Below are 144,179 nucleotides of genomic sequence, written 5' to 3'. Positions count from 1 at the left end.
ACCATGATTTCAATAATAAATAAACCATTTATCATAAAACGTTGTTGTATCTTCATTTCAATCACATTTGTCTCAACTTCAAGTTTTAAGTTTAAAGTTATATTACATGACTGTTCCACTATTTAAGCTAAAGGTCATGTGTTACGGCACTTATAAATATCCAGTTGGTGTTATCTATATTCAGCAATACAATGCAAGAATATGTGTCATACTTATAATTTTGGGTATTCCTTTTCATTACAATAAATTCAGAGGTAAGCGACTGAAGAGATAGTTAAAACACGATAAATATAATAAAACACATACTTAAGTCCCTAGTGTCTGTTTACGTAAAATATCAAGCACACAGACATAACAAAACTTACTCGAGTCCGTTTTTCCAAAATGAACCACAAACAATAAATAAGAAAATTAATTTGATGAATTCCCATAGATTGAAATACTACAAGAACTTAACGCATGCAATCATCTTAACCGTATATTTCTTATAAAAATATTATATTCAATCGTTGGATACGATAGTTGAATATGTTTAGTCATTTTCTGAAAGATAACACCCTGGGAACTGTTTTATATAATGCCATTTTAGTTTAAACCTATTTATTTTAGCTCTCGAGTCCGTTTCCTTGGCCTAGAACCAGTACTTGGTCTCTTTTTGGGATGAACGCTCCCACAGTGGGAATCGAACCCGTGACCTCGGGGTCGCTAAGCGGATACCATATCCTCACACCACGGCGATATTTATTATAATTATATTTTGAGTAAAATAAAATGTTTGGACAACAAAGACATGCATAACCAGGTAACGAGATGTTAAACTTATGATAAAAAGATTGGTTACTATTACGACATGGAATGATATTTTCTTTTATAAATTGTTACAATATATCTGCATTTGTGTAGTTACATGTAATTAGCATTCACGTTTCCATGGTATTGGCGCCGTGTAAACTTGGTACACGTCAAACTAAATGGCATAGCGGTGTGTACCATAGTAGTGTATTTGTATTAACAAGCCTCATTTAAGAGTGCAAAATTTAAAATGCTGAGTCTACAAAAAAAAGTCCGACACACTCAAACCGCATTTGCACTTTAACAATTTAACAAATATTCTTGCAATCTCGTTGATTATTCGTTTTTTTTATTCCTATTACAGTTATAATCGTTCTACTTCTATGTACATTTATCAGCGATCTACTTAAATGTAAATATCAAAAGATAGCGGTTTGTGAAATTGTCTTTGATGTTTTAGGTTTTCATTTGACCTTCGAAACAAACAAATCTCACGCTTTTAAGACTTTTATTGAAGCAAGTGAGACCTATTTAATTTGCCGTTTAAAGGTTTCCAGTACCTTAAGAATAATCTACCGGGAAAAATACTGGCCTAAACAATTTGGCATCCAAGTTGTGAAATACCACAAGAGGTTTCAGACATAATTATCACTAACTTACTGATTTGTCCAACGTTGGAGATAACACAACATTTGATATACACTTAGCAATTTGTTACCAAGATTTGTTTACCTGATTTTTTCGAATGTACATTACACCCATTCCATCAAATGCCAGATAGGTCAACGCCGTCAAAAATTCAAAAAGGAAAGTGTTAAGTGTATAATATCCTTCACAGGTGGTTAGCGTGTGACAATGATATTAATTAGTAATAACATCGTTTTGAATGGGAAATAATCGAATTATAACGAAAATCAACATCTCGGAAAAACAATTCACTATCAAATATTATATATAACAAGGTATTCAACTCAAAATCACCCGAAAACAGGGCGCAGCTTTTTGAACAGCCATTAACTGAAATAAGAATTTAAAACAGAATATAAAACTTAAAATTAACAGGCCAGCGCCTAGGGATGCTTTCGTCGATCAACTGTTGTTTTGTATAAACATATCAAGCAAGAAGTACTTGCAATTATGTTTCCTTGTATTCATTCAACTTTAGACCTCTTTTCCCCTTATTCCATGCTATGACAATTCCACAGAATAGTATCAAACAGAAGCCTACTTTTCAGAAAACTTTAGAGGACTTAAATGAAGCTGGCTTCCAACTTAGCAGTATACATTTAATACCAAAACTTCAATATATTCGGGTTCTGTTTTTTACTATCTAAAACTGTTTGGGGGGTATTCATATTCCTCAAAACATCTGACCCACACTGCCTGACAGCCAATCGAACAAAATAATGGATGGTATCCTTTTTCTGTTCCAAATGCTTTAACTTGGAAAGAAAGAATTAAAGATACATCCAATTTAATATAAACGATGTCGCCGTGGCGTAATCGATATGATGTCCGCCTAGCGACCCGGATATCACATGTTCAATACCCACAGTGGAAGCGAAGCGATCTCCCCCGTCGACACTAAGTACTGTTCTAGTCCGAGGAAACGGACTCGAGATCGTTTAATAAGCCCTAGGCTGTCTATGAAATCGAGCTAAAATAAATATGTTTAAACTTATCTCAACTTACATAATGCATTTCGATTACACACTTTCTAAACACATTTGTATAGTACAGCGTTCTTTAAAATAAAGATTTTGGTATCGATAATAGTCCCTTACCATTAAAATGCAAACAACGCATTACTGTTTTCGATAACGAAAAAGAAGTACCTTATGTGTTAGATGAGGAGCCTTCCAGAAGACATGTGCATTCCTCACAAGCTAATGTTGGGCGATATTTAATGCTGTGATGAAATGTTTTGTTTAAATTCGTACCTTCGAAACATGACGAACAAAATAACATCGGGTACAAACTGCGCGTATTCAGCCTAAAATATACAGGTTGATTATAAGAGCATCATTTTGAACCCCTTACTTGTGCCTTATAATCAGCATTCACATAACCGGCTAATGTATATTGACCCAATTCGGATTTCGGCCATATATGTGTATAATAGTTTTTTAACATTTTATAATATTAGTGCGATGTTTTCTTTCCATCGTATGGTGTTATAAACATGTATTTGTTGACACATCGTATTGAATGTGTTCTCGTAATTCCGATATGTACATTTACCCTCTTACGGTATGGTGTTAAATGTAGTCATGCTCGAACGTTTTATGGAAGAAGATATTATGTGATACCGAGCGGATAAAAAGTAGAAATACATTATTATGCAAAGGGCTTGTTAGATGATCAAAACCTTCGAATGGACCATTAAAACTCTGTTGTAAATTGATAGAAGCAATATATAAAGTCTTAAATTCAAATAAATTAAAGTTTAATCATGATCTTTTAAAACAAGAAAGTTAAAAGCAAAACAAAACTCTTAGCAACATATCAATGAGAGTCAACACATCTTTTAAAGAGAGCAATTTAAACATGACTTTATTCAGTTAAATTTGTTAACGATACTTAACTAACGAATAGAAAAGGCTCTGGGTTACGGTAGTGATAGTTTTGTACTTAAGCTAAGGTCGTGTTATTTAGTGTTGTTTATGATTGTGGTGTAGGAAAACTCGTAAGGTATTTTAAACTTTGGGTGCGAATTTTAAATTGATACGTGCCAGTAGTACCCCATCCTACTATCATCAACTGAGTGAAAACATACACCATCAAACTGAATGGTGCTCTTTTGTTTGAGTAGATGTCTTGAAGACATTAGCTTTTGTGCTCCGTCCACTGAATTTCGAGACATATTATATCATCGGTGATTGCAAGTAGAAAATACGTTGTTAATATAAAAGACGAACGCTAATAAAAGAAAGACCAATTAATATGAAGGGTATGGAATTGTTAGCATTTGTATGTGTCATAAACGGGCATTTTTACACCTCGCATGTGTTGTGTTATGACCACATCAATATTCCATTTGGGACTGTGTACTGACATGCGGAACAAACCGATGGGAAAATATGACTCATCATGCGAAACAACAACATTTTATAGGCATTCTTGTTACGTGTGTACTATCGCACCTATTAGCACTCCTGTTAGTTGTTATTCAAGGAACTCGATTATGGATTTTGAGGTCAAGAGGTAAAAGTTCAAAGTCACATAACAATTCAATTCTACGAAATTGTGTAACGATTGCACATATTGATAATAATGTTGCACATTTGGGCCATATATTTATAAACATATGTATTGGAAATCTTAATTGCCCGTAGCCAACTTAGACAAAAACGAATAAAACATTGTTAAAACAGTGCACGTAATACTAAGTCTCGTCTGCTTTCCTTCAAAACTCAAAAACATCGTATTATGATTTGAAATTTCGTAACTGTTTAATTTCCACTAGGTTTATTACAAAAACTTTAAACTTGAACATGATCTGATATGCATTTTATTAACCCATTTATGCCAAGTGGACTCTCCCATACTTCTGAATTGGATCAATTTATTTCCAAAATTAGGGATGTCTAGTATATTTATTTCTATATTTAGAATATGACTTACTGAAATTCCTTTCAGCAAACAGCGCAGACCCAGATGAGACGCCGCATCATGCGGCGTCTCATCTGGGTCTACGCTGTTTGCAATGTCCTTTTTTCAGTACGCTAGGCATGAATGGGTTAAATTGCGCTCTATAAAAAAAATCCAGTTGCTAAGATTTATTTGTTCTCGTTTGTGTAAAGAATGCAAAAGGTTATTTTCGAACTCTTTTAATTCACCTCTATAGAGTGCATTATTTGGAATGTTATACACAATAAATAGCATTCTTGATTATGTGATTAAAGTTGATATTTACTGAAAAATACCGTTGATTAGGTGATTACAGTTTCTATTAAATACATTTGGCAATAAATTTGCACATTTGTTAGATGAAACTTGTGATAAACAGACTAACATGTTTAAGTTAATATTTTTTATCGAAATATTAATTTAAAAAAACTAACTGCCTACATAAGAGAGTGGTCTGATAAAATATGTCGATAATTGCGGGACGGTCAACAAAGTAAAAAATGTTACTCAATCCGTCAGAAAAATGAATTCACCAATCATATCATTTGCTCCTCATTATTCAATTATTATATGCAATAAAAATGTTCGAGGTCTGTGTGTTTTAAGAAACAAATACGTTACTCAACTTGGGACTTATTTTTTTTTAAATAATTTGTATTTTGATATACAACTTTTGCGTTAATGACTTCACATATAACCGACCGTAAAAAGGTTCCACTATGCTACCGTTTTTGTTTTGGCCTTTGATGACAAGCGGCGACGACAAAATAAAGCAAGCAATTTGTTTCTTGCCTTTTAAAATCATGGTTGCATCTCTTTAAATTCTTGCAATTCAAGATTTGAGTGAATGTTATCTCCAGCAGTTACTTAATATACATGTATTTCAAACTTTAATGATATTTTAAATACAATTTTATGTTGAAATAGTATTGTTCTATCATGTCATAAACATTGTGAAACATGACTGGTAAAACATCACAATTCTAACAACACCAAGGAGTACCTTTCTTACATAGCACAACAAAATAATACTCGTTCTTCAAGATACCTCTCCAACACGCATTACTTAAACGGACTTAATCATCTTAAAAGGTTAGTAACTTCCGTGGGCATACTTCCGTGTACTTGTACATTCTTCCATCTATATACATTAATATCGTCCACTTGTCATTTAACTGAAAACCTACAACGACAAATTGAATAGTGCTTCCTTATTCGAATGATCGCTTTGCTGACAAACAGTTTTGTGTTTCGTCTATTGCAGTACTAAAGGACGAAGGAAGACATAAAATATCAGTGGTAATTACATGTACCGATATTCTTGCTTACATAGAAGACGAAGAATGAGAACAGAATTGCCAATTAATTTGAACATACGGAGCGGTTGGTATTTTTGACGCGTCATAAACGTGTATTTATAAACCTCGTATGGTTGTGTTATTAACAAATCAATATGCCATACGGTACTCTATACATACATGCCGAACTGACCGATTGGAACACTATGCCTAGTTTATGCCAATAATCCACATTTTATCGGCATTGTGGTTTCTTCAGAGATCGACGATCGCACGTATTAGCACTCTTGTTAGCTGAGAAAAAAACGACATTGCCAATAGAGATTGAGGACAACAGCTAAAAAGTTAAAGTCGAAAGAGCTTACAAAAGTACAAAAAATGAAGTACGCTGTTTAAAAATATTTACGATATGTTTGCAAATAAGGACCATACCTTAGTACAATATGTATATGTTTTTTAACAATATTTCACAATAACAATTAAGAAATTAACGAATAACACACATTTACGCGTGTTCTTAATACGTATTTCTGGATGACGACCGGCTTCACGAAATTGGTCAGTATCTCATTCCGCCTTATGTCACCCAGACGTGACACTTAATTTCGTCTGCTTTCCCATAGAGCTCAATTACATCTTATCATGGCCAGACCTTTTTGAATGGTTGTTTTCTGATCTGATCTAAAAACAAAACTTGATCTTATAAGCGATCTGATTGGTGTTCGCTCTATAAACAAATCCTTCTAAACATTCTTTTTATCCATTTTATACATAACATCGTGTGAGTATAGGGCGCAAAATGTACGTTTGGAACTCCAGCATTCACTCTTATAAACCACAGTTCTTTGAATGTTAGTTAAAGCGAGATTATACGAGTTTGTCAAATACTTATTAATTTATTAAAAATGTTTAAAAAACTTATAAAACATACACATCAATATAAATTATAATAAAAGTTAAGATGAACATGTGTCGAAAAATGAGAAATAAGCTGTCTGTCTGTACGGTCGAATTCGCCAGCATGTAAATAATGCATGTACGATGTGAATCTAAATTTAGTTTAACGGTTCATTTTAAATTCCTGCAACGATATTTATTCATACGACACACGAACACTAACTAAAAAGACGAATGCTTCGGTTATTGTAGGAAAATATGTACGAAATATCTTAGTCACAATCGGCTCGGGGCGCAAATTTGTCTTTGTTGCATTTTATGAAATTCGTCTTCAATGTATAATTTTTCTTGCCTATTTTGTGTTATTGTGACATATTTAATCAATATATTACAATTTAACACATATAAAAAAATCGTATTATCTCGCTTTAAAATAGTTATATTCTTGTCGAATAAGAGATGTAAGATCCTGTGAAATATAAATAACAGTTTTATGTTTGGCTTTTGATGACAAGCGGCGGTGACAAGTAAAACCAGCAATATGGTGTTTGCCATATTTGATTATTTTCGCATTTCATTTCATTATTTGCAAATCAAGATTTGAGTGAATGCCATCTCCAGCAGTAACTAAATGAAAATGTAAAACATTGGTATTATGCCGCATAATAAACGTGTATTTTTAAAATACAAATGGGTTGTGTTATAAACAAATCGATATACCACACGGTACTCTGTACTGACATTCCGAATGTACCAATGGGATCAATATGCTCTGTTTATGCCAATAAGCAGCATTTAATCGGCATTTAATGTTGCTTCTGAGATCTACTAATTAGTATTCTTGTCAGAAGGAAGCAAATGAACCCGCAAATAGATTTTGAGATCAAACGGTGAAAGGTCAAAGTTTTAGGGGCATACAAAACTACACACTCCTTCAGCTGTTAACAATATTAACGAAATGTTTGCAAATTCGGACCACACGTGATTAAAACATTTATCTCGTCAACCTAATTGAAACAATACCAACTAAGTAACAACTTTAACACATATTTACAAAATTACTTAATACTTAATACTTTCGTCTGCTTTCCCCATAGAGAACAAAAACATAATGACTAAATATTTTATAACTGGTAGTTTTCCAAGCTGATGGTTGTTTTCTACAAAATTTGATCTTGATCTGATAGGTGATAATATTTGTTTTCGCTCTATAAAAAAAACAGTTGTTGAGATTCGTATTTACAAAAAAGAACGTTTATTTTCGACCTCTGAGTATTCACTTTTATAAACTACAGTTGATGAGATTTTAGTTTAAGTAAATATTGTCTTTGATTAAACGTTTTAAGTATATATGAAAATTTATATCTCAGTTTATTTAAACATTGATTTGATGAAAGGTGTGATAAGCAAACCAATCTGTTTTATTTGAAGTAAATACATTTTTCAAAAAGGAACATTTAAGAAAACTAAATTACATACAGTTTCAGATTGTGTGATAACATCTGTCGAGACTGAGTACAGAAAACGTTTATTTACCCTCCATGAGCAAAATCGATACATCAATGATATCATTTACATATCATTTTGTTATCTTTTTAAAAAAGCATTATAATTTTCACTATATGTGTGTTAAAGGAAAATATACCACTACGGCATGAATTATTTACACAATAATATATGTTTAGATAATCGCCTTTATTTTGGATGATTTCACATAAAACCGTTAATGTATGACCGGAATTCAATGGTAATTGCGTGACGTTTTGACGCTTGATGACAAGCGGAGATGGCAAAGTAGTGCAAGCAGTTTGTTGCTTACAATATTACATTTTCGCACCTCATTAAAATATTTTTACAATTTGATATAAGAGTAAATGTCATCGCAGCTGTTAACTTAATGAACATGGAAAAAAAACATAACACCAGACAAAGTAATAGATTGTGCACTCGATGTGTATCAGTGTAAAATCACAGCTTTATGAGAAATCTGACAAATACTGAAACGCAATTATTTGACAGGCTTCAATGTAAGCACCCTCCGGAAATGCACCAGCTAACTGCACGATAGTTACTTGCGATATGCTCTAAGTTTAGTGCATTACAGTTTGGATGAATGTGTGCAAAGTCCTGTAAATGAACTTATTATTCCTCAACATTAAAAATATTTATATATAAATCATCCACGCAAACAAAATTAATAAACAGTTTCATTTTTCTAGATAAAAAAGATAAATGCGATCCTAAAATATTAAGTAGGTTTGTTCAATGGATAATTTGCTTTTGATCATCTAAGTAAACCAAGCTGTTTGTATTGTGCAATTTGGTTGACAAAATTTGAAAAAAAAAGATATATTGTCAATGTTGTTTGTTGACAATGACGATGTACTTTCAATAATAGTCAACAACATACTGCTGCATATATAAACCCACTATGAAATGTCAAACATCACATACTTATCAATACAATCACTGGATTCATCGTGACGCAATGCGCGACTTTGACCTTACATCAAGGTTGAGGGCTTGTGTCTGTTACTCAGCACAGGTTGATTGTGAGCAACCATGCAATGTTTCATGGCTGTGGCATATTATATTTGAGATACAGCTCAGACAGAAACAAATCTATATAACAAAGGGCAACAATTCTTATGAAAGAAAGTCAAGGGTTTTGAATCTTGTGCTTTGCACTTCTTTTGATTGATATATATACACTCATGAAATTACAAGTTAAAATGTTTATCTTATCTCAGATATAACCTGAAAAGTTACAAAATACAACAACAGCAAATGGCAATTACTCTTATTTAACAAAATGTAGGGTCATGACTATTTTATATGGCACTTCTCCTCATTGTGATGTATAAACTATAAAGTTTCATGTTGAACTCTGTTATATTATCACTGAAATAGCCCTGAAAATCGACATCATACACACACAATGAATGACAATAACTGTTTTTTAGAAGTATAGGGTCATAGTAATTGTGCATGGCACCTCTACTAATTAATATATATTTATTTATATTTACATCTTTAAAGTTTCATTTGAAATATTATAAATGTCTGAAATAAAGCCCTGTAAACTGTTTACAGACGGACGGACGGACAACGTCAACATTGCATTCCCCAATTATGTCGTCAGGAATTGCGCAGTAGTTGACAATGATATTTTTATGTTTTGGAATGTTACCCGTTCATCGAAATCTGATGAATCGCATCCGAAAACCGGACGAGTCGTGTTGTTTAGCTCACCCTGATAATGATTCCGAAGCGTTCCCGACAATATTATTTGTATCGGTAATCATCTTAAATTATTCGGGCCGCAGACTAAGATGTGCTTTTATCTCATGGCGATGACACAATCGACAATAAAGTAAATAAGGAATAACACAGTGTATGCTTGTTTTTTATACATATATGTGAATGCCAGCGGCATTTGTCAACATCTCATGGCACCTTTTTCACTGAAGACGACTCGAAAACGTTCCACATTCCGTTCAATGTCGTCTGCTCATTATGCGAGCCCAATCATATCTGATCCAGATAAAGAACATATTGCGGTCTTCAGATACACTTCACAGCAAAATTATTATCATGTAATCAGACTCTGAAATTCATTACATAACACTGTTATGCTAACGACATTTTCCAGAGATTAAAAATACACAAATCTTAAACAAAAGAATTACAACCAAGACAGCTCAGGTGATTGATCACTTAGTGTTTTGTGACATACCTGTTGTCACACAAATAAAACATTTCTAATCAAATCAGTATGTACTATTTAATTCACATATCACCACACAGATCTCAAACCTAAAACTAAACTTTATATGGCAATATTCCAACGATAAAAAACAACACTTAAATAACTATTAACTCTGCACTGTGTTATTACCTCTTGAAATAACATTAAATCACTGCCACCATTACATCACAGCTTACCAACACTTAAGTTTGGTTCAAGCAGAAGCTTACAAATTACAATTCAAACCCCATGTAAACGTTTGCATTCTTAAGCAATGCATCGAAATAACATTAAATCACTGCCACCATTACATCACAGCTTACCAACACTTAAGTTTGGTTCAAGCAGAAGCTTACAAATTACAATTCAAACACCATGTAAACGTTTGCATTCTTAAGCAATGCATCGTTGATGTCTACTTAAGATATCATCATCATCATCTTCTTCATCATTAATCCCTTGACCGGTTTAGTCGTTGGGGGAAAATGAGGGACGACAATAAAAACATCCTCCACCAGCCAGGTCTTCTGTGTGCTGCTGAGAGTTATTCATCCATGGGAACGGATGTCCACTCTTTCTGATTGTTCATCCAGATTTTCTTCTGACGGCCTCGAAGTGGACCTACCTCTAGCGTGCCCTAGAGAACATGCTTGCTAAGAAAGTCATGCCTGGTGACGTGTTCAAACCAAGACAGCTTTCGTCGCTTGGAATGACAATTCTTATTCTGACCTCAGCGGCACTGGTACCATCCTTGGAAGGGTTGCGCTCGGGTACTTGAAGCTTCTTCTAGCTTCTAGCCGCTCATGTTGATGTTTGCACTGGTGTTGGTCGTGCTGTTCACCATGATATTTGACTTCTCTGTGCTTACCTCCATCTCGTATGCTCCTGCTCTTTAATATAGTATATTGGTGAGATCTTGAAGTTCACCGCTGGTGCCACGCATGCGGTCAATTGTATGAGCGAATCTCAAGTTGAAAATGAGTCTTCCTCCGATGGAGATGGGGTGTTGTGGTCATGGAGAGTCTCTGCCATTATCTTCTCAATGAAAAAGTTAAACATGACGGGCGACGAAAGCGACTGGAAGGCCAAGGTAGAGCTAGACGCATACCAAGACTGGTCAGTGACAGGAGGTCGATCCAGCTTAGGGGGTACCAACTACATAGCTTTGAGACCTATTGAGTCCGCCAGAAGCCACCAACTCACCCTGGCAAACACGCTGCTTCCACATAAACCGTCCAAAACAACGACATCGCATGCTCCAAACGGGCAAGTACACAACCAGATCGATTTCATACTGGCGCTGCAACGGTTCAAGACCATCATCAACAAGGCGAACATAACAACGCTTCCTGACGCAGACATCGGCAGTTACCATGACTTAATACTCACCACCTTTAAGATGACGTTGAGGAGAAAGAGCATCACCAAAAATCATCGATTTAGATTTGACTAAGCGAAAATGACAGATCCAGTAATAGAAGAGGCATTTCAAAAAAGATAGGCACCTTTGCAGCCCTAAACATCTTAGACAATGACATTGACCCCATGACCAACAACAGCAAGTATGTCTTACTGGCATCGGTCAAAGAAGAGATTAGAAGAACAAGAAGGAAGAAAACGCAATGTGTTACAACGGAAATAAAGGACCTATGTGACAAACGAAGAGAGCTGATGCATAAGAAAGGAACAAACCTTTATTTCTTATGAGGTTCAAATAGTTATGTTACATAAGGATACATGTTTAAGTTATTATGATTTGTTTTCAGACTGATATTTTAAACGTTTTTAAAGTTTAGTTCAATCACATAATACGCATATATATATTAGCGTTCTCTTACACGCAAAAAGCAAGCATACAGATTAGCTATTGTTTTGAGTGAGTTATCAACCATGCTCATTGACTAACAGCGTTAACCGAGCCCATTTCGGACAAAATGAAGCATATTTTAAATACGAACTATAGGCAGTAAACAACTCTATCAATTGATCCATTTTAGTAATATAAAACCTTATGATTAGTCACAACGGTTATCTTAAATACGTGTATGAAACTTTTCAAGTTTACTGGACTATAACTGAAATCTGTAATTGATGTACCTTCATTTATAACAAAAACAATAATTTATAGAGGTTCTTAATGAAATAGCTTAGTTCTCTGTGAAAATATTTACAAAAATCCATCAAATGTCAAAGAAAGCCAATTAAATCGCATATTAGATATAAAAAAAAACTAAATAAGGAATTTCCACGTTATTTTAAATCGATTCAATGTTAAAAGCAGTTGACTATAGCGATACATGAAAAGTTTTCAAGTCGTCTGTAGTGACTTAAGGTGTTATAGCTGTTGACATATTGCATGAAATCCGTGAATATACGATGTTAAGAAATGTGTGTCAAGCGTACACATCGTTCTTTTTAGTTGTCATTATGATAAACTTACTTACAAATATGTCAGGTTATATATGTGGAACTAGAGCATGCATGAATTGTGTGAGGTTCTGCCTCAAACAGGATTTTGGAATGGCAGATATGTTATAGAAACTAAAAGTGATTTACATATGTCTATAACGTATTTAAATCACATTAAAGCGATTTTCTATTGTGTTTTTTTTCAATTGGTGTAAGCACTTAATCCTTTGAAATCTAGTAACTTTGTCTGTATTTTGGCATCGTTCGATTTGTAATCAACAGAAAAATATGTTCACGTTTCTTTCAATATTTACCTTACCAAACAAACACATATTATAATTGAATGTGCGTTTTCACTCAGCCTTATGAGAACTATTCAGTTTCCAGATTAAGATGTTCAATCGATTAAGGAAAATCAAATGGAATATGTTTTGTTTTACAACACTGAATCGTGCACCAAACTTTGTATATAAAACATGAGTTATTAGACACCGACCCTTACCTATTGATCCTTGGCTACAGAACAATATTATCACTGCTCTTATATCATGACTAAAGAGTTGTTAAATACGCTTTAGCGTGAATTTCGGCGATAAGAGTTGAACTGATAGAATACTTTATTTATATTGCATTCCAATTTTGCATCGCTTAATACGAAATGCAAAACATATATGTGTTGAATTTTGCATTCTGATACGAGAAGTTCGATGCAATTATATGAGTGTTTGTAATGGGCATGAGAAAATTGTAGCCTACTTAAAGCGAGATTATACGATTTTGTCAAATATTTATTAATTTATATAACATGTGTAAAAAAAACTTATTAAACATATATTTCAATATAAAGTGAAATAACAATTAAGAAGAAAATGTGTCGAAAATGCGAAATATTCCAGATATTTAATTCTGAAATCGAAAATGTCTGTACAGTCAAATTCGCCAGCATGTAAATCATGCATGTAGGTTGTAGATATAAATTCACTTAATTTAGTTCAACTGTTCATTTTAAATTCCGGCAACGATATCTTTTCATACAACACACGAACACTAACTAAAAACACGAATGCTACGGTTATTGTAGGAAAATATGTACGAAATATCTTCGTCACAATCGTCTCGGGGCGCTAATTTGTTTTTGCAGCATATTATGAAATTCGTCTTCAATGTATAATTTGTCTTACCTATTTTGTGTTATTGTAATATATTTTATCAATATATTACAATTTAACACATATACAAAATCGTATAATCTCGCTTTAAGGAACTTTCCACTAAGGAGGGTATTTCTAGTGTTGTGCTAGAAGGCCTCGGACGGCAAAAATCAGCATGACAATAATGGAGTTAATTAAACACATTTGCTTAAATATTTACTATATCAGCATGTCAGTTCTTAATTTCAAACAAATGGTTAACAAGAAAGAAAAACAATGAAGGACTTTCATTACTCGTTAATAAACGTAAACAGTGTTGCAACTACAATGCAAACAGTGTATATGGGCATGTAAAGCACATGATATGCTTTGCGACTCGTGACAAATCTGTCAATCACATGCAGTTGTTGTCAGAATATTTGTATGTACTTTTAACCAGCTGTGCGGTCTAAATTAACTAATTAACCCATTTATGCCTAGTGGACTCTCCCATCCTTCTAAATTGGACAATTTATTTCCAAAATTAGGGATGTCTATTATATTTATTTCTATATTTAGAATATTTCTTACAGAAATTCCTTAAAGCAAACAGCGCAGAATCTGATGAGCATCATGCGGCGTCTCATCTGGGTCTACGCTGTTTGCCAAGGCCCCTTTTTTAGACGCTGGGCATAAATGGGTTAACGTGCCAATTCATGTATCTTAACCAGATAAAATATGTCTCCACATTGTAAAAAAAGATTTGGTCTATCATCTTGACGCCTTTCATCATGATAGTGTTGCAGTTTTTTCAGCAAGCTTATTTTGGACAATTAATTATGTTAAATAATTTGTTTTTAGTAACGACTGACTGCTAAGATGAGTCCTAGATACGTGGTAATATCTGTTATGTCATTGTTGATCTCACAAACTTCTATAAAGTACTAGAAGGGTTTTCATTATGGATATTTCCAAAAGTAATATGGAATATTTTTTTGCGTTTTAATGGTTTTCAAATATATGTTAAATCAGCGTGTATTCAGTAATAATGATGCAAGAGTGTATGATTCTACTCATACTGCAAGAACTTTTTATTTATCAATCGAACAACGTGCTTTTACAAAAAGAATTTCAGATACCGAATAAGTGAGTGGTAAACATTTTTCTTTTTGTTTGATACTATATTCATAATTTAATAGATTCATCAACAGGTGCAAACTGAAATATATATCATTAGTAATTGAAATAGCTCAACACGTGTTGGAATTATTTCTTATCGTTCAAACGTTTATCGCTTTAAATGTTATGTTTATCGATATTCCGTAAACATTTCTCCAAGTGATGTATTACTTTTCTTACCCTAATATAGCGTGGTTTGAATTAGAATATGATATTGCAAAAAATAACAAATTAACACACGTAATCGCCTGCATTACTCTGTTGGAACTTTGTGTCGTCAGCTGAAATAGTTTTGTTAAAGGTATAGTTGCCTTCCGGTTACCTAGTAAACTACTACCTACCGCAGTATTTGGCTGGTATGCTAGTAAACTACAACCTATCGCAGTATTTGGCTGGTATGCTAGTAAACTACAACCTATCGCAGTATTTGGCTGGTATGCTAGTAAACTACAACCTATCGCAGTATTTGGCTGGTATGCTAGTAAACTACAACCTATCGCAGTATTTGGCTGGTATGCTAGTAAACTACAACCTATCGCAGTATTTGGCTGGTATGCTAGTAAACTACAACCTATCGCAGTATTTGGCTGGTATGCTAGTAAACTACAACCTATCGCAGTATTTGGCTGGTATGCTAGTAAACTACAACCTATCGCAGTATTTGGCTGGTATGCTAGTAAACTACAACCTATCGCAGTATTTGGCTGGTATGCTAGTAAACTACAACCTATCGCAGTATTTGGCTGGTATGCTAGTAAACTACAACCTATCGCAGTATTTGGCTGGTATGCTAGTAAACTACAACCTATCGCAGTATTTGGCTGGTATGCTAGTAAACTACAACCTATCGCAGTATTTGGCTGGTATGCTAGTAAACTACAACCTATCGCAGTATTTGGCTGGTATGCTAGTAAACTACAACCTATCGCAGTATTTGGCTGGTATGCTAGTAAACTACAACCTATCGCAGTATTTGGCTGGTATGCTAGTAAACTACAACCTATCGCAGTATTTGGCTGGTATGCTAGTAAACTACAACCTATCGCAGTATTCGCCTATTCGGCTGGTATGCTTGTTTTGAAGACCCTTTGTTGAATACAATATACCGGGATCGTGATAACGTGTTTAGAATTAAAACTATAGTTAAAATAAAACAGGGCGGTATTATCTCCCTGTATGTATGTGAATTTCCTCCCTTTAAAATGTTGTTTTAAATAGTTAACATATTTATAGTTTATACATAATAGTGTATAAACTATAAATATGTTAACTATTTAAAACAACATTTTAAAGGGAGGAGCTATTAAAACCGTGTAAGCTACATATACGCTCAAAATCAAAAAATATTTCGTAAACTATTTCGTACAATAAAGTTTACACATAAAAAAAAATGTTTTTTAACATAAGAGCCAAAATATCAACGCTAGAAGTGGTCTGGTAACATGCTCGTTTTGTTGTTGTTGATTGTTTTGTTTGTTGTTGTTTTGTGTTGTTGTTGTGTTGTTGTTTTTTTTTGGGGGGAACACTATAAGTCGTGTTCTGAGAAAACTGGGCATAATGCATGTGCGTAAAGTGTCATCCAAAATAAGCCTCAGGCTAATCAGGGACGACACTTTCCGCTTTAATGGTATTTTTTGTTTTAAGCAAGACTCTTCTACACGAAAATCCAGTTTAGGCGGAAAATTTCGTCCCTGATCAGCCTTAGGCTAAGAAACGACACTTTACGCATATGCATTATGCCCAGTTTTCTCAGAACACGACTCATATTGTCTATTTAAGTTACACTTAAACAAACACACATCTACGTTGTTCTTAATATTTATGATATGCGATTTTGAAATATATATGTCCTTTTAACTATGGAATATATTCAGACTGATTACATTGCACGCAATGGAACATAATTGTCATGTTATAGATCACGTTTTCTGCCTCCCGATCATTTGAAAGTTGTCATGCTGAACGCGATATTAACGAGTTACTCTCATTCCGTCGGCATTTGTCGGTATTCATTAATTTATAGATGTTATTTTGGTTCTATAAACATTAACACGCATCAATTGGAGTCCAATTTTTAGTTCATACAATGCATAAATATATAAAAATCACTAAAACATATAAACGTTATATAGATCTCCTTATGTTCGTTGACTCGGTATTCGGTGCACAGGGGATGATCACAATTATTTCGGAAATGTGTCATAATTTCTTTATTTCTCATGTAATATTTTTAAAATACAGATTAAGTTTATACTTATGTGTATAAAAAAAACTGTTCACATTACAAAACCACAGACAACATAATAACGAAATCACATACAATCTAGCAGAGACATAATATACAATTAATCCAAATGTGTGTAACGTCCACGGCAATAAAATACCTTAAGGTGAATTGGGTTATTTTCTTAACTCATTCCACGTTCTGCAACCTTGTAAGCCCACAAGAAAACGTTTGCGATGTTATAAGAAATCGATTTTTTTTGTCAAAATGTAATCCATGTCGGTTGAACTTTACATTAATTGTTTTTCCCATTAGTCAACAAGATCATTTAGCTAATAGTATAATACCTTTTCACCGTCATACTAATGTATGATGTTGCGTAGCACATATATCTGTAAAGCCATTATACACCAACGTTCGACGTGTAAGCTCTGTTCGCATACTTCTGTTTATTTATTGCACAACAGCATAAATTAAATAGAGTATTTTAACTATTGGTGAATGATTCAACAGTTATTGCAATTATGGTAAGACAATAGTTATATATGCGCTCGTCCCTACATCCGCTTGAAATAAAAAAATATATAACCGCCCATGAAATAAATAACGATCATACATCAAAATAAAATATATACTATATATTACAATGACATGTTTTTGGCATTATCAGTTGAACCACTAAAAAAATGTAATTTAAGTGCCAAATAGGACACACGTTGTGTTGTTAATTTCCAAATCGGAATATGAATTAATGTTTTCTCGCAAAATTTACATGTTCAATAATCGCTATATCAGAGATGTGATAAAGCGTTGCCTCAAAAATATTTGTTAATAAAAATGGTAATAAATTATACGAAGGGAGGCAAATAAGTTAAGTAAAAACATACATCGTGGTGTAGTTGTCGTACCTAAGACTTAGTATTGGTTTGCGCTTTATTGTTTAGAACATTACGAGATATATATTTAAATCCGATATTTGGACTACACTGTCAAATATGGGATGACACTTAAAGCACAATTTAGAACATGTATTTTTGCCAGAGCGATGTGATAATGTTTAAAAAAACTAAGCTTGATTTAGAAGATGGTTAAACCATTTATTTTTACAACTGAAAAAAGTGATACAATACCATGAAGTAAAATAACCAAAAAAAAAATTAACAAGACAAATAACGCAATACCTGGGAATAATATATTTTTTCTATATTCAAAAGCTGGTTGATTGATTGATTGATTTTATTTGGTAAAAATATGAACATTACATAGTTACTACATAATGCAGACAGTATAAAATATATTATCACAGCAAAATACATAGCAAACCATGGAATGCACACACAAAACCAAGGATAACACAAAAAAGAGACAAATGATTTTCACTTATTTCCATTGTGGTCCTTGATATTGGTGGCAGTAACCATGAAACAGTCATGTATTAGATATTTAATAATGTATATGTATCAAATTGTTACGTTTTAATAAACTATAATACTGATTAAGAATGAACAAATATAATCACATGTTCATTATTATCACAGAAGTTGCTTAAGAAAGTTACACACTTCATATGTAGTTAATAAACACACTTTGTAGCATACTATAAGTTTAAGAATAATTATGAGATCCTTGCATCTTAATGATCATAAGACTTAAAAATGTATCACAGTATTTTAACAGAACATAAAATTCATACTAAAAATTATACTATAAAAAGCTATAAAGACTCTAAAAACTGTTTCTTGATGGCACCCTTGAAATTGTTAGGTTTAGTTACAGCCCTGATGTTTTGAGGAAGATTGTTCCATAAACAGATACCATTATATGTAAATGTTTTAGAACCAAAACTTCCTACTCTTGGTTTGGAAAAACGACCAGAGTCTTCAAATGTAAAATTTTCAGCAAAACGATAAGATTCTGGCTGAGCTACCATATTAGACCTAGTACAACGATTATGTACGCTAGACACTGGCTTAAAATTCTCACCCATATACTCTGGTGCAAGGCCATTTTTAACCTTATGTACATGACAAAGTATGATCTGTTCTACTCGTTTTGAAACAGGCAGCCAACCTAAATGTGAAAACTGTTCTTGACCAACATGTGATCTGTTATCCATTTTCAGAACAAACCTAATCATCTTGTTTTGTGTAGTTTGAAGCCTATATTTAAGTGACTGAATAAGACCAGGTTACCAAAAAGAGCAGGCATAGTCAAAGTGGCACTGTATAAGGGACATGACAAGGAGTTTTCTGGTGTGCAATGTTAAGAACTTACTATTTCTGTATAGGAACTTTAACCTTGAGTTTGCCTTTGTAATAATTGACCTAGCAATGGTTTTACCAGACAGGAACTGGTCCAATACAGCACCTAGGTACTTAACAGAACTTGATGGAGTAATTGACACATCATTGCAAGAGACATTTAACTGAGGATTTGACCTTAGTTTGGGCTTTGAGCCAAACAATATAGATTCTGTTTTACCAAGATGTAGGGAAAGTTTATTGTCCACTAACCACTCACTTATAAGTTCGAGATCGCTAGAAAGAATGGATTCAATTTCTGAAATGTGTTTACCAGCTTCCAGGAATCCAGTATCATCAGCATAAAGTAACATTTTATTTCTTACCACAGCGGCCATATCATTCACATAAATTAAAAATAAAAGGGCAGGCATGTTAGGACAGGCATAGCGAAATAAACACAGCTCGTCGACGTGATTTTTGTCAAAGATGTCCTTATGTCGGTAATAACTTTTTCTCGTCCCCAAGGTCGCCTCATCAAATGCTACAGATTTAAGATCCTAACTCTTTAACATGTCGAGGAATAAGAGCGAAACTATTTGAGTGACAACAAAATTAGTTTGGCCTAAAAAGAGGGTGTCTGAAAACTTCAATCATTAGGGTATTCAAAAGTGCATCGTATCCGTACTGCGAGGTTGATGTGTTTGTTGGCCGTAACCGTACGATATCTTATCCATTCTTCAAATTAATTGAAATTTTCCCTTTGAAACTTTAATGATATGTGTTCGTAAACGTCCCAATCAACCGGACATAGACGGGATGTAAGTTGTAGCATTGGTATTGCCTTCAAAATGTTATTTGACCATTAAACGACCGCTTTCCGTTGCTTTTCCAGTGCACAATGCTGACACCGTACAGGTAAGAAATACAAAGTACCGATAGTAGCCACACTTTGACATGCTTGGTATTTTATAAAAGCTACTCATCCATCCCATTGATAATTGAAATCAACTTTATATGTAGAAACTCTTGATCCATGAAAACTAGAAAGACCACGCTGCCATTAAATTCGCAGAGTTGTTTCAGTTGTTGTTAATTACATGTTTATGTTGTTTTGCCTCTGTGTATTTGTTTATTTAACTCTGTTGTTTCAGGGTCGAAATTTATATGGAGGATATCAGTATATTTAGAAACAAAAATGGGTGGCGAAGCTAGATTGAAAATGTACTTTTTTATTACACGAAGTTCAAACCATGCTTACAAGTTCGTCCACAGTAGGTAACATTGAAGGAGAAACACTAAATAATACAAATACCAAATAATTATGACATTCAAACCACGATATCGTCGCTTGATTGCTGTAGTGCTCTAACTACCATTTTAATTTTTTGGAGAAAAACGCATGTAAAGGTTTAACCTTTATTTTCTCACTCATTTATGCCCGTTTGTGGAAAAAAATATACCGGAGTGTTTATCAGCAAACGGAGAATATGAATATCATTAAATATTAACTTCAGTAAATTATATTGTAATGTTATTTGCAATTTCATGTATGCAGATAGAGCATTCTTGTAAAAAAAATCGTTAATGCTGAACTGCTCTATCGGGACAAAGAGCATTTTATCGGTTATTGATCTGGAAATTTATTCATTGAACTTTATGGAGATGGATCATTACAGTTCTGAAATGAAACTCAGTCACGTGGTGTAAATTCTGGTAATTGATAGGCTAATCTGAGCGTGAATTCTACTTTGCTCTAAGTCCCGGAGATGGTGCAGTACAGCATTCACCCGATTACGTCATATTAAAGATCTCGTTCTCATGAACACAGCGATATAAAAAAACTCATTTTTGAAAAAAATGGAGATAGAGCACAATAGCAATTAAGCGACGATACGTTATCTTCAAGAAGAATTACAAAAAACACCCGTTCAATAACCATTGGAAGCGAAACAACTTTTGTTTAATGCAGATGTTAGTCAAACCATTGTATGTATCATTGTAGATGAATTACGTATACATCTAGAAAAAAAGTAAAAAAAAAATTCAGTTTACAAATAAGAAAGAGAAATACAAATCGAACATGTGCATACAATACATAAGGTGCATAATACTGGTATTTTTCAATTAAATGCATGACAATCCATTAGATAATCACAATATATGCTGGTTTATTCAATATATACAATAGACATACAGTCCATTAGCATACATGATCAAAACATAGTGACATAGATACCGGTTGTGGTAAAAACAGTCAAATCATCTACTGTCACATTGACCTTTGAGCTCGGGACACGTGCGCGCAAAACATTCACTTTAAATGATAATATCTTACCCCATGCCTGTTGTATGATGTCGTTAAAGAAGACACAATATGCATGATTGCCATTGTTAAGGATTGCTTTTAAGCATTGACTTTTGTACAAAGAGGTGTTGCGTGCGAGATCAGTGGTCCTTTCTGCTACGCCCCTACGTTCACGACGGGCGCCGCGAATTAAATCGCTGCTTAATCGTTAAATCAAAGTGTTGATAGTTTGAGCCATTATTGATATTATTAGAGCCCACTATCATGAACATTCTCAACTTGTAAGATCAACTCAGACGATACGATTAGAGATTCCATTCAGCTAAGTGTTGAGAAATATTGATTCGCTCAATAAAACAATCAAAGCTCATCTTTATAGATTGCCATGGCGTAATGGATAAGGTATCCGCCGAGCGAACGGGAGATCACGGGTTCAATCCCCATTGTGGGAGCGTTCTTTAGATCTCCCCCCCCCCCCCGAGACAGCAAGTACTGGTTCTAGTCCCATGAAACGGACTAGAGAGCGTTTCAAATAAGCCTTAAGCTTTGTATTCAATCAAGATAAAATAAATAGATTTAAACTAAAGCTCGCCTATAAGAATGTGCATTCATTCCACCTTAAGTCGAGTACGACTCAAAACTAAAAAACACAACTGAACATCACATTGATCATCCTCGAACTCATCTCAAAACTTGAAAAAAAAAACTAAAAATTGAGTAAGAACTTAAGAATGTTCGTGATACAAACAGATCTTGAAGGAAAGCCTGCCATTTATATATAATCTTTTAATTGTTCAACTCAATTGATCATCGGAATCATCGTATCAAATCGTTTAGTATCGCAACAAAGCGCGACAAATCTTATGTATTTTTACGTTACGTCCAAATCCGCATCGTAGTGATCGCTGTCGATCTTAGATACGATATTTTTGAAAAGAGTAACGATCTGGTACGATCTGCTATGTTGCGATCTCGATAATTTATAAAGTCCATACTCTGGCTTTATGCTGGACATTTTGGGTCACTTATAGTTAAATAGTCCGTTTAATGACGGATTTACCGCCGTGTTATAAATAACTCTCAATATTAATATAGTATACAGTTATCGATTATATGCAATAAACAGGTTCTTCGCCGCCACTTGAGTATTGACAATATATTGCGATTTTATAATCACCGTCCAGTGTTGATACAAAAACAGTAAAAACCTATTAAGATAATGATAAAGTGTGGTTAGACAATTTAATATGTTGAAAGGCACTCCTTCAGACCATAGCTCCGCCTATTTTTGCATTTCAAGTGCCACTTACGTTTTCAAAGTAGTCAATTGCCTTCGCAGTTTGCAGAAAATTATTTATAGCAAATTTTCAGTCATAAACAATCTCAACTTTCATTCGTCGAATCTTTATCAAATAAGTGTGCTCATAATTTGAATAACTCCTATCCGATTATAAATAAGACAAGTTAAGTTGCAGTCGCTTCAGAATTAAAATGGTTATGGTTATAAATAATTAGTGTTCTTTGAAGTAAGGAAAGTATACTGATGCGTAACCTATCGATATTTATTTCATAAAAGTTTTATCTACAAAGATATGAGTGCAGCTGTTAATGTGATTTTGTGAACGCGATTCGAACTATTTATTATCAAGTTTGATGCACAGCGCGGTCACGTCATGAAGCTAGATGATTAAAATACAGATCTACTTATTTGACCTCGCTCATATGATAACACTCGAAGTATTCGATTAGTAACGGAAAACTGCGCTGTAATAATTTTTGTTTGACACCCACCTGATTTGTGGGGACTTTTTGTCGTAGTAACCTTGATTACAAAGAAAAACTGTCTATAAAACGCAAATCGATTATAAATTTATATTATACAACACCTAATCGTGGTCGCGGGAACATTGTTACTTACGAATACAAATAACGTATTTTATTGATGATTCAACCTTTATCTTGCGCTCGTTTTACAGCAGGTGTCTAATTTACAAGAATTTCAGCGTGTATTTAGTCTTAACGAGGCGTGCGTAAGGGATAAGAGCAGCGGGGGATAAAAATGAACGCAGACACTTTCCACCGGAACAGTTCAGCAGGCTTTCAAACGAATTCGTTCATGACGCGCGCGTGCCAATATCCAATCATGCCATTGACGCCTGCTTACCTCGAACATGGTGGTGTCCAAGCAGTGCCGAAAAAGGAGCAACGGATCAGACGACCGATGAACGCGTTCATGGTTTGGGCGAAAAGCGCGCGAAAAGTGATGGCCGACGAAAACCCCGATGTCCACAATGCCGATCTCAGCAAAATGTTGGGTTAGTACGATTGATTATTGTACCTTGTTTTAATGGAGAAAAAATATAATTGAATACTCTTATGGTAATCGACACATCGAATTGAATACTTGTTGATAGGGCAATAATGATTGTTATCTGAACGTCGTGTTAATGTTGTAAATCGAAACATTTAAAACCACAATACACTATTAACGTGCCTATGGATCAATTTTGATAGACACTGGCTGTACACAAATATGAATGTTTACAAGTTCAAAACATCTCTGTAAGAGCTTATATACACTTGATGTGATGGGCACACTTGGTTTCAGTATGTACAAAGCAAACTCAATGTATGAACAATTTATGTTTCGATGTTTCAATGATCCATTATAGCATTCAAACTTGAGCTTAAAACGTTAATTATAAAATAATATAAGTAATAAAGGCAAGAATCGTGTTATGTACCACGCTGATATTACACTATTGTTTAACAAACTGTTTGACCCATGAAAATGATTGTATGAAAATGTCAAGTTACATCTTTTTAACTTTCTAAACCTTAAAAATATTAATAAATTGTCAACTTGCATCAGAAGCTTTTTTGAGTATTTCAAAAATACATGAACGATTTGTCCACTTAAAAAATGCCATTATAATAAAAAGTAAAGCAAATAGATACTTACTTTATTTGGTCGTTCTGTTATAAAATAATAAAAATAATAAAAGGAAGAATCGTATTATATACCTCGCTGCTATTACGATATTGTTTGACAAACGTTTTGACACATGACAATGGTTTTATGGAACATTTTAATTTATATCATTTGAATTTTCTAAAACTTTAAAATTATTGTCAGCTTGCATCAGAAACATTTTTGAGTATTCCAAAAATATCTGAACGACTATGTCCACTTTCAAAAATGCTATACTATTCTAAGTATATTATATGTTTAAATCATATTTTAAAGTGAGTAGCTTCTTTATTGTATTTGGTCGTCGTATTATTACCAACATAACGAATACAAATTATTAATTTCATTGTAAACAGTTCATTCACCCCACGTAAAGAAAGCGAACCACGGAAGTATCGTTTCGAATTGTAGAAGTTCTCGCATAAAGCGTGATAAAGTTATCGCGTTCGCAAGATCATTTATTTATAAACAACAACCAGACATAATGCATTATGGCAGGTGAAAGATTAAATTGGAATGCACACTACTGTTGAGGCAACCCCACCTAGTTGAAACAACGGGAAAAGCTGAGAAAATAAAATCGGAATTGCTCGTACAAAAAGTGCATGTATTCTGATTATGTTTTCATTGATGAATTATTGTTATGTTAATCTTAATTAAGAAAATCAACGATCGAGAAGAAAATGAAAACGAATTAGAAATAACACATATTACTCTGATTTCGATCTTCCTCTTTTGTTCCAGTTTTAGTACGTATTCTTACTTGAATATTTCCTGGCTGTGTGCATGTTTTAAATAGCGCGCAATTTAATATTTTTGTTTTCCTGGTTACGAGCGGGTTTCTCAATTCAGTATACTACACAATCAAAACGAAATGGAGTTAATGAACAAAATTGTTAGATATGTGAAATTATTCCACTATTTTTATAACAGATAATGGTATCACTGCTCAATGTTTTATGATGTTTAATATTTAAAAATATTACATCATTATTTTAACCCCACTTTCGTAATTTTGTTCTTAACCCATTTATGCCTAGTGGACTCTCTCATCCTTCTAAAAAGGATCAATTTACTTCCAAAATTAGGGATGTCTAGTATATTTATTTCTATATTTAGAATATTTCTTACAGAAAGTCCTTAAAGCAGAAAGCTCAGACCCAGATGAGCCGCCGCATCATGCGGCGTCTCATCTGGGTCTACGCTGTTTGCCAAGGCCTTTTTTCTAGACGCTAGGCATAAATGGGTTAAATAAGAAATATTTCTACTATTACGACTACCGCTCATTAAATTCTGATAAGTTATCCATATCTAATGTCATTATCAATTAACAATCCATTTACATGCAGATATTTTTTAAACAAAGCAGCGCTGCTATTAGACCATCTTCATCTTAATTTCATTTAGAATCAGCAGTAAAATAAATTGTTGCAGATAACAATTCAAAAAAGGGTTCTGTTGTTGAGGCACGTGGACACGTGCCGCGTCGGGGCATGGTGATAGCAGACGCCACTTTAATGCTGGTTATCAATTAAATGGGTAATTAATGATGATTATCTGTTAAGGCGATTAGGCAATCGTTGTGTATCAACCCAGATTTCAACAGTAGGCATCAGATGCATTATTTCCCTTTCTGTCCGTCGAGATTGTGTGTTCATAGATCCTGCATTTGTATTTCTGTCCCTAAAGAGTGTGTGTTCATAATTCCTAAAAGCGTAATGCCCAATGAAATTATCTGTCTTCAACGATGACAATATTTCAACAACATAAAATATAACCAAAACATACTTTACGCACCAGAACCACCATCCCCGCAACAAAGCCAAAACAACCATCACTAAAGCAAGTGCATCACCTTTACACTAATTACAACCACCATTTGCACATACAGCACAAACCACTTCGGTCATCAACATTACGCTAGCAACGAAAGACACTACAAGCACCAGTGCAAAACAACAACAATTAAAATACCGACACAAAAATCCGTATATGTATCCCAACACTACAAAAACACACAAACACACAATAACAAGCATGCTAGTACTATAACGAAAACAAAACAACCACTGACACTGATACAACAGCTTTAACTTCTTGAACAAGCACAGAAACCCCTAATAACCCATTCTATAATAATATCCGACACAACTAGTACCACTGCAACAATTATACTAACAGCTACATATTCCACGGGATTCCCATTAAGTACATCAATGTTAATATAACCAACCGCATTACAACTATCACTACTACACAACTTAATACATCAAACATGACAACAACTGTGATCACTACTACTACTACTTCTACTACTACTACTACTACTACTACTACTACTACTACTACTACTACTACTACTACTACTAATACTACTACTACTACTACTACTACTACTTTTACTACTACTACTACTACTACTACTACTACTACTACTACTACTATTACTACTACTACTACTACTACTATTACTACTTCGAATATAACCAACAGTTTAACGAACCACTACAGAAACCACCTGTACAACTACCAATCCACTACAACAAAATAATACTGATATACCTCTAAAAATGACGGTATTTCAGTGCAAAATAGTACCGCTGTTGTCGATCCATTACTTGGCCACCTTTTATAACATTTCAAAATTATTGATACATAACTTGAGTGTACCCAAATTGCAGAAGGATAATTATGAAAGTGAATAGTTGCAAGTTTTGATATCATGCACATGCATTTTGAAGGGGTTTTAAACATCTTAAAATCCCTCTCTGGCCGAGATATTATGCGCTTGCAAATTATCCAGTCTTCTTCAGACGAGAGGCAAAGTTGGGAAAGTGTCCATAAATTAAGCAAACCTGTTAGTTTACTGTCATTTGGGCATGGAAAACGATAGACATTATTTGCTTTATTTGATTTATTTGAATTTACACGTAATAAGTGGTATATAACTTTATTTGGTTTGTAGCAAATCCGTTGTCGTTGTCTTGCGTGCAATAAAATTTAAATGAGATCTTAAAATTTAGCTAATCAACTCGATGCTAAAATGCTAAAAATAAAGTAAAATAAAAAAGTGTATAATTATGCTGCATGTATTTGATAAGTAAACAATCCAGGGTTGTTGTTGAGCGATGTGTTCAGACGTTAAAGTAATAGTAATAGTTGAAGTGGAAGTATTTAAAGAAGTAAGATTAGTAGTAGTAGTATTAGTTGTATAAGTAGTAGTAGTTGCTGTTGTTGTAGTGGTTGTTATTCGTGTTGTAGCAGTTGTTGTTGCTATTTTTGCTGTGTGAAAGAAGCAGTTGTAGAAGTAGTAGAAGAGTAAGTAGTAATAGTAGTAGTACTAATAGTAGAAGTAAAAGTAGTAGTTGTTGTTTGTGTTTTCGTTGTTGTTGCTGTTGTCGTTGTTTAGAAGTAGTAGTAATAGAAGCAACAGAGGTATCATATAATCCTGATTAAAATCTTAACATAATTTAATAAATATGTTAATATCATATAAACTTATAATGAATTCGCCAATCTTGCGTTGCAGGCGACCGATGGAAGCAGCTAAGCGCAGAGGAAAAGAAGATATACACAGACGAGGCAGAGAGACTTCGCCAAGAGCATATGAAGCAGTTTCCGGACTACAAATACCGCCCGCGTCGCAAGAAGCCGCCAAAAAAGAGCGATGGGACTTCTTCCGGATCTCTTACTACCGCCTCGACCGCGGGGAGACAATTCACAGAGTCCCACCAGTTCCGGTCTAATAGTTTCAGTTACGATACATCTATAAGTCCGAAATATAGCGCGTCTTGCGACTACTCCTACAGCTCCAGCGTTCCGGTTAACCTATCCAGATATCCGTTTTATGGACAGCAGTTTGCGTTTAGTACTCGGCCGCAATGCCCGACGCCGGATTCGAACCTGTCGAGCAGCCCCGAAGCATTCCAAAACGACAGCTACAGCGACAACCCATCGCCAGTAGGGTTTGGACCTCACGATTATTCCTGTAGTCACATGGCGAACGGAAATTTCGTCTCTCAACGCATCAGCGAGTTGACACAGATTCCGGTTCCGGTTTCTTCCACGGTGATCACCGCACGCGCGCATCCCACCGAAAGCAGACAACCGACGTCAGTAATCAAGCATAATACCAATATGCTACGCCACGAGAATATGTACGAGCATATTATTATGAACGATCTCAAAGACGGACTGGAGAAGGAAGAATTCAACCGCTATCTGACGCCGAAAGAATCAATGCAGCAATTTTCCGACTATAATTCAAATCTGATCAAACAAGATTTCTCCGCACAAAATCATCAATCGTTCGTTTGCAAACCGGAACCAAACTGGGAAAATTCCGGTTATGACTGTCCTGAAATGTACCCGCGCACGACTAATTGTGACATCATCGCCATGAAAGATTCGTCACCGATGTCGACATTCGAATATGATGCTCAACCAATGATCAACGCGCTTACTCACTAGAGCAGAGGTCATTTCGGTAACTTGTTGGTGTAGCTCGTGTACTCTGAAATGAATTTGTTTAATCGTCGTGAACAAAACAGGGACTTTGTGTTTCGCTGGTTATTCGTTACGTCCGTTTTTTGTTAAAATAGTTTATAATATTTATTATATAAGTATAACATCGCTGTTTTATTGATACACTAATATTTCGTTCAATTCGAATGTTCAAAATTGCATTAAACACGAGTTTTTTTTAAAATACCTACAATGTACTAGTCGACTTTCAAGCATTATACATGTTAAAGTTATGTTACTTTAACGCATTTATGCCTAGCGTCTAAAAAAGAGCCTTTGCAAACAGCGTAGACCCAGATGAGACGCCGCATATAATATATATACTAGACATCCCTTATTTTGGAAATAAATTGATCCAATTTAGAAGGATGGGAGAGTCCACTTGGCATAAAGGGGTTAATTAAGAACATGCTTCGAACGTGGTTGAATTTCTTCGTTCATGCATGCGTGTAGATAGTTAAATAATTTCTTTCAAAAAACTTATAATATTTTACTCCTGAAATGATATTGATGTATGATATGTATATACGGAATCGTCGAAAAGGTGGTTTTTTGTCTCACTTATTTTTATATACCAAGTATAACTTCATGTTTAATTGAGATTAATTATTGTTTTATTCATTGTTAAATTGTTTGTACATGTGTAAATACATTTTGAATATTATTTTGGTTTTTAAATCTAAATATTGTTTAATATAATTTACGTTTAAATATATTCTCTACTATACTTCAGTTGAACGTGTATTGTTATTAACTTAAAGATATTGATAAAGTCTAATCGAAAGAAATTTAAACGTCCCCATGTTAAAGTGAACTGAAAATAGTTAATGATCAGGGTTGTAAAAGAATTTTGTTGACATGGATCCTGTATTTTATGCTGTGAAAATGGACTGTTAGACTGAACTTGTCCTTTTTCATCGTATTCTATAATGTATGGTCGTTTTGACGAAAATTCGATCGCTTTAACCATGTGTTGAACCGTAGTTCCTCAGGCCGTTGTGATTGGGATCTATTAAAATAGTAATCATTTGAACTAATTAATTACCGGTAATACGATCATGTATATTATGATTTATGAAGGACGAAATTGTAGAGCTGGCAAGATCTGACTATAAGTATCGTTAAACTAAATGATTACGTCATTCTCAATCTCAATTTATGCTCATATATTTGTATCGATATCTCATCCAAAACTAATCAAAGTTAAGATACGAGAATATTATTTGAATTGTGCCTATTTAGATATTGTTATTTAAAATAATAATTATTATATGTATTAATTTCTTGATATTTGCATACATTTTAACTTACCCTTTTTCCATATTTGTTGAACTTGTTTAATCAACTTTTTTTATATTATGTTTTTATTTTATGTAAACTATTTGCCATTTATTTCTCTCTTTTAATGTTAAATATAATTGAGTCCGTTGTATAGGAAAATAAAAAATAGTTTTTGCTTTGAAATATTTTTTTCGTTATACTAAATAAAATTAACAAGTAACTGTATTTTCTTATCAGATTTTAAACTTTTTACGAACATTTCTTAGTTGTTTTTTTAAATATTAATAAAATATCGTATTAAAATAAAATTAAAATTTTCCAATTGATTGACTTATTTGCACCAAATTTGTATACAGATAATGAATTTTAGTACACTGGTGCTTCCAAAAAATGTGCGTTTTCAGGCAATAATCTGTGTCAAATAAGTCTATAATTTTTCAGTTTTCAATAACGTAAAGAATAACATTAAACGCAAGGAATACAAGTATCTATCTTTTGTAGGCATTCATAACTAAACACGGGCTCGTTTCGTGTAAAATCTAGTAACGTAAAACGCAGTCACTATCTGCATTTCAGAGAATTCATACATTTCCTCACATATTTATTGTAGATACGGTTATATGTTCTCACATGTATCGGATTATTGTTTCATTGTTTTCGTGATGTACTTTGGCGTGTTACCCTTAAAGGCTGTTAAGTAAGCATTTCACGTCAATCCGTATGAAATTAATTGTGTGTGCGCGAGTATTTGATTTGTGATTTGAGTGTTAATATTTGTTTCAACTTTCGCAATAAATTGGATCTGCCTTTTTCGTATATCTGCTATAATGAGCATATTATACATATTTAAAACCAATCGTCGCCATATAAATTTATCCACGAAAAAAATAATTAATTTCTCTCATGAATATTCAGCCATATTGATATTTATGATTTATGGTTATATCTCTTTAATACAATATTGTTGTATTTTTCGATTTTAGCACTGTTAATAATATTTCAAAATTAATTACTTTTATTTGAAATCAGATGGATACTTATGTTTTTATTTCTCTAACGTGTCTAATTATGCAATGATGTGTTGTTGAAGCTATTATTATGATTATAATTTATGTTATTAGTCAATGCATGTTTTGAATCAATGTGTTGATACGTGAAGAATGCTCACAATTCGGAGAATATGTATTGCTTATTTGTTTTTTTTATATATTTATCGACTGAAGTGTATAAGTGCATAAATTAAAAATAAACTTTTGAATTCAATTCAGCTTTAATCTGTGTTGATATTGTCTTGACATTGATGGCGATGACGATGGCGATGATGATAGCGATGATAGCGATGATGATGATGATGATGATGATGATGATGATGATGATGATGATGATGATGATGATGATGATGATGATGGAGATGATGATGATGATGATGATGATGATGATGATGATGATGATGATGATGATGATGATGATGATGATGATGATGATGATGATGATGATGATGATGTGATGATGATGATGATGGTGATGGTGATGATGATGATGATGATGATGATGATGATGATGATGATGATGATGATGATGATGATGATGATGATGATGAATATGATGATGATGATGGTGATGATGATGATGAAGGTATTTTTCTATGAACACAAAATCTAATCAATTATATGAGTTAAACACAATTGTTATCAACGTAACTAAAATGCAATCTATACATGTACATGTGTTTACATTACATATAAGCAATAACATAACCGTAAGCGTGCTATATGATAAGATAAAAATATAGGTACATCAGTCAAAAATAAGGGCAAAAAAGCTGACATAAGTATGAAATTATATTAGCAAATAAAAAACAAGCATTCACATAAGGGTGAGAAACAAGTATGAAAACCTTACAAATGTAACCAACATTATCAAAAACTTAATTTATCAAATATGACCGAATTTAGCAACACTGAATAAAAACTCAAGCATATAAAAATGTTCTAGGTCGGCACAAAAGATTAGGGTCGGTCGAGTTAGTGGAAACAAGAACCTTTATTTACGCCTCATCGCTACGGAGGCCATGGTACATATGCTCTATTTACCTCACATGCACAATCTTATATGAGCCGTGCTCTGTGAATAAGGGGTTTAATGCATGTGCGTAAAGTGTCGTCCCAGATCAGCCTGTGAAGTCCGCACAGGCTAATCAGAGACGGCACTTTCCGCTTTTATGGTATTTTTCGTTAACGAAAAGTCTTTTCTAAGCAAAAATCCAGTTAAGGCGGAAAGAGTCGTCCCTGATTAGCCTGTGCGGACTGCACATTCTACTCTGGGACGACACTTTATGCACATGCATTAAACCCCTTTTTCACACAACACGGCGCATATATGTGATAAATTATAACCCATTAGCATGAAGTAGGAAGTTTGACTTAAGCATTTAATTGGGACACCACTCGAAATGAGATGAACAAACATTCATCCGACATGTACACACGATTTACTGTTTTCGACAACTAAGTATGTTATTAACCGAGTGAAAAATTCAAATCCGATATGAAGAATAAATACGCATACATATCTTTGTTAATAAACACATTCTAGGAAAGTTTATTTCTAAAACGTAATGATAATGGGCCTTGCTAAACAAAATATGTCATACGTGAAAAAGTGAAAAAGAGTCGGTTTAATTTACCCGATCGAATTGTTTGTGTGTGACGAAGAGAAACCTTGCTTTGTGGTTCCAGGTAGAGTGTTCAATAATTCTGGCTAAAGTGAATAATATTCGGTGAACTATACTTTTTGCGATATTTTCGTTACTTTCGATCACATTCGCTAGAGATTTGTAAGATGTCTGCATGTAATTGAATATGGGCCGTTCTCTGAGAAAAAGGGGCTTAATGAATGTGCGTAAATTGCCGTCCCAGATTAGCCTGTGCAATCCGCACAGGCTAATCAGGGACGACACTTTCCTCTTTTATGACATTTTCTGTTTAAAGAAAGTACCTTCTTAGCAAAAATACAGTTTATGCGGAAAGTGTCGTCCCTGATTAGCCTGCGCGGGCTGCACAAGCTAATCTGGGTCGACACTTTACGCACATGCATTAAAACCCCTTTTCACAGAGCACGGCCCATATACTTAATTGAGCGGGGAATCGTAAAAACGTTAAAGAGTTAGCGGACATACCTTTCTTTATAAAATAGTTTTAAATAATTTCAAAGCAGTAAAACCAAGCTGCATAAAACATTTGCATTCGACGGGAGTGGAACACGGGACATCTATTTAAACAATAAACATGTTATTAAAACACTATCTTATTAATAAACTTATTTTCTAAATAATGGAAGAAAATCGTTAGGCGCTCTTTAATGATCTCCAATAAACGAGCACAGATGAATATATGGTTCTAAATTAGGCGTGTTATATTGGATATAATGCATACATTCTTTTTTTGGTGCATACCGTTTTTAAATTGTTTTCACCAAACTGTGACCAAGTCCTTTTAAGCGTCTATTGATCAATTTCGCTTAATTAAACAATTTAATATAAAAAAAAACATGCAACTTCAGGAAAAGTAATGATAAATTTAAATAACGTTCCGCCAGTCTTTTTAAGGTAAGTAACCAATGCGCTATACACTACCGAACAATACAACACAAACATAGAACAAACCTGATATTATATTGGTAAACCCTATGTTTGGGTATACACCCTTTAACCGGTTCCAATATCGTTCGATTATCGGTTGCGAGCCACCACGCCTCGTTACGCGTGTGGAACCCGGAAACAGTTTGAAACTCGAATCCCTCCGCCCTCGCCCTAGAAGCGTGTGAACAGCGCGCTGTCGAAATTCTCGTGGATACCACTGTCTGCATTTGTTTGATGTTTTCTCTATGAATATGCGCGTATTATGAATCTTCTGTATGTGTTTAATGAATGTATTATATGTGCCGTTGCCCCCACAGAAAAGCGTAAAGCAAGATTTTGTGTAAAAATGCTCCTTAAATGAAGCTATCTTTGTTACTTACTCGTGCCCATATACGTTACTATTGGATTACTTCTAGTTGATTATTATTATTATATGGTAGGTTAATATCTATGGTTACGATGTTATGTGTGCGTGCTTTTATATAAATATCGTGTGGAGTTTAGGGACTTATTTTATAAATCACTATTAAAACAATTGTGTCAAACGAGGTAAAATGCCACAACTCTAGAAAGGAAAAGGGCTAATATTTACAACATGCGAAAGTTTATACCAATTTTAAATATTGCATTGTTCCGATCAATTTAAGAGCTTAAATTGAAGGTTCCCTGTATGCGAATTCTTTTAAGTACAAAACAACTTTAGTATCATATTGTACTTACATTGAATAGATAGTATATGATTTTAAATATTTGAATATATGGTTTCACATGACATTTATTTCATTTGAAACAAAAAATAATAATCGACAAAAACGTGTTTGTTTCATCTTAAAAAGTTACGTTGAATTTGAGTTTTAAAGTTAAAGCCGCGGTAAATATAAGGATCGAATCATTCCATATTTGTTGAAACGCAATTGAAAGCAACTTAGCTCTGTAACGGAATTTATTATGTGGCATACCTTCATAATTAAAACAGAAACCACAATCGCAAAAAGGAACATTAGGAAATCTGTGATTTTTTTTTTGCAAAACGATGTTCAGGATACATTGTATTATTATAACGTTTAAGTTATTCGAACACATAGGGCTCGACGTATAGTGCAATATACACAACATTAACCGTAAATGAATTATCAGCCCGCAGTCGGTTAAGTATCTTGCAGGGACACCCATATGAAAGAAGATACCCCAAATACATTGCGTACAGATCAGTATTCTAACCGGTTTGAATCAGGGTTCTGATGTAAAGACAAGTATGAACTGTTGGTCAATCATGAGCACATATAAAACGTTTGAGCTTCAATACCAGGCAGTAAAAGATATGTCGTTGCCTATTGGATTGTTCTAACTAATGTATGACACTGCTTTTATCTTGATGTTAACGTTGGCACTTTCGGTTTATGGACGGCCAACATTTCCATGTATCATCCGGTAAATAATGTCCGCTTTCGACCACTCGCCCAACGGGCATTTCCGGTAGCTTTGCTCTGGTTTCCGCCGTCTTTCGAAAATCAAATGAGAGGCTAGTTTCACTTAAACTGTTGTGGCTTTAAAAAAAACGACTAACAGGAATTTAAAAAATGTTCAGCGGAAATAAGCAATCAATTTTCAGTCCCAAAGAATGGAATGTTCTGTTTGGTCCCGTTGGAAGTCTTTAATAGGATTGGCACATCGTGATTTAAATGTTGTTTTGAATGTGAGTAATTCTCAAGATTTCAAGCGTTGGCTTTAATTAAAAACTTGAATTTGTGTACATGTATTAATATAGTTTTCATAAGTGTTAGTTCAGTAAGTTATGTTATGTCCACTATAAAGAAGTGAAACCCCAGCTGCTCCAGCAGTATTGTATTCATATTATACATACGTTCGTGGTTCTTTATTTATGGCAAGTGACCAAGACTGAGTGCAGATAGACTTACATTACTACGAGAGCGCCACATACTCCCTGACACAAATCCATATGATAAAGTGACATTACGTCTATCATCGGCCAACTCTCTCAATGATGAGACAACCAGACAACAAGACGTATATGTACTTTTATTCATATGAGTATAACTTCAAAGTAATCGTGTTTCAACAAACAGACGTTTATTGAATTTCAAGTTGCATTGTATTCAGATGTACTTAGTAAATAATACTTGTCTTAATAGTATATGACGAAGTTTTTATGTATGAATGTATATTTAAATTATTCTGTATGTATGTTAAATCACTGAACAGTGCAAATAAAAGTATATAAATAAAATGTTCCGCTACATAGCATTGCAACCAATACATGTATTAATAAGATAGTGTTTTAATAACGTTGGCACAAATGTGTGCCTGCACCAGACAAATGAAACCTCACCCGAAGTCACTGATTCCAGTAGATTTTAATCGTTATCATTGGTTTTATATATTAAATGGTGTTTTTATTCATAAATTGTTCAGATTAAAAAACTGATCCGTTTTCATTTTCCTATTAAGTTTACCTTTAATGAAGGCCAAAGTAAAGCAATTTCGAGAATTAGAATCGCTTTTTGAAATCGATCTACTTTTTTTGTTTGCGTGCAAAGAACCACTAACATTGTATACCACAAAATCAATACGATTCGTCTATTGTTTCGGCCAATTAAATGACAATGCACATATATTATACTGTACTGTAAGACATTAGCTGACATTTAAGACATTTGCACAGGGAAGAGTGCATTCAAACGAATACATGTATCTATCTGAATACAATTAATATAATATACATGTATACAGTCCGTACAATAGTCGATAGAGAACATTTCAGTCCATCACTATCCAACATGGCATACACTATCCGTGCTTGGTACGAACGGAATATATATAATAAAACATCGTACGAAAGAAATATAAATTACCGATTGTTTTAAGAATGCAATATACACTATATATACACGGTAAGATCGGAATGTTCACTACCGATACTTGGTACGAAATTGACTATTCAAGATCGATGATTGGCAAGAAGGTAATATACAATATCAACCTTGGAACGCACAAAATATACGCTATCTTTGTTTTATATGAACAGAATATACACTGTGTAAGCTTGGTACGAACGGAACATACACTTTCTATTCTTGGTAGGAACGGACTTTGTACGAAATATGATTGGTACGAGCGGAATGTACACTATCTATGTTTGGTAAACACAGAATGTACTCTATTGACCATTATACGAAAGGAATATGCACAATCGTTACGTGGTAAAAACGGAATATACACTACCATTTCATGGTAAGAAAGAAATATAAAGGATCGATGCATGGTCCGAATGAAATCAATGCTTTGCACAAACGGAATATAGTAATTAAGTTTTACACTTCGACAGCTTAAATTGCGTAGTCAACGAGAGCGCCGATGGCGTTGAACGCCCATTGGCAAGAGACCGGGAAGTTTCTGCTGAAGTAAATGTTAAAGGAACAGTTGACTGAATTGAAATCTAAAAAGTGTTAAAGTAACGTACCCCATTAATAAAAACATTGAAACAGTATGTTATTTCAAAATCGAAAACGACGAGATTCACTTTGTAAAAAAACACATAACTGAGTATGCAAAAAAATGTTAGGAACATATTTATTGGAATGAAACAAGGGGAACTACGATAATTTAATCAAAATATTGTTCCTATCCACGATTTAAGGGACTTGTTATTAGATTTTGGCATTTTTATCAAATGTCATAAGATATTATTGCTTACAAATCTTATTTTTTAATAAACTTAACTAATTTTTGTAGTAAGAAAAAAAAAGTTGAAAAAAAGAATATGTAGTGCGCCGGAAATCGAACCCGTAATGTCAAAATCTATGAGCGGATGCGATACCACTGCGCTACGCAAACATTAACATGCACAAAACATAATATCTATAACAGAGGGGGTAATCCGTGATAGTCAAGATTGCAACGTCCGTGCAGAGACAGTTATTTTTAATCGTTTTATATCCTTCATTGCTTTTGTTTTATTTTTAAATGAAGCCCAATTTCCAGCCATATCATTAAAAGGGTGATAAGCGTTTATTTCGTATTAAAATACACTTTATATCTTGACTTTGATCCGCGCAAATTTTTTAAGTGAAAATTTGCTGTAATTATGTCATCCCGCAAAGATATTTCGCAGCGAGTTACGTCGAAATATATAGCGAATATTAATACAAAATAAACGCTAGTAACTTGCTGATATGGCTGGAAAGTGAGCGGCATTTAAACAGCTAATAGAAGTGATAAACGGTATAAAACGGCAAAAAACCTGACTTGGCATAGACGTCGCCATCATGACTATCACGTGATTACCCGCTCTGTATAGTAAACGTTAAACGCTTTTGGCATTAATAGCATTGTTTTACAAACGATATTTGTTTTAATTTTTAAGACCCTTTTTTCACAAAAAGATGGTCGTAGCAAAATGTGTTATAAATGGTGTTAGAACAATTCTCAGAAGAAAATCTTCGAAAAAAGTGTATACGTGATTTCCCGGTCGCTAGGCGGACACAGGTAAAATAAATTATATCAATTTTATTTGATAACAACCATTTTGCGTTGCAATTAATGCTTAAACTGTCTTTTCAAACTACAATCTGCGTTTTATTCAATAAACAACTCTGATCGTTGAAATTTTTTAATATTTTGACAGTCAACAAAAAGACAACATTTCGTTTGACAGAAAATGTCACTTACTAAATTTGAGAGAATAGACAATATTCTATATTTGGTACAAGATGTACCACCAGCTAGCAACTGTTTCTTTCACTGTCTAAGTCATGCAGTGGCAAGAAATTTTGATAATTCTCAAATGTTTCGAAATCTGATCTGCCAAAGAATTGTCCAATGCTTGGGACTATTCATTTCGCAGAATAAGGTACAAATGTAGCATGGCCGTGCCATGTAATTAGATATATACACAACTGGTATGCTGGATGGTAATTGGTGGGCACATGCGTCTGAAATTGAGGCAGCTTCTTATTTACTAAAGTTTAACATCAATATATATTAAAAAGGCGTAAATCGAAACGGCCAACAAACATACACATAGGTTACATACAAACATACACATAGGTTACATATCCAACAAATTCAAATGAAACAAAAAGCAAATTTCTTTGCTGCTGGAAAATTATCATTGCAAGTATTGAATGTCTCGTAAAACACCAACATTCTACTACAAAAAAAGTGTTATATCAATGGTATTAAATAACATGTTTTGGTGGGTGACATTATTGTCGCTGACCTACCTTGCATTAATTCCTGAATTATGGCAATTTGAAATTACTTTGCTTTTAAATGCTCAAAAAGGAAAATAAAACAAATATGCTGCCTGACCCTTGTGAAATATAAGTACAGTATGCAACATGAAGAAATCATTGCTGATGCCAGTGACGATGATGTGCACCTGAAAAATATAATTGACAAGGTAGCAACAGTTGGCTGTTCTAAATTTTTACATCGTATGTTCTAGTTGATTGTTTAGTGTTTTTAGGAGGATAATGCCCAGAACATACATACTAGATTAATATCTATGGCCTTGGTATATAGCAATCTTTGTTTGCTGCACAATTTGTTTATAAATTCGAGCATTACAGCAACTTTCACCTATATATCTTTTCTTCAGGTAAACATAATTATTGAAGTGTAGGTCACTTTATTGTTTAGATAATTACTTATAAAAAATATTGAAGTTATTTAGTTACAAGGACTGTTCTGTTGCTCTTATCCACAGTTGGCATTCTAACCATATATATTTCTACCAAATTTGTGCAAAATAAGGTGATTTTATCTAAATTACAGAGTCGGCAAATTAGCACCATTGTACAAACAGAAGCTTTTGTGGGCTTTTCAAACATAACATCATGTGAGCTTTTGAACTGACACTAAACTGTTCTAAATCATAATCAAAAATGTTTTCATTACAATGTAATTCTTTGTAAAATTTTCCTAAGCAAGTTTACCTATATACTTTAAGCTCGGCTGTTTTCGGCGAAAACCCGAGGTATTGTCATAGGCAGCTCGTCTTCCGCCGTCCGGCGTCTGCCGTCCGCGTCGTGCTAAAACTTAAACATTGGCTCTAAAATCAAAGTGCTTCCACCTACAACTTTGAAACTTCATACGTAGCTACACCTTGATGATTTCTACACGCCACACCCATTTTTGGGTCACTACGTCAAAGGTCAAGGTCTCTCAGATGAGTTCTTCTCGCCACGTACCTTTCTACCTTTCTTCTGACAAGCTTTCATTTATTCAAAACTGCACCCACAGCTGAGCGTTGGAACTGGCTATGCGGTGCTCTTGATCAAAATGTCAGATACTAGTAGCTTAATTATAGAGCAACCCAGGCTGGTATAATTAAATGGCTCATGGGTCGTTTCGTGTTTCAAATCCCGACCTGACCTTCGTAGGTAAACTTGTGGTTGCGAGGCTTGCAACTGATAGTGTGACGATCTGTTTTGGGCGGGGGTTTGGGCTAACAGTTCAGTTCATCAGGTCACATGAAACCCTTTAATATGGCCCGTTTGTTGTTTAATTGCTATAAACATAATAATTAAAAGTTCATTTCCTTACTTTTTATACCAGTCTTTACGAACTCGACGTTTTTCTGCTAGGAAGTGCCTTTAGTAATTTAATTCAAATATTATCTTTATTAAAGTTTTTTGTTAGTTTCCTCTATTAAACATTAATCGAGCTCGCTTTGAGGCTTTGCCGTAGTTCATATTACATTCTAATTGTTATTTTCGTGAAAAATTCACGCGAACTGTGTTCTTAAAATACACAGCTATTATGTTGACATGTGTATTTATTATTATATTTTTTTTGGAATTATTCAAATCGAATGCAAAACACGAAAATGAAAGTGATCATGGCAGCTCTAAACTGAAAGTAAACTTACCGGATGTTTTTTTATGATTCATATCGAACGCTCTCGTCGTTTTCGAATGAAAAGGTTTAATGAATCAGGGACGTATACAAACACACGTGTTTATATACGTCCCTGAATGAACAAAATAACACGAGTTACGTAATGCCTTTAAGAAATGCCACTTTTTAACTATAAATCTTGTCTGTATTCATTAATTAATGATACATTGAACAAAGAAAGTTTCAAACAGCGTTAACTATTCGCGTGTTCTTCGTGACAATAAGAGTCAAACGAACGGCGGTCCATGTTTATGCAGGTTTGCCACTCAATGACCAGGTAGTCATTACATAACACAAAATGCTATACATGTAAATAAAAGTTCTTAAAAAAAAGGTGAGGATTTGACTTGTAATAGACAGTATTCGAAACTCGGCTAATCTCTAAGTAATAACAATCTGTACCGTTACGGCCCTTGTGTCTTACGAATATTCTGATGTTAACAAAACATTTCGGATCATTTTAGATTGAATAGCAATACGTAACGTCGTTGATTTAGGTATTTTTGTACCTCATGTAATGAGCGAAAAATCACAGTCATACGCGAGGACTGAATAACAACTTTTGCTGGTTTATTTAAGATAAATAGTCTGCGCCAAAAGTTTGGGTCGTCGTTGTTTGTCATATAGAAAACTGACTTTCATTAATTCGTCGACACAAAACCCACGCCGTTTTCTTAAGAACAAGCACCTTTTGCTGATTCGTTTCCATTGAAAATGCCGCTTAGCCAATCAAAATGACGTATACATCACAAAAAATGCCGTAGACAGAGTTAACATGTCGTATCTGGAGCTTATACCGATTCGCGCAATTAACTGCTTCAGGATGATTATTGATTTTTACAGCACTTTTCGGGTAAAAAGCCCTCTTTTATTGGGTCATACGCAGTCATGCATTTATATGCGCGCCTTGGAGACACCGAGAAAACACGCGATTGCAAAAGCAGATAATGCTTTATACATATGGATCTATATAAAAGGGCACATGGCGCTATTTGGCTTTGGTAGCGGATCCGTGGTCTAGTGGTAACACACTGGCTTCACAATCCAGAGATCGCTGGTTCGATCCCCCGCTGCACCAAACCTACTAACTCGTCTTTCGCATGAGACGTTAAACCGAGGTGCAGTGTACTAGGTGCTATACACCGGGCACTAAAAGACCCAGGGTCACCTCTGGAACGGGGTGTCTCCTGTATCTTGCACTATCCCCCTTAACCAACTAACACGTCTTTCTGGGGGCGATGGCCATATGGGAGACAATCCCGGTGCACTCGATAAAAAAAAAATAATAATAAAATATTTGGCTTTGAAAGGGGCAGCGTGGCGCTCATGGCTTTGAAAGGGGCAGCTTGGCGCTCTAAAAAAAGAGCATAGCGGGGCAACACGGCCAGGATAAAACACTAAATGTACTGATTGCTGCTTTGAAGTTAAAAATCTTCAACAAATCATCAACTAAAAACTTGCTTCTTTCACTATAGGTTTCTGTTCCGTTTTGAAATCAGTATACAAATCATGTGAATATTTTATACCAATGCATGACATAAATCTGAATGGCGAAATAATGAGTTCTATTTTCTCATATCCTCGATCTAATTATACAAACAACGTTATTGTTTCACGTGCTGTAAAATACCATAACATGTTTGTGTTGACAAACTTTGTTCTCAGCAAAGATTATGCAAACACGGTTATAGATGATTCGATTAGCGGTCGCATACACGATGTTGCTTTCAATACATCGATATATTGTAGTTAACACATATCTTATGAGCAACTGGTTTTCCCCGTTTAAAGTGCAAAGGCTGAAAGATAAGTAATTATTTCCAGCAATTATCGAAACACTTTCACATTCGTCATAAGTAACTTTGAATACAAGCACGTTCGATTTGAAGTTTGTCCGGCTGGCGACGTGGTTTCTAAACTCGCTTTCTCGCCGAGATTGTCCGCGTATAGGGTTTGACATAACTGAATGTGTTTTCACGAAACAGGGACATGTAGTTTTCGTTTAGTCGTGAATTGTTTTTGTCGGAAGATGACCTCCTTTAGATATATTTTTTACAAGTGAGACTACTATTACAAGCTTACACGGCGAGTCAAGTATTGAAAAATTTGAGTTTATGTCCTATGTGAATACATTTCAAAAGGTTAAAATTGCAATGGTGGTAAGCACACAGGGCACATATCAAGTGTTCACATTGACGATTTAATTCATTTATTGTTTCTTTTATAATATAAAACGTATTCAATGTTGGATTGCGATGCTCACCATGACCAGCGAAACGTCCTCAATATGTTGTTGGACATAAAAGCCTTTAATAATACTGCATATCAAACTATTGTATTATTGTCTAGAGTATCGAACTGAATCCTCGGTGCTTATTTTGAATTGTAATAGATTCGGTACACATTTTATCGATATTTTGAATGCTTCGTTTGTTTTGTTTTTGAGTTAATGTTTTCGTTGGACCATACATTATTTAAAAGTCGAATTCATTTAAAACGGACGTATAATGTTAGCTTAAATATTGCATTCAAAACTAGTCTACTGTCGTTTGAACGTTTGAAATAAAAGACAAAAGGCCCTTCGTGCATTAAATTAAAATAATGCAGTTCATTAATGTTAACAGATATAAAACAAAATGAACAAGAGTTGTCGTCAAGAACATAATCATAAGCAGTTCTTCTTACATTATGTTTGACATTTTCTAAAAAGTTTGCTCTATTTTTAAGAAGGGGTTGGGGGGGGGGGGGGAGAGTGTACTCGACAAAGCGATTAAGGTCATCGAAAAGCTCTTGAGGCCACGGTGTACTTAATAACTGAGACGTGCAAAACTCTTTGAAACAGTCATCTCGATTTATTGGAAGACAGGTTTTCAGCTAAAGACTTTTTGTAATGTTAATTTATTTCGAGCCGATGCAGGGAATTGCTGTTCACTAAGAAAAAACTCTTATGCTTGAAGATCGGGACTACGGTGGGAAGCTTGTACGTATACTGCTCGAGATAACAAATAATTACGTCGCTCTTGTATTCGTGTTTCTTTTTAAAGTTTTACTTAGACAAGAATCGAATATAGCTTTCCTGCCTCTTTTAAACACTTTGTTTATACATTAAAAATGTTAAACACCCACTGAGTGGAAATATTATAGGACGATGGGCATGTTAACAAAAAGATTGCCAAATACAAAGTTAAATCTCAAGATTTTCCCTATACATTAATAAGCGTTATTCACACACTTCTATGTATATACTCCAACTAATTAGAAAACGCTTTTCAATAAGGAATGCAAAGAATATCCGAATTTTCGTATATCCGCTTACAATTACAATTATAAGAGTTGTATCCGGATAGAACAAAGGAAGTCCCCATAATTGCATGTAATACTTTTACCCATTTATTATTTACTTTTTATGTATTTTGCATTTCATCAACTGATTCATTCGTGTTTGTTTTGTGTACATGAGGTAAATTTGTATTTGAATACGCACTATAACGTTTATAATTTATTTTATTTTTTTATGATTCTACTGCATCTTGAAACTTATTATCTGGAAAATATGTGCAGTTAACGGAGTGCGTTCTCATAACCTTTAGATATCTTGCATATAAACAGCCTTTATTAAGCGCATGTCTAATAAATGCATAACCAAGGAGATATACAAAAAACTGTATACCTGTGGTTGTATTAGCGTTTGTATTGTTTGTTTGTGTGTTGTTTGTGTTGTTGTTGTTCAATATACCAAAAATGAGTCAGTCATTTCCCTAATCTGATTTTCTTGCAATCTTTTAAAATCGAAACACCTACGCTACAAATATTTACGTTTAACCGTATGGTTTCATTGAAAAGAACACTTAAACATTGCCTAAACACTTAGATATCATCTGAAATCAATTGCAGTTTGTATATAGCAATTTCGGAAAGTGTCCATAAGTTGATTAATTGTTTCAAGATTTGCATATCAGAGTTTTTCTACTTTACTATTGACTTATCTTTCAACAAAAGCAGTTATCTTCGGAAGCTACTTCTTGACATTAAGTGACGGACAGTCATATCCCATCTGTGGGAACAATGTTCAAGCGCTTGCAAGACCTTGATCACTACGCATGCGCAAATGACTTTCTTTTTTAATGCATACACAAATGATGTTTTCACTATGACCAAGCGTTTTTTGTTATAAATATTTAGCTAAATATATATGGGGACCACGTTATGAAAGAGAAATATGTGTTTTATTAACCCACATGTTTCTGGTCTGAGTAAGAAAGTCAATTTTGCTTTGGGTGAAATGGGAACGATCCCAAGCAATAGAGGTATAATAGTTCAAGTGTTGGAATAGGATTGGCAGATAAAATCCCAAAAGTCGCCCGACAAGAGTAACATCAACATCTTACTTAACCTATTTTCGCATACTGATAGTACAAGATAAAATAATATTTCAGCCGAGTTCATACAAAAAATTACAAAATGGTTTGAAAATATTCCTCAATGACAAAAACTTACATATTTAATGTTCACTGAAATTTAATATAAAAGTAAATAAAAAAGTCGAACGACATACAGCGTCATATAGAATCTCTATATTTTGTATTATATGCCTTTCAAAAGCTTTTTTGTGCATTTCTAGAATCTTTAACTTTAACTAAAACTACTTGTTTCTTTATTTGTGATGCTTACACTAATTATAAAAGAAATTTGTGATAAAAAGAACAAATAGATTGCTTCTATATTGATAATTCATCCAACTTGCATTCAAGTTGCATCTAAACTTGAAAGCAAATGTTCAGAAGAAATGTGACCCATTTGAAGAAAACCTCACTCAGTCATAAGTTAAATATTTACATGTGTATTTTAAAGTGTCTTTTAAACATTATGAACAGAAGGCTTGTCTCACATTTTTGTGTTGAAATTCCAAAACTTTCTTTCGTTTTACAATCAGTGTCAAAGCACGTTAAAATTATTCTGAGTGTCAATATAAATTACGGAAACAAACTGCACATACTATTAGTATTAATGTCGTATTAATTGCATTTTATTTATTTTATAACAATGGTATGATAGCTTAAGAACTTAAGAGAAATGATATATATAATACAGCATAGCTTTTTCAGGAATACAGCTGCTATGCATACTTATTATTTATTTCTGTGACAACAATAAAGAGAGGCTTAGAACTTTATATAGCATGGTTCTGTAATGTTAGTGTGTTAAGAATTTCCCTTTGTACCGTAAAAAGTTAAAATTTCGTCTAAAGTTTGTTTGTAAGTTTGTTTGTGTGTTTGTGAGTCAGTCAGTCAGTCAGTCAGTCAGTCAGTCAGTCAGTCAGTCAGTCAGTCAGTCAGTCAGTCAGTCAGTCAGTCAGTCAGTCAGTCAGTCAGTCAGTCAGTCAGTCAGTCAGTCAGTCAGTCAGTCAGTCAGTCAGTCAGTCAGTCAGTCAGTCAGTCAGTCAGTCAGTCAGCCAGTCAGCCAGTCAGCCAGTCAGCCAGTCAGTCAGTCAGTCGGTAGGTCGATCCGTCCGTCCGTCCATCTGTATGTCTGTCTGTCTGTCTGTTTGGGTCTGTGTTTGTCTGTCTGTGTCTGTCTGTCTGTCTGTCTGTATGTCTGTCTGTCTGTCTGTCTGTCTGTCTGTCTGTCTGTCTGTCTGTCTGTCTGTCTGTCTGTCTGTCTGTCTGTCTGTCTGTCTGTCTGTCGTCTGCCTCCTGCCTGCCTCCTGCCTGCCTGCTGCCTGCCTGCCTGCCTGCCTGTCTGTCTCGTCTGTCTGTCTGTCTGTCTGTCTGTCTGTCTGTCTGTCTGTCTGTCTGCCTGCCTGCCTGCCTGCCTGCCTGCCTGTCTGTCTGTCGTCTGTCTGTCTGTCTGTCTGTCTGTCTGTCTGTCTGTCTGTCTGTCTGTCTGTCTGTCTTCTGTCTGTCTGTCTATCTGTCGGTCGGTCGGTCGGTCGGTCGGTCTGTCGGTCTGTCTGTCTGTCTGTCTGTCGGTCTGTCGGTCGGTCCGTGTTTCTGTCTGTCTGTCTGTCTGTCGGTCTGTCTGTCGGTCGGTCCGTGTTTCTGTCTGTCTGTCCGTGTTTCTGTCTGTCTGTCTGTCTGTCTGTCTGTCTGTCTGTCTGTCTGTCTGTCTGTCTGTCTGTCTGTCTGTCTGTCTGTCTGTCTGTCTGTCTGTCTGTCTGTCTGTCTGTCTGTCTGTCTGTCTGTCTGTTTGTCGGTCGGTCGCTCGCTCGATCGGTCGCTCGGTCGCTCGGTCGGTCGGTCCGTGTGTCTGTCTGTATGTCTGTCTGTCTGTCTTTGTATTACTACGTCGGGGTAAGGTGTGTTTTCGTCACTTCTGCGATAAGCTCTAGATATTAAATCGTTTGTTTGATATGTTCGCTCACAAAGTTCACAAAGCAATTCGTTAGATTGTATTAGCAAATACAACAATGATTATTATTTCAGTTCATTTTCAATTTAATCTACAACAGTTTTTCTATGAAAACAAACTTTGTCTCAGAATTAAATTACCCGGTAGGCAAAATAAATAGGCAGCAGTGTAGTTTGATAATTCAATAATGGCACTACCATTATGGCAAAACATGAAGTAACTTTTTTGGTATGTGATTCGATATTTCATTTCAATAACATTTAGAACATCTTTTGGCGTGGACTATGTATACTTTGCTTCTATGTAAACAAAACCGCGAATATCGCTGTATAAAGCAATCTGGCCGCATTAAACATGTCAACTCGGACCAGAAGTGGGCGATTAATAGGATTACAATTTATGTGCCAAATCTAATAAATATGTACTAAAACGGCATTACTTAAATACATAAATAAATGTTATCTTATTGACCATTAAAACGTCCCGCAAAAACTTTTCATCTAAGTGTGAATTATTTCAAGAGCTAAGCGAAAGTCATTTTTATAATCACATAACTAAAGCGCTGATCGCCACTTTTAAGTGTTGGATTTATCAGTAAGATGTTGATACTATATCAAACGAGTAATCAATAACTCCGTACATGGAATGCTGTCAATGTTTGAACGTGATGTTAAGCGGCAAAATCGTGTTTAACATAAGCGGTCACCTGTATTTGGCCATAAATGATACTACAAGTAATTTAATGGTTAATCACCTGTCTTAGGAATAAATATTATGCGTGATAAAAGGGTGATGCCTTATCTATTGAAAGAAATTGTCAATTATTTAATTGAAAACTATTTCACTTGTTATAATATTTATAAATGTATTTTAATATGTTTATGTTCGAAAGCGCTGATTGCGCATAAAATATATGGTATACTATCCGCGTGGAACAAATTAATGTACTTACTTTATGTTTTTGTTTTCAGATGCATCACTTACATCGCACAGTACAATTAAAATTTATAATCTTCATTATTTAGTCGAGTTTAATGCGTTTGTTGTTTGTTTGTGTTTTGTTCGGTTAAATAATAATGAGGAACGAATTCTGCAAAGTTTCTTTTTGGTTTAGATGTACTGGGACATTAAGCTCAATATATAATGGAATACAAGTTAAGAAGGTTAACATGCATGTTTTTAACGCACACTCACGTTGATTTACCGACGAAAACGTTTGTGTAAGTACAGGAAGAAAATTACTCAATGTTTGCACGTCTTCGTTGGATAGACACACTTAATTTGGGTTACATACCACTAATAAACCACGCAAAATTCCATGTATACAGTTTACTTTCAAATGACCCCTTTCAAATGATATGTTAAGACTTTCACGCTGTGTTTCAAAGTATATATTGAATATACTACACGTACAGTAATCATTAAATGGATTGATATTCGAGTAAAAATCTACTGAGCTTAACGCCGATTACGCATGCATATGCAAACAAATCTAAAAGTACCTCAGACATCTTTCACCCTCAAAAGTTAGGATAACAGACTGTGAAACATCGCATAATTTAAACACTGACATAACAGGTTTCAGTTTTGTGTTGTTTTTATTCGTGTGCCAAACAAATCAAAAGTTTACCCTCATGGAACACAATAAATAGAAAACATGCATTCATTTTTAGTTGCTCGCGTTAGCGGCCGACTAAATTTACAGAGCATATTTTGCAATTCAGTATGTGCTTAGAATCCTTAGCTACGGTAAGAACCGCAACTCACTCTGCTCGGGATGATTACCGCTGCCTGTCTGCAGCAGACGACAAATGATTCTGCTCTAGCAGTGAGTTTATATACCAGCTTGTAAAACGACATTGGCCAGTCCAGTGTTCATCATTGAAATATGTACATATTGGCTGCTTTCAGGGAAAACGGGGCTTAATGCACGTCGAATAAGATTAGCCTGTGCACACTGATTAGCCTGTGGAATGCGCACAAACTAATCAAAGACGACAACAGCGAACAACTTCAGTGCTTTGATTATTAATGTACAGTCAGTTTTCTCCAATACGAAGATTGAGTATGCACCTTTAATGTATAAGATATGTACAGAGCCACAAGTATGGCGAAAATTATCTTGATTTAGTACTTTAAATATCTTCACTGTCAGGCGATATTGATATATGGTTGGTTTATTGATGTTTGAACGCTACATGAAATCTAATTTGTATCATGTTTTATTTGCGTCGTGCCTTTTAAGCAGTTTTTGTAAGTCTTATTTAATTTAATTCAAATATTTGACTTAAAATATATAAAAGGTTGTTGATGATTTTGTTTGTATTTTTCTCCATCTCAATATGTTTTCAATATGTTTTCTTTTGGTGGTGGAGGCGGCAGCTATGGTCGGCGGCGATCAGGACGACAATGGCAAAGACGTATCATGATATAACGGTGATACTGGCGGTGATCTGACGTTGATTCTACGCTGATCTTGCTATAAATTGACGACGATGATCACAATTCACACAAGTGGCTATAGCGAAGCCCGATCTATAAATACGACGACGATGGCGCAGATGTCTACCGGCTGTCCACTTAGCGCAGTTGTTGATACACTCGCGTCTCACCTAGGCGACCCATTTTCAATGTCCGTTTCCGGCAACATATTGGTGGACACCATTACAGGATATTATGGGTTTCCTCCGGGCACACCGCCCCCCCCCCACCCCCCACACATACAACAACACAAGGCCACATCACAATTAAAAACTCTTTAAGTAAAAAATAAATAGCTGGATATTGCAGCTATAATTCAAAATTCGTCCCAACTGTCGTAAGTCTAGAAAGTCAATTACCGGTAGGTAGAACAGCTGGGACACACACCGGATCAACACATAATGTGGCCTCAGAACGGACCTCATAAGCTTCATAATACAAACACAAACACATGGTTTAACTGTCGTGGTGGCCGAGTGGTTAAGGCGTTTGACTCGAAATCAAATGGGCTCTGCCCGCACAGGTTCGAATCCTGTCCACGACGATATCTTTTTTGCTGTCCGTCAGCGCAGTTTCTACTCTAAAGGACCCAGTGTCCAGTTCCCTTTCCCGGACAAACAAAAGTTTAGTTGGTAGTCACAATACTGGACAGGTGGGGTTTCTTCAGGGTACTCCGTCTTCCTCCACAACACAAAACCGCAATAAAAAATCATGAACAAAAGCTGAAAAGTGAAGCTATGGTTTTAAATTTGTCCCAACTTTCGTGAGTCAGGTGGATTGTTTAGGTAGAAATGCTGGGACAAACACCGGACCGACACATAATGCAGCCTCGGGTGCGAAATGACCTCGTACACTTCAAACTACAGGCACGCATGCAAACTTCGCCGAAGACGACAACGATAAAAACGATAACAATAATTCTAGAATGTGTACGCTGATCATAGTGTGAATGGAGGCAGCGATCATGGTCATGGCAGCATTGGAAGCGCTTCACATATTTTTTTTAAATATGAACCACCACATTTAAATCCACTTTAAAATTCGAAGCAATTCAAGCAAAGACAATGCCCATAGAATGCCTTTATGAATTGACAATCGTGACGGTTGAAACAATAAAGAATAGGTTACCGCATTTCCGCTGGCATCGGGCCCGGCGCTCCTTTGAAGGGGTCCTTGGTCCTTTGTGAGGCATTCGTAACTTGGAAATTAAATGGTTTTCAAGACACTTGACATTCTAAAGTAGCCCACGATGAGCAATTGAGCGATGCACGCTTTCGGCTCGATTATAAGGATTAGAGAATAATGAGTACAGATGTTCGGCGAAGATAGTGATCTGACACCGAGATTTTTTTTAATTGCTGTGAAGTTGTCTAAAAGGTAAGACCCTTTAAAGGGTAGCGCGAAGGCAAGTGGTGTATTATTGTACGGACTTTGACGCCGTCTTAACAAAAATACTTATGTAATATTGTAACAAGTAGAAACGCCATCGTTTTTCCATCTCAGGACGCGTTCGCTATTATGGAATAACAATACGCCACAAAATGGATGTTCTCTATAATTTGAGGGGGGTAGGATAATTATGCTGAAATAACATAATCGCGTAATATAATTTCTGAGCCGCCGTGGTTTTGTCAGATTTAAGATTGCACAACAAATATAGCATATCTTTTACGCGTCCTTACGAATAAATGTGTGTCGTCTGGCGAAAAAATAAAGAGTCATCCATGTCCTTTAAAACTCTTATGTAAATACTTGGAGATGTTGACATGTGCAATCTATTAAATTAAGTGCAATGTGGGTACTATTGAAATCGGTGCACACGGCCATAATAGGTATACATCATAAATTGCAGATCTTCATTAGTTACTCGTAAGAGAAATAGTATTTGCAAAGCGTGTCGAATATGAGAATATTCCAAAGTATTAAAATGCGACAAATAACGGCTGTGTCAAGATGACACGTTTCTATGTTGTTTTTTCGTTCTTTCCCCTCGTTCGCATGGCTCGTTACGAGTTCATCATAAGCCATATTATGGACTATTATTATTTTGGAACTTTGTGGCGGGCGTGTAACGAAATGTATAATGAGATTCATTCATTGTTTTCTTTGTATATATTGAGTAAACGTTGGCAATTAGTATATCTACATAAGTGTAAACCAATTAGCATTTCCCGACTTGTTAAAAACAATGTTTTGTAAATGACTTGTTGCCATTCTATGTATATAAAGCATACAATCGCCTTTTATCCTGGCGTTTGAGCCTTTGTTTGCCCTGCCCGATTCTATGGGGGAGTTCATGTCCAGATATGTACACAGACGTTTGAGCCTTTGCCCGGGGTAGCTAATTCAGGTAACTTTTGTTCGGGGAACTAAAATTGCGAGAGAGCTGCTGACCGCCCTTCGAAGCTATCCCATAATGCTTCCTGAGACATATTCGTATCAATCTTTTGGGACCATCTGCTTGCAACCTCGGCGCAGAGATTTGACTGGAACCAGCGTAGCTGGATCAACCTCAGCGCAGAGATTGGAAAGGAACCAGCGTAACTGAATCAAATCCCTGCCATCAAATCCAACCACGTGACGATAACCGAGCAACGTGGTACAATAATTATCCCGTTGTTATTCTTACTTTTTTAATTTAGGTAATTTATTTTGTATTATGGACCTTATCTTACAAAATATGAAAGAAAATTATACTACTTTCGTGATAAAATTATTTTTAAAAAATCCCACGAAATCTGGTGGTATTTTCTTGTGATTTAACATTAGCTGTTATTAATTTGCGACGCCAGCGAATTGCCGTTTTTTTTGCTTCTTGCCCGTCAACGTTTTCGTAGATGCAGGTGTTTTTATAAGATAACGACGTCACCAGCTATTAGTTTTTCATAAGACCGCGTTACATCAAACAACATTTTTCTTCAAAATCAAGAAGCATATGACTGAATCGTTAAGAACGAACCAATGTACGAACGAACGTACGAGCGTACGAACGAAAAGCTACAATAATTATTTACGAACGAACGAACAAATGAAAGAAAGAAAAATGACCGTCCTTTGATTGGCATTGATGTCAGTAAATTTTAAGGCCCGTCCCTCCACTTACGGATTCCCCCACAGGAAAGGCGCACCTGGGTCCGTCTGTGTATATGAATGCATTTTTAGCATGATGCAATAAAAATATCATTTTATTATGTTAGCCTTAAAGATAAATAATATTTATAAATAATTATTAGTAATTGCGTATTATTTATTAATTTCTAATAATACATATTCCAGAAACACAATTCAACAATCAATTAAAACATTACATAAGGGCATCGTTAATATGATGTGTCATTGCGTCCTATATGACGCTTATGACATGCTAACATATGCACGTGCAATATCGTGTATTGCGCATTAGAAAACACCGCTGAATTTGATGCTTGGGAAACCGTGTTCAATGTTCACATCAGCTACGCTAGTCAAAGTACGACCTTGATATGGCGTAAAAATATATGAGATGTGTGCTATCTAATCTAGTGCATAAAAATTTCCCCGCCTTTGGACATTGCTTCGAATTCGTTACAGCATTTCGCTTAAAACATCATATTCGGGTTCAGCTAATCCCTCGAAACAAATAGCGTTTTACTATTAAATTCAGTCGTTTTACACCAATAGTCAGAATTTTTCAAAAAGATTTGGATTACATTCATATTACATAAAGAGAAACGTAAATTTGTAGCCGAATAAGCATTCATTGAATGAAACCTATTTTTACGGGACAAATTGGTTATGTGCCGAATGTGAACACGCATTATGTTTAATCATTTTTCAAGTAAATATTAAACCAGACATTAGAAACTTTACATACAAATAACGGTATTCGGCTCCTTATCGGGACGAATATTTCGTATAATATTATTAAAGAACAGAATCCACTAAGATGGCGACAGAGTTTTAACGCCAGATGTTATCTTTCGTACATGGTGTCGGTACATTCGTGCGACTACAGTGTTTATTTACACTATCAGGTCGCGTGTGACAGCGGGGACGAGGCTATCGTTCCAATTGATAATAATTCCGTATCATCACATTTACAAATATATGACCTAGTGATTATGTAATATATGTTGATAAATACTTGCCCTTTAAAATACTAAAGAGTGAACTCAAAACAGCATTTTTCATAATAAGATATCTTGCTACATGTACACAAATGGACCGTGATCTGTGAAAAGGTAGTTTACTGCATGTGTAGTCCACACAGGCCAATCAGGAACGACACTTTCCGTCTAAACTGGATTTTTGCCTAGAAGGGACTTTCTTTAAACAGAGAATATCATGCAAGCGGAAAGTGTCGTGCCTGATTACTCTGTGCGGCCTGCACAGGCTTACCTGGGACGACACTTTACGCACATGCATTTAACCTTCTTTTCACAGAGCACGGCCCAAATATATTTGAATTATTGATATGTGTATATTACACGCTTATATTACATTCGAGTTAATGATTTGTCTTGTTTAGTTTTAAATCATGTTTAGGGCACATATGCTTCGCATAAAAAAAGATATTTAGTTAATGACTTTTATTAATTAACCCATTTATGCCTAGCGTCTAGAAAAAAGGCCTTGGCAAACAGTGTAGACCCAGATGAGACGCCGCATGCTGCGGCGACTCATCAGGGTCTGCGCTGTATGCTTAAAGAAATTTATAGGAAGAAATATTCTAAAAATAGAAATAAATATACTAGACATCCCTAATTTTGAAAATAAATTGATCCAATTTAGAAGGATAGGAGATTCCACTGGGCATAAACGGGATAAGTAATGTTCCAAATAATTAGACGTGCTCTGTGGATTCTGATATCTTTTTTATATGGTACAAACTTCACACTACACCTCAATAGTTATTGCCAATTTAAGCAATAACATTTCAAAAGATTTACTATATGTGTGGTCAAACTTCAAAATATTAATAGCAATTAAATATGCATTATAATGACGTAATTAATCCATAGTGAAGTAGAAACCAGCAAATAAATCATGCCTATTGTAATCATTGTGCAAACATCAGAGTGGAGCCATTAACCCTTTGCATGCTGGGAAATTTGTCGTCTGCTAAAATGTCGTCTGCTGAATTTCTAAAATTAGCATTTTCTTCGATTTTTTCAAAGAATACTATCAGAATAGCAAACAGTTTGGATCTGATGGGACGCCACGTTCTCGTGGCGTCTCATCTGGATCCAAACTGTTTGCAAAGGCCTTCAAAATCCGGTTTCAGCGCTGAAAGAGTTAAACAGGACAATATGGAGGACTTAGCATAACTGTTGAATAGTGCAATTGTTGAAAAAAACAACACTTAAAGTCCCACAAACACTCAAAATCAACGAATTTACGATATTCGTAAACTATTTTGTAAAATAAAGTTAATTCATAAAAAGCAGTGTTCCTTACAGCAATAGCCAAAATTTCAAAGCTAGTTGGTATTTGGTAACATAGATTTAACGAGATGCAAAAATGCTCGTGTTTATTTTTGTGGGACAATATATTACATTGGAATTTTTCGCGACGATATTCACTTTATGGATTTTTTAGTTGTTCGCTTGCCTGTGAAACATTCTTTTGTTCTCAACAGATAGCGGTGATCTTTTGTATTCACGGGTGCTTAAAACGCAATAGTAGAAGGTTAAGTTTGTTTACATTCACAGTTCTCAATTAATGAAACGTTGAACATGAGTTCACCAATTACTACAGGTATACTATAGACAACAACAAAAATGCTATATAATCGCTAGACTTTGAAATACAGTTTGCAATTTACGTTTAGTTTATGCCTATTTATTTTTGCTCGATTGCATCGAAAGTCTTAGGTTTATATAAACGCTCTCGTGTCCGTTTCCTGGACCTAGAACCAGTACTTGTTGTCTTTGGGGGAGATCTAAAGACCGCTTCCACGGATGGGGATCGAACCCGTTACCTAACGGTCGCTAGGCGGACACCATATCCATTACACCACGACGACATAAAGTCGTGCAATTTACGTTTTTTAATTATTAAATTGAAAACAAAAGTTTAACTATTGTGTTTGTTTACTTGTTAGTAACATATTCACCGCATGAAATGTGTGTTATCATTGTCAAACCACACATTAGTGTAAGTAGATAAAAATTATACTACGAGAAAACCAAAGGTGGTTAGCGTGTGGCTATGATATTAATTAGTGAAAACATCATTTTGAATGATAAACTATTATATTATAGCGAAAAATCAACTTTTCTGAAAAAAAATTATTATCAAATACTAGTATATATATAACAAGGTATCCAACTCGAAATCGCCCGAAAACGGGGTGCATCGTTTTGAACAGCCATTACTTCATCAATTTTGCAGCGATTTTCACGATCTTGGTCTTTATTGAACGCAGAAATGAATTTCCTTTCTGGAAATGTATATATGTCTTGCAATATTTTTACAAATACTGGGTCAACTTTTAAGAAATAACACGATACACAACTCGCTTGACCCAGTTAACATCGATCAGACCGTATTCATGATTGAAATCTTCACGGAGTAAAGGACATTTTCCCTGCAAAGTTCACGGACCTCGATACCATAATTCAATAAAACGTGTGAAAAAAACATTCTTACCATGCTTTCCGTTGCATTATGCATCAAAACAAACTGTCCAGCGCCGTTTGAAACCTTTGTTTACATACATTTCAACTAACTGACATTTTAAGCACACACGCGTGATTTCATTGGTCTGATGCGAAGGTGTGTCTTTACAACTGGAGATTCCATTCATAAATACGGTCTGATCATTGTCAAGTCGGTCAAGCGAATTGTGTATCGTTTTATTTCTTAAAATTTGACCCAGCATGTGTCTCATAGCCGCGTCATGCGAAAATGGGTCTCGGCCAGCGTATCTTAAGCCCAACCTGTGCATTTGCGCAGTCTGGTCAGAAGCGATTCTGTTCGATGCTGTTCGCTATAAAATCACCCAATGTGTTATGGTCTCATTATGTATCGCCTGACCAGACTGAGAGATGCGCAGGCTGAGTGGGCTATACATATGATGGGCGCATATGGAATAAAAACCATTTTCGCATGACGAGGGTCATTAAAAATCTTATTGCGAATTGTAAATGGCACATTTTAGCACAATGCTTTTCGATACAAAATTGAATTCAAAATAGCAAACTTGTAAATAAGGGCAGCCTATCCAGGCGTTTAGGAACGATTTCCAGACGTGCTGACCGAGTACGGCAAACATTTGTGGTTGGATAATTAAACGATTTTCCTCTTATCATGACACTTCACTATACTATTTGTTTTCTCATCTTGAAAGCAAAACTGTGTTTATCGATAGTTAATTAAATATTCCTCGGACGATTTAGTGATCGAGTACTGACCCTGCAATCCTGCGAGATGGATTTTAACTCGTAATTGTAACTGGGCCACAATATGTGTCGTTTGAACATACAGAGAGTAGTCCGGAATTCCTTACACTGAATAGTGATACATCCTTTGCGCTTAGCACAGACACGTTGCTGTAGACAAAGTTCAGAGGTTTTATCTCGAATCAGCCTATGAAATATTCGAATATGTTCATGCGTGTCTGCTGACTTAAATGTAAAAGTCATTTAAGGTGAAAAGCTGGGTAAAACAGCTACGCAGAAAAAGCGCATTAGTGCTGTTATACCCGTGTTTAGGTCAGAGTTGTTAACGCCGTGTGAACTGCTAGGGTAACAAGTAATGCATAAACAACAAAGTACGGGTCAATAGGACTGTCTTAATGACTACCTAATTCGTGAGTAAAAAATATTGCTCGCAGATTATTTTTTTTATTTATTTTCATCAATTATCCTTTTGTATATTTAGAATTTGCATATGGTGTAAAAACTGAAAAGTTGTGTATATGGAATTTCCATAATGAAATTATATTTTTAGTAAGATATGTATTCGATATTCCAACAATATTCGTTTAATACATGTGTATGATGGTGATTGCAAATTTTCTTTACATTCAGTTCTCATTACCATTTTAATTATTTGCACACACATCTCGACCCGTGCGTTAAGACACGTGTGTTGATTTAAAACATGCGATTAATTTTGAAAAATGGTGCGTCTTTAATTATGCAATAGCGAACAACTTCAGTGCCTTGGAGCGCTTTGATTTGTTTAAAGGTTGTCTCTTCTTAGCAAAAATCTATTTTAGGCGGAAAGCATATTCCCTGATAAGCCTGTTCGGAATGCAAAGGCTCATCTTGGACCACACTTTCTGCGCATGTCTATAGCTCAGTTTTACCAGAGCGAGACTCATTTTATTAACCCTTTGCACTGCTGGGAAAATTGTCGTCTGCTAAAATGTCGTCTGATGAATTTCTAAAATTAGCATGTTCTTCGATTTTTTTCAAAGAATACTATCAGAATAGATAACAGTTTGGATCCTGATGAGACGCCACGTTCTGTGGCGTCTCATCAGGATCCAAACTGTTTGCAAAGGCCTTCAAAATTCGGTTCCAGCACTGAAAGAGTTAAGCAATGCTTAGAGAACCTGAACAAAAAGCCCTGATGTAGGGTTCATTATTTGAGGCGAGCAAATATACTTTTCTATACTCGACATATAATTCATTCAATTTTCCACATCCTCAATCGTACATAAACCACTATCGTATAAACGTTTGGATACAGCTTCTATGCGCAGAAAAATGACGTCATTTTGTTTCCCCTCACATGATCAAAAATATGAACAGAACATATACAAAATATGGTAGGTAGGTCTGATAATCAATTTATTTCACTATACGTACATTAAATTTTGCAAACATGGTTGAATATTGCAAAAATGATTTTTGAATAAAAAATCTCAATAATTGGCCGTTCAAGCTGCAACTTTCTCATGTGGTGTGACTTAAAATTGAACATTCAATCGTTTATCTTTCCGAGTCGAATTAATTTGAAAAACCGAACAAAATCTGAAAATTGACACAATTTTAGACGTAATTTTAACACCATTGCCAAACAAACGCTTAGCATAAAACAATGATTAAAAAAAAAAGTTATTATAAAGTTAACCAAATTATAAGTATACAGATTGCATCAGTCGCGCGAATAGATTTAAAGATTGCTATGATATGATAAATTATGATATGATATGATATACCGATGAAATATTATCTTATAGGTGAAGCTTGATCTTCACAACAGATAACATCTACGTGGTGAATGCATACATATATAATATATGGTGTCATGTTCACATTGTTAATCTTTAATCATACACTGGGTCCAAAACATGAAGTTGGACATCTTACGATAATCTTATTAAAATAAAACCCTAATATTTGCTTTTATATGTGTCGCTGTTATTATAAGTCAGCGGATGCTATTGAAGCGTCAGACTGGAAATGCTATTAACGAGATCGTCTCTAACGGCAAATCAACCTATGTAACTTAACCCATGTATGCCTAGCGTCCTGAAAAAAAGACATTGCAAACAGCGTAAACCCAGATGAGACGCCGCATGATGCGGCGTCTCATCTTGGTCTGCGCTCTATGCTCAAAGGATTTTCAGTAATAAATATTCTAAATATAGAAATAAGTATACCAGACATCCTTAATTTTGGAAATAAATTGATCCAATTTAGAAGGATGGGAGAATCCACTAGGCTTAAATGGGTTAATTTTAAGGGATGAACTATTTAAAATTATCGCGAAAAGAGATATCACTTTCAATCTCACTAGCCTCAATAAGGACTACTTTTTTAATTAAAAAAAAAAGCGTATGAGCCGTGCTCTGAACAAGGGGGTTTAACCCTTTGCATGCTGGGTAATTTGTCGTCTGCTAAAATGTCGTCTGCTGAATTTCTAAAAAAATATCATTTTATTCGATTTTTTTTCAAAGAATACTATCAGAATAGCAAACAGTTTGGATCCAGATGAGACGCCACGTTCTGTGGCGTCTCGTCTGGATCCAAACTGTTTGCAAAGGCCTTCAAAATTCGGTTCCCGCACTGAAAGAGTAAAGGCATGTGCGTAATTTCGTCCCAGATTAGCTTGTACAGTGTACTGTACACAGGCTAACCACGGGTGACACTTTCCGCTTTGATGGTATTTTTCGTTTACAGAAAGTCTAAAGGCGGAAAGGGTCATCCCTGATAAGCCTCTGCGGAGTGCACAGGCTAATCTGAGACGAAACTTTCCGCACATGCATTAAGCCCCTTTTCACAAAACACGGCTAATATATTGTATTGGTACAGGGTTGATTTGTTATCCTTGCAAGGCCACTGTTCATCATAGTAAATCATTAAAAGAAGTAAAACCAAATAATAGTTAATGTTTAAAATACGGTCACAAGACACACATGTATACGTATGAATGCTCAATGTTGATTTTGAAACTAAAAAAAATAATTAAAAAAATAGGTTTTTAATTATTATTATATTGAGAGGATTTCTTAAGGCGTTTTGGGCCAAGGTTATTACCAGGCCATGTCTGAAGACATTGGAGCTGGTCATATTGGGGAGACGTACTTTAAAAAGCCAGAGTAGTTGTACTCCAATTATGTGCCCGCTTCCACTTATCTGAATTGCCCAGGCCATCTTTCCAAATCGACTACATAGACATTTCGAAGTTGAATGAGCTAACAACCAGTTATGCCTATGAGTATTCCTTTTCAGAACACTCTTTTACCATACATATACAATAGTTCAGCAATTTAAGGAGCACAAGTCTGTGTTATACCCCATGTTTACAGAAACGCATCTGTGTTTCCATTTCGCGTGACCGTGACCCTAGGTTACAATATACTTTTTCTGCTCGTGTCAAGACGGCTATAACCGTGATGGTTATTTTCGTTATGCTATTGGTAGGGCAAGTAGCATCTCAAACAAATTGTGTTTTAAATCCGCAGTAAATATCCATTGCAATCAAAGATGGCACTGTAATGTTGCTTTCTTAACGCAATTATTTGAGTGCACGTCAATGAGATACTAGCACGGGCCTTTAACGTATTAAAGGTTACTTTAACCCATTTATGCCAAGTGGACTCTCCCATCCTTCTAAATTGGATCAATTTATTTCCAAAATTAGGGATATCTAGTATAATTATTTCTATATTTAGAAAAACTCTTACAAAAATTCCTTTAAACAAACAGCGCAGACCCTGATGAGACGCCGCATCATGCGGATACAATAGTTATTTGAAATACCGCGTATATCAATAAAAATGTACCATAACACGACTTTGATTTGTGACAAAAAGCCAACTAGACAGCATACACAATATCTTATCATTGTTCTTGAATGTGTAGATACGTGCATACATAAAATCCTGATTTACATAATGTTCACAGAGAAAAACTGTTCAAACTAGTATCATCCCCCATAAACTGTTCAAACTATTATCATCCCCCATAAACTGTTCAAACTAGTATCATCCCCCATAAAGTGACTTGTGACTTTTGTTGAGACCCGTCTTGATCATCCATGCAACAAACGTTTGTGTTACGTTTCTACGAAAAATAAGAAAATACACCGAATTCAATATACCAGCCCATGTACTTTTTTTGACAACTAAGGGGACGCAACTCACCGACTACATGTAATACCAACTTTAAAGAGTTTTTTTCCCTTATATTTAAAATTATTTAGACGGTATTAGGAACTACGTAATATCGCAATTTAATTTCAAACGTCATTGCGATTTTCTTTGTATTTCAAATGCGTATCAATAATCTCAATCTGTCATCATCATCATCATCATCATCATCATCATCATCATCATCATCATCATCATCATCATCATCATCATCGTCTTCATCAGTATCATGATCATGATGATGATGATGATGATGATCATCATCATCCTCATCATCATCATAATTATTATTATCATCGTCGTCATAAGTACGATCATCATCATCAGCAGCAACAGCATAATAATCATTCATTACAATCGTTATTCTCAAAACCAACATCTACAACATCATAATCGTCATCATCATCTAGTGCTATGTAAGCACTACCATCTTCATCACCGACATCCTCACCTCGTCGTGATTTCTAACATCATCAATATGTTCGTCTCTTTCCTCATCAACATTAGAAGTAAAAGTAGAATAAACAAAGAATGAACGGGGCTTAATGCAGTCCGCACAGGCTAATCAGGGACGACAAATTATGCCTAGAATAGATTTTCGTTTAGAAGAGAATTCCTTTCAAGGAGCGATTCTATAAGTGCAAAGTGTCGTCCCTGATTAGCGCGTGCGGACTGCTCATCTAGGACGACACTTGACGCACATGCAAAAAGACTGGTTTTCTCAAAAAGCTGCTTAATTAGATGCACGTTAGAACAACACTATTATGACTAATCAACAACTAGCGATTATACCATCTCCGACATACGCTTAAAAACAACAACAATCGCAGTTTATATAAATAGTTTGATTATTTTGAATTATTTAACACTGTTCCAAATAATCATGCAAAACACAAAATACATAATTATTAACGTAAAAGACATAATGACACAATCAAACGTTTGTTCAAGAGTCAAAGTTGAATCGAACATTAAATGCATAGAAACATCATTTCTTTTATCGCGTGCAAAGCTTGTAATCATTTTAATCATCTCACAGATTTCCAAGAAAATTCGTATTATTTTCGGAAATATCAATAATTTATTGACACATCATATTATTTTCATACCAGCCGCTACATAATATAAACACAATAATTTGTTTTTGCGACGCATTCACATGCGTGAGTGGTTAAGCATTTAAAGGCCGTATCTGTTTTAACTTCGTTGACAAAATGTACGTTTGCTTTTTTGTCTTAACATTTCAAATTTAATAAGCGAATACGTGTAATTTCCCTTGATAATTATAGAATTTTGTAAACAGTAGTTTTAACAGTTCAGCTCAAAATAGGTTCAAACAACACGCATTCATACAGTCGAACTGTTGTTCAATAGGGAAGATGATTATCGACCATGATAAACCATATTTAGGCATTATAAATGTTTTAAGTTTTATTAAAAGTGACCAAGAAATTTTAAGGGATTGCGTTAAAGGGGCCTTTTCACAGATTTTGGCATTTTTTAACTTATTCATTAAATGCTTAATATCGATAAATGTAAACATTGGATCGTAAAAGCTCCAGTAAAAAATCAAGAATAAAATTAAAAAAAGGAAAAGAACATTGCCCGGACCAGGTTTCGAACCAGTGACCCCTGGAGTCCTGAAGTAAAAACGCTTTATCCTACTGAGCTATTCCGCCGTGTACAAATACTAAACGTTTTTTATACCTTATATAAGCAATCTTCGTAGTTTCACAAAATGTAACGACAAAAACAGAACTCTCCAAATTATTCAATCGTTTCGCGTTGCAACGCTTTATAATTTTTAGGTTTTAAAATCGTCAAAAGATGCATATAATGGCTATATTAGACCATGGTAAATGTTCAGTATTACTGTTTCCTCACAAATATCATAACTAAAACGAAAATTTGCGAATCTGAAACAACTTTTTTCAATTTTGTCAATTTACCAAAGCGTGAAAAGATCCCTTTAAATGATTGTTTCCTGATTAGTAAATTAACGCAGATCTGCACGCAGTTCTATGGATATGGAATTTAACGACGAGTGTGTTTGCCACTTAAATTCGTGAGTAAGTTATCAAGAACTACGAGTATATCCGTTCAATAGTGAAACAGGACTCTTTAATATTGGCATGGCTATTTGCTCCTCTATTTAACCCATTTAAGCCTAGTGGACTCTCCCATCCTTATAAATTGGATCAATTTATTTCCTAAATTAGGGATGTCTAGTACTTTATTTCTATATTTAGAACATTTCTTACAGAAATTCCTTTATGCAAACAGCGCAAACCCTGATGAGACGCCGAATCATGCGGCGTCTCATCTGGGTCTACGCTGTTTGCCAAGGCCTTTTTTCTAGATGCTAGGCATAAATGGGTTAATATTGGCATACTCCTCTATTTAACGCACAAAGCTTTATGCAACTAACATTTACAATAGCACACGCGATCAATAACATAAACATACAAACTCATACGAAACAAAAGTAAGACATACTGCAAATTAGATAAACATTTCAGTAACAAAACATAACAATACAAGTAAATAAGCAGAATATAATATATATAGCTACTCATTCAATATTGTTTAAGAAAAACTTTAGCGTCATTTTACATTATATCGGTATATGACATAAACCGCAATAATCATCATTGAGTAAACTGTCGTAAAATGATTTTTCATTAGGCAAAGGAATCATGATATTAAAATCATCTCGACATAAATTCAGGGTTGGTAATCATAACCTCGCACAACATATTCGATTTCTTATTTATTTGTATGCGTTCATCCCAACTGAGAATGGGGCAGTGATTGCTACCCTTCTTACGGCAGTAGTATTATCTTTGAGCCTCGTTTTAAGGAAAGCGGGGCTTAATTCATGCACAAAGTTACGTCCAAGATAAGCCTGTGCAGTCCGCATAGATTGTGGACTTCACAGGCTAATCTGTGACGACGCGTTCCGCAAATGCAATAAGCCCCGTTTATCCGCAACGCGGTTCAGATGTATGACACAATTTCGTCTCGACCACTGAACGTTTCAACAGGAGCATCGTTTATTGTTAATAAAGAGAGGTATTCAACATAAGAGAGGAGAGAGACAAAACACGTTTAGCACACAGTGAACTTTGTTGTTTGAACACAATGGCTTATCGGAAAACCTGGTTAATGTACGCATAAATGTATATATTCAACGCGAAAACATGTACGGATAACTTCGAAACTCCGTGAAAGGAATATACGAATATTTTTATTTAAGATGTCAAACTTTGCCCTCGCCGGGAAAACTTTGTTATGAACGTGGAAATATAGATTATTCGAATAAATAAAAGGAAGATGGTATTCATAACGATAATAATAATTGAAACATATAGACCTATATACATTATTTATAAATATACAAATGAACGTCGTGTTCAAAATGGAATTCGGACAATTACCGGTAATTATCAAATGTTAATGTGGCGAAATATTATAAATGATAGCGGAATATTTCTAAAATTGAAATAAATGAGCGAAATATATGAGATTTTGGAATGTCTTGTCTTCGCAAAAAGACAATTCGATTACGGTAATTTCTTTTGTTTTAAGATTTTAATACATTTCGAAGCCAAAGAAGTTCACCGAATTTAAAAAGAAATAGTTGTTATATATATAATAAAATAACTATTTGAGAAATATTGAATGATACAAATAGTATATTTGAGATTATCCACTTATATTTCATTATAAAGTAACACAAATAAATGAAAGCACATACAATTTGGACACGGGTAATGAATAGTTAAGAGGAAAACATTATTTGCTTGGTTCATCAAATGTTAAGGGTTATAAATTACTGTTTTCAGGTTAAAGTAACTTTAAAGAAATATGTGTTATGAAATGTACAGAGTTTTACAAACACGCATGAACAAACAACAAAGATGATAATATGTAATATGTCACGTTCAGCTTTAAAAGTAAAAGTCAAAACGGTCCAATCGGAAACAGGATCCTGATCAACATAAATATCCGTAAGTACCCAAGAATAGTCCAAATCAAAACATTATATGTAAACAGAATCAATTTGTTGAACAAACTTTGAAAAAAGGACCACGAGTGAACTGTCGTAGTTAACATAATATCCCTCATACATAATAGTCCCACTATTTGATCAAAAACTGCACCATAAGCTCTGTATAAAATAATTAACAATGTTAATAATTATTGTTTAAATATAATATCAAACGGACCCAATTAATTCTTTAATTTGGATTTTGTTTTCACTTCTTTTTGTCTTTTTCCTTCTCCTTTTTGCTTCCAAAAATCGATTTTCTTAAAAGGCCCCCACTACTTTTCTTTTCTTCAAACATCACCGCCTGGGGATCGCCCCCGTTGCTGTGCTGCGTGTTAAACAGCGGGTTTCGTTTCTTGTGCGCAATGACGTAATTAAAAACGTTCGGGGTGGTCGAATCACCACCGCGCGTTCTGCGCGCGTAGATACAGAACAAATAGTTCCCGTGCTTGGCGAGTTTTAAGTGAAATTTCACCGTGCGGCGATCCTTTTCGTCGCGAATTGTTTTAAAATTATCGTTACACTCTTCGTCCGGTTCGCGCATTAACTGCGCGGTCACTTCTATATCTTCTGGAACTTCTAGCTCGATTTTTGTCTCGTTGTCTCGCTCCTCCATCGTTATTTGCGGATCAAGATGCGACTTTAGCCGGATTCCCATTTCGTCGAAAGACGGTGCCGGGCCGATAGTTCCCCTACGAGCGAAGGACCGATTGGTTTTCGGTAGTTCGACCGGATTCGATACTTTCACGGCGTTCAGAAGGTATTTGCAAGCGTGCGACAGCGTCTTCGATTCCGAACTCCGCAGTTTTGCATAAATATCGAGACCGTATTGGCCTAGCTGCGGCATAGTGGCCGTAATAGATACGACGTTGTTTTCGACCGTATGGTACACGAATGGATCGAGAGCTTTCTGCTCGATGTTGTTAATTTTCAGTTTCACGACGAATTGCAGCGGCATGGGCATGCGGAATTTCAGCGTGGTGGAGTCTTCGACGTTCAGGATCCCGGCCTTGGGATTATCTGGGGAGTCGTTGCTATTGGTACTTCCGGTGTCAGACGATGTGTCTGAATGGTCCGTGTAAATCGCGTGCAATCCAAAATGGCGATTGGCCTTCTTGGGGCCCCATTCGCCGGCGGCGCAATCAGGAAGCGGGTGCATCTTGCCTTTCAGCGTCTTACAGCGGATTTTGAATTTGCATGAGCACTTTAGTCTGAACGGTGAAATGGTGTCGTCCATAGCACCGATTTTATTCGTCTCGTCGATCTTATTCGCGAATATCTCGAAATAGTACTCGCCCGTCGTCGGTACGTGAATGCTGAACATCGCCATGTTATCGAGCGTCGTCTGGAACACGAAGCGCTCGAGATTCGCGCCGCGGTACGTCGCCTCTAACATCCGCTCTGTATCGGCGAAGCGCAGCTGGTAATAGAAAACTAAATCATTTTCATGCTGCTCGGGGATCCGGATTCGGATATCCGCGCCGCCGCGCTCGTTCGTTTCAATCACCGCCGGCATGGTGCGGTCGAACTGCATGCCGAAATGGAAGAACACGGAGCGCACGAACGGAAGTGCCTCGAACTCCTCGAGCGTGATGGGCGCCTCTAGGAGCTGCCACTTGGATTCCTTCGGCCAGAACTCTTGAATAAACTCGTCGGGGTCGGTCAAAAAGTAGTGTTCGTCGTACTGGTACCGGATCTTGTCTTTGGACTTTGAGGCTTTGTCGTCCTTCCCGCCACCGTTCTTTTCCCCGTCCTTCACCCCGTTTTCCGCGGCCTGCTTGTCGCCTGGCGAACCTCGCTTCCGGTCTTTGTTGAGTACCAAATGTCTTGAAATAGAAATTGTATTTTATGAAATTAATTGCATAAACCAGAGCTGTCTAGACAAAATAGAGCATGCTCCACTATTCTTTCGTGTTTACGATAAAATGTTAGTTTTCTACGTTTCTGTCAATCACATTTTTAACTGTCTGTCTGTCTGGCGTTTGTTCTCGACGTTGAATATCTGAATTATTTAATAAGTATATGCATTGCGGCGGGGTAATAGACACCCCAGTCAAGCACACCTAAAGGTTGAGACACCCCCATCTCGTCCCAGTTGCACTGCACGGGTCGCCAGTGACCGTCGATAGGTACAGAGTTCCACGTGTTCTGTGAAAACGGGACTCCATGCATGTGCGTAAAGTGTCGTCACAGATTAGCTTGTGCAGTACGCTAATGCAAATCAGGGATGACAATTTCCGCGTGAATGATATTTTTTATTTAAAGGAAGTCTTTTCTTAGCAAAAATCCTGTTTAAACGGAAAGTGCCGTCCCTGATAAGCCTGTGCAGACTGCACGGGCTAATCTGGGGCGATACTTTATGCACGTAAAGACACCCACCTCGCGCCCCAGTTGCACTGCACAGGGCGCCAGTCGCCGTCAATGAGTACAGCATTCCACGTGTTCTGGAACATCTCGGGTTGGATCTTCATGCCCGGCTCGTAGCCCACACTCTTAGAGTGGCCCTTGATCTCCACGCAGTGTAGGCCGGCGTAGCTGGAGGTGAAAATAAATAAGCATAGTATTATTTAATAGCTGTATATTAATTTGAGCCGTGCTCTGTGAAAAGTGGGTTTAATGCATGTTCGTAAAGTTTCCGCACAGGCTAATCAGGGATCAATCGACACTTATATTGTATTTTCTGTATAAAGAAAGTCTCTTTTAGCAAAAACCTAATTTAGGCGGAAGTGTAATCCGTGATAAGCCTGTGCGGACTGCACAGGCTAACCTGGGACGTCACTTTTCGCACATACATCAAACCACCTTTTCACAGAGCGAGGCCCATTTATATTCGTCGGCATGAAATTACGCGGTTGATTTCAAAATAAAGACTTGTCGTTAACACGAACGTCCGTGGATCTCTGGTTTTGGATCATTTTGGATCATTTTCCGATGTGTTTTTGCTGAATTTGTGGATCGAACAACCCACGACACCAACGAAAATTAGTGTCCCCTGGAATAACAAGAGCAGTCGGTAGGACAGCATGCTCGACTTTTCTCAGATTTGATAGAGTAATAAATGCTTAATATTAAGCAGAAAGAGTATCAAACAAGAGCACCGCCTTGCGGGTGCAGACCGCTCATCTATTTTCTTTTTAAAGGTGAAGGGACTCTCATTTTCAATCACAAAGGAGGAAGGGGTGGAGTGAAGAGGGGTGCATTGTGTGGAGGTGTGGACATTTATTACATTATCTTCCAAAAATGCGAAAAAAAGGAAAAAAAAAAAGGGGGGTGGTGGGGGGGTGTGGGGGGGTGGGGGGGGATTCTTGGGTGCGATGGTTGGACGGTATTTCAAACATAAAATAATAAAAATAAATATTTGTGTTTTTTAACCGTTTAAAAAAAAATTGGGGGGGGGGGGGGAGGGGAGGTGTGTAGGGGGGGGGGGGGGTATAGTGTGAGGGTGTGGTGGTAATTTGTGAGATGACCTTAAAAAAAAAAATTAGGGGGGGATTAGGGTGGGGGGAGGGGGTGGGGGGGGGGGAAATTCTTGGGTGCGATGGTTGGACGGTATTTCAAACATAAAATAATCAAAATAAATAGTTTTGTTTTTTAACCGTTTAAATAAAATTTGGGGAGGGGGTGGGGTGGGGGGGGGGGTATAGTGTGAGGGTGTGGTGGTCATTTGTGAGATGATCTTAAAAAAAAAAAAAAAGAGGGATGATATGGGGGGGGCCAGGGAGATGGTTTGGGTGGAGTCTATTGTGGTATGTCAGGTAAGAGTAGTTTTGTCAAAGTATCAATCAAATCTAATCATAAATAAAGAAGTTATGGCAATTTTAGCAAAATTTAATAATTTGACCTTGAGAGTCAAGGTCATTCAAAGGTCAATGTAAAATTCAACTTGCCAGGTTCAGTAACCTCATGATAGCATGAAAGTATTTGAAGTTTGAAAGCAATAGCCTTGATACTTAAGAAGTAAAGTGGATCAAAAACAAAATTTAACCATATATTCAAAGTTAATAAGTCAAAAAAAGGCCATAATTCCGTAAAAATGACATCCAGAGTTATGCAACTTGTCCTTTTACTGTACCCTTATGATAGTTTGCGGAGTGTTCCAAGTATGAAAGCAATATCTATGATACTTTAGGGGTAAAGTGGACCAAAACACAAAACTTAACCAAACTTTCAATTTTCTAAGTATAAAGGGCCCATAATTCCGTCCAAATGCCAGTCAGAGTTACATAACTTTGCCTGCACAGTCCCCTTACGATAGTTAATAAGTGTTGCAAGTATGAAAGCAATAGCTTTGATACTGTAGGAATAAAGTGGACCTAAACACAAAACATAACCAAATTTTCAATTTTCTAAGTATAAAAAGGGCACATAATTCTGTCAAAATGCCAGTCAGAGTTACATTACTTTGCCTGCACAGTCCCCTTATGATAGTTAGTAAGTGTTGCAAGTATGAAAGCAATAGCTTTGATACTTAAGGAATAAAATGGACCTAAACACAAAATTTAACCAAAATTTTCAATTTTCTAAGTATAAAAAGGGCACATAATTCTGTCAAAATGCACGCCAGAGTTATCTAACTTTGCCTGCCCAGTCCCCTCATTATAGTAAGTAAGTGTACTAAGTTTGAATGAAATAGCATTGATACTTTCTGAAAAAAGTGGACCTAAACGCAAAACTTAACCAAAATTTTCAATTTTCTAAGTATAAAAAGGGCACATAATTCAGTCAAAATGCACGCCAGAGTTATCTAACTTTGCCTGCCCAGTCCCCTCATGATAGTAAGTAAGTGAACCAAGTTTGAATGCAATAGCATTGATACTTTCTGAGAAAAGTGGACCTAAACGCAAAACTTAACCGGACGCCGACGCCAAGGTGATGACAATAGCTCATAATTTTTTTTCAAAAAATAGATGAGCTAAAAAAAGACAGCATTTGGCTATTTGCATAAGTGACAGTTTCTTTGCATTGATTATTGATTATTGAATTTAATAAAAATTTCAATCCGAAATTATAAGTTTAAAAGTGGCAGAACTCTAAAAATAATCCTGACAGAGTTATGTACCTTGACCTACACTATTGTCTTGTTGCCATAAAAAAGTATTCCAAGTTTGAGTTAATTGTATTTGATAGTGTTAAAGTTATTTGACTTTATAAACAACTTTAACCAACGCCGACGCCGGGGCGAGTAGCTTTAAATTTTCTTCGAACTGGTTTGAAAAGTATTTTGGATGACATTTAAAAGAACAGGTTTTGTAGAATACTCGAGACAACGGTGTCGATTTATTGTTTTTAAATGGACCAAAGCTCTTCTCCGCACACATTTACGTTGATGACACTAAGCCCTATGCACATGGTAACGTTAAAACTTAGCCGCAGTTGCATATATTAGTGTCATTTTTTCTAAGACAAAACTGTCGAGTTTTTGTTGTTAAATAAATAAAAGGCACCGCCCACATAGATCAACGTCTTGGATGACACTTAGCCCCGTGCACATATAAAGGAGTTTAACCAAGCCGCGTCCACAAGTACATGAATGACACAAAGTCCTGTCCAAATATTACATCGATGTCACGCTCTTTTCAACATAGTAAATGAACGGACGCTCAGACCACATCCACACATATGATACTAACCCCAACACATAAATATAAATGAACGCAAAACACCAGTAAGCCCTAACAATATGATCACACCAGTATAAATATGAATGAAGCTGAGCCCAGTCTAAATCTACATAACTGATCCTAAAAATCCGCCTACCTGCAGAGTCGCATGAACAGCACGTGGTACGTCTCGGTGCCGTATTTGATGCCCCTGAGCAGCCCCAGGGGCGTGTCCGTGTCCATGGTGTCGTTAAAATCCATCACGTTAAGATCTTTCACGGTAATCCAGCGGAAAATCGCCCTGTAAGGAGGAATAGTAGTCAAATATTTAAGCTACACGAAGGGCTTTACATGTTAAGGTCCTACACCGTAATCGAGCGGAAAAGTACACATAAAGATGAAAGCTCATCAAAATTAAGGTCTTCCCTGGGAACCCAGCGGAAAATTTGACATATATTTAAGCTACATGTGGAGCTCAGCACTTAAAAGGTCCCTTTCGTGATCAAGCGAAATATTGCCGTGTAGGGCGGAGACAGGCGCAACATGTACTTTATAAGAAGCGATCTTAAAAAACGGGGCTCAATACATGTGCGTTAAGTGTCATCCCAAATAAGCATGTGCAGTCCACAAAAGCTAATCAGGGACGACACTCCGTCTAAACTGGATTTTGATTTAGAAGCCTGTGCGGACTGCGTACATGCATTAAGGCCAATTTTCCCAGAACGCGGCTCATATCAGCTGCTATTTCATCGTAGTTTTGTTTATTTGCCATTCACATATCTCCGCAGCACAGGCTAATCTAAGAAGGCACTTTCCGCCTAAACTGGATTTCCGTTAAGAACAGACTTCCATAACACGAAAAATACAATAAAAGCGGAAAGTGTTGTTCCCGATTAGCGCGAACAGGCTATTCTGGGACGACACCTATTTATGCACAGGCATAAAGCCCAGTTTTCACAGAACGCGGATCATATATAGAATAACGCGGATCATATATAGAATAACGCGAATCATATATAGAATAACGCGGATCATATATAGAATAACGCGAATCATATATAGAATAACGCGGATCATATATAGAATAACGCGGATCATATATAGAATAACGCGGATCATAATAGAATAACGCGGATCATATATAGAATAACGCGGATCATATATAGAATAACGCGGATCATATATAGAATAAGGCGGATCATATATAGAATAACGCAAATCATATACTATATAGAATAACGCGAATCATATATAGAATAACGCGGATCATATATAGAATAACGCGTATCATATATAGAATGAGTATGTTAAGTTAAAGAAAATATATTACTTTGTAATTGTTAATAAAGGACGAAAGAAATCGCACACGCACAGCATAAGGAACAATGTCTGCCCTTATGAATGTTGTACCCTTACAAGAGTAGCAGAACGTCAGCGGCAACCTTCGGGCACTTCGCGTTCATGTGAGGTTACAAACAACTATGGCACATAAACCAAGCTGACCCTTTTTTATCCTTTCAAAATCACGAGAAGTATCAGCAATAAATATTCGAATGAAACTGCCATGAATATATAAACACATTATTTGAATCTAGGGACTTGGGGTCTCCAAGGTTGTGGGGATCCGGATAATAACAGCATGTGTATGGATTACCCTCATTCTGGGAAAACGGGGCTTAATGCATGTGCGTAAAATGTCGTCCAAGATTCGCCAGTCCAGTCTGCACATGATTATCGGAGACGACACTTTCGTTTTCATGGAAGTTTTTTTGTTTAATATCAGTCTCTTCCAGACAAAAATCCTGTCTAGACGGTAAGTGTAATCCCTGATGGCCTGTGTGGACTGCACTGGCTCATCAGGGACGAAACTTTAGGCACACGCATTAAATCCGGTTTTCCAAGAGCGTGGTTCGTTTATGTTTCGTCTCACAAGTACTGTTGCAAATATTGTATACAATGTCACTACTAATAATTACTGAATTAATGATTGTATTTTGGGCAGAAAGCCTTTCAGTACAAATAAACCAATATTCATTGTCATTATGATAAGCGTACCTGACTTTCTCTAAATCGGTTAGAAGACCGTCCGTGAGTTGAGAAACAAGGTCAGTGTACGTCATCTGTTCATCTTGTGCTACCTAAAGGCAAACGAGCAAAGAAACATTATTCAACGAACAGATTGGTTACGTAACTGAAATGTTCATTAACTCACAAAAACTAAATAGCGACTGTTGCAACGAAGTCAGGCGTCCAGACGGTTTTTGTCGCCGAATATCTCACTATTTTTCAATACCACAATGTTCCAATCATCATTTGTAAGTACTTGTCAACTTGCATGTAAAATATACAACTTCAATAATATGTGATATCGCCATTATCAGTACGTTTTTATAAAATGCATGCAAAAGTGATGTCAAACAACTTACTCAGGCATTTGACAGACAAATAGTGAACTTAAAAAAATATATATCGATAGCGAGGAATCAGAACTTATTAACCCCTAAAAAACTTTTTTTTAAATAGCCACATCCCTTAACACACCTCGTTTCTGTCGCAAATGTATCACGTATACCTGGATGACTTTTTCATCTAGGGCGTCAAAAACGTTGGGGTCGGTGTAGATCTCGTTCTTCCGGCACGCAGGCGGATGGGGAGCCGGAAGTTCTGTTTTCTTTGTCTGTTCGAGAACCTCCATCGTCTCGATGATCTCCTTGACAACCTCCTCGTTCTGAGGGTCGACCATTATTGCGGGCTGCGCACGCATTCCGGAAGGGGAAACATTATTACATGCGACGCATTGTTAATCGACGCATATACTTTATTTTTGAAGCTTCTGGGGAGGAATTGAACGATTAAGTTTGAACGTGGTTGAGCCAAGGAATAGGATTTACAGAAACAAATATTAATACAAAAATTCACAGATAAATACCACTTAGTTTAGTTGACAATGAACTTGTTATTTTAGATGACCACATTCATGTCGTCATGACATGTCTAATAGAAACTTAAAAGTACATAGTTTTATTTGTGCGTTGCTGTAGCTGGCGGTCATATTTCAGATTAGACGGAACTGTTTCTATGAATTTTCAGGTGGCGGTGATGGTGCTGTGCATGTGTGTAAAGTGTTGTCCCAGATTAGCCTTTGGAGTCCGCAAAGGCTTATCATGGACGACACTTTTCGCCTATACTGGTTTTGCGTTATCAAAAGACTCAGAAGGCAAAATACAATAATTATAATGTCGGTGTCGTTGTTGTTGTCCAACCACGTGACTACTCACCTGTGCCTCGAGTTCCTGCTCGAGCTCCTTTCGGAGGTCTTCTTTCTTTTTCGCCAGCAGGTCGAGCATCTGCTCGCTCTGCTTGGTCACCATGTGTGACGTCAAATTCTGCTCTTTCTGCTTCAGGCGCATCGTCATCGTCTCCTTCTTTTTGTCGGTCTTCACGCGTAGCGACTTCTCCAGCTCCTTCTTCTGGTGCTCGAACTGCACCGTCATCATCTGCCAACGACAGGGGGATAACTCTTGGTAATAATGTTAGAAAACTGATTTAATTATCTGCTCGAACTGCACCGTCATCATCTGCCAACGACAGGGGGGGATAACTCTTGGTAATAATGTTAGAAAACAGATTTAATTATCTGCTCAAACTGCACCGTCATCATCTGCCAACGAAAGGGGGATAACTCTTGGTAATAATGTTAGAAAACTGATTTAATTATCAGCTTGAACAGCACCGTCATCATCTGCCAACGACAGGGGGGATAACTCTTGGTAATAATGTTAGAAAACTGATTTAATTATCTGCTCGAACTGCACAGTCATCATCTGCCAACGAAAGGGGAGTTACTCTTGGTAATAATGTTAGAACACTGATTTAATTATCTGCTCGAACTGCACTGTCATCATCTGCCAACGACAGGGGGATGACTCTTGATAATAGTTTTAGAAAACTGATTTAATTATCTGCTCGAACAGCACCGTAATTATCTGCCAACGAAAGGGGGGTAACTCTTGGTAATAATGTGAGAACACTGATTTAAGTATCTGCTCGAACTGCACCGTCATCATCTGCCAACGACAGGGGGATAACTCTTGGTAATAATGTTAGAAATCTGATTAAATTATCTGCTCGAACAGCACCATCATCATCTGCAAAAGAAAGGGGAGATAACTCGTATCGTCGTATGCATTTGAAAAGTGTGTGTGTGCATTTCGAAGTTTATACGGTTCTTCAGCTTCCGCGTCTGAGGCTGCATTATGTGTGGCCCTGGAGTGTGCCACAGCACCCCTACCTTGTTAACTTACTAGATTCACTAAAGTTAGGACGAATTCGGACTTACAGCGGCAGTTTCCCGCAATTTGGTTGTTACTAAATGATCTTCAATTTTGATGTGGTCTTGAGTTTATGGGAAAGGCGGAGAAACGGGGGAACCCTACCCGCCGGTTCGCTTATGGGAACGAGGATTGAACCCGTGGTGTTGCCTAGTATTGAAGCGCGTGTATCAACCACTGCACTAATCAGACAGCCTTGGACGAAAGGGTGTATATAGCTTGTTCGTGTTTACCAATACAAAGAGGAGCAACGTTAATCACTATCTGCAAATACAAAAAAGGAAATGGCGTTTGTTATTTTACGCGAATGCAAATGGGAACAGGCCTTGTAATACTACGCAATTGCAATGGGAATAACACTTGTCATTATAAGTAAATCCATAAGGGAAAAAGACGTGTCAATATACGCGAATGCAAATGGGGTTAACGCTTGTTATTATACACGAATGAAAAGGAGGTTAACGCTTGTTATAATACACGAATGCAAAGGGGATTAACGCTTGTTATTATAGGCGATACAAAGGGGGTTAACGCTTGTGATTATACGCGAACGCAAAGGGGGTTAACGCTTGTTATTATACGCGAATGCAAAGGGGGTTAAACGCTTGTTATTATACGTGAATGCAAATGGGTCTAACGCTTGTTATAATACGCGAATGCAAAGGGGGATATACCACTTGTCATTATAAATGAATGCAAACGAGGATAACACGTGTCATTTTACGCGAATGCAAACGGTGTTAACGCTTGTTATTATACGCGAATGCAAAGGGGGGCAATGCTTGTCATTATGCGCACATGCGTCATTGATATGCAAATACATTAAAACTGTTGAAACAATCTAAAATGGGGAAAACTCTTTGGTATATTTCGCAAATGCACGGGGACCTACTTTTGTCACTGTATGCGAGTAAATGGGGACACTTCTTAGCCATTAAATGCGAATAAGCGGTTAGCTGCTGTCATGTTTAGCGATTAGCTGCTGTCATGTTTAGCGGTTAGCTGCTGTCATGTTTAGCGGTTAGCTGCTGTCATGTTTAGCGGTTAGCTGCTGTCATGTTTAGCGGTTAGCTGCTGTCATGTTTAGCGGTTAGCTGCTGTCATGTTTAGCGGTTAGCTGCTGTCATGTTTAGCGGTTAGCTGCTGTCATGTTTAGCGGTTAGCTGCGCTGCTGTCATGTTTAGCGGTTAGCTGCTGTCATGTTTAGCGGTTAGCTGCTGTCATGTTTAGCGGTTAGCTGCTGTCATGTTTAGCGATTAGCTGCTGTCATGTTTAGCGGTTAGCTGCTGTCATGTTTAGCGGTTAGCTGCTGTCATGTTTAGCGGTTAGCTGCTGTCATGTTTAGCGGTTAGCTGCTGTCATGTTTAGCGGTTAGCTGCTGTCATGTTTAGCGGTTAGCTGCTGTCATGTTTAGCGGTTAGCTGCTGTCATGTTTAGCGATTAGCTGCTGTCATGTTTAGCGGTTAGCTGCTGTCATGTTTAGCGGTTAGCTGCTGTCATGTTTAGCGGTTAGCTGCTGTCATGTTTAGCGGTTAGCTGCTGTCATGTTTAGCGGTTAGCTGCTGTCATGTTTAGCGGTTAGCTGCTGTCATGTTTAGCGATTAGCTGCTGTCATGTTTAGCGGTTAGCTGCTGTCATGTTTAGCGGTTAGCTGTTGTCATGTTTAGCGGTTAGCTGCTGTCATGTTTAGCGGTTAGCTGCTGTCATGTTTAGCGATTTAAATTGATACATAAAAAAGTTAAGCAACGCTCGTTATATTTTTGCAAAACATTATAAATCCAAAATGGAGAAATTCTTGTCACAATTTATATACAATGAATGCGACATAACTTTTTGTCAGTATCGGCTTAAAACAAGGCGATAACTTCTGTTAATGAGGGCACTGATTCAAAATATGCATATACAACGGGAATAACTAATTTTATGCGCATTAAAAGTGAAAAACTCCAGCTATTTTCTGTAATGAAAAAGGGAGCAACATTCTCAAATAATCTACGGAAATAAGGGGATAGTGTAATACTTATATCACTTTATAGATAATTGTACAAAAGCTTATCCAACTTTTCGAAAATCAATCACCGTTGTAGAATCAACTGAGGAAGAATGAAGCAACGTGTTAGCTTAAAAACTTTTAAGCTAACACGTTGCTTCATTCTTCCTCAGTTGATTCTACAAAGTTAAAAGCAAAGATGGCGGGGACTTATTTGCAAAATAAAGCATTGAATATAAAGGTCAGCGTATGCAATGATTTGGGTGTTAACGAGATGGACTGTGTTAATAATGTTTTTATCCAAACGCTATAAGCTTCATTTAAAACAAAGTTTGTAACAGTCTAGGTTGGTGAACTAGATAAAATTAAAACTATTGCGGAATCTTATCAACGGAATGGGAAACTAAGTTGTGAATAACGCTCAACCGCGGTGCATTAAATGTAAACACCGAACAAACACGGACCATTTAAAATACGGGGTATGTAAACATGACCGCGTTCAACCTTAGACAAATGAATACGGCATTTACTTGCAGATAAAGTAAGTATTTAATTTGAAAAAAAAGTGTTCTAATCGTATCTGACAGGTCTCATTAGCGCACGCCTGTAGATTTCGGTCGGTGTTTTTATAGCAAAATGAAAATCAGAATTGATAACGAGCAGCTCACCAACGTTTATTATACACGTGTACCGTAAATTGTTATTATCGTAGTAAATGTAAAATAAGGCATTTTTAAAATAAAGAAGCATACTTTCACGTTAAGTAAAGTATAACATGCCTTAAATATGGGATAGGTGCTTCTGTTGTCGGAAAACCTTCACCGGCCAACAAAGCCACAAAAAGGCGAAATGACAGATGACAACTATTGGTGATCAAACTTGATATCTGTAAAACAGAAAACATACAACATAAAACTTACAGTTGATATTTAACCGACCGTTGTTAAACAAAAGGTTATACTAGTCCGAAATTTTAGACTAGTCAAGGGCTTTTGGTGTACATATTTCGAAGGACTAACCGCCTTGTAGAGCCATCAATTACGTTATTTGTATACGGGTAAACAAACATAAAAGGGCATAATAAATTAATTATATTGTCCATAATGACCCGCTGTTGCTGATTAGATACCGTCACTTCCGTATCTACCAATGTTGACTTTCCAAAAAGGCCCGTTTTTAACATACTAGATATAAGCAACCACAATCAGGAGGACTTTATCCCCGCTTTGGCGTTTACATTACAACTAATGGGGAAATATTATTAACATAATTCCGTGGTTTAGTAGGTCTAAAAGGCGGACCGTTGTATTAATTATGATAATTATTCTCTTCGTAACTGTGCATCCGATTACGGCAGTGAAGACATTTCTTTGAAAATGAATACAGAAACTGTAAATGCTGCTATGAACCTGGTGGAATTCCTGTTTTGAACACCGATCTAAGTGCACAAAATGAACGAGTCGTATAGTTCGGTAATGGGGATTGCCATTACAATGAAAATGACTTGAGGAAAAAAAGCTTTAAAACTGGCTGTACATATATTTCTGTTTCGCAACCAGATCTAATTTCATAAAATGGACGAGTCAAACAGTAAAGCAAATGAAGGGGGTGGGGATTGTATAGTTATAGACATATAAACATTGCCTTGATTGCGATTTAATTCCAAGAAGGTTGCTTAAGAATTAGTTGTTAAAAAAGCCATTATTTCTTTAAACATTTCCAATTCATCAGAAAACGTAATAGCCTAAAGCGTTATCAAGAAGTTGGGATTAACATTTCATTAACCGCGATACTTGATTCATCAACGGTATCGGTATCAGCTGACGAATCTACATCGAAAGGTTGATGCGCCATTGCCCAAAGCAAGCGGGTGTGAAAATTGTTTTCTTCTATTAAATAGATGATTGCCTGACGCTTTATATGAAGAGTAACATTTAATGTCATGTGATACTTGTTGTGTTGGGGAAACAGTTTATGGCAACGTGTACGGTTCGCTGTTTTTAAGATGATATAGACCCATAATAACATTAATCGGTTGAATAAATACAACTATTAAATTGCAGTTTTTGGTCTCTACTTGTGAAAGATAAGTGACTGTATGTACTTGAAGAACACCGGGTAATGTATACAGATTAAAATGACTAAATATGAATACTTCGACGTATGAGAGGCCTCTAATGAAATAATAAACTAGTATTTCCCGACAACACAAAACAAGTCCACCCTTCCATATTATGGAAAATGCGTACGAGAAAAGAGCGATATTAGAGCGACAAAGCACTTTGAAGTAAAGGTTAACGAAATCAGGAGGCATGTTAATATTTAGATAATTTGATTAAAAATTCAAAGTTACTACTTGCAGCACTTATGTAATGCCCAGCGGAGCTGATTTGTTTCGAGATTACATACAAATGTTAGGGAAATTAATAAATGGAGACACAACGCTTGCCGTATAACAATTAGCGAGTCATGAAAATGAAATTTTCGAGCGGATTGCATGTTTGTTTCTGTTAAAAGAGACATGAATAAACCAAATATAGACTTTTATTTCTGTTGCATTATCAACACGAATATGGATAGGAGAGCAAAACACGTGTACTACTACTACTGCTGATATTGCTGCTGCTGCTGCTGCTACTACTACTAATTATAATTATTATCATTATAATTATTATTATTATCATTATTGTTGTTTTTGTTGTTGTGATTGTTGTTGCTGTTGCTGATTGTAATGGTGAACGGTAAATAAAAGAGGGCTTAAGGTAAGACAGTTTTCGGCAAATTGTCAGTATGAATTATAAACATACACGCTAAAACACAAATAATACACATAGAATTAACAACCAATACAAACAGGAAATTTTTGTCATTTAAACAGATTTGGCTGCACTACTCGATCTGAAGTGTCTAACAGGTAGCTAGCTATCAATCTCGACGTTCGTCGGTTATTCGTGACTTTTCAAGCATAACACACGTTTAATGTGAAATACGTAAAAACGATCAGTAACACATTCTTCAAAGTTATTAAGCGTGGCGAGCAAGACTTCAGAAACCATTCTTTAATTTAACAGCGGATGTTTTTCACCTGTCAACGTACAGACGCAATATAGAACATTCTATGGTGTGACTTCATTATTTCGCCCAATTGGTGCAGAAAAAGAAAGGCACTATGTCAGCATGTGCCTTCTTATTTCCATGTTGCATGATGCCTTTTTGCACCAATGGGGCGATTTATACTAGTATATGAGCCTCGCTCTATAAAAATCGGGCTTAATGCATTTCCTCAGTGTCGTCTCATATTAGCCCGTGTAGTACTCACATGCAAATAAGAGACATTTATACGACACAGGCTTATCTGGCACGAAACGACAATAAACTTCATGCATTAAGCCCGGCTTTTAAATAACGATGAAAGAATGCTAAAACATAATTCTGAAGTCAAACACTGTTAACACAGCCGAAATGCAACCCTGACAAAATAGCAAGATTTATCAAAAGGCAAGGCTGGACACCGAAAAAGGTAAGGCTGGAAACCAAAAAAGGCAAGGCTGGAAACCAGATAGGCAAGGCTGGAAGCCAGACAGGCAAAGCTGGAAACCAAAAAAGGCAAGGCTGGCACAATAATAGGCAAGGCTGTCCCACCAAAAAAAAGCAAGGCTGGATACCGAAAAAGGCAAGGCTGGAAACCTACAAAGGCAAGGTTAGTAAACAAAAAAGGCATGACTGGAACCAAAAAAGGCAAGGCCGGAAACCAAAATGGCAAGGCTGAAAACCAAAAAAGGCAAGGCTGGACACAAAAAAAGCAAAGCTGGAAACCAAAAAAAGCAAGGCTGGAGCCAAAACGATCCTGCGGGTTTTGCTTGTACCTAGCGTGTCAAACTTGCAGACACTGAAGTATTTACACCTTTTATGGGCCAAACAAATGTCACAATTTTCAATTTCACGAACAAATGGTTCCACCTTAAAATTCGTTATATTCAGTACAAGTTTAGAATTCTTCTAAGATTTGCGCAAGATGTTTATCAATTTACCATGCAAAATTATCTGTAAAACAGTTATGCAAAATCTCAAATAAACACCGATGTAAAATGTACAAAAACGCCTATAAATATCTCCAACAGACTCGAGTTTGGGAGGCAAAAACACAGCGGTTCAATAGATTTCGTTTTCTACAGATTTTAAACAGAGGATTTCTCGTGTAAATCAAACCATACGTGGATTTTACCATACCACGAAATTGTAAAGCTTCTTCACCTGGTAGAACATGTGCGTTCAAAGAGTTTTATATAAAGATGTACGCATTTATCAGAGACAATAGGTACATGTGCAAACGTCGACTCATAAAACCCAAGGTTTCAAATCAATGTTTTGATTTTCCAAAGCGTTTCGTACACATGTTAACCCACCGTGACAAAATATTTAACGCTTTGTTGCTTGGTTTTTATAAAGTATATAAATCTATGTAAAGATTTGCTGTAAAACACTACGAAGGTTTGAAACTTGGAAATAATGTTATATTTCAAACGACATGTATCATGTGTTTTTTTTCCACATTTAACGGAAACCAATTTCATGTCGTTATCAATTTCATAGTCTTTACCCACATTAAAGACCTTTCTTTTTCTTACTACAATTGTTATGTCAGTCCATTTCTGGGCTTGTTGCCTTCTTGGAGAATGGCCGTTGTTTACAATTTTGAGAAGTCCGCGACTAAATTTTTCACAATTTTAATGAGTTTAAAACTCAAATAAAAAAATTCAAAAAGTTCGAGACTCAGTTTTCTGCAAATTTGAAACGTGTGCTTTTTTCACATCTTGAGGGGCCAACGCCGAGAAAAACCTGTCACCCTTGTCACAGGTCTCACACATGTCACCCTTGTCACAGGTCTCACACATGTCACCCTTGTCACAGGTCTCACACATGTCACCCTTGTCACAGGTCTCACACCTGTCACCCTTGTCACAGGTCTCACACCTGTCACCCTTGTCACAGGTCTCACACCTGTCACCCTTGTCACAGCTATCACACATGTCACCCTTGTCACAGGTCTCACAAATGTCACCCTTGTCACAGGTCTCACACCTGTCACCCGTGTCACAGGTCTCACACCTGTCACCCTTGTCACAGGTCTCACACCTGTCACCCTTGTCACAGGTATCACAAATGTCACCCTTGTCACAGGTCTCACACATGTCATCCTTGTAACAGGTCTCACACCTGTCACCCTTGTCACAGGTCTCACACCTGTCACTCTTGTCACAGGTCTCACCTTTTTCTCCCTATCGTCGATCTTTTTCTTCTTCTTGGCCATGTCCTTCTCAAACAGGTCCGTTAGCTCTTTCAGTTTCACCTCCCACTCCTTGTTCATCTCGTCTGCCAGCTTCTGCTTCTCGCGCTCTCGCTCCATCTGGAAGGTTAGATTACACTAATTACAATCCCCCAAAGGGTCCAATTATGAATCTGCCAAATTTCATAGCATTCGTCTTGCCTTTAATTAATATACATCAACTTGTGCGAGTCTGGTATCCTTTTTCAAGATGCATCTGTCATTTTCAAATAATTGGAATCACACATGTACCGTTTTGCAACTTCTATGAAAGTAAAATTCGCCTAGTACTAGTTCTTTTAAAGCATAGTACTTCACGTGGTCCCCAATGAAATGCATCAAAATATTGCAGATACGCAAAAGAGGAAATAACCATAAAAACATGGGAGCAATCGCGAAATGGCTTTTTAACCAGAAGTTTTAAAACGGACTCTTTAGAAATAGGAACAACTTTCTTCCACGGATGGATATAAAGTGATTTAGTGAAATGTAACCTGGAAGTTCCGGAGCAGCTCATCCTCCTCTTTCCGGTGCACCACCTCGAGTTGAACTTGCGCCTCCGCGAGCTTCTTCTTGTACTAAAATAGAATTAATGTCGTTCAGTATCATAAAAAGGTTTGATATAGCTGATGTTGGTGATTGTGGTTATGATTATGATGATGATAATGATGATGATGCTGATGATGATGGTGGTGATGGTGATATTGATGATACAGCTGTTATTGTCGTTGATGATCATGAGGAGTATTCTGATGGCGAGGATAATTAAATTTAAAAATTAAATGCAGTCCCTTATCAGAATGGAGAAAAAGATATCGGGACCTTTTCCCTGATGCTTTTCACAATTTCATTTCTTGACAATACATAATTACAGGTACACAATCATTTTAACACCGAGTTACACCACGAACCGCCTTTCAATCAAAACTAAACCCTTCCTTGTGCCTGTATTGGGTTTCCGAAGAATGTAACAAGCAGTCTAAACGATTGCTACTTTAGTAGAAGTTGAATATAATTTCAACCTTAATTTTCTTTAGATACAGGTGAAGTAAGCAGAATTCGTATACGCAACGTTGCGTCATAATACACTCTGCCCCTGTATGCCTTTTAAACACCATTTGGTTTGGGTCACTGTAGGCGGGGGTGGCGGCGGGACTTTCGCGAGGTTTACTTGTTATGGCTAAAAATGGTTTTACATTTTAACTGTAGGGTTTCATGGCAAATATAAATATGCACTTAAGCCCCATCGTATTCTGACGCATTAACAATTATTATGTAACAAGATGTATTATTACGTTAACAGGTAAAAGTGACATATTCTTTAGGTATAGTCGTGCTTGTGTTCCGTTTTTTGGTCGTTGGATTAATTTCTTTTCGTTTTCATGAACTTACAATCGGCAATAAGATTGAAGGGTTTAATAAAAGTATTGCGAATCCGATGTACCGCAATGTCGCGTCATAACTGTAAATGCCAAGTATGTTTAAATTGGACAATTGTAACATGGATATATACGCATACACAAAAAATCCACTCGCAATAGAGAAGTTGCTAAACTGAGAAGAACATCGACGGTTCAATGTTTAAAAAAAAATACTCTTAAGATGCATTAAAATTGATGACAATCCCGTCTATAAGTTGTGAAATCAAACACAGATTAGGTCGTGTTTACAAAACGTTTCCATTTGAGTGTTAACTCCTTTTGTTTTTATAAAAACAATGCTATTAAAACAGAGCAGGGGTTCGCACTGGTTTGCTGTTCCTTCGGAGATGTATTCTACATTTCATCAGGCTTTTTCCGCTCCATTTTGGGAATACGCCACACTGGAATTTTGGGAATTTCGCGTCGTGAAAACCCCCATTTTGGGAAAAAAAATATTCGCAAAATTGGCTCAATTGGGAAAAATTATCGCATGTAAATAGTGTTTCTTATATTTCAAAGAAGCCGTTAACTGGTAAATAACGACTATTTTGATAACTTATTATTAAAATTTTACAAAGTATTATGAACATGTGAGATAAGTGCAGGTTTTTTAATCTGAATTTGGGGAAAAGGCCTGGCCTTTTTTGAGGTGAAAAAAATCGTGCGAAGCGCCGGATTTTGGGGAAAATAAGGAAAGTCTTCAATAATCATTAACATATTTTACAGTTTTTAAAACAAATTCAAGACAACAGATAATTTAATTATGCAACACTTTCTTTTTTCTACACTGGATCAGGTCAACTTATATATTTTAAGTTAAAAAAAAATAAATTTTTTTTTTTTTTTTTGGAATTGGGATTTTTTTTTCAACTGGGAAAAACACAACCAGATTTGCATTGGGAATGGGGCCGAATTTCATACTCGTGGCATAGGGCGGAAAAAGCTTGTTCATGGATTGCACGCCAAAACCAATTCCATCGATGATAATTTACACGTTTGCCGACATTTGCGATGGTTGTTCTGGTTATAAAGATTGAAATTATATTTCAACAAGAGCTGTCAGAGGACAGCGCGCTCGACTATTCGAGTGCTTGACAGTATAACGAAAGCCATCATGGAAAAATTGTTAATATTCAATAATTTATTAGACGATCTTTCAAAATAAAAAAGGAAAAAAAAATATTATTTTTTTTTTTGGGGGGGGGGGGGTAGGGGGGGGGGGGTAGGGGGGTAGAGAGGGGGGTATAATGTGGGGTGTGGTATTTTATTAGATGATGTTTAAAAAAAAATGAGGGGTGGTGGGGTAGGGGGTGGGGGTGAGAAGGGGGTATAATGTGGGGTGTGGTAATTTATAAGATGATGTTTAAAAAAAATGGGTGGTGGGGGTAGAGGGGGGTGGGGGGTGAGCGGGGAGTATAATGTGGGGTGTGGTAATTTATTAGACGACGTTTAAAACAAAATTTGGGGGGTGAGATTGAGGGGGGGGGGAGGGATTCTGATTAGGGGCGTGGGGTATTGTTTGGGTGGAATCCATTGTGGTATTCAGGTAAGTGTTGTTTTGTCAAAGTAATAATAAAATGTGATCATAAATAAAGAAGTTATGGCAATTTAAGCAAAATGTTCAATTATCTAAGTGTAAAAGGGGCCATAATTATGTCAAAATGCTTGATACAGTGGTCTGCTCTTGTTTATAGGTTGAGGTCATGTTGGTAAACAAGTATTCAACATATAAAAGCAATATGTCAAAGGATATAGGAAATATTTGGGGTAGTACGCAAACTTTAACATAGATTTATCAATAATATGCATATTCTAAGAATAAAAGGTCCAATAATTATGACAAAATGTTTGATAGAGTTGTCTGCTCTTGTTTTTTAGGTTGGGGTGATGTTGGTAAACAAGTATGCAAAATATAAAAGCAATATGTCAAGGGACAATGAAAATAAATGGGGTAGTACGAAAACTTTAACATTCATTTGCTGCATATTCTAAGTGGAAAAGGGGCCATAATTATGACAAAATGCTTGATAGAGTTGTCTGCTCTTGTTTTAGGTTGGGGTCATGTTGACCAACAAGTATGCAAAATATGAAAGCAATATGTCAAGGGACAAAGAAAATATTTGGGGTAGTACGAAAACTTTAACATTTGCACGCAGACGCAGACGAAGACGCCGGGGTGAGTAGGATAGCTCCACTATATATATTTCATATATAATAGTCGAGCTAACAAACCACGACCGTTCGTACACGTATTAACCCTTTCAGTGCTGGAACCGAATTTTGAAGGCCTTTGCAAACAGTTTGGATCCAGGTGAGACGCCACAGAACGTGGCGTCTCATCAGGATCCAAACTGTTTGCTATTCTGATAGTATTATTGAAAAAAAAAATCGACGAAAATGTTAATTTTAGAAATTCAGCAGACGGCATTTTAGCAGACGACAAATTACCCAGCATGCAAAGGGTTAAAATGTTTACAAAATGATGTACAAGTATACACTTACGCGATTTGAAACCGTGAACATATCTTAACGTGGATATTTGCTGCAATGACCTCAGGGAGCATCATTTGAAGGTTTCTCAAAAATATGTGCCTTGCTCTGTGGAAACGGGGTTCAATTTATGTGCGTAAAGTGTCGTCCCAAATTAGCCTTTGCAGTCCGCACAGGCTAATCAGGGACAACACTTTTCGGTTTTATTATAACTTGCGTTTAAAGGAAGTTTATTCTAAGCAAAAATCAAGAAAAGGCAAAACGTGTTGTCCCTTTGTAGCCTGTGTGGACTGCATCCGCATTAAGCCCACTTTTCTCAAAACGCGGCTCATGTGGATAACACAGGATCTAACGTGTAAGGATCACGGAGGAACATTAACAAACCTTATAAGATCACGCATGTTACCAAGACAATGTGAAGAATGACACCGTGTTGTGTATATCAAGTTTCTCAATGGTTACACGTGCGACGAATAATATAACGCATTTAGAAATGGTTTAAAACTATCAGGTTTGCAGTGCCTATATGACATTTCATTTTCCGTTTGACAATTCAAGATATTATTTCAGTAAACCGCGTGAAAATTTGAATTTCATTTCCCATCATGCAGTGCGTGTTTTTTATTCAAAATCGGGTCCGGTAATCGTGTCATTCCCAATTGAAAAAGGTATATATTTTTCCCAAATGGGAGTTAAAAATTCCCAAATTGAAGGTGTTTTTTTTTAAATCTCAATATTTTGTCCATCTCCCATCCATATAATTTCAATCTCAGTAAATGTAATACTGGAAACACTTGTATTCTCAATTTTAAAGCATCTAAAGCAGGCTAATCAGGAACGACACTTTCCGCCTATACTTGATTTTTGCATAGAAGAGAGTTTCTTGAAACGAAAAATATCATAACAGCGGAAAATGTTGTCCCTGATTTACCTGTGCGAACTGCACGGGCTAATCTGGGACGACACTTTACGCACATGCATTTAACGCCTTTTCACAGAGCGCGGATCAAATGAATCGTTGCGCAAACAAGCGCACTTGAAATCCCGATTTCGATACCCAGCCATTGAGAATAATTATGCTATTTAAAGTAGAATAGATTTTACACCCACGCCGTTTGGGTCTTGTATAACATCACTTCATTTCTTTACAGATTAACTGTGGTTACGCCTCAATACCATATATTTTCCCCAACGTACGTCTTTGCTTTTTCATATCAACCTTTTGTGATTCGGATTGATCGGGTTCGTTAACGAAATTCGAGACTGAATTCACCGCGACACTACAACGATGAAAATGCAATTCTAAGATTGTAAGATTTTATTACATTTTCGAACGCTCTCCGAGTTTGGTGTTACTTTATTTACATGCTAAATGGGTCATTAAATTCGTTTTACATAAGTGTAAATTAAGAATTGTGGTAAAAGTAGTGAAATACACAATTAAGCTATTTACACGACTGTTTATATTTAGCCCAAACGAAAAAAGGGGCTTTTGTAGAAGAAACATTACTCCAAAGCATTTAAAGGGATGTGTTTCCTCAAAGCAATCTCTTCTTCTATGAATTCAAACGTTTTCACAGGCAAGTATGTTCAGACGTCACATGGTTTAATATGTTTTTTTTATATTTCACAATACAAATATCAAAACAATTCAAGACAGCAAGAAAAGTGTTGCCGATTTGTTTTCGATTATTATTTTCCTATGATAACTCGAATATTGCCTTATGCTAAAGCTTTCTCCAACTAACTTCTTTCGCAGTTACAGCACCACCTTTTAATATATTGCTTTATTAAGACTGGCTAAGAGATTGGACCCATCGATCTGTATATCATACAAAGAACTATGGTCCATTTGGAAAACATTTAAGCCGTGTTCTGTGAAAAGGGGGTTTAATTCATGTGCGTGAAGTGTCGTCTCAGATGAGCCTGTGTAGTACGCACAGGCTAATCATGGACGACACTTTCCGCATTTATGATTTTCTGTTTAAATGCAGTCTCTTCTTATCAAAAATCCAGTTTAGGCGGACAGAGTCGTCCCTGCACAGTCTAATATGGGACGACACTTAAAGCATATGCATTAAAATCCATTTTCACAGAACACGGCTCATTTATAATAAACATACACTAACACAACTTTCAGGACTAGTTTATGCGATCTTTATTTGACCGTTCCCATCCCATGTGTTTTTCAAAGTTTATGATGTCCTTTCGCGCCTGAAGCTGCACTATGCTATGACACGGGGTGTATACTATGCTATGACACGGGGTGTATACTATGCTATGACACGGGGTGTATACTATGCTATGACACGGGGTGTATACTATGCTATGACACGGGGTGTATACTATGCTATGACACGGGGTTTATACTATGCTATGACACGGGGTGTATACTATGCTATGACACGGGGTGTATACTATGCTATGACACGGGGTGTATACTATGCTATGACACGGTGTGTATACTATGCTATGACACGGTGTATATCCTAGGCCTCCAACTTAATATACAAGGCTACGGAATGTTGGTACGAATTTTCTTTCATAGCTGTGAATTCCAGCTGCAATATTCACTGGTTTAGTGTGTGGTTTTAATAAAATCCCGTGTATTATACCCTGTTTATTAGCACCCCGATTTGGTCACAAAAGAGGCCGTTTAAACAATACACAGATGCAGAGAAAACAGTGCAGTAAACAGTTTCTTTTTCGTTCAAATTCGCGGCCGGTATACGACGACATTTCTAATGGAAAAAGTATATAGTTTTCCCAAATGGGGTATAAACATTCCAAATTTTGATTTGATCTTAACATTTAGTTCATCTCCCATCCATCTCTATTAGTTAAACCTTAGTAAATATAATATGGAAAACACGTGTATTCACACTAGCATTTGTAAGCAAAACAACAACACTTGTTTCCCAATTTTAGTCAAAACGCCGCGATTTTGGCCATACCATGAAGACCCGGTCCCATTCTCAAAATTGTGGAAAAAACGCTGAAACATTTGATAAGTCAACTGAGAAAACACATAATAGCTAACGTTATTTAATGGTGAATACGTTAATTGGAAGAATCCCTAGAGGGCGCTATTAAAACGCGTTGAATGGCGATATAAATGCGTTATTATTTTAAAGGCGTTGACTGTTAAATGGTACGTGTTAAAGATCAGCACCAAGTATATTTTGTTGAAAGATATTTCCGCACATTTAATAAATATATTGCTACATATTTTGTGGGTTTCTCACTCCATAAAACATCGATCTTAGCATGGACTACATATCGTGTGGCAACAACAACAAAAACAACAATGATCACCTTACCGGACCGACAAATAGTACATTATTGAACAGACCAGATGTATATGTTAAGTAAGTAATTAGATGTCTTAAGTTGACAGGGTTAACCCAATGGTATTTAAATTTTTACGTTAAATAATGCGAACAAGCAAACGATATATTAAAAAGAAATACGATGGTCCGACCAGGAATCAAACCGGTGGCATCAGCATAAAAGGTTAACGTCTTGACCTCACATATCATACGCTCCTCCATATACACTCTCAGTTTTCCATTTTAAATCTGTCACAAATTTGGAAACAAAATCCGTTCGTCATGATATAAACAGGCCATATTAAGGGTTATAACAGATTCTGTTCAGCATAATGCATTTACTTATTGTACTCATATGGATCGCCAAAAACTGCCTTCGGTTGAAAGAAACTGATATGTTTGGTAAGTTTAGTTGAGTCAAGCCGGTATTTTTATGAGTCAAGTTGACGTTATGTTGTGTCAAGCTTGCTGAGTCCAGTATTCAATATACACTTATAGTTTTGTTTATGATAAGTTGGTGCTTTAATGGTCAATTTTAAAAACAAAACGACAATCCGCTGTTGTCATGCTGTTATTTTTTTTTTTTAAAGTTGTACTATGGGAAAGATGATTATTTCGCTATTTATCCCCACTCTTGTTGAAAAGCGTGGGGATATTGAGGTTATCTCCGCCGTCTGTCCGTCCGTCCGTCCTGACCACTATCTCCTCCTACACCATAAACACTAGAACATTGAAACTTACACACATGGTAGCTATGAGCATATGTGCGACCCTGCACTATTTGGAATTTTGATCTGACACCTGGGTCAAAAGTTATGGGGGTTGGGGTAGGGCCGGGTCAGAGATTTTCACTCATGTTTATGCCCCCGGTATGGCATATGCCATAACCTTTGCAATATTGAAGATAGCAACTTGATATTTGGCATGCATGTGTATCTCATGGAGCTGCTCATTTTGTTGAGTAGTGAAAGGTCAAGGCCATCCTTCAAGGTCATAGGTCAAAAAACAAATCCAAGGGAAGTAATAAGCTTTAAAGGGAGGAAGGTAATGAACCTGCCAAATGATATAAATAATTAAATAAATCAAAGCGTCGCAGGAGGGGGCATTGTGTTTGTTCATCCTTCAAGGTCAAAGGTAAAAAAAAATCCAAGGGAAGTAATAAGCTTTAACCGGAAGTAAGTAATGAACCTGCCAAATTATAATTTATATTTTTAAATAAATCAACGCGGCGCAGGAGGGAGCATTGTGTTTCTGACAAACACATCTCTTGTTTTATTTATTTTACGTTAACTTCTTCATTTCTACACCGACTCACTTCCAATTGATACTGAACATATCTTATGACAATACGGTCAATTTCAACTATGCATGGTCCCATTATCAACACTGGGGTGCCCCCTGGGTCAAACATGTGGCGTGGGGATACTCGCCATTTCTAGTTCATTTTGATATAAGGTATATGGGTTAAAACACAGTAGTATAAGGTTGATAAAAGATTGTCATTGATTATAACCAATAATGTAAGCATTTAAAAAACCTTAAGAACAACAAACATACATGTACATTACTTGTCCGGAAGAACAAATCACAAGCACTGTAGCACAAATTTAAGCGTATACTGTGTAATTTTGGGAACAAATATATACAAAACGAGAGCAATATCTATTCGACAATAAACCGTTCATACACATAAAAAGTTCCCAATCTCTCCCAGACTATAATTACGAGACAGGTCTAATCAATAGCATCTCTATTAGGATTAAACATTCATGACATGGGAATAACTTTAGTCAACGCAATTTCATTGATTACCTATTTATGGCAGCCATGATTAATTTCTATAATTGTAGTTACTTCGTCGATATAGCGCCCTTTTATTTGTTAATATTATTTGTTTATTTGTTGTTGTGTTGTTATTATTATAATTCTACGGAACATGAACATGCTGTGAATGGCTATATCGGTGACTCGTGAGTGAAATACGCTTATCAGCCATATGGGTCGAGTTAATCGGAAACCGAAACGTAAAAAGAGCAGTGAATCGGACTCAGAAACAAAATCACTGAGAAAACCCTTTAAACAAGGCGCCCGAGCACAGTACGAATCGATAGTGGACGTCGATTTGAGCCAGGTACTCAACGAGACAAACGGGGTATTATATGACAGTGAGTATACCTACAATAAGTTTGAGTTATTGGGCGATTGCGACGACGCTGAACTAGACTTATCGAAGGACTTAAACTCTGTATTCTCCCCTCACACGTCCAAGAATACAGAACAGGTCGCGGAAAACATGGCAACGGGGTATACGCCGAGCGCTCAACAAGGGAGCGGTGCGCCACAAGTAGGCAGCGGTGGTATGGACAGTAATCAGTTTGCGATGCTTATGAACATGATGCAGGGACTGAAACAAGGACAAGATGAAATGACGAAAATGTTCGACATTAAATTGGATAGATTTAAAAATGAAATGTTAAAGAACATTAATGATCAGGTGGCATCCCTACGCAAGGAAATTGCATCGGACGTACAGAAACAAGGCTATCGAATTGATGAGGTAATGTCTACTATTCAGTCATTGAAGGATCGTGTCGCCACAATAGAGCAATCACAGACTGCAAATACAAGTGTACCCTCAGGCGATCAAACGGAAACCAATAACGGTATACAAGATCAAGGTCAGCGGACATTTAACCCAAGCGCTCGATTAGATGATACGGACATATCCGTTATTGCAAGTGGTTTACCATATGATAACGGCGAGGACTTACTTCAGAAAGCTCAGAATTTGATCGACGCCCTAGGCCATGAAGTCAAAACACAGGTCAGAATAATGAAAGTAGTAAGATTCCGAGCACGAATACAGGATAAACCAGGGCCAGTGAAAATAACCTTCCGTAATGTTCAAGAAAAAATCAAAGTTCTCAGAAGCAAGATGTGTTTAAAAGACTTACAGCAATATAGTGACGTATATGTAAAAAGTTGTAAATCGCACGCGGAAAGACTGATTGAAATGAACGCACGTGCTTTACTGCGCCAGATGCCCGACGGAAAGAACTTCCGGGTTGATGCTAATGGCAGAATTCAACCGCGTCAACAACATGACAACCGAGGTAATGTGAACTAGGAGTCATCCCGACCCTTTGGAATTATTCGGATAGCGCATATTAACGTATGCGGTTGGACACGTGAAAATCACAAGCTTCGAACTGGAATTATAAATGCGCTAGATGCGGATATAATTACGTTGTGTGAAACACATTTGAAAACCGATGATTGTGTAAATATAGACGGTTATTCGTGGTTCGGTTTTAATCGAACAAATATTCACCGGGACGCTCCAAAGGCGTCTGGAGGAGTAGGCATTTTAGTGAGAAATGGACTCAGTGATCAGTATAATATAACAATTGTGGATAAATCTTTTGAGGGAATACTTGGCTTACGTTTTGAGCATAGTTATACAGGGTCGGACTTCATAGTTTATTCCTGTTACTTGCCGCCAGAAAATTCAACACGAGGTCGAGACGCCCAATCTTTCTTCGCACATCTCTTAACGCAGCTATATACACACAATGATTGCGATGACCTGTTTATCGGCGCGGACTTTAATGCAAGAATTGGAACGTTATCAGATACTATATATCAATGCGATACTATTCCCGCGCGCAGAACACTTGACAATACAGGTAATCGCCATGGTCAAGAGCTGATAGACTTTTTGAACGACTCAAAGTGTTGTGTTCTAAATGGCCGTTACAATTATGATAATTACACTTCAATATCAAACAAAGGCCGGGCGGTGGTGGACTACATATGCGTTCCACACGAGACACTGTCGAAATGTAGTGACTTTAAGGTATTAACGGCACAAGAGATTGCGAGTGACAATGACCTACTTGGATTATTAGGTCAACGAGCAAGATTACCCGATCATTCTGCGCTCGTGATCGAGTTTCAATGTAGGGATTATAATACGAATAGCAATGACAATAGTAATCCTACTTCAACCGATAATGTGCGATTTAAACTGCGTTGCATACCACCAGACTTTATGCAAAATGAAAGGGTGGCAACAGCTATTATTTCCATCATCTCACAGATCGAAAGTGCACGAGAAAACCAGGAGGATATAGACTCGATATATAGCAATTTGTGTAACGCCATCACAGACGAAATGAAGGCTCATATTCCAACCTATAATGCCAGTAAAAAGACTAATAAACGGCGAAAAGTGTCAAAGCCATACTGGTGTGACGAGTTACAGCATTTATGGGACGTTTTGCGCATCAAAGAACGCTCGTTTGTGAAGTACAAGGGAAATAATCAACAGAAATCGATACTTCGGTTAGATTATGTTAATGCCAGAAACAGGTTCGACAAACAATTACGACAATCAGAACGCGTATATAGAGCGGCACAAGCATTCGAAATAGAGGATATGTCATGTAACAATCCTACGGAGTTTTGGCGAAAAATACAAAATCTTGGGCCTAGAAAAGACAATTCCATACCAATAGAAATAGTGGACAATGGTAACATAATAAGAAATGAGCGAACAGTGTTTGAGAGATGGAGATTGGACTTTAGTAATTTGTACAACGGGGATAACAACGGCGATTTTAATGAGGAACATTATGACCGAGCGAAACTTCATAAACATCTATTGGAAATGAACATGCAGGACCCCCTATATGTGTCCAATGAACAAATGAACCGTAACATAAGTATTGAAGAATTAACGACTATTATTATGCACGCACGGTCTGGTTCGGCGTGTGGTCATGATAACATACCATATGAAGTGCTTAAATTCCCGGCGGTCATAGTTACATTGCAACACTTATTTCAATTGATATTTGATAGCAGTTTAATTCCGTCCTGCTGGAGAAAAGCCATTATTTGTCCTATACTCAAGGACCACAACTCTGATAGACGTGTGCCGCTTAACTACCGAGGAGTAAGCTTACTGACATGCACAAGCAAACTTTATAGTGCTTTCTTGAACAAAAGAATTACAACATATCTGGATAACGATGATATATTAGCGGACGAGCAGAATGGATTCCGGGCTGGGAGATCTTGCGAAGACCACATTTACACTTTGAACAGCATTATAAGGAACAATAACTCGGTATTTGCTTCTTTTATTGATTTAAAAAAATGCTTCGATTTTATAGACCGCGATATGCTGCTCTACAAATTGCTGCTACATAGAATTGATGGAAAGGTCTATAACTCCATACGAAATATATACACAAGTGCCACATCGTGTATACGTATAAATAATAAATTAACAGACTGGTTCAGCTGCGATTCAGGGGTCAAACAGGGGTGTTGTTTATCGCCGACTTTGTTCGCTATCTTTGCTAATGACCTTGTGAAAGAAATCAATGACCTTGACCTAGGTATTTCAGTGGGAGAGGCAAACGTGTCCATTCTTATGTATGCGGACGATATTGTGCTAGTTTCAAACAACGAGGAAAAGTTACAAATCATGCTTAATACCCTCCACGACTGGTGCAAACGTTGGCGCGTGATAATTAACACCAATAAGTCGAAAACCGTTCACTTCCGGCGGGGCAGAACATCGCGGACGGATAAGGAATTCCGAGTTGGTGAAAACATCCTGGAAACAGTAGCGCAGTACCGATACCTTGGAGTGATTTTCGATGAACGAAACGACTTCAGTGCGAACTGCGAGGCGTTGGCAAAGGGTGCAGGTCGAGCGCTTGGAAGCTTAATTAGCAAGATTCATAACATGAAACACTTCCGGTTCCAATCGTTTGAAAAACTATACACCGCATGCATTACACCAATTCTTGAATATAGTGCTTCGGTGTGGGGCTCTAAGACATATCAATCACTTGACAATGTACACAACCGAGCATTAAGATATTTCATGGGCGTGCATAGATTTACCCCACTACCGGCACTTTATGGAGACTCTGGCTGGAAACCAACCTTGTATGGAAGATGGGTATGTGTCCTCAGGTTCTGGAATAGGCTAATTAAAATGGATGACAATAGACTCACCAAAAAAGTGTTTAATTTTGATTATACCAAATGTGTGAATAATTGGTCAAGCGACGTTAAGCAGATACTATCAACGTTAGGGATTATCGATCGGTTTCACGCTAAATCATGTATCGATCTGGATGCAGCAAAATCTTTGATGACCCAACATTATATAGTCAAATGGTCACAAGACGTGTTGAACATGCCAAAACTGAGAACATACGCAACATTCAAATCGGAATTTAAGTGTGAAGACTATGTGAGGATGAACCTCTCAAAACATGAACGCTCATTACTATGTCAGTTTAGATCGGGAATATTACCACTGAGAATAGAGACAGGAAGATACGCTGGTGAACCAGTTGATAATCGAACATGTAGGTTTTGTGATCTAACGACCGTAGAAGATGAGAAACATTTCCTACTTGTATGTGATTTATATAACAATATCAGGAACGACGTGTTTGGTGATATTCTCATAAATCACGACTTTATCCATCTTAACCCAGAACAAAGGTTTTGTCATATATTAAATGTATACCCAAGGAAGACTGCAAAGTTCATTGTTAAAGCATATTTGCTTAGGCAGTCCGTAATGTATCCACTGTAAATTTGAATCTGTATCAGTGCTGTAACTCTTATTGATAAAAGTATATTAGCTTTTTGATATTACAGTATACCCAATTGTTTTATGCTGCTTTTGCTATGAATAACTATACTATTTTAAACATTGACGACATAATCGGGACCACTTGAAGCTGTATATATTTGCTGTATATATGCTATCTGTTTTCTCAGTCCCACTCGTACATCACTTGTTATGACATAGAACTGTATATATATGCTTTACGTGTAGATTGAGCTTAACAGCTAAGGTGACTTATAGGTCCAATGGGCCGGGTGCTTTTTTATATGTATATATTATTGTTTATACCATACGAAATGCACATGTCACTATAATAAACTATTTACTTACTTACTTACTTACTTATTATATTCGGTGTTGGTGGTGGTTATTTTATGTTAGTTTTCAACTTATTTATTTAATGCATACGCTAAAATGATTTTAAGAGGGTAAGATTATATTAATAGTGAAGATGATTATACAGTTGATAATTGTGATAATTAAAATGAATTTTGATTATCCAACCCTTCTTAGCAGTAAACGAAAACCAGCTAACGACCATGTATGTTACTTTAAATGGCCATCTACTGTTGCCAAAGACAAAATGATACAAATGTATTTAACGTCTTGTTTCTATTAATATAGAAAGCTACCGTCGCCCTTGACGACCAGACGATGTACCTCGTGTTTTTTTTTCAAGCCAACTTCAGCAGAGACTTTAGAAGTTAATTTTTCCATCACTAAATGGATCGCGTGCACGTGTACAATATTGTTTTTGTATTGATATAAATATAGTAACATCATATAATTATCTCTCATATTTGAGGTAAAACCTCGGGAATCGAGTGATGTACGGCCTTCGATTGCCATAAGTTCCTAGCGTATTGTTCTAATAATTAGACCGTGTATGGACAATATGCCGTATAGTATAATTCATTATTTAAACAAACACGCTTATAGAATAAAACGCACACACACATTTAAATCTTTCGAAATAAATAACTATTTGATTTTCACCAAACTTAACCATAGATAAATTAAACTGAAACAATCACTGACCAAGTTTCAGTCAGAGCAAATGTTTCTCGCACTGAACAATTTTAGAGTTTACAGATAAGGATTGCAGTTTATCTTTTTGTGGCCTACTGATACAATAGACGAAATGTGTCTAACGGAAAGCGATTAAAACTAACAGTATAAATTACTTAGTATTTTTAATCACAAAGTAACAAATTATGGAATTAGTTAACTCTTCCAACAATTGTAAACCTAATAGAAACCTACCTAAACCTATCGCTCCATAATCGAGTACATGTATATTACAAGGGAACATTTATGACAATAATGACAGAATGATCCAGACCAGAATAAGCAAAGAAAATCATAAAGCGGTTATCATTATAATGGAATTAAAGTAAAAATAAACATTAATTCAGTTATTCACTTGACGATAAATCTTTGTATATAAAACATGTCAGTTCGAGAAAAGAACATTTAAGAAAGCTTCATAATGATAGTTTGTTTTGAGTGTTTATAATTTTCAGACAGCGTTTTTTTTGCATTCCTGTTAACCCATTTATGCCTAGCGTCCTGAAAAAAGGACATTGCAAACAGCGTAGACCCAGATGAGACGCCGCATAATGCGGCGTCTCATCTGGGTCTGCGCTGTTAGCTTAAAAGGAATTTCTTAATGAAATATTCTTAATATAGAAATAAATATACTTGACATCCGGGATTCCCTAATTTTGGAAATAAATTGATCCAATTTAGAAGGATGGGAGAGTCAACTAGGCATAAATGGGTTAAGGCGACTGTGAAATGCTAACAATCAACAAGGCTTAATGATGAACAAGTTATGAAAACACTACCGTCTGCAAACGAACACCGCCGATAAAAGTAAATGTCTACCTGTTGTATATGGATTAATAATGCATAAATGTATCAATAAGGAGATTAAACATGGAATAATGTAGGCTTATTCGTACGCAATACATTGTAACTAGTGATTTATAACGTCTGTTTAGGCATTTTATAAAGGCATACACTAATCTGCCATTCTTGTAGATAACATTGAACATCATCAAACGTAATAATCCACCAATAGTCAATGAAGTGTTGCGTTTTCTTCATTAATAGCAGCCAATCACTTAGGTTCACTTTTTCTTTCTTTTATTTCAAATAAATAAGGCTGAAATAGCAAAGCGACGGTTGAGTTATATCGCGTTGTTGTAGCTATTAATGACCATTTTAGGACTGTGTAAAATAAAACACCCTCTACCATGATTGATATGTTGTTTGATGTTTGTGCTGTTGGTTTTTTATTTGTTTTGAAAGGGGCGGTACCTGCAGTTAAGTATCCCCCGTTTTACCCCAAAATACCTCGATGGTTCATTATTTGTGTGGCTAAACCGCCCTTGGTTGCACTATCCGATTTATTTAATCTCAAGTCGTCGGTCAAAAAAAAAGGCTTGTCAATTATTTTCATTCCCATTGCATGTAATACATGACGTTATGCCACGGAAATTTGATGAAAATCCTGGTTAAATGTTGCCGTTTGTTTTAATGACAAGAACTTACCTTTGGTTGGTACATGTGGCCCGGCTGTGGTGCTTTTACGTTCATCTGAAGTCGCTGCGCCGCCAGGGGCTGCTTTATCCCCATGGCGTCCGGTGGGAGGCTGACCTGCGCTTGCTCGTTCACGGCGGCGGTGTACTCCGCCGCTTTCGGTGACGTCAGAATACGCTTGATCGCGATAGCGTTCGCGTCATACGAAGGTATTCGCACTGTTCCCGGCTTTCGCACCTGCTGATCGAGCTTCTTCGACATCTTCCGGTAGTTTTCCTGAGCACGCACCGGGCCGCTGATGCCGATGGCGCTCTGGCCGTAGCGCGCGGCGCCGACGCGCGGGTAGTGGTTCGCGCAGTAGACTTCGCGGTCGTTGGGATCTACTTGACTAGTGAAGTAGTTTTTCATGGTCAAATGCTGGTCGCAAGCGACGCACCGGAAGCAGTGCTTGTGATACATGCCCTGCAAAACGGGGCCAATTTTCTCCGCGTGGTAAACGGCGTCCTTGCATCGGACGCACTTGTGGGAGTCGAGTACCGGCGGCTTGAAGATGGACGCCAGCCGCTGGAATCCGCGCTCTATTGACTCCGTTTCCGCCATGGTCGCCATGGTGACGGGCCACTTCCTGAATTCTCAACGGTCAGATAAGATACTCGACGTGTCTATACCTGGAATAAAAAAAAACTGAAGATACGCAATTTTTCAATAAGAGTATTGAAGCTAGTCTATAATGGCTGAATTTTGTCATATCGTTCTGGTTTGTTGAAGGGTTATACGGGCGCCAATACGACCGCAGGCCAGAACGAAAAATAGAATCGCCGATATTGCGTATTTCTCTATGTCCGCTAACTATAACCAACGTAGTGAATGGCTTTTAAAAAGAGGTTTGAACAAGTTATAGAAAAAGAAACCCAATCTTCAAAGTAATACGATTATTACTGCCTACCAAGGTCATTGTCTAACAGAAATGGCCACTGCATGAAAAACTAGCATTTAAATAACCACGCTGAAAGTTAATACTCAGTGCTCATGTAAATGACCCAAATGTTTACGAGGTAAACAATTACGAATGCAAACACAATATACCCGTTTGATCGATAATCGATAGCCCTGAAAAAAAAAGATACGATCTCATATAGCAAGACGGTATGGTTAATACTAGTGTTGGCCTATCTGACCCGGTATTACCCTCTTGATTATAATATAAAATACACGATTATAAAGGGAGTTCGTGATTAAAGTGTTATCTGCGCACTTATTGGCGAGCACTGTATTAAGCGATAGTCCAGAAGTGGATACAAATAACAGTTGTGAATGAAACGTAAATCTGTTTGCATGCCAGACAGTATTTCACGTAAGAATGTATAAATACAAGTCATATAGAAGTTAACGTAAGACTGCGTGCATATAAGTCAGATAAAGTTAACATAAAATTTATGTATATAAGTCAGATAGAAGTTGACGTATGAATGTATGCATACAAGTCATATAGAAGTTAACGTAAGACTGCGTGCATATAAGTCAGATAAAGTTAACATAAAACGTGTGTATATAAGTCAGATAGAAGTTGACGTATGAATGTATGTATATAAGTCGGATAGAAGTTAACGTAAGACTGCGTGCATATAAGTCAGATAAAGTTAACATAAAACGTGTGTATATAAGTCAGATAGAAGTTGACGTATGAATGTATGTATATAAGTCGGATAGAAGTTAACGTAAGACTGCGTGCATATAAGTCAGATAAAGTTAACATAAAACGTGTGTATATAAGTCAGATAGAAGTTGACGTATGAATGTATGTATATAAGTCGGATAGAAGTTAACGTAAGACTGCGTGCATATAAGTCAGATAAAGTTAACATAAAACGTGTGTATATAAGTCAGATAGAAGTTGACGTATGAATGTATGTATATAAGTCGGATAGAAGTTAACGTAAGACTGCGTGCATATAAGTCAGATAAAGTTAACACAAGGGACAAAATTGTCACAAAACCAGGTTTTCATTGTGAAAAAAAAATCTGATAAAGGGAGAAACTCAAACTGAACTTTTGAAATGACCAAAAAAAATTAACCCCCTTTGTAATTTTTTTTTTTTTTTAATCTATTTTTAGTCGTGGCGACCTTGACATTGGAGATATTGACGTGATTCTTTCGTGGGACACACCGTCCCATGATGGTGAACAAATGTGCCAAATGATTTTAAAATCTCACAATGAATGACATAGTTATGGCCAGGACAAGCTCATTTATGGCCATTTTTGACCTTTGAACTCAAAGTGTGACCTTGACCTTGGAGATATCGACGTAATTATTTCGCGCGACACACCGTCCAATGATGGTGAACAAATGTGCCAAATGATTTTAAAATCTGACGATGAACGACATAGTTATGGCTCGGACAAGCTCATTTATGGCCATTTTTGACCTTTGAACTCAAAGTGTGACCTTGACCTTGGAGATATCGACGTAATTATTTCGCGCGACACACCGTCCAATGATGGTGAACAAATGTGCCAAATGATTTTAAAATCTGACAATGAACGACATAGTTATGGCCCGGACAAGCTTATTCCGCCAGCCCGCCAGCCCGCCAGCCAGCCAGCCAGCCCGCCAGCCAGCCAGCCCGCCAGCCCGCCCGCATTCGCCAATCTAATAACCAGTTTTTTCCTTCGGAAAACCTGGTTAATAAAACGTGTGTATATAAGTCAGATAGAAGTTGACGTATGAATGTATGTATATAAGACGGATAGAAGTTAACGTAAGCATGTATGCATGTAAGTCAGATGGTAGTTAACGTAAGACTGTATGCATAAAAGTAAGATATACGTTAACGTGATTATGTTTGCATATACGCTAGGTATAAGTTAACGTAAAACGTGCGAGTATACGTGTCTTCAGATTAAAGTTGCCGTAAGACTGCATGCATAAAAGTCAGTTAAAATATGACGTAAATTGTATTGGTATAACTCAGATTAAAGATGCAAGTATTTGGTATTTTATAACATCTTATCCTGGCCGTATACGGTTAACAAGATATTTATATCTCGAATTGTACGCGTTTCGAAGCTTTAAATGCATTTGTGTCTGTATTGCAGTTTGAAGTGCATTAGTGGTCGTGCTTTGTGGTTTAAAATGCAATATGCAATCATGCGTCAAATATTGCTCGTAATCAGTCAGCGGAGGGAACAAATTGATGAAAATTGTATTCATAGCGGTATTATTGAATGCATCCTTTCAATTATGTTGCATCGTGTAGACGATTCGTATATAAAAGTCCCACAATGCTTTGAATGCACTTTCTACGGTTAATTCAACTAAACATACACGGCTAAAGTGAACACATATCTTGAAATAATTCCTGGGTTTTTGTTGACCCGAAGTTTTACATATCTGAATTGTATTATGGTACATTGGTTTATACTAAAGACAAATTCTTGTATAGATTTTAACAATAGATAATGCTGACGATAGATTTAAACTAACGATAAACATGTGTGTTTTTGTCTCCATATGAAGAATTCGGCTTGAGAGGAATTACTAAGCTCGTAGTAACCTCGTAGTAAGCTCGTAGTAACCTCGCAGTAAACTCGTAATAAGCTCGTAGTAAGCTCGTAGTAAGATCAAAATTCAAATACTCATAAAATGTCTCAATTCTTTAATTGTCTGTTTCGTATAATATTGTTTATACATTAACATGGTTAACTTAAGGCTGTACAAGTTTTTTAATCAACACGTGTGCGCACTTCAATGGTTATGCATTTAAGCATTTCAGTTTTATACACATGTCTTGTGAATGCTAGTACTGTTTTTAAGCGGCTCTGTAAAGAATGAATGCTACGTTGTTAAGGTACCTACGTTGTTAAGGTACCTACGTTGTTAGAGTAAATCACTACCGAAGCCACACTCTGGATCAGCAGACGATTTATTCCATAAATCAATCTTTCTGTTTGTCGGAGGTATTCGGAGATAGCCGATGTATCGCGATTGGCGACGCCATTGAAAACTTCCTCAGATGTAGCACATGAATGTTTAACCCTTAACCACTTAGAAACGTTTTCTACGCATTTGTTGTCCCTTAGAAAGTTAAATTTATTTAAAGACTTCTTACTAAATTCATGTTTTAAAGGCTTCATTTCCAGCCCTTATAAATTGATGAGCAGCAAACAGCATAAAACCTGAACAGACTGCGAGTTACTCGCAGACTGTTCTGGTTGTATGCTGTTTGCACATAGCCATTTTCACGTTGCTTCTGAGTGGGAAAGGGTTAAAAATGTTTCTTACCAGAGTCAATTATGTATAACACATCTTTATCCGATCGTAACAGATTCTCTGAATACAAAGTATAACAAGAGCACCGCATAGCAGGTGCCACCGCTCGGCTACGGATGCAGTTTTGAATAAATGAAAGCTTGTCAGAAGAGACCTTGACCTTTGACATAGTGACCCAAAAATGGGTTTGTGGTGTAGAACTCATCAAGGTGCATCTACATACGAAATTTCAAAGTTGTATGTGGAAGCACTTTGATTTTACAGCCTATGTTAAGGTTTTAGCAAGAAGCGGACGGCGGACGGCAGACGGCGGACGACAGACGACGAGCTGGCTATGACAATACCTCCGAAATCAGCCGAGCTAAAAACCACGACATTGTATAGCTGTAAATGCAACGATATGTACTAATATACGCATCATCATGCGGCGTCTCATCTGGGTCTACGCTGTTTGCATAAACCATATTTGATCAACACGTCTATTTGAGTATCTTGAGAATGGTGTGTACAAAATAGACCTCCTAAAAACGAACAATTCCATATACTAGTAAGCGCAAAGCGTCGTCCCTAATTAGCCTGTGAGGACTGAAAGGGTAATCTGGGACGACACAACACGCGCTTGCATATAGATCAGTTGGTCACATCTCATTTGTTTCATTAATTGCCACGATGCATCAAAAAGAACACACAAAAATGTTAATGCAACCATCATATCGAATCTTACATGATCTCACAAGTAATTGCAAATGTGTTATGAAATAAGGTCCTTAAGTGCTCCTTTCAAATATGATCGTTTTTGCGTTGTAATTTGTAGATTAATAACGTTACATGTGATGTTTTTCTATAGTTTGTCATGTTTGATTACAAAACCACAACCTGATTTTAAAACATGATCAACAAAATGCTTCAAGAATAAACAGTATTTATAATTCATATTCCAATTAAGAACAAGTAAGGCATTGTACATGATTATTTCAGAGTTATTTTTGAACAACATATGAATCGTGTTCTGCGAAAACCGGGCTTCATGCATGTGCGTAAAGTGACGCCCCGGTTAGACTGTGCGTAAAGTGACGCCCCGGTTAGACTGTTCGGACTGCATGACGCCCCGGTTAGACTGTTCGGACTGCACAGGTTAATCAGGAACGACATTTTCCGCTTTACGGAACTTTTCGTTTACAAGAAGTATGTGTAAAACGAAAATAAAGTCTAATGTTGGATGACACTAACGCACATGCATAAAGCCCAGAGGGTCATAGACTCGTATGAATACAGAATAGTTACGCAAGATTATGTGTTCAATTCGTAGTTGAATATTGAGTTGATAACGAGGGTTTGGGTTTAAAATTGGAAGGTTTGGCTGACAATATGTGGTTTTGTTGACAATATGTGGCTTGGTTGTAAATGGCTTGTTGGGTTTACAATCAGCGATTTTTTTCTTTCTTTATAAAGTGCCGGAAACCGGCACTTTCCCCAATAAGGAAAACCCTACACATTTCCCAATGTCCAAATTGCTGTCAAAAATATTCCCATTCAAAGGTTTAAAAAATCTTTTTATAAATAAAATGCAACATTTAGTTACTTTCCCTATGCAGCTCTATGGCTTGAAACTAAGTCAATATAATATTGACAACTTGACAACACTTAATTACCAATTTTAATTTAATTTTAAATTATTTTGAAACAAAAAAACAAAAAACAAATTTTCTAATATGAAGATTTCCCGATGAGAATCTTTGTGCACATTTTCCCAATTGGGCTGGTACAGGTACTTTTCGCAAATGGGTAATACAATAGTTGAAAATACATGGTTAGGTTAAATATAGGTTGTTTTGTTGACAATAGGTGTTAGAGTGTTCAATGTGTGGTTGTTTAAAAAAGAGGGTTTGGTTGGCATTTGGTTGTTGTGTTGACAATAGTTGGGTGGGTATTCAATGGGTTGTAGTTGTTGAGGATAAATGGATGGGTTGTTATCAAGAGGTAAGGCCAATTTAAGTATTGCTGAAGAGGTAAAAGTTGGTTTAATCGGGTCCGTATACATAGATTGGCATTAACAGTGTTTACTTATTTGGTCGTCCATCTGAATGCTGGCATTCGTGGAGCTGGTTGGTAAAGATGGAGTGAAAAGATGATTTGGAAATAGTTTAGTTGTGGTAGATGGTCGACTATTAATTGTGTAGTGAACCAGGTGATGGGTTGTTGTAATGCAGTAGTGGTGGGTGATCTGGTACAAAGTTCTTGAAAAAGTGATCCTGGTAGCCTGGTAGTAGATGGTTGACCTGAATGTGGTTGGTTGACCTTGTTGTCCTGGTTGTTGTGACCTGTTTGTGGATAATTGACTACTTGAGGGATGTTTACCTAGTTGTAGATGGTTTATCTAAAATTGGATAACTAACCTAGATGTGGTTGATTGACCAGCTAATTGGTTGTTGACCTGGTGATTTGGGAACGGTTTAGTTGTGGTAGATGGTCGACTATTTATTGTTAAGTGAACCAGGTGATGGGTTGTTGTAATGAAATAGTGGTGAATAGCTTGGCGATAATTGTTGACCTGGTAGTGGTCGAGTCGGTAGTAGATGGTTGGTTGACCAGGTGGTAGATGATTTACCTGGTAGCAGATGGTGGACCAGTCGGTTGATAGTTCACCTGTTGCTTGGCGGTTTACCTGATAGAAGATGTTTAATCTGGTAGTTGATGGCTGACCCGGTAGTCGATGATTGAGCTTGTAATGTATGGAGAGCCTGGTAATGTATGACTGGCCTGGTAGTCCATGATTGACCTGGTAATGTATGGTTGACCTGGTAATGTATGGTTGGCCTGGTAATATATGGTTTGCCTGGTAGTCCATGATTGACCTGGTAATGTATGGTTGGCCTGGTAATATATTGTTTGCCTGGTAGTCCATGATTGACCTGGTAATGTATGGTTGGCCTGGTAATGTATGGTTTGCCTGGAAGTCCATGATTGACCTGGTAATGTATGGTTTGCCTGGTAGTCCATGATTGACCTGGTAATGTATGGTTGGGCTGGAGATGTATGGTTGGCCTAGTAGTCCATTATTGAGCTTGTAATGTATGGTTGACCCAGTAATGTATAGTCGACCTGGTAATGTATGGTTGGCCTGGCAGTGGATGGTTGACCTGGTAGTCCATTATTGACCTGGAGGTGGTTGATTGACCTGGTTGTTGGGATTGATCTTATTTTGGATTATTTACTTACATGTACTAGAGGGTGGTTGACCTTGTAGTGAAGGGTTTAACTGGTAGTGAATGATTTATATGATATTGGATGATTGGCATAGAATTGGTTGATGGACCAAGTTATTGGTTGTTGACCTGGTAATGGATTGTTTACCTTATGGTGGATGGTTGACCTTGTAGGTCTTGGTTGACCCTGGAGAATATGTTTGACGTGCGGTTGGTTGGTTAACTTGGTTGAGAAGCGTTTGCTTTCTGATATTTAAATCACTTGCTTTCATTTTATCTCGTGTATGAATTTGAAAAACGCTACAATGAAACATCGCTTAAACACAACATTTTACATTACAAATAACCAAGCGACCAATAAGGTCATCAAAACATTTAAAAGTGCAACTTAAATTATAGGAAGAGTGTCAAAAAACAGGAGCGCGTGCCAAACATTACGAATATCTCTCATGGTACGAATCCACGAACAATAATGCATGGTAATCGCGTGTGGTAAAAGTACATATATCGATGTGAAAACCCTTGTTACGACAAGCGGTCGTGTGAACGTTATTGTTGTTGCGACATGAAGCCGCATGGCGTTTATTCGGTGTCGTTGACGGAAACATGGTGATATTGCTTGTGTTTTTTTTAACTTACGACTGAGTTGACTAATTGCGCGTTGATGGCTAAGTAATAATGCACGACATTCTTGTACAATCTTGTTGGTTGCCCGTGTGGATGTCAAATTGAACTTGTCTGATTTCAATTGTTTGAAATAGATATAATCCCTTTTGAAACTTATTCGTTTTAACTTCAGCATTGGCGCCCTTCTGCTTATAAGGACATACTTGAGCACGTTTCATGGGCATAACCAGTACGTTGTGTCTTAGGACTCATGGAATGGTCTCGGAATCGAACCTGAACCCAACGAGTACCAGGCGTAAATCTTATCTTGTAAACCATTTGACCTCTTTTGTACATATTCTACCACAGTAATTGTGTTGGATTGTTTGTTAAATATGCATTAAATATATTTTATATATAATACATTATAACATGACCTACGCTCCAGGAGTGAAATAACGTAATGCTCAATTTTGTTTATTACATGGGTGTTATTACACTAGTTATATAACTGTGAAATGACGTCATTTTTTGACAAAATTACATCATTATTCCAACGAATTTCTTCAGTTAAACTATTTTACAATGTGAATAAAAGGTGAAAAGAGCATAAGATAAAAAGAAAATTTGTTGGTCATGTTATAAATAGAATCTTAGATTCGTGGTCATTGTGTATTGAATTTATTAAACTCGTCATCTAAATACAGATAAAAACTCGGCAAGCCTCGTTTTTTGTATCTTTATTTCGATGACTTGTTTAATAAATTCAATACAAAACGACCACTCATGCAAGATCCTATATATATTATACAATTTACATTATACATAAATTTTACACGGTTAATGAAAATGGGAGATACATCATGCATCTACCAAACAATTGTGAATATTTTCCCCCAAGAATCGAACATACAAAGCAAGCTATTATCATAAATTAATGACCTTAATTCAACCTGTTTGAGAATCTTCTTATGACGCATAATGAAAACTGACCCCAGGTAGTAGCCAATCTTTCCCCAACGTGTGTATCGATTAATTGGGAAAATACAAACTGTTGCTTTATACGCTTTAGCTTGCCTTTTATATTCAATATTAAGTCGACGAAACAAACGGCTATTTTTTATAATCTTAATGTTGACGTCCTGTGTTACTCTTTTTTTGATAATCCTGCTTTTGCAACACAACTCCGAATGATTAATTTTGTTACTGTGTTAATGGAAGGTTCTAGAATAACAAATATAGAGTACATTTTATTACCTTAGAATAATCTGTATTCCTCCGCATAAAACTTCTTGGTTTAAAAAAAATGACTTTACGAGGACACGTAAATTCATCGATGTAACATTTTGAACAATTTAAAAAAATTGCCTCGGTAATTTTCTGTTGTGTTTTAACCCATTTATGCCCAGTGGACATTCCCATCCTTCAAAATTGGATCAATTTATTTCCAAAATTAGGGGTGTCAAGTATATTTATTTCTATATTTAGAATATTTCATAAAGAAATTCATTTAAGCAAACAGCGCAGACCCAGATGAGACGCCGCATTATCTGGGTCTACGCTGTTTGCAATGTCCTTTTTCAGGACGCTAGGCATGAACGGGTTAAATTTGTATATCGGTCAACTCACGTACTCAACACAATTGAATGTCCCACAAATAATAATGATTTTCAGTATCTAGGCAAGGGTTTTCAACTGCTGTAAGATATGTACTGGTAACTGCGCAGTCATTTGATATGTTAGCAGTTAAAAAACACCCACGTTTAAGACATTTTACTCCGACTTTTTAAAGTGGCCTTTTAACGTTTTGGTAAATTGACCAAATTAAAAAAAAATGTTTCAGATTCGAAAATTTTCGTTGTAGTTATGATATTTTTCAGGAAACAGTAATATTTTACATTTGCCAAGCTCTAAAATATTTATTATATGCATCTTTTGACGATTTAAAAACCTAAAAATTATCAAGAACTGCACCGCGAAACGGTTGAATAATTTGGAGAATTTTGTTGCTGTCGTTAAATTTTGAGATACTACGATGATTGCTTATAAATATAAAGTATAAAATACATCAGTCATTGTATAAGCACGGATGGCCGAGTGGTCGAATCAATAGACTTTTACTCCAGGGGTCAGTGCTTCGAGCCCAGTTGAGGGTTACCTTTTTCTTTCTTTCATTGTATTCTTCTTTTTTTTAATTGAGCTTATAAGTTTCAATGTTTACATCTATCAATATAAAGCATTTAATGACAAACTTCAATACATGCCAAAATCTGTGGAAAGGCCCCTTTAATGATAAAAAGAAAAACTCAAGTTGACATGCTTGATGAACGCAATTGATGTACGATATGACGTCTAAATACCTGCGAAGTACACTCCCTCACCGTGCCCTTCGATCGCATTTGTAATTTTACATGTGCAATTCATGATTGGATCAATCGAAGTCGGTCTTGTCAGGGCATTTAAACATGTGTTCGCCTAGTAACAACATGGGTAGAAATGAGGGGTGTCCGTAAGTCAGGGGCTATAAGATATCGGTCCGGGCAACTCAATTTCAAATGTTGGTAGTCAGAACGGGCAACTAGGTTTGTTTAAAGCTTGACACAATCAGCGCAATTTAACATTGAATAACAATTTGCGACAGTTGATCTATTCTCCATTTTAGAATATCCTTTTACTAAGGCCTATGAAATGATTCGATTCAGGCTATAAATAGGACATAAAGCAATAAAAAGTATGTAATGCCAGCGATGTTGATGTTCAATTATATATTATTTCATTAAAAGAAATTATTTTATACACATCGCACTATATGAACATGGTTTTTTGCACGTTTATCTTTAGCTGGGCAACCAAACTTTAAAGATGGTTGCCCGGATGCAGTTTACCAATTGTAAAGTTAGTTTCTACCCATGATAAGCGTCTGTCTCAACACGATATTAGTCTTGTTATTTCACCAGATACATAGCAACATTTATTGATTTATCTTTCCGAGCATACTTTACCACATACCGCGTTCAGTAGTCGTAAGCATGTCAGGGTCATTATTCCGTATCTAAATCGTATTTCTTCAAACTCCGTTATGAATAGTTATCAGAGCTTACCTCAAGAATGTGCATCTATTTTTTTCTTTTTTCACACGTGATTCGTTAAATCCTTCAGTTATAATAATAAATAAAATGCATTCCTTTTCCAGCCACTACGTTTCCTACCAAACGCAACAAATTGACACTAAAACACACACATAACACCGGCTAACACACTAGTACAAAACGTGTATCGAACAAATAACTAAACTCCACTTATTGACGACCGAAATTCCACTAGACCGGTTTTCTATTGTCACAATGCTATTACCTATTTTTGTATATCCCTTCAGTCGGTTTACAATTACAGCGGTAACACATGAGTGGACAGGTTAACATTGGACCGTTCTATTTATGCGCGCGGGGAGTACGGAGTCTATTGACGCCAGGTGAAGCGTAGCAGACGGGACTTTGTCGTCTGAAAGCTTAGTGTATTGATTGGAGCAGAACGGAGAATTGTGATGACAACCTACACAATTTATTATTTTGCCGATTTAAACACCGCACAATTTTGGGTTACAGTTGTCTGAAAAGACAACATTATTAATATGTTTGCTTAAGCTTTAATTACATGCGGAATTTAAAGTGAGACTGCACGATTTTGTCAAATATTTATGAATTTATATAAAATGTGTAAAAAAAAAACTTAGTATACACATATTTCAAAATAAATTAAAATAAAAGTTTAAGAAGAACATGTGTCGAAAAATGCGATAAAAGCCAGATATTTAATTCTAAAATCGAAAATGTCTGTACAGTCGAATTCGCCAGCATGTATATCATGCATGTACAATGTGAATCTAACTTTAGTTTTACGGACCATTTTAATTTCCTGCAATGATATCTATTCATACGACACACGGACACTAAATCCGATCCTAATAAAAAGACGAATTCTTCGGTTATTGTAAGAAAATATGTACGAAATATTTTCGTCAAAATCGGCTTGGTGCGCTAATTTGTCTTCGCTGCATTTTATGAAATTCGTCTTGAATGTATAATTTTTCTTACCTATTTTGTGTTATTGTAACATATTTTTATCAATTTATTATACATTAACACATATAAAAATCGTGCAGTGACTGCAGTCTCACTTTAATCCATTTATGCCTAGCGTCTAGAAAAAAGCCTTGGCAAACAGCGTAGACCCAAATGAGACGCCGCATGATGCGGCGTCTCATCAGGAGATGTGCTGTTTGCTTTAAGGAATTTCTGTAAGAAATATTCCAAATATAGAAATAAATATACTAGACATCACTAATTTTGGAAATAAATTGATCCAATTTAGAAGGATGGGAGAGTCCACTAGGCTTAAATGGGTTTATAATGATCGAGACATGTGCTGCTATTTCTTCTGCTGCCGGCGTTAGTGTCGCTTTGGATGATGCTGTGAGAATCGACAACTCCGATCTTTTGATGACGATGATGACGATGCAAATGTTGAACCACATAAACAGTCTATGGTTTAGATTACAACACAAATCAATTTGGATTTAACTTTAACAGGTGTCATGTAGTAAAAAGAAAACACATAAACTTATTTAGTAATGAAGCAAAATATCTTCGATATTGTGATTAACACTATGAGGAAATCCAAACGCTGATGGTGTCTACAGATTTTGGATAACAAAAAAAGAGAACGTGTGTCCCGCGTTATGCACAAATAGGTCGTATGCCATAAAATCATGCCACTATTGTAGCTCCAGCCCACCCTGCCCATCCTCGCAGTTTAATCAGCAGCTTCCCTGTCCCACAGGCACTCGGCATTAATAACATGACACTACGTTAGTCGAAAACAATTTTTACCTATTATATATGTAAGTAAAAAAATAAATGCCACTATCTGTTTTGTCTTATTATTTTGTATATTAAATGGACAATTTTGAGAGTTTTGGGAGAAAATAGCAGCTGAGGAGAGGGGGTAGTAACTAATGCCGAGTGCCTGTGCCCTAATGAGACCATTAAGGTACGATGTCGCTTTTTGGTCAGGAGCAACGCTGACAGCATATGGGATAAGAAACATTTTCGCATGACGCTGTTCATATTGTGCACATGGCAGAAAGGACACGCTCTTTGAAAGAAGATAGGTATATGTAATTCTACTCAAAACAAAATAGAAGAAACCACTCACACAATGGTCAGTGACCGACTCGGACCAAACCACCGAAAGAGCGCATAAATGTCAGTGTACCGAGTCAAAGTATTTAGCAGCCTGTAAAAACTAGATCCCACTAGTCCACTTCCAATTTCCGCGCAAAGATTTCTCTGGTCCCGCGCATCAATTCCGTAACATATCACAAACCACATCATGATAGTCGTTTGGAATTATTATTCCTGTTGATTATAATTATTATTCCCAATAATTTAACGAATTATTAAAAGATTTTTCGTTAACAGTGTTTAAGGCGAACCATTCGTGAAACATTCAATGATGTAGAAAATAACTTGGATTTGCATAAAATATCAATAAAGTGACAACTAGAAATTATTCCGGATCTGGAAGGATTTAAATACGTGATCATAATTGGTATGAATCGACCTAACGTCTACCTTGTGTCGAGATTTTTGTTAAAAAACGCGAGTCGCACGTGAGGCGACCGTGCGTCTTTTTCACATTCGTACGGTCTCCCAAGCAGAATCAACTATCTTGAGCGTAGGCGCTTAGGTTGATGCCTCGCTCTTTCGTCAAACAACCGTCTTAATGGTACCGCGCGCACGTCTGAAACAGACACCACGCGAGAACCACAGGAAGACTGCGGAAAATGGACGTTTAAAACGAGTCGATCGCGTCTTCCTTTTATTTAAAATTGCAGGTATAAATTAAACAGTTAACATGTATAATTTATTCTTAATAAACAAAGCCCAAAATACCATTAAGAACATGACTATTTCGTTTGCTCATATGTGAATAGTCGTTAACGGCGTCAAAATGATGTACAAATCCGAGTGCGCTCATGGGCTGAATGGAGGATACTTTTTGCAGAATTCGTCAAATTATTGGTGCAGCTTTTTGCGAAACTCACATGATTACTTATTTAAAGGTAATTGTAAGTGCTGTTGGTCTTATATTCATGATATTTTTACGGTTATCTTCAGCCGACTCCCTCCTCCTCCTCCCCCCCCCCGATAACTGGGCTATAAGTCGTACGTTAACATCCGGCGCACTTTGGCGATCCATTGGTTAATGTCCTTTAAAGGTGCCCATTAATGTTCCTGTTTGATGTGGAGCACACGTGAGATGAGTCGACCAAGAGACCTTACAATCTCCAGGTCAGCGTCCTACCACTCGACCACTGTTTCCACCGAAACGCGAGCCGTGATGCTTTTCCACCTTTGAGCTACCGTTCGAATGTATATCATGTTTTGTTCAAAATGGTCGAGATAATATGACGGGCTAATCGATCTCAAGTGCAAGTTTTTTTTAAATGAATCGTTTTTATCGCTCAATGAAAACGGAAATAAACAAGCTTAACCCATTGCATGCTGGGAAATTTGTTTGTCTGCTAAAATGTCGTCTGCTGTATTTGTATAACAAGCATATTTTTTAATAAAGAATACTATCAGAATAGCAAACAGTGTGGATCCTGATGAGACGCCACGTTCTGTGGCGTCTCATCTGGATCCAAACTGTTTGCAAAGGCCTTCAACATTCGGTTCCAGCACTGAAAGAGTTAAAAACACGTATATAATTCCATAAAATACACACATGGTGCAAAGTGGCATTTATGCAAGGGTAGTTGCGACGAACTTGTCAACACACTGCGTCCAGCGCACGACAACCGCGTGTCAGACGTGCGACAACAGTAGGAATAGACATGACCTCTTTGCCACAATGCGTGACACCAATCCGCCTAAGTATATGGAGTAAATTTGGGTGTTTCTCCTAAAAAAAACTGTCCACAGATAACCGCGGAGCTTGAATGTACACATTAGACAAGGTTTATCAAGTAAGCGGCTTGAAGGATTGTGTAAGTTCAAAAGATTCTTTATGGTAGATAAAGAATTGAAAGTGCGAAGGTAAACATTACCGATAGTACATAAGAAGCACTTAATAGTCCTTTCAAGATACGGCTCTACCACTTTAAACCGCGTTTGTAAATATGATTCATGAATATGAAATTTCAGAGCCCAAGTAAATTGATTTCTGAACTTTCGTTCCGTTCCAAAAAAAGAGAACAGAGTGAGCTTTGAAAAGTACAACAATCCATAACGACTTTGTTCAAACCCTCGTTCATAAAGAAACAATTCCTCCTTCAATAGCAGAAGTTCTAATGACGCGCATTCCGAAGTGAGCAAGACATTTAAATACTAGTAAGTTTGTATTCTAATTTCCGATGCAGATGAAATACATGTATGCATTTTACAGAAGGCTTGGCACACACGTAGTGTAGTTACTTGATTTACACCTTTAAGGCATCACACGATGTTGCGCCAATAGCAATTGTGCAATTAAACAAATACCCTAATCGTTATTATTTGATTGATCCCATTCGTGTTTTGTTTCGTTATTTTGATCGGTATGGTGATTAAGAATTTGGTGACAATGAAAGCACTCAGTACATAACATCTTTGAACATAGGTTGTTTTCCACAAACCGTACTAGAACATCTTTCACCTCTCGCAAAAATTCCAGATTTCGTGCAAACCGACGACATTACGTTCACCTATGAAAAGCTTCTAACAGCGTACGTGGTTTTAGCCGAATATCATAAAACAATATAGACAGGCATGCTTTTTAAAGCTTTTCTAATAGATAAATCCTGTATTTGGGCCGTGCTCTGTGAAATGCATATGCGGAAAGTATCGTCCCAGATTAGCCTGTGCTGTGCACACAGGCTAATCAGGGACAACAGTTTAGGCCTAAACTCAATTTTTGCTAAAAATAGACGTTCTTCAAACGAAAAATATCATTAAAGCGGAAAGTGTCGTCCCTGATTAGCCTGTGCGGACTGCGCCGGCTAATCTCGGACGACACTTTACGCACATGCATTAAACTTCCTTTTCACAGAGCACGGCCCATTTGTTTTTATTTCAAATGTCTCCGAAATAATTCGTGTCTGTTCTGAATCATCTTCTAAAACTATACCAGTGTTACATAATGCGGACTGCACAGGCTAATCTGTGATGACACTTTACGCACATGCATTATGCCCAGTTTTCGCAGAACACGACTTATATTTAAAGGAACAACTGCTTTGTGATCGCAAACATGCATCGGTCAAACGAAATTAATATACTAACGCTCGTGTTTATTGTAACCATTCACGATTATAAAACCGCAATATATAACTTCATTTTGAACATTTTTTAAAAATTATATTGCTATCAAAACTCTTCCAAATCTGCTCTGCTCTAGAGTTCAAAATAACAGAACCATAATCAATAAATGTCGTGCATTTTATTTTCACAAAACATATCTATGAACCGACATTCCTAACGTGGTACGTTGCACAACTATTTCTCGGGCTGCACCCATCCATCAGAAACACGCGCAAAAAGACGAATAACGACTGCATCTTTCTGAACTCGCACTAATTTTCTCAAAACGCTCCGACCAAATTATTTAGTTTATGATATGCCTCATTTGTATGCTTTACTTTTTAGAAGCGGTATAATTATCGTGTTATGTTCAATGCCTTTATATATAGTTTTTGTTTTGATAATTTATATTTTTAAACAATGTGAAAGCGCATTCCCGATTATTTTCGAATATTATTACGCAAGTCTTGTAAACTTGAACTCGATTACTTTAATATTTAACATACGATTTTCAAGTTAGTATTTCTTTATCTAAGCACACGTATGTGGACGGGAAAATAGAAATAAAATAAATGATAAACATTTCCATGCAGTGCATTTAAAATGGTGTGTTGTTTCTAATGAATTTCCTTTTGTCAGAGAAACTAAAGTGTACAAATTGTACCATTGTGTCGCATGAACGCACGTGTGCGTGTAATCGTACGTGTTAGTAAAATAATAGTGTGTCGATCTAACGTAAGGAACACATGTCCGTTTCATCCCACATGTCCGAGAAACTAAAATTATGGGTGGTATAAAAACACCAAGACGTATCATCGTACTTCATTCGAAGCTAAACGTGTGTCCACGTCTGTCCTTTCGAAGCTAAACTTGTGTCCACGTCTGTCCGTTTATGCCTAAATGTTGGAGAAGCAAAAGTTATGTTTATGTATGTCTGAACAAATCCTTATTCCTGACGTACGTGAAGGAGAATTAAAAAATGTCTTATTAAGACATCTACACCGACTACATGGGGTGGACTAATCTTGTACATGTTAAATGTACATGTGTGGGGTTTCGACTTGCATGTGTATATGTATGTGTTATAAAATTAAACTCTTATCTTCTTAATAAGAAATAATAAGAAATTCCATAGACGTATGACACGTTCGGCGGAAAAGAGGTGACATACAATACTCTTTTTTAATTTGCAATCCTTTTTCTATCTCGTTCCTACAACATACTAACTCGAGGGAACGTCTTACTAACTCTAGTGAATGAGTTAGCTATGCCGTGGTAACGACTTATTACGTCTATTGAACGAGATAGAATAAAATATGGGGGCAAAACTAAAGAAAAGATGATTGCAAAAAAAGAGCGGCTTAAATAAAGCAGGGGTTCATTAAACACAAGAGGGGATAATTTTAGCTACTAGTATCTCCAGGGAACGAGTAAGTCAGCCAATCAAATTTTGCGTTACATTTGTAAATATTATGTACGCATATATATAGCTGGTGTGGTATGATTTAACGCCGGATGCACGTGAGTTTAGTTGGTGTTCACCATACCGGACATGTGGGGTTTCCTGCGGGCACTCCGTCTTACCCCCACAAGAATACACCGGCCATGATGATAATGGTTAAAATGTAAATTTTTATAGCAAACAATATTTGATAGGCTGGCAAACTTGTGTGAACGAGTTAGCTAAGTCGTTCCCTCGAGTAGGCTAAACGTATCTCATCTTTTGTTTCATACACCCATTCTTTACCTACTGCACCGCTCTCTTTTCATTGCACTCCTCTTTTATTTAGTTTTGCACTCCTCTTTAACTGTCGTTTCCCCAAGTAATTATGTGATGGGAACGAGATGAAAAAAAGAGGCATGTAATTAAAAAAAGAGGAGTGAATGTCACCCCTAATCCACTGTATAAACGACTTAATACGAAAAGTATTTTTAATTGTTAGCCCTTTAACTCGAATTTCCTTATATTACTTGTAAAGGTTAACCTGAATGCTTATTATATTTCAGATAGTAATAATTTTAGGTTTTGTAACTCATTCTATGCATGTACTTTTCAATTATGATTGTTTTTTCTTCATATTGTTTTATGTACATGTTGTTTCAATGCATTGTGAGTATGTATGCTATCTCCGAAATAAATCTATCTATCTATAACTGTATTTTTAAGAAAGCACATACAAGATTTCAACCACGAGACAACTGTGATGGTACGCTAAGTTTTATTAACACGCGGTGATTTCCCTTGAAAGAAAACCCAAGGTCAACTGTTGGTAACCACAGGTGGTTAGCGTGTGGCTATGATATTAATGAATGAAAACATCATTTTGAATGATAAATAATCATATTATAACGCATAATTAACTTTTCTGAAAAAAAAATATTACTATCAAATATATATAACAAGGTATGCAACTCAAAATCAGCCCAAAACGGAATACATCGCTTTGAACAGCAATATCTTCATCAATTGTGCAACGATTTTCACGATCTCGGTCTTATTCAACGCAGAAATGATTTTCCTTTCTGGAAATGTATATGTCTTGCAGTATTTTTACAAATGCTGGGTCAACTTTTAAGAAATAACACGATACACAACACGCATGACCCAGTTGACAGTGATCATGCAGTCTTTATGAATGAAATCTCCAGTTGTAAAGACACACCTCCGCATTGGACCAATGAAATCACTCGTATGTTTAAAATGTCAGTTAGTTGAAATGTATGTAAACAAAGGTTTCAAACGGCGCTGGACAGTTAGTCTTGATGCATAATGTAACGACAAGAACAGTAATAATGTTTTTTCAAACGTTTTATTGAATTATGGTATGGAACTACATGAACTTTGTAGGGAAGTTGCCCTTTACTCCGTTAAGATTTCAGTCTTAAAGACTGCATGATCACTGTCAACTGGGTCATGCGAGTTGTGTATCGTGTTATTTCTTAAAAGTTGACCCAGCATTTGTAAAAAATATTGCAAGACATATACATTTCCAGAAAGGAAATTCATTTCTGCGTTGAATAAGACCGAGATCGTGAAAATCGCTGCACAATTGATGAAGATATGGCTGTTCAAAGCGATGCACCCCGTTTTTGGCTGATTTTGAGTTGCATACCTTGTTATATATATATTTGATAGTGAATTTTTTTTTTCAGAAAAGTTAATTTTTCGTTATAATATGATTATTTATCATTCAAAATGATGTTTTCACTAATTAATATCATAGCCACACGCTAACCACCTGTGTTGGTAACTTTATTATTGTTCATTGAAATGCAAATAAAAATGTTGTGAATAAAGTACGTTGCAAACATACTGTCATGTCTCTTCTTAGCAAAAATCCAGTTTAGGCGGAAAGTTTCTTGCGGTTAGATGAAAATACGAGGCTATTCATAGATAGTACAAAATAAGTAAAAAATAGCAAGTTTTGAACATTCGCATTTAAGTATAAACCTAAACCGCAAATAATAGCTATAACTGCGTGCCATTTTCAAACCAGAACAGGTTAAATACGACAAACATAACATAATGTGTAATCGATTATATGTATAATGTAGTCGACCGTATAACCCGAGTTCATACGAAAATTATAATTTATAAATTATTTACAAATTGAAGATTAAAACAGACGGCCTTCGTTTTTCGTGTGAAATTATCGACGACCGTTTTGATATCTAAGTAATTGGCTCCTAGATTTTTTCAAAAACTCTTTATCCGCTCAGAAGACATAGTAGATCTTCAACTGTCACGTGGTACTGAAGGAAGGGTCCGTAGTTAAATATATTGGCCTCGCTCAGGGAAAACGGGGCTTAATGACGACACTTTTCGCCTGGACTGGATATCCGCTAAGAAGAGACTTCTTTTAAACGAAAACCACCGTACAAGCGTGAAGTTTCGACTCTCATTTCGAAATGTACAGGCTTATTTGGGACCGAACTCGCTACGCAAAGCATGCGTTCTCCCTATATTTTAAATGTGATGTTCAGATAAAAGGGAAAACACAAGTTTCGTGTTTGTTTGAATACATATTGAAACGGAAGGTCATATATAGTCAAATTCCATACCACATATACCATTGCCTGCGCAGGTAGGCTTTTACTAAAAAACTGACATTATCATAATTTAAGTAAACACGCCTTATTGCGTGTGTAATAATTCGTCCCGGCGTAGTTCAAATGGGCCGTGCTATGTGAAAAAGGGGTTTAATGCATGTGCGTTAAGTGTCGTCCCAGATTAGCCTGTTCAGTCCACACAGGCTGATCAGGGACAACACTTTCCACTTTTATTATATGTATCGTTTTAAGAAAGTCTCTTCTTAGCAAAAATCAAGTTAAGGCGGAAAGAGTCGTCTCTGATTAGTCTGTGCAGACTGCACAGGCTAATCTGGTACGACACTTAACGCACATGCATTAAACCCCCTTTTCACAGAGCGCGGCCGAAATGTAAATTAACTTTAGTTTAAAAAAAAATAAAAAAACACTCGTTAATGTCGATTTCTGAAATTTGAGACCGGACACAGGTAATTGGACAAATCAACTCTATGTTGATAAAATGAAATTTAATATACGGTTATTCGATAAATATTTGAATAACGATGCGATCTTTGTGACAAATCTGGGGGCAATAAAAATTCATTGCAAGCTCGTTTGTTCTGTTTTGTATTCAATATCAGTGAAAGTGCAAATAGGTATGTATGAAATGGTATACACATTCAATTTTCCAAACACAAAAGTTGAACGAGCAAAATCAATTGTTGTTTTGCCGTAGATGATGGTGTTTAAGTTCAGGATGAAAAAGTCTACTCCGAGCAAACTGAGACTATGTATATGGCTAGTCCTGACTTCCATAAGTTATTATGTCGCTCTTTATTTTCTGACATTACGACAAACGGGTCTACTCAGTTCAATAAAACATATGATCTAAACTTGAAATTTATTTCCATTTACTATGGCAAAGTCTTTTACCTTAGATTCTGCTTCATAGGGAAGATGTAAGTGTTGTTATTCTTAAATGGATCAAATTATAAAACTCTATAAACTATAACTATAAAATTTTATATTCAGCAATAGTTCTGGAACACACCTAACAGGGTGCAGAATCAACAGGCTATTCAGGGGTTTACACACGGACTGGAGAGAATGTAAACACACCGTTTTTCAAATATCTCAATTAATAGAAATTCATTTGCAAAAATCTTAAGTGCTTAAAAGACAGCTTTTCTTGCAGTTTGTGCCGATATCTTAAAGGGATCTTTTCACGCTTTGGTAAATTGACAAAATTGAAAAAAGTTGTTTCAGATTCGCAAAGTTTCGTTTTAGTTATGATATTTGTGAGGAAACAGTAATATTGAACATTTACCATGGTCTAATATAGCCATTATATGCATCTTTTGACGATTTTAAAACCTAAAAATTATAAAGCGTTGCAACGCGAAACGATTGAATAATTTGGAAAGTTCTGCTTTTGTCGTTAAATTTTGTGAAACTACGAAGATTGCTTATATAACGTATAAAATACGTCGAATATGTGTACTCGGCGGAATAGCTCAGTAGGCTATAGCGTTTTTACTTCAGGACTCTTGCAGGACTCCAGGGGTCACTGGTTCGAAACCTGGTCCGGGCAATGTTCTTTTCCTTTTCTTAATTTTATTCTTGATTTTTTACTGGAGCTTTTACGATCCAATGTTTACATTTATCGATATAAAGCATTCAATGAATAAGTTAAAAAATGCCAAAATCTGTGAAAAGGCCCCTTTAAAAAAGTTAATTGAAAACGAAGCACCACTTATCGGTGTGGTCACATCCATTAACGTTTAATTTCGAACCCAACAAAAGTCACGTGAGCATGCATGCTGTTAACCCATTTATGCCTAGTGGACTCTCCCATACTTCTGAATTGGATCAATTTATTTCCAAAATTAGGGATGTCAAGTATGTTTATTTCTATATTTAGAATATTTCATAAAGAAATTCCTTTAAGCAAACAGCGCAGACCCAGATGAGACGCCGCATGATGCGGCGTCTCATCTGGGTCTCCGCTGTTTGCAATGTCCTTTTTTCAGGACGCTAGGCATAAATGGGTAAAACATAGTGTATGCATTCGCAGAGTGGCTAGAGACACGTGACGGTTAACGCAACGTAACGCAACCAAATAAGCCAGATTGGACGCCGAGTTATAGCACAGAACAAAACATACATGTATCAAGTTATTCAGGCATAAACACGTTAAGCTCATCATCATTTACATACATATGCAATAACAGCATGCGTTAGAAGTTAATTCAAAACATACATTATTTCGAACAAAGATCAATTTACATGAACAAGAAATAAACATGTGTTCGTGTTTCGTGACAATTTTAATACATAGTGACCACATAATATCAGGCGTAGTTTAATAACTGCAATAACTATTATATAATTATGTACCTAATTTTATTTGTAAAAATATATATTTATTGCAAACTACATATCTAAAATATTTTCTTTTTAAATGATCGAAACTTGAGTTTGTATGGCGATCTTTCCACAATTTTCCACTGAATGATAACCAATCGTGCTGAACTGTTAAGGAAGAGCATGCTGAAGAGTTGCCGATTCCATAGTATGCTGCACATGTTGCCGATCGCGATGTTTAACCCTTTCCAACTGCGTATTCGTTATCGGTAGCTTTTTGAAAAAAAATGAGAATTTCAAGTTTTCGCGATCACGCACTTGTTGGGTTCATATTTCCATTTCTTACATTCATGGCAATAGAAAAGCGTTCTCCTTCCATTCCGCATCATGCAGGATCCACTTTTTTCGGGGATTTTCTACCACAAAGGCACCTTGCATAATGTTTTCCAAAGATGCCGACTCAATAACTATTTATTCTAAATGGTCTACGATGGTTAACCGATCATTTCAAAACCGTCCCGAATTTAACATTCGACGTCCAAGTGTTAAAACTTAAAAATATAATGCCGCAAGTTTTCCAATCCGACCAGGCACGGTTGCATACACAAGCACTACTTTCAGACACGGATTAATAGTCGCGATGAAACCCCAAAAATATCCCGATTTTGTCAATTTCGCTATCGTGAAACATTCGTGAGCCAAGATGACTACATGTTTATTTGGGTAACCAGTTCTATGTGAGATACTGATTTCAGAAATGGATACCTGTTCTATTTTGGGAGGGGTGGGAAATCCAATAATTGTATCACAGGTTTATTTTGTGTCAAGTCTTGGGTTCGAATTCACGATCCCCGTATTCATATGCAGGTGCTCTACCATCGTAACTACCGCACAACACCCGTCTGTGTATTATTTATCATCGTTGAGCGCTATACATAAATATATTAGATATATAATTCAACCTACAGAATTAAAAAAGCTGAAGATCTTGGTTAATATATATGCATATAACGTCAGCAAAACCAATACAACTATTACAGTTAAACGTGCTAGAGCATCAAAATGTAGCAATTTACAACAGCACTGCTAAGAAGCGGTTAGAAGTAAGGCTGATGATGCCAGGTACAAAGACAAGTCCATGACATCACACAAATGCATTTTAGATATTTTGTAGCAATAAGTCATGATTCCAACATTGTACCACCTAACCTCTATAACAGGTATTTAACATAATGTGCACGATTAGGGTATTTCTAGTTTAACTTTGACTACGAAGTTTCATCAATATATACAACAAACTTCCAAAACGCACACTTGATAATGTATCCGTGTAACGATGCCCTAGAGTGAGCCTGATAGACCATAGATCTGCACAAATGATGTTAATTTTGGCAAGCTATGACGTCTCCTTTATGCGCCGTATTAAGTTGGGAAGCAAACGGCGTTGTCCTTTATCTTCCATTCACACACTCTTTCTATGTTCCAATTTGGTCGGCTTGAATTGGACTTCGCCAAGATATTCGCCACCAAGTTTAAGGAATGACGTCATAACATCAATTCCAACATGACGCATACGCACACTCGTCAAAGTTTCTGTTACAGCTGTAACGCTGCTTTCAATAACGACAGTTTGATCTTTATTTATTACTAATCGCATAAACCTATCGGAATAGTCCCGATAGTCGCCTATTTGTTGTAATTCGTTAGTCTTAAAATCAATTACTGCCAGTAAGTTTTTAATTTCAGATATTTGTTCTTGCTGCTGGTTTGTTATAGACTCAAATGTTTCGGCTTTTAATTTCGATTTCAGCTTTACGAAGAGTTTCTTAAGATCTTTCTCAATGTCACTTAACTGCGCCGAATACTCTTCGAATTGGGTTTTCAGTTGAATTCGATTTACAATCAGATTCTTGAGGGCAGTTTTCAGCTTGGATTTCATTTGAGAAATTTCTTGTTGTTGCGTACAAGTGACAGCTTTAACTACTTCTGGTGTTGCATGGTCTTCAATTAGAACAAATCGACGACACGATTTTCCGTGAACCTTCTTACAGAAATCACACATCAACAAGGAATGGTTCGGACAAAAGAATTTAAACGGCATCCTCCTATGCGTAGAACACATAAAGCTCTCTGTGTCATCGTCATATGTAGAAATAATTGTTCCCTCACCATCACTCGATTTGTGAAGTACGTCCTCATCTGGATCACTAGCTTCAGGTTGAAAACATCTAACCAATTCTTGTACCGCAATATTTGTCTTCAAACCCTTTACCAAGTCCGCCGTATTTTTGCTGCGAAGGGATGGATATGTGATGTTTTTACAAGTGGGGCACGTGATGTTTTTGCAAGATGCATTTTTCGCAATTAGTTTCTTAAGACACAGGTCACAGAACGTATGTCCACATTCAAGGTCCTTTGGGTTGGTGAATACTTGATCACAAAGTGGGCATTCCAACTTCTTCCAAAACAACGAGTTTCCCAAGTTAGGTACACAATCTCTATTCCAACCGGTTGCCATTTGGGTTGTTGGCTTGACAAGTCCTGTGAAGTGATATGAGATAATGGATAAGACACAAGCAAAGAACGTGACTCCAAGAAGGGACAGAAAGGGAATTCACTTTTCATGCCACACATAAAATCAATTTCAAGTGGAAAATACATAACGAAAAACCAGTGTGCACCGATTTTCAAATAAAATGAGTATACTTTTGGGCTAATTTCATCAAAAGATTAATCTGCATTTTAAATAAGCAGAATTCAATGGTAAACCCGTATTTTTTTCTTATAATTATTCTTATTGATGTTAAGAGGCAGATCTAACTTATATGGCACACATTATTTAATACTTCTTCTATTACGTTTGTTAGATTCGCAATTACGTCGCAATATCAAAACATGAATATACCCATATACGAAATTTCCTTATTAGTCTTTTTCAATGTTTAAATCTATTTTCGTTTAAATCTAGTATATAATCAGAATAATTGAAATAACAGAATGCAGCTGTCCGGGTGGGAATAATGATTATTTATAAAAAAATCTGTAACCTTCATAGTGACTTCATATAAACCTATAAATATAGCGAGGTCATGAGTGGATCTGTAACCTTCATAGTGACTTCATATAATCCTATAAATATAGCGAGGTCATGAGTGGATTTTTTACTTTCGCTTCCAGTGCAGTCACAAGATTTATTACTATCTGTGTTGGTAACAAAATGCTAACGAATGTTTAGTATATCATATTTAAAACGCCATTATAGCGCAATCGAAACAGTTATAGATAAAAGAATACATTTCTATGGATAAATAAATGAAAAGTATTTCGTGTTACGCATTTTTAACTGTCTGCAGTAGCGTCTAAGATTAGGCAATAGCGAACAACTTGAGTTCATTATGCGCTTTGATTTACTTTCGCTTTCGGCGCAGTCACAAAATTTATAACTATCTGTGAAGACAACAAAATGCTACCGAATATTTTTTTACTTTAACGTAAAACGCTATTTTAACGCAATCGAAATAATTAGAGACAACGAGATACATGTCTATGGCTACATAAATGTAAAATATTCCTTGTTATGTATTTCTTTCGGTATGCACACATGCAATGTAGTTAAACAAAGACTGAACAAATACTTGCTACAGCTAAACTATAAGTAAACAGACCTTGAGTATGCAGCCTGTTTTCAAAGACGAATATTTGACGATAATCATCCGGTGTGCAAGTGGTCTGGGGAGGAAATCACTATTCAACAATAAAAATATAATGCACACGTATCGCGTATGTGTCGCACATACATTTAAAAAAATAAAAACATAATAAATAAACTCGTAAATTAAAATCACGCGACAAGATGGCTAAATATGTATTTTCACATGATTCATCGTCACATTGGAATGCTATTTAAAGGTTTATAGGAATCCCATTTTAAAATAAACAAATAAAATAAAAAATACTGATTCAAAATGAGCTAACCTTGGCATATTTCATATCAGTTGTACATTTATGTGTAAAATACCGATTGCTTATTCTTGTTAGGTTAACATTTGGTAAGGGTGTATTTTGTTTAATGTATCGACATTGTTGCGTCAGATTTTAACCTTAATATTTAAAAAAATAAGAATTCTTCGACGCGGAAATTAAATACTGCGATATATAATGTAAGTAAGAGATACATGGTAATGCAATACACGTCACAAGGTCGAATGGTGGTTAAGACCTTGAGTATGTCATATAACCCCTGCGTTATCATCTTACTAGACTCACAAATGTTGAGACACATTATGAATAAAAGATGAACTTAAATATATAATGTTGTTGTTTTTTTTTTACAGATTTTCTTATGATATTTTATTATAGGGCAAACCGGACTACCCAATTCAAATTCCATCTCTAAGGTGACTAACAAACAAACTCACATGCGAAGGTAACTGCAACCGAAAACGGATTGAAAGAGGATTGAATAAACCCGTACGCCCTATTTTGTGCAATGTGTGAATAGGTAACAAACATTATTATGTACTCCTAAAAGCAATCGACATGTTTAAAGCGTTCCGGATGTTCATATTCATTCGGTGTTGCAGTACGTTAGTTTTCTATTTCTCCGTCTATTATTCTCTCCCTGTATTTGTTCGTCCATAAAAACTAAAAATGCTCGAAACAAAACAACAACGAGGATTATATAACTCAGTATAGTAACGAGGAATGATGACAATATAATGCACTAACTTCATCATTCTTTTGATGCCAATCGTATGGCGAATAATCGTTAAGTATAATAAAACATAATACTGCAATACATCGACATAAAACAATGCATAAATATAAAACTAGTAATATTGGTACCGGAATAGCAACGTACAAAGTCCTTACCAGTGGTCAACCGTATGCTGAATATTTAAAACAACACGTTATTATGCTTTGGAAAAGGTATTTAAGAAATTATAATTGAACGCCCGCAATGTCCATTTAAAGAGACATAAAGGATTAACCACTCGTTTATGGATAAATATTTTCAAAGATAAGTTACTTCTGTGATGTAGCAAAACCATGGGACTTAACCAAAACGGATAATATGTGTCTTGTTCTGATAAAACTGGGCATAATGGTAATGCGTAAAGTGTCATCCCAGATTAGCCTGTGCAGTCCGCACAGGCTAATCAGGGACGACACTTTCCGCTTAAACTAGATTTTCGGTAAAAAGGGACTTCCTTTAAACGAAAAATACCACTTAAGCGGAAAGTGTCGTCCCTGATTAGCCTGTGCGGACTGCACAGGCTAATCTGGGACGACACTTAACGCACATGCATTTTGCTAATTTTACACATACAAACAAACTAAGTGCGTAGCCGGATACTGGAAAAAACAACAACGGATAATACACATTGCATCATGCATAACGATATCAGTATTCCAAACCAAGATGGCAACAAAACACATCACTATGTCAAATAATGTTTTCTACGGCATTTATGGTATATTAGCTAATACTATTCTTAAAAATTCGAAAGAAAATAGAAGATGTTAGGTAAAAACAGGAATATCTCTAAGTCATGAAATGGGGAATCAACCTTGCTTATTTTGTCACTGGCGAAAAACAACAGCTTTTACTACTACTTTCCAATATTGTTATAGTCGGTGATATCCATAATAAAGTCGCTGGCAATAACATGCCATTGCGGATACGTCAGGAATTTGTAATTCAAAATGGTCACAAATTTACTTCGAGTGCTTCGGATAAAAGGCGAAACCATAAATACCGGATCCGGATAAATAATGATAGTATTGGTTAGAATAATATACAACACAATTGACAGATATTAAGTTTGATGCCTTTTTTCACTTAATGTTTAACACAAAAAATATGACTGCCATGTCTGCAAATGTTATCTGCAAGTCCGTAGTGAACACATGCATAGGAAGAATCAATTCGAATTGTTTTGCTGAAATCGGCCACTTCACCAATGAACTACTGTCAACTAACAGAAACATATTGACACGTATACGATAATTGTATTTGCTCCGTTCTTTTATGGTTGATCATTTTAACAGTTTTGTATTGATGAATTGCATAGCTGAAATGTAATGCCCATGAACATGTCATTCATAAACACCTTTCAATAAACGATTAACTAAGCTATTCTCTTGTTCTTTAAGCTTTATAGTGCTGATTCGTTGTCATGCGGGTTGGGGACGGGATGTAAACCGCTATCACCATCAAACGCCGCCTGGATCCCAAAAACTTGAAAGCAGGATTGGCACACTGTTTCTTATTTACCCATTACCCTCCCTTTAACCACACTAAAACATTGCCATGCTATATAGAGAGCATTACTCGTTACCGCCTGATAGTTTTGTAATACATACCAGGCGAGGTTTTGAATAAAATTAATTGTAAGGATTGCCGAGCCGTTATTTAATTCGTGCATTTTTAGTGGGAATGAACATGATTTTGGTCGTTTGACGTGTTAATAATGACGTAAAGAGCACTTGCGCATGTCGCATAGTCCTTGGAACACAATAACAAACACAATTCCATTTCAAATTGCATTGCGATTTGTTTTGCTGATTAAACTCTAACACAACGTTCTCCAATGTCCGTAATATTACGAACAACAAGTTATTAGCGGCAGCCTAACGGCCCCGCGACAACACGTAAGTGTGACCTATCTAAGCGATTGTCTAACGCATACTACTTTACATACTGAAGTGAATATATAAATATCCAGTGAAAAACTTAATGGTGACGTGTGCAATTCCCAACAGGAACGTGTTCAAAGTCACGTGTCCAAATGTAACGACGTTATATGATGCATACAACGGACGTTAGCCTGTCATTTACATGAAAAAATACAACAATTCAAGGCTGCATGTTACCCGGGACATGACTACTTAGAGAAATGAGCAATCGGCAATAACTTGGTGCATTCTCCGTCTAGTTTGCGGTTAATAAATGATGTATAATTGTTAAACCATTTAGGTATATAAGATGTTGAACTTGATGCAAAACAAACATAAAATAATATTATCCTTAGTATCTATCTTATGCACTATGTGACACGCTTAATATTTGTAACACAATTTTTTTCTGTTGTTGCTTTTTGTTTCTAAACAAAAGATGTTTTTATACATCTTGGCATCAACTTGTTTTGTTGCATCTGATTCTGTTTTAATAAAAATATATTTGATTCCGAGTAATGTGACCTACCTCCTAACATTGATTTATATAACAACTTCCTGTTCAACTGATAAACAAAATTATCAGTAAGTGTTATATCAGGTAGATATCAATGCATTGGTATGATAAATAACAATTTTGTTACAGTTAATTGTTTATACAATACACAATTGTCCATGAATATACAGCATATAAATGTTATGTATATGACAAACGAGTGGTCAAGTGACATTACACCACAATCACATTGTATACAAATATAGTACATTTTCATGTACAAACAAAATATAAGCTAGAGGTATATCCTTGTTACATGTATCATGATACATCTGCATAAAATGGATGTACGAATATGTTGTAATTATCTTAGAGTCACAATAGTAAAGATTAAACATGTTTCGTAGTTTAAAAGCTTTGTTCACATATCATGCACGGTTGTATATATTTCGATTTCACAAGTAAGAGCAATCAGATATGGATATGAAATTTATAAAAATCACAAAAGGTCTTGCAATGAAAGTTTATTATAATGATTTAAAAGCATGTCCTATCTCAAATTGACACACAGTTGATGTAACAAGAGGCCGTATAATGTGTACGATATGGTGTAAGTATGGAAACGCGTAGGTGCTAAGCGAGCTACATGTAATATGATTAAATAAGCTATGGTAACGCAAATAGTATTACGTAATGTGATTTTATTTATACTGAAACGCAACAGAAAATTATCCTTTATCAATAAATAGGGAGGAAGCTTTGTACAAAAAAATCCAATCAAGAGAAATACAAATGTGAGCATATGACTAGCGCGATTGTAAACTATGGCAGTATGTTCATATCAAAACGGAAGGTTACAAACAACATTATTTATCTCCCGGAGTATTTGTTATCATCAGTTACATTAAAAATATGCTCCCTTAAGGAACTCAATAAAATGACGAGGACAAATATAACGAGAAGACTTTAATTGATACCATAACACGTATGAGTTTATCTAAATTTATAAAATATAACGTTAACCGCCCGTTTTGTGTTTCATGGAGCGATGCGTCATTTTACGGATCAAATTCAGCTGTAAAATCGTTCTTGTATAGTAAAAATTTAAGCAAAATCACTGCTTACGCCTTGTAATAATAGTCATTTAATTAATTGTACATACGACTGAGTAAATTTTTTGTTCGGTAAATACTGAAATTGAAATCAATAATTAATAGTTGATACTAACATTTCATTTTTATTTATTTTTTGGAAAGAACAATAGTATTAATAAAGTACACATGATAAACTGATAATCAAAAAACATCAAGAACATAAAGAGGAAATTATTTTTATAATTTTAATAGCATTATACATATTATTATTGTTGTGATCATTGTATCATTATGAGTGCTGGAGGATATACATTAAGGGTCGGGCGAATGGACACTATTATTTAGCTTATCTTGGCTAACGAGTAACTCTTATTAAAACTATTTACATAATCCGTTTGGATATAAATCCCTTTCACAGACATAATTCTTTGATTAAATTAACAACACAAAACATCATAAAACGTACTGTATGCTAATTGAAAAGCCTATTTAATGGAATAATGTCAAACAGATTATACTTCTCTTACGTTTAATCTTAATGAATACACAACAAAAGGATGCGTTTGAATATCACAGTTACAAGTAATGAAAACTTAATGAACATGTAAGCAGAAGTTAAGTAATTTTTGTAATACGTCTTTATCAATTTTGATCTTTATATGTCCTGAACATTTAAATAAATGGTATCAACACCGCAAACAATGATTCTTGATCGATTTCTGCGTCAATGTCTCTATCTGAACTTTGTTGAAACCTCACTTACAGTCCGAACCATAATGATGATGGTTCAAACACTATTTCTGCGTCGTAGATGTTCAGTCTTCAAATGAATTTCTCCAAGTATATCAGTGCCTAGTTTGGCCAATGTCGTCATTGCGTCGATGCCAACATGCCGCATCTCGAGGACCCGTACGCCTTCTATTGCCGAAGAAACGGCCCGTTCAAGATACACTATCTCCTGAATGAAGATTGTCAGGGAGATGAATTGGTGAGCAGAATTCCTCATATCTTCAATGGTCATCAGTTCGGTAATTTTAATTTTAAGAATCTGCTGCAAACTTTTTAGTTCATCCACTTTATGTTGTTGCCGCTGTGTAATCGCCATAAACTCTTGCGGATTTATTTTTATCGCTAAATCGGAAATGAGCTTGTGGAACCTCTTCTTAAGATCGTCAAGTTTCGGTTTGAACTCACTGAATTCCGCTCGTGTTTCGTCTAGATTTTTTTCCATTTCATATGTCGCGCTTTCCAACATTGTCGCTATCTCCGCCATCTTATTTACGTGTGACAATCTCATCGCGTCGATATTTTCCTTTTGCACGAGTTTCGCAATCGGAATGACCGGGCAAACTTTTGAATGTCTGCTTCGACAAGTAAAACACATAAGCGCCGAATGGGTTTTGCAATAAAATTGAAGCTCCGCATTTCCGTGAGCGCGACATCGAACAAGGTCTCTTAAATTCTTTCGAACGTCATCCTCTAAAGTTTCATCATTGTTTTCGACAGAAGCAACAGTCCTTTCAGGCAACGTAACAGACAATGGAACATCGTCATCTTTGACACGTATTATATCTAGCAACTGCAACAGTGCATAGTTTGTTTTCATGTCTCGCGCCCACTCTGTTGGGGGTATTCTGTTATCGGACGGTCGTACTCTGTTGCGACAAACTGGGCACTGTATGTGTTTGAGTCTGTTTTCGTTGTGCGCCCGAGTGATGATTTCCTGAATGCATTCTTCGCAAAAGGTATGCCCACACTCGAGGTCTTTAGGATTGGTGAATGTTTCCATACAAATAGAACATTCAAGGTTTTTGAGTATAAGAGATGCTCCCAACACCGATTCGCGCTGGCTTCTACTCCCCGTCGCCATTATAACGAGTCTTTCCCTGGGTATGGTCTATACGCAAGATAAAAAGAGATTGCAGTCGTAGAATGTTTGTAAACGCCGTCCTACGTAAATGATTAGACGTGCAAATGAATTAAAAAAAAGGACTATGTGTGTTTTAACATAAAACAACACATATGCGTTGTATTATTAAAATCCAATTATGTTTTATTTTTCACGTTCAAGAATGATTATAGGAGGGCTAACCGTTAAACGTGTCTGAGAAACAAAACAAATCGAGGAAATGTAGAGCATGTTCTATTAATTTTTATCAAAATTTATTTAATGCTTTCCTTTTGTTTAGAGTAAAATATCAGCGATTTAAAATGGGTTATTATAACAATATGTTTTGTTATTTTTACTACTTCCCGAATAATACAGTAAATGAAACGGATCGCGAATGATGCCGAAAGCCTTTGTGTTGACGTCATGACAAAATTAGCCTCTCCAAAGGAAATGTATATTGTATTTGTTCATTAATTTTCATATTTACCATTTATTACCTGTTTAATCCACTTGAGATAACAAAAACCCATATCCACTCGTAGCTATGCCACTAGTGAACATATGACCTGATCACGAATGAATTAGAATTGATAATCTAATGAAATAAACCATTATCAAGTGAAAATATTTGGATTAAAAAATCGTAGACTTCTAAAATTGTACGTCATTATAACATATTAACCAGGTTGCGATCCAAGTTTGTCACATGTAGCCATTATTATCAAAAGCCTTTTGGTAAAGCTTTTGTGTTGCTTTTGTGTTCCATGCATTCTTATCCGCGCCATGTTTTTGTAGTGTGCATTGTATAAATAGTCTGTGAAAAACTCTGGTCTTAGTGTAAGTTTTGGGGCTCCATAAAACTGGTTAAAACCCACAATGTTTCAAAATGACCGTTATAAGGCGATGACCACATATTCGTTCCTTGTCATAAAAAAGGACCGCATATCATTATGTGGTTTCGCTCAAGCTAGGGAAGCTTAAGTTCCAATTTTTGATTTTTGTAAACAGCTAAAATCAAGTTTTTTTTACGTATGTGTTTATAAAAAGTATAAATTATAAAGCACAATATAAACGCGTAAAGATGTCATCAATCATCTTTATATGTATTTCCAAGACGTTTACAAGAAATTCAGAGACACACATATAATAACTATATTTTAACAAAAACACACAACACTAACAGGATGATGGCAGCTGTTGAATAAAGTAGAAATAATTCTACATCAAAGTTTGATAATAGGAGTTCGTTTTATTTTAAATATTTAAATTTCATTCTTTATAAACAAATACATTGAAATATTAAATGAACATAGTATAGTTTTACTAACCTGAATTCACTTTTCAAATATCCAAGTAGAAAAGTTGATTTGATCAACGATGATAACATATATGTATTCAGTACGTATAAATATACAATTGTGTTCACTATTCAGTACGTATAAATAATTGTGTTCACGCTGTAACTGATAATGAAGATGTCACCGCGTTGCATAAAAGGCCAAACAATCAAACTGTGGTAGGAGGTTAAACATTGTTATATATAAGAAAGATACACTGTCAAAACAAATTTCATCCATGGATAATGTATATACTAATTACTAATACATTAATGTAAGCAGAATAATATAATCCAATATGAATACATACAGATGGTAATGCAAAATGTATTGAAAACAATCGTTTTTCTTACACCAAAGCTTTGCAACTCATAATTGCAAGCGTCTAATTGTCGATTAGTTTCAGTTCATAATCCTTAACATGGGCCTAAATACAAATTTTGTGTGTCCACTAAAGCAATTCAATTGATCCTATTTTATGTGTCGACCCCAAACATTTTAATTTTCAAGGTTGACAATGTTTGCTGCATTCCTGTATAATCACTCGCGTAATGTTCAAATACAATTTATTGTTTATATATATTTATATATGAACAGAGAATTTTGAGACGTCTGGCATGTAAATTCCTTATTCCAGTAGTGAATTGCAAAAAAGCAGACCTTCCTATATAATTGTTTGGCGATGTGGAAGCAAACATTTGTTTTCGCCTAAAAACTAATTGGGTATGCATGTCAACTGATAGCTGTTCAAATTAAGTTCAGACACTTTATTGTTTGTATTCCGTATTAACATTATTACCTTTGTATTTTTAATTTTGTTACCACCTATGGTTAAGAAGTCGCATGCTTAGGTATTATATAAGTCATAAATACATTTAAAATTATTATAACATTCTTCAGGAACTAAGCGAGGCACCTATGCTTATATTTTCTGTGCCTATTTAAACGAAACGATCACAACTTGCTCTAATTAAACGATACTATGTTTCATTACTATTTAATTAAAGACCTTAAATTAGCAAGTGATCGTTGACTAAATGTTTACCCATATATGTCACAGGTCTTACTATCTAAAGATAATCGTTAAGAGCAAAGAGCAAAACATGAACCACAATAGAAGTTATAAAATGTAAATACACGCAGGGTTTCAAAAGCATGATAAAAGGTTACACAAAGGTTACATAAATCATTACAGAAAAAATACATTCTATTTTTATAATGTAGTGTATACACATGTAGAAAAACGTGGTCGCAAAATAGATGATTACCTACCCTTAACGATAACCAACCCACAACAGAGATACTAGTTAGGCAACGAGAGCAAATATGAATAAATCTTTAAACACTTCACTACAATAAAGCCAAAGAAGAAACAGTTTCGCTTTCATATGCAAGGACATATAATGCATCACATATACAGCACGAATGACAAAACTATCAAAATAGAAAAATTCTGAAACCTTTGGACTAACTTGAAACGTAAGCTGTTTTCTTTTGTAGTAAGTTACCAAGCAACATGCAATTGCCCTTGCAACACTTGTAATTTTTACACTATTTAACTAATTATATGTACAATGAGAATTATACAAGAGCTTAGAATTGATTGCAGAGAGTCGCGATGCTTCATATGTTTTATTTAAATTTCCATTCAAACTAAAAAATAAACAACCGTTAGCGGAAATACCCAGACGGTGACAAAACAATTATAAGCTTATATTTTATTGTAACACATTCTCAATCGCCAAAAATAACTTATGAACATAATCAATTGTCATACACTATTGCTGCGCGCCAATGATGTCGTTATCCGCAAATTTCACTGAGAAAATAGCTGCATTATTCCAGTGGCGTAATTACGTCATTTTCAAAGTGGCGCACTTTTACGCTCGTCAGTTTTTTGGTTAAGTACGAAAAACAGCGCTATAGCTTAAAACGCTTTAATTTCTGTTCTTACAAACATGCTTGCAATAAATTTGTGTTTTGTTTCTTTTAATTTTATGTTTTAAGAGTACATGTGTTCTGGTCGTCGTTTCGGCTTTCTATTTTGTTAATTACTGTACGAATTCATTTAGTATGTTTATCGTCATTGTGATATAAGCTACATACTTCCGTTTGTCTCAGAAATCATGGTTTGATGAAGATCTTATATGTTCAAATCAATGAAAATGATAAACATATTAAAGAAAGTGTTTGATCTCAAATAAGCGGCAAATAAAACCGATGTCATCACGCTCAAAGGGATTATTAAACATTAACCGCTCAACGAGAAAGGGCTTTCATTAAAGTGTTTAACAAGCATCGTGTTTAAGTGCCCTATCTCTAAAGAAATATAGTCCGTAACACTTTATTGTTCTCAATGTCCATTGAATATTAAACATTGGACCGGCAGTCGTCCAATGTTTTGCGTGTTTTCTTAATATAAGCGTAAATTGGCGAGTCTATTACACATACAATAACGTCAGCGTTGTAGAATGCTGAGCTGATGATTTTCATTTATTCAATTGTGAAGAAGTTTAACGAGTGGAATTCTTATGTGTAATGCAGATGTCTATCATATTTCTTGCTTTATTTCACAATTTCTGATTGGCTCTGTCGATGTATATGTTTACTTTGCCATGCCCATTTTCCCTGTCGTTCATTGTGTACTATGCCTGACGTTCTATTCATGATGCGAGTGTGTGTTTGTGCGAGCGTGCGTTTGCATTTCGTGAGGCTCTTCACGTCTGAGGTTGCATTGTGTGAGGACATGGAGTGTATCCCAGCATTCCTACATATTTAATCTAGTTCTCTCACGAAATGTATGGCGAATTTTGAATCATACCTGCAATTCTCATCTATCATTTTACTGAAATATTTCAATAAAAGTGTGATCATGTGCTGTTGTGGGAAGCCTTGATATCCGGAGCAAACCCGACCTATCCGGTAATGGTGTCAACAAAAATAGTTCACGTGCTGCCTTGAATGGGTATTGGGCCAAAGTCTTCTAGACCCAAAGCGCGTGTACCAACCACTGCGCTAACCGGACAGCCGAAATTATGGAATCACCGGCAATTTATCTGCTTTTATATAACTTTTTGTCGGTCCGGGACAAATCGTGTTTGTCCTTATCACTGCCGTTTTATCCGTGTCGTTGTCGTGAATATGTTCCGTGTAGATGGCGTCTTGGTCCGTGTTTATCCGGGGCTATCCTTATCTCAGCGGTGTTGTTCCGGGACAGTCCTCGTTTGCGCCGTGTTGATTTCGTGTTGCTGCCAGGACTGTCAGTGATGGTACGGGTTGGTCCGTATGGGTACCGTGTTGTTACCGGGTGATGGTCTTTGAAAGACCAAGGACACTCAAAGATTCCAGAAAGTCGACGGATCGTCCCGGATTGACCCGAATCTTGATCCGGGGATGGGGGATCCGGGATGATACCGGACTGCAATGTTCATCCATGCTTATAAAAGACTGGGGCTTAAAGAACACGCTAACTAACAAGAGTAAAAAGTGGTGTAATGGAAGGTCTATAATGTGAACTGCTCCTGCCATCAGACGACTCACCGCGCAATCCATTTTTTCTTTCTCTACTGCTAATGGAGCATATAAGTAATCGGTCATCGCGACAACAATATAACGATAAAAAGCCATATTTCCCCTACGTGTAACACGCAATAAATGCAACATGGACTGCTGTGTCTATCCGTGAGTATTTGGGGCTTGGGCTTTAGCTATCCATGAACATATTCAGTCTCTTGAAGCCATCATGTTGACATACGGCTTATCGTCACAGTCAGTTGTTGATGACGTTACGTAAGATGAGCAGGAACTACCATTGTAATCTGCGACTAAACCGTTTGCAAATAGAGTAAGTATTTTAAAAACAAAATGTGTTTTATTTAGATGATCGCCGATATGTCGCACACAATTTCAAATTTGCTAATTCGTATGTTTTATTGGCCTTGCTTATATGTCAGTTTCATTGACCTTGCGAAGTCGTCTTCGGATTTTGCGCGGATCTGTAACGCGCGAGGAAGAAGTGTCGACAACTTATCTTAATTTTTTAAACATGTACTTGAGATTGCTAGTCTTTACATTTGGCATACCTTTTCTAATCGATGACCTTCGTGAGCCTCCTTTTCTTTGGTTCGAGTTTCAATGTAAGTTTCGCTACCTGAATGTTGGCTCCTTCACCGTGAATGGCAAATACGAACTTGTCCAGTTTAGTTAAAGAAGAGAAACTGAAAGTAGTGATAATGTCATCGAAATCGGTTTTAAGAAACAAACAAAACACAACAACAGAACAAACGTGTAAATAAATCTTATTTAGCAAATATCATTTACCAGCAACACACATATCAAATAATTTGATTTCATATTATAATACATTAATATTGTTCGAAACAATACCAATGACAATACATGCATAAGTGTAATACATACTATTCATTGATAGAGTACGCTCTATCAGTGTAGTTTACGCAAAAAAATGAAAACCTAAACGTGCACTTAGATCAAAGAACAATTGTTTACACCGAAACTTGCAGCCTATCTGTTTCAGAGTGTTCCCGTTGTATCTGTTGATGTTACCATGGGAATCAAACAGTTCACAGACGCTTTCCGTTTTAAAGATGTCGTTGGATAGAACCCTGCACGTCACCAGAAACGCTCTTGGTGATTGTGTGTTGATCAGCATATTCTGTGAATGAAAAATCAGAAAATGCATTTGATTTAATGGAGAAAGGAAAATAAAGAAGCACGAGGAAGCATCATGTAATTAGTGGATAAAGGAAGCAAAATAAATAGGATTCTATGAAAGCGATTTACCTATATCAGGATTAACCTCTGAAGAGATTTAACTGTATAAAAAATTACCTATAACAATATTTACCTATATCAAGATTAACATATAACGAAATTAACCTATATTAAGATTTACTTAGGACGAAATTGAACTAAAACAATATTCATCTATACCTTTAACGAGATTTTCTTATTACGAGATTTACCAATAGCGAGATTTACCTATAGCGAGATTTACCTATGACGAGATTTACATATAACGCTATTTACTCAAACGATATTTACCTATATAATGTAAATCTCCTTTCTCACGAGAAAAGAGCAACAGAAAATATCAATAGCCATACTAGATCCATATTTGGACGGATTATACTTAAGCGTTATTTTTTATTCTTCATTTCTATGTTCAGGGCCCTCCCTGACAATCAAGGGGAAGCTACCCACATCCCTTATTAGGAGGAATGTTCGCTCCGTTTCCCTTGTATGGGGGATTCACACATTACTACATTTGTACCTATATGCACTATATGAATTGCTTTCTTTATAATTAAGCACTCAAATTGAACTAAATTGTAATGATGAATGATATAGTGAATGTCAATATAATAACGCGGCGAAATTCGTGTTGCTCCAGCAATAATTCTATCCCATTTATAAAACAAACATGTACATGCTCCTTTATGTTTGGCCACTTTTAGTGCTCAAATAATTATTGAAAAAGACACATTTTCTCCTCTCATCTCTTAACTTGTGCGAGTATTTGTTAAGTTTTTATTATGCGAATAATTCATAACGGCTAATGCTGCTTGTTTGAAGAGAACATCTATGTGTTTTTTAATGTGTTTTTTTTCACGTAGTAATCATTTTTTATTAAGCTTGTTTCTGTATGCATTTGCGTTATGATACATTTTGTCAACCGGATGTTAAAATCATGCAGATGCGCGAACCGTAATATTTACTATCTACAGACGTTACAGTGTGTGTTTGTTTCGTTAAAATTTGATCCGGTAGAGGGACCTATTCCCAATGAAAAAAAGCATATATTTTTCCAAAATGGGACCCGAAATTCCCAATTGAAGGGTTCCAAATAAGGATTAAAAAAAAAGAATCAACGTATAATTAATCTAAAGTCAAGCTCTATACGTTGAACTTTAGTGCATAAAATATTGAAATGAATTGTACTAAGTCGTAATTTTTAAGCATGTGTGAGCAAAAATCATTGACACTAATTTCCCAATGTGAGTGAAAACAACGCTATTTACCCCAATCCAAAGGGACCCGGCCCCATTCCCGCAATGGTGGGGAAAAACACTGCGATACGACAAGAAAACATTTGCAATAACCGTATAGCGTTACGGGCTTTGCGTGTTTTTTTCCTAAGGAGAATTTCTCCATAAAAGGGTGACAAGTATACTTTTTTAAAGGGGAAGCCACCGATATTTGGCGGAAAAAGTGCAGATCGAGGGCATTGATGTTTTACACTTCAACACCGTTATTTCGAACACCGATAATCCGAAGTCACCGTTATTTCGAAGTATTTTTCGGGTCCCGATTGTGGTTCTTCTTTGTTCAATGTAAAATTTCATTGTTAATCCGAACTTCGTTAAACCGAAGAAATCGTTAATTCGAAGTGATTATGTCGGTCCCAACACTATAATTCGCACCTTATTATCAATCTTTAATCCGAAGTCAAAACTGCAAAACACTGTGCGTAATTTCACACCTATGTCGTCTGCGCGTTGTGCGTCAAAGCCGATAATTACACCTTTGTCGCCTGCGCGTAGCATGTTAATTTTATAATGTCGTCAAAAGCCGACGACGAGGCCGACAACACATGAATGAACATGATATCTTATCAACGTGTGACCACATGCATCAACGACGTAAGGCAGTTCTGCGAGCAAAACACGGGCGGAAGCCAGTTCTTCAATTTCCTTGACAAATTGGAGAAATATGTTACACACGTCCAGTTTAGTGCTGCTAACGCCGGTGTTCAGAAAGACATCGCGTCTTATTAAAAAAAAATAGTGAATTCATTTCCGAAAATGTATTCATATGTATTTACATGTATGATGCGCTATGCATTATATTTTATATGTTCTGTAATTAGAGAAAAATAAAAAGAAGAAAAAGAATAGTTTTATTGATCCGTTTGTACTAGTAGAAATCTATTGCTATCTGACTAGTTTACGTTTTTAAGTAAAACAATTATTAAAAGTACAGTGTGACCGAACCATGCGAATTCCACACTATTGTATTGTTTCAGGATCAAAGAAGTCGTCTGTCAAATGTTTATTTCGAATAATCGTTAATCCGAAGTTTTTTTAACGGTCCCGACGACTTCGAAATAACGATGTTGAAGTGTATTTATATACATTAAACGTTACTAGTGTTGAAGATACATAGATATACAATCATATATGCCGGAAAGTGATGCGGGTGATGATGATATTCTTTTTATGGTTACATGTAACAGAGTAATATAAAATAATGCTTAATAAAAAAAACATGATTTGAAATGTAGCGAAACTTCAGGATAATTTTTCTTTCAAAGACGTAAGTGATCTATCGAAAACTAATATTGTTCAAAATAATATGCTATACATATATTCAAAAACAGCTAAAATTTGTTGTTAGAACTTGAATAGTTGCCGAGTCAACAACGTCAAATGAATATGACACTGTGGTCACAGTAAGGTCGTCCGGTGAAAAAAGTAATCAAATAAACGAATAAATATCAATCACCCATATTTCCCTTGTATGGCGGCATAACGTGTAATATGCCAACGAATCTCAATGTTTTATACATAATAATAAGCTGTTAGGAAGGAAATATGCAGTATTATAACGGGGAGAATCATTGTTACTTGGAAGTAAGGTGATATGGTGTTTAAATAATCGTAATAATGTTAGGCTCCCACTTCACAGTACTGCGTTAAATCCAGAACTCGGCGAGTTGCCGCTTGAAGCTGATTTTACTCTTATATTTTAGCTGAGATACGATGTAATGCGATTCATACTTTACACTATCGTGTTAAATTGTTAAACAATTGCGATCTATTTATTTTTACCATTACATGCTCAAAGATATGTCACGTCTTAGCTCCATTTCTTTCAGATATGACAATGTACGTTCCGATTAGATTGGTCCTGATCTTTTTTTATATTCAATATCATACATATAATGTAAACATGTATATGATCATACAACACAGTGATTGTATAAAGCAATAAAGTTCAGACATGTTATACAAGATATGCTAATATATATATATATATATATATATATATATATATATATATATATATATATATATATAGATATATATATATATACACACACACACACACATAATATATATATATATACACACACATATATATATATATATATATATATATATATATATATATAAATATATATATATATATATATATATATATATATATATATATATATATACACACACACACACATTTTTGAAAAATGATGAGTTGTATAAAGTCGGAAGAAAGCATACTGGATTTGTGTGTTTTGTTGTATATTCACAATGATCTTGTCAGATTGAAAAGAAAAAAATAAACAACTATTTTAGAAAGATAAAAAAAGCTATTTAATGAATCAGAATTTCTGTTATTTCTTTTTAAATCATTATCGTAAAACCACAATTTGGATGCACGATATATTCTACTGTATGTGTCGCTTTTATACAGTGCATTACGGTCTATCGTGAATTTATTAAATTAACGATAGACCGTAATTGCAAGTGTTAATTGTAAAACTATTCGAAGCTTTTCAAAAATACTTCACGACTGACCTCAACACCTTTAAAAAATCTTATATTACATATTGTTACTATTAATAGTAAACATGACGTCACAAACGGGCCGTTATTCGTTTATCTGGGTGGCAAAAATAAATCTTTTTTTTTTCATATCTGAACAGAATCGGTTCGCGCGACTTCAACTGAACAGAATGGCGTCCAAATTCAGTCTTAGTCAATGGTTATAAAATAAATTAAGCAAAAAATAAACGAAATACTCGGAACTAATGATTATTAAACGAAGCACACAATTGGGATAGTTAAAATATCGATTGTAATTGACACTGCTGCTCTTATTCGACGCCATTTTTGTTTTTCCTCTGTTTGATACATAAGCAACATCCGTTGACGTCATACAATACTAGATTCTACGCAACGCACAAATCACTCTCGTTGTTGTTTTTCATGTGGAAAATGGCTGGTTCAAAGCCTTTAAGGTAAGATATGGTTTATTGGTTTGCATTGATGTAATCTGATGTATTTTAAATAATGCAAAACTTGTCAATACTTTACACCCAATTTTCTTTGCAAATAAGACAGTGGGGAAATGCATCGGTGTCTTCTGCGAAAGCTCGCTATTTTCATTCATATGTCACGTTACTGTAATGTGACGAAACATCGTATACATAGATTAATTTTCACTATGAAAAAGGTGTACGCGTAAAGTTTGATTTGAAATCCGGATATTTTTTTTTGCTTATGCTAAATTAAAGTGTAACAAGCAAGTGTTTATGTTGGTGATTGTATGCTATGTTTATTGCTTATTTTCATTTACTTTTAACTTTTTGTTGGTTCCACAAAAGAAGTAAAGGTGCTATTCACCTAATTTCATAAACTCAGCTCATGGCATGGTGTTGCTGACAGGATATTCAAACACTGCCATGGAGTATGTCATCCCAGAAGCCTCTCTGCGATACAGGTTGAATGGGAGAGTAAATCCGGAGAAAACACATAATTGCCCACCACCTTCATTCTCTCAGGAAGAAGAGGCGCACTAGACAGAGCATCTGAAATTAATTGCAAGCTGTGGATATATATATACAGTCGGTCAGAAGTTGTTGACATGGCAAGTGAGTATGCAATTTTTCTTGGAAAACGGGACAAGGAGCATCCGCTAACGCAAAAATGGTTCAGGCTGTTTGTGCAACGCTGGCCCGAGCTTAAATTATTGAAGTCTCGTGGGCTTGAGATTCAACGCGCCAAAGCCACCAACACGTACACTGTGTCAACATATTACACAGAACTTGGCCATATCCTTGACAAGTACGATCGAAAGCATACGCCAGAACGGATATAAAATGTTAACGAGAAAGGTTTGTCCACTATCCATAAACCGCTTTCAGTAGTTGCAAGCTGCGAATTTCACCCACAAGCAGTCACACCTGCTTCAAGAACCCCGGTGGCAGTCATTGGTTGCGGAAATGCCATTGATAATAGTGTTCCGCCATTGTTTGCATTTCCAAGGTTACGGATGAAGTCGGAATTTTTAGATGGTGGTTGTAATTAAGTCAAATGGTACACAAAATCACTTAGTCAGGCTGGAGTAATAGTGATGTTTTTAAAAGGTACATGGAGCAACACTTGCTAAAATACGTACATGAACGTTGTGTGGACAATCCTGTTCTGATTCTTTATGGTGGTAATAAGTCTCACATATATCTCGGGTTGATTGATTGGGCCATATCACAGGACATCATTCTGTTTGTTCTACCAGCACACACAGGCCATGTGTTGCAGCCTCCTGATGTTGGCCTTTCGAACGGGTCTTGAGATCTGTTTGTTACAAGTTCACGCGCGACAACTGTGGGCAAAGTATCACACGGTTCAATGTGTGTGCACTTGGAAGTTAGGCATATGCACAAGCACTGTCACCAAATAATTTGTATGCATCCTTTCGCAAAACCGGCAT

The 144,179-nt window shown here is 36.2% G+C and overlaps 4 protein-coding genes and 1 non-coding gene across 5 annotated transcripts; 2 read left to right on the top strand and 3 right to left on the bottom strand.

The window, feature by feature from the left end:
• Nucleotides 1-23,320: 23,320 nt before the first annotated feature.
• On the top strand, nucleotides 23,321-31,894 carry LOC127874039 (protein SOX-15-like). The gene is made up of 2 exons (XM_052418144.1): nucleotides 23,321-24,170; nucleotides 28,356-31,894. Exons 1-2 carry the CDS (start codon nucleotides 23,915-23,917, stop codon nucleotides 29,294-29,296), a joined length of 1,197 nt encoding a protein of 398 aa, XP_052274104.1. The 5' UTR covers nucleotides 23,321-23,914; the 3' UTR covers nucleotides 29,297-31,894.
• Nucleotides 31,895-50,483: 18,589 nt separating this feature from the next.
• Trnas-cga (transfer RNA serine (anticodon CGA)) lies at nucleotides 50,484-50,565 on the top strand. The gene has a single exon. It is a non-coding gene; the product is annotated as a tRNA-Ser (tRNA).
• Nucleotides 50,566-62,438: 11,873 nt separating this feature from the next.
• Nucleotides 62,439-110,783, bottom strand: LOC127874038 (hillarin-like). The gene is made up of 10 exons (XM_052418143.1): nucleotides 110,538-110,783; nucleotides 99,364-100,019; nucleotides 83,401-83,484; nucleotides 82,850-82,987; nucleotides 74,538-74,756; nucleotides 73,832-74,011; nucleotides 73,315-73,397; nucleotides 71,417-71,560; nucleotides 68,039-68,194; nucleotides 62,439-67,485 (listed from the first exon to the last, which is right to left on the bottom strand). Exons 2-10 carry the CDS (start codon nucleotides 99,958-99,960, stop codon nucleotides 65,868-65,870), a joined length of 3,219 nt encoding a protein of 1,072 aa, XP_052274103.1. The 5' UTR covers nucleotides 99,961-100,019; nucleotides 110,538-110,783; the 3' UTR covers nucleotides 62,439-65,867.
• An 11,332-nt stretch (nucleotides 110,784-122,115) lies between these two features.
• LOC127873831 (tripartite motif-containing protein 12A-like) lies at nucleotides 122,116-125,995 on the bottom strand. The gene is made up of 2 exons (XM_052417837.1): nucleotides 125,837-125,995; nucleotides 122,116-124,712 (listed from the first exon to the last, which is right to left on the bottom strand). Exon 2 carries the CDS (start codon nucleotides 124,687-124,689, stop codon nucleotides 123,634-123,636), a length of 1,056 nt encoding a protein of 351 aa, XP_052273797.1. The 5' UTR covers nucleotides 124,690-124,712; nucleotides 125,837-125,995; the 3' UTR covers nucleotides 122,116-123,633.
• Nucleotides 125,996-130,569: 4,574 nt separating this feature from the next.
• LOC127874329 (tripartite motif-containing protein 2-like) lies at nucleotides 130,570-133,761 on the bottom strand. Its single transcript, XM_052418576.1, has 2 exons — nucleotides 133,659-133,761; nucleotides 130,570-132,336 (listed from the first exon to the last, which is right to left on the bottom strand). The coding sequence occupies exon 2, from the start codon at nucleotides 132,307-132,309 to the stop codon at nucleotides 131,227-131,229; it is 1,083 nt and encodes a 360-aa protein (XP_052274536.1). The 5' UTR covers nucleotides 132,310-132,336; nucleotides 133,659-133,761; the 3' UTR covers nucleotides 130,570-131,226.
• Nucleotides 133,762-144,179: the final 10,418 nt, after the last annotated feature.

The sequence above is a fragment of the Dreissena polymorpha genome, chromosome 3 (genome assembly GCF_020536995.1).
Source record: "Dreissena polymorpha isolate Duluth1 chromosome 3, UMN_Dpol_1.0, whole genome shotgun sequence".
In the NCBI taxonomy this organism is placed as follows: domain Eukaryota; kingdom Metazoa; phylum Mollusca; class Bivalvia; order Myida; family Dreissenidae; genus Dreissena; species Dreissena polymorpha.
This window is presented reverse-complemented; position numbering and strand designations above follow the sequence as displayed.

Bases quoted from the DNA above. Each gene is read 5' to 3' on its own strand.
- LOC127874039 (XM_052418144.1), top strand. From the start codon at position 23,915: ATGAACGCAGACACTTTCCACCGGAACAGTTCAGCAGGCTTTCAAACG. The intron at 24,171-28,355 runs GTTAGTACGATT...CTTGCGTTGCAG, and splicing joins CGATCTCAGCAAAATGTTGG to GCGACCGATGGAAGCAGCTA.
- LOC127874329 (XM_052418576.1), bottom strand. From the start codon at position 132,309: ATGGCGACGGGGAGTAGAAGCCAGCGCGAATCGGTGTTGGGAGCATCT.
- LOC127873831 (XM_052417837.1), bottom strand. From the start codon at position 124,689: ATGGCAACCGGTTGGAATAGAGATTGTGTACCTAACTTGGGAAACTCG.
- LOC127874038 (XM_052418143.1), bottom strand. From the start codon at position 99,960: ATGGCGACCATGGCGGAAACGGAGTCAATAGAGCGCGGATTCCAGCGG. The intron at 83,485-99,363 runs GTAAGTTCTTGT...ATTCTATTTTAG, and splicing joins GCCACATGTACCAACCAAAG to TACAAGAAGAAGCTCGCGGA. The intron at 67,486-68,038 runs GTGGGTGTCTTT...TTCTATTTCAAG, and splicing joins CAGTGCAACTGGGGCGCGAG to ACATTTGGTACTCAACAAAG.